General features: G+C 31.0%; 1 protein-coding gene across 1 annotated transcript; it reads left to right on the forward strand.

Annotated features, from left to right (window-relative positions):
* Window positions 1-44,218: 44,218 nt before the first annotated feature.
* On the forward strand, window positions 44,219-120,048 carry LOC148313546 (uncharacterized). Its single transcript, XM_088261994.1, has 5 exons — window positions 44,219-44,742; window positions 61,207-61,320; window positions 74,912-75,857; window positions 75,950-76,131; window positions 119,831-120,048. Exons 1-5 carry the CDS (start codon window positions 44,577-44,579, stop codon window positions 120,046-120,048), a joined length of 1,626 nt encoding a protein of 541 aa, XP_088118120.1. The 5' UTR covers window positions 44,219-44,576.
* The last annotated feature ends 12,054 nt before the right edge of the window (window positions 120,049-132,102 follow it).

Genomic DNA, 132,102 nt, shown 5'->3' on the forward strand with positions numbered 1-132,102 from the left:
TTGGGAAGGCCATAGACAAGACATCGGGCGGGAGAGACGCGGGGCTAGAAGTTGAGAGACACCTGCGCCCACTAAAAGCAATGCTGAATCAGAACCTCGGCTGGCATATGAGCCCGCGCAAATTGGATTACTCCGACTAATGGGCCACTGCTTCACTCCGTGAAATACGGAACGGAGTCGTAAAAGGATAATGTCTCGTAAAGTCAAATGGAGCAATCAGGATAGCGCCATTTGTTGTTTATCAACTTTATGGCGAAAGTGAGAATTGATAGCAGCTAGCTTTAGCATCTACCTACATAAGATAAGGTATCTTTTCGTCAGAAAAACAAAGGTCGTGTACTTAAGCCTAAGGATTTAAGGGCACTTAGCTAAAACGTTCACGAAAAAATGCTTAAATTTTGTAGAAATTGTAAAACGTTACATGAAATCGTATTTAGTTTAAAATAATATTTTTTATTTTCACCTTATCATTTTCAAACCTTTTGCATTGGATTTTATTCCTAGAGAGGATGTAATCAAGATGTGAAATGTAAATTTACAGAGACGAACAATTTTCTGTATTCAGGGATGCAATCAAGAAGTCTGGGCATTAAATAAAACTACCCACTAACTCTTTTAATTCCCAGACACTCATATCATTATCCTTTATTTTTCAATATCCTTAATATTCAGTTATATTTTTCAAAAACTGCAGACTTTTTACTTCAAACGAATAAAATAACTTCTTAATTTTCTTCTTTATCTTATTCTCATTGCGTTTCATTGGGCGTCGACGACTTCTCTGATTTCAAATCTTCCATTGACGTCTGTCCTCAAGAATGCATATTTTTACATTTTTTCGGACATTGTCGTCCCATAGCTTTCTTAAGAAAATTGTTTACTCTACTTAAAAAATAAGACCCTTCTTATAAAGTAAAAATTGAATATATATCTTGAGTCTATGAATTTTTATTCACCTTAGCTGTTGATCGTTTCGTCTTAATAGGATTTTTTTGAAACAGTGAATGTTTACTTTGTATATTAAAAGCATTGTTAACTTTATAATATGGTAATATAACACTCTCTTTAAAGTGGTATTACACAATGCTAACGATGAATGATAAGGATAGTGAATGTATAATTCACTAATAGTCTCACCTCCGTTATTTTCTTGTTGATATTCCTTTTATACGAGTATATTATGTTATGTACACTGAGTTTAATATTTAACTGGACTAAGCATAATAATAACAAATAAATAATAGTTAAACGTATTTCATTCCCCTCCCATATAATGAACAATCCCAAAATAACGATAACATTTTACCAATCAAACGTGGTTAAAATTAAAGCGTAAATTTATCTGGGCATAAATCAATTGAATAAGGTTTATACAGCACATGTACGAGTATTACCAATCCTGGATGATATGCTAATATCAATATTCTGCTTCACATTTGCACAAAGCAATTTCGAAGTCAGATATGTTTCCGAAATTACACAACAGGGAAATTTGAATACCTGTCAATGTTCCGCAGTCGTAGAGAAAACTCTCCCATATAGAGAATGCTATACAAACCTTTCTGTAGGTACTGTATAACTGTGCTTGCCATATAATACCTGCTGTCGGTTTTATCCATTAGCCTTTTCATTCAATGCCAGTCTTTTATCGTCTACAAGGGGAAAATGCTTCATATCTAAAATACAATTTTCTGCTTTTTGAGATAACTACCTCGAAAAGTATAAACGTAATTTTTTTAATATATTTATATTGTGACAAAATTTTTGTGTTTATTCTCTTCGTCAAAATGTCGCAGAAAATTATAAAGAAATTTTCAAAAGCGCATAAATTCATGGAGTGGGCTCTTATTAAAATCTACCCATAATTAATATGCAGCAAAATTTTGCTATTGATAAAAAAAATACACGTGAACTTTCGCATTGGAACTTAAAAAAAAAACATATTTACACTTTCAAATATTTTAAGATAAAGTTATCTGAGGGTACGAATTTCATTAATTTTTTCGAGTTTTCTTTTACGAATACGAATATATACCTACGAATATATTCGAGTACATTCTTTTCATCAAATATATATTTATTTATCAATTCCTTTAACTAGGAAAATATGAATATGTCATTAGTTGAAAACTGCACTCGAATTCGTAGTTATATGCAAAATTCAAGAGCATATAAATTTTACATTCTTGTTTTTTCTTATATTTCCTCATCCCCTTACATTTGACTGTTTATGTTCAAAAAGTAAAAAAATTGAAAATCATTCGCCAGATTAAATTTACATATTTTCCAAACGGGCATTTCATTTTTCGCCATTCCAACCTCGCGATCCCCCTTTCTGGTGATACCTTAATACATCCACTACCCATCAGCCATATTCCCCGAAGAACGGAAAACAATCTTCTCGGTCTTGTTACACCGGAGCGGGAATATAAACCAGGAGGATATGTAGATGTGGGGGGTGGGTCGGCGCTACGCATGCTCTACAAAAAGGGATTGAAGTAATCACATTTTGGTTGGTTGATTTCCAGAACGCTCTTCGGATGGTGTGGGCGGAGAGGGCTCTCGATACCTCGGAGGCACGAGACACTACAATACTGTCCTACCCTCCAATACCGTCTTTGGAGATTCGGTCAGGGAACGAATATACCAAGAACACACTTTAAAGACCTATCTACTAAAGTGACGCCGTTTCATGCTTTATTACATTATCTCGTGGGCATACTGCGAAAAATGACTAAGTAAATCGTGTAATTTTGACATTAATATTTAAATTGTGTGAAAACTCAGTGAGATCACAATTATAATATTGATATCGAATTCTAGTCTTTTTTATATGATTTCACATCATAGGTTTACTAATAAAAACAAAAGCAATATTATTTCTCACTTTTATTTTGCATTTTTGAATATTCACTTCGGATCTATCGTTTCATTACTAGTTACTGTACGTGTTTATAAACATACACTCGGTGGTTAATGATAAATTTAAGGACTAAAAATAACTATAATTTCATATTTTTCAGTTAATGAAATAAATTTGTATTATTTTTATACAATCATTTACGAATGTTTAAATTTTGTGACTTCTTAAGAATTATTTACGGTTTTCCCTGGATTTTTTCCGGTTGAAAGAACAGCCTTAAATGATCGTTTCAACCCTTTCTCTGACTCTTCGTCTTTCCGGATCTCGGGTCGTTATAATATTTGTTGATTGTTTGACTTTGTTTAAAGTAGTGCGAATCTATCGCTTGCCATACTTTTAGAACAAATCATAAGTACTTAGAAGTAAATAATTATTAAATACCTATACTTTTGTCTAACAAGTCCTAAAATTCATAGAGACGGTCTTAGCGAACTTTCCGAATTAAGAAAAACTTGGTTGAAAGACAATGTTTAATGAAATATTTGGTATATTTGGTCTATCGTACTTTATAAGAGTATTATCAGTATAACTTAAGTAGTATTCATAAGTGGATTTCTTCACATATGACTTCATAGGGTATTGTGGTATCAGGGCGACATAGGGAGCGCCAGTTACCAGAGGGCGGGGTCGCGGGGTGAGAATAATGCATTCAAATGTGAGCAATCCAAACTGAAATAACCGATTCCGGGCTCATCCCGGGGGGGCCATAGCGGTCCGGTTTATTTTTTCATACACACCCCGCCGCTAAGTGAACTGGGTCCGGATAGCAGAATCGCAGCCCAGCCTTTGAATTGCAAATTGTTCCGCAGAATGGAGAAGGCTCGTAAAAACTGGAGGGAATCCCAAAGCAAATGAAACTCTTGGCTTCATGTCATTGTATCAATGTTGAATTATTATTGTATTCAGCAGACTGTATAATCTTTTCATGAACCGGTAAAGTGATTCCTGAATTTATTTTTCCTACTCCATTCTTTGTTTCTTCTACATAATGTACAATAGAAGTCTTTGAAGATTACAATTAATAAAAAGAAATATTCTCAATCGTATAGTCGTATAGTGCTATATGAATTTATACATTTATACTTCCTAACCATAAAATCAATACGAAAACAAATCACAAAAAAAATTAGAAGTCATATCATGATGGTGAGAAAATCAAACCATAAACCGTATTGAATATTAATTTTTGATTAAATATTACTTAGTAGAAAAATAAGAAAATTAAAAAAACACTTGTATAAGATCACTTTTTGAGTCTATTCATGCGAACACGACTAGTTTCGAGAACCATAGATTTTCATATCAACGAGTGAAAATACAAAAAAGTGAGTTAAGTTTTAAATTTAAATACGAGTGTTAATTGTTTATAAATAAATACGCTTTGGAGATTTGTATATATCGCTTTAGTAGAAATGAACTTTTATTGTTTTATCTATTTTTATATAAACAATATATTTACACCAAGAACACAATGTTGTTTTTCCTTCTTTAAAGTGTGATTCTTTTATTATAAAAAAAGGAACAAAATCTTAAACAAAGTTGATTTAATAAACTGATTAGACGAAAAGAGATGAAGAATTATGACACTTCCCTTTTCCGAAGCTTAATACTTACGTAAGTTAGGTGGAAAAAAAACTTTCAGGAAAATACTTCCATATTCCCTTTTCTGGTCACAAATTACAAGTCAACACAGCTGCACGTTGCTTTTATGTGAATCTAGAACCAGTCGTCCATCTTCAGAAGGAAAATGCTTGAAACTTGCCATGTGTGAAGTGAATTAATTTGCCGAGCTAAAGACAGTGACCAGAGGACTATTTTCATCCCCAATCCACCCCATTTTATATGCACGGTGCCCCAAAACTCTATATACAATGCTACTGATACATTACCGACGATTTTTACCTTTTTTAACAATAGGTTTATGAAGTAGTAAAAAATCCTATTGGAACATTTTATATATATATATATATATATATATATATATATATATATATATATATATATATATATATATATATATATATATATATATATATATATATATATATATATATATATATATATATATATATACACACATTGCTAACTAGTTATAATACATTAATTCTAATTCACTTTTCACTCTGCTTACTGCTTTTAATAGTAACTTTTTTTAAATGATATCAATTTGGCTAATAACTCCTATTTCTCCACCACTCGGTGTTCTATACGATATACATGTACGACCCTCCCTCTGCACTTCAAGGCTCCGTACTCCACACCTACCCCCTTAGATAAACACTACTGGCTGACCATCCAACCGTATCACAAATTAAATACTTAGCACGAACGATTGCAGGTTTCAAATAAATTAAACTCATCTGTGAATAAGAATAAAATCTAATACTTGGAGCTTATGCGATAGTAATTTTTAATTATAAATCTTACCCTTTTAAGTCAATAATTCATCATTAATTCATAATTCACAATGAGAAATTAAATAAAGGTGTGATAAATTCTATCTTACGTAATACATTTTAATATTTATATATCCTCATTAAAAATAGACCAACAGAATGAAGTTAAATTACCTAATCTTTAATGGTTTATAAAACTAATACGATCAGCTTATGAGGTTAACAGTGCACTTTAGTTACCTTTTTTTATGTAATCCCATTAGAAATCAAACATTACTATAAGAATTTAAATAAAAAAAAACAGCTTTTGAGTTTCTTAATGTAAACACGACTAGTTGCGAGAACTACAGGCGTTCTCATCAACAGAAGAAAAAACTCAAAAACTCTCTTTAATAGTTGTTTTAGATTAAAATTTCAATCATTATGTTGTTCCACAAATTTAATACCAAATCAATCAAGAAATTTCAGGGTAAAGTTTCCGTTTTTAAAATCGAATCTGTACTACTAGATTCTTTTTGAAACCCTTAGGATTAGTTTTTATATCACACAACATTAAACCACACTAAATTTAGCATAAGTAGGTATATATCAGGATTTTTGTACTAAATCAATAAGACCTAGTGTTTATGAAATCAAACAATTGTATTTATATACATATTTAGTATGGAATAAATCATCTTTATTTTTACATGTAATAAAACTGAATTAGTTCCTCTGCACTCTGAAAAGTCAGGTTGGAACGACGTATAATATTATGCTTATAGGTACTTCACTCCACAGTGGGCAGAAAGGATGGAAGGCCATCCCTTTTGAAGGAATAAAAGTGGATGCGCTAAACCAACCTTAAAACAAGACACCAAATGGGATGACCGCTCTCACATTAACACGGGGTGGTTCATAATACCATATACAAAATAATCCAAATAGAGACTTACATGAAAATTACCATATGACTTTTTGTCTTAAAAGAGTGAGTTTTTTTGTTTGTTTTACTTTGGTAATAATTTATTTATCTTTTTGGGTATCGAGAGTAGCGATTTAAATTGCATGATTTCTATGGAAATTGTAGTGTAAATAAAAAAAGTATGGTTTATTGTTACTCTCTCCTACTTGTAAATATATATATATATATATATATATATATATATATATATATATATATATATATATATATATATATATATATATATATATATATATATATATATATATATATATATTTATATATATATATATATATATATATATATATATATATATATATATATATATATATATATATATATATATATATAAATATATATATATATATATATATATATATATATATATATATATATATATATATATATATATATATATATATATATAAATATATATATATATATATATATATATATATATATATATATATATATATATATATATATATATATATATATATATATATATATATATAAATTCAAATATATAAAAGTTACTGTTATGTCAAACTACCCTTCCATCCTGCCAGAAACAGTATTTATCTCGTGTCCAATTTTCTTTATGGTTTTAATTAAACGCTTTCCACTCAACCGTCGTGAGATGCCTTTATACACCACACAGCCTGGCACACAGCACACACAGCAGGAGGAGTGCCACTACAGAGGCCTGACTTGTAGCTTTTTCATTTGCTTTGTCCACTCCAAGGATTTTCATTAGCCAAGACACATTACAATGATTTTTTGCTACATTAAGTACGATTTAATTTTGCTGAATAAAGTAATAAATAGTTAAATAAGATTCGTAAACGTTTTATTAATATACGTATTTAATCAAATCAAACTCAATAAATTAATCTGATTTCGGATTTATTATCTAAGCTAAAAAAAACTTTAAAAAATGTAAATAGCTTAGCATATAATAAACTATGAACTGTCGACCAGTAGTATATACTTTCATAGTATTACAAAACTTATTTTTATCTAAACAATACACAAATATCTCAGTAACAGATGCTTGATTTATAAATCCAAAGCAATATTACGACCTTTAAATAATGAATAATGAATCATGAATTGATAATATAAGTATGTTTTTGCATATTAAAAAGTCACTATATGGATGTCTAGGTATTTATAGTTCTTACGACCTGGCATTACGTAAAATACGATGCGATTGTAATAGTATAGTAGGTACATTTGAAACTTTTGATTTTTTTGGTATATATGTACATAGTTCAATAACGGATAGAATAGTTAACCCTACGCAGCGTATAACGTGATCACTTTAGTCAGCCAATACTAGATAATAATCTCTGTAAATACTCAGACTCCTATATTCCCTTAGTACAAAAAGATGCATCGTGTCTATTGGAACATCTAATAAATCTTGATATATAACCCTCAGGAGTTCCATCCAGCGATTGAATACACTCGTATAAAAAATATAATATTCGGAACTAAAACATAAGGCTTTCCCTCCGCCTTTTTATGTAAAGCATTTAGCTACAGTGCTGGCGGTTTCTACACACTGAGATTTATTTTACACACTGAGATTTAATTTCAAAATTGTATCACGAGTAATAATTCTAATTGTAAACTAGTGTACTTGGTACTTACTAAATTACAGTATCCCTTTATAAGCTGCAGATACGAAAAGACAAGCATTTTGATACCATGTTCACTTATCAAATTATAAGAAGTCTGTTACATGTCAAGAAGCGTTGTCAGATAATTAATATTTTTTCGCACTGCGAGTATCTCGAGTAGAGCAATAGTTTCAGAAAAATACACTTCTTCCAACTGCTAATTTCGGGGAAAGATTAATTCACATAATAAAATAGAACAAAAGCCAACGAATTTTTCTATTATGTTTCTGTATTACATATTTCTACAAAAATATAAGTAATTGGAATATATAAAGATTGAAGATATGTTAAAAAACATTTATCGTGAAAATGTTTCATTTGAATCCAAACGTTAATGACGTTTTTATACACATTCGTTACTAGGTGTTATAAAATAGAATTTTCATATGATTGCCCTCACAAATTGATTGACGTTCGTACTATGACGATGAATACAATTTATTTTTATAAACGATGTTAAAGACATATTATGCAATGTGACTGTGTTAATGTGTATTTATTTAGACTTAGTTACAGCTTTCCAATAAACTATTTTAGTACAAATTAAGCACTAACATTATTAGTTTCTTAAATGACATAGTACATATTTGTATTTTTAAGCTTATTTATGATGATGGTGCTTTTGTGAAACATTTTGTAATATTTATGGACTGTTTTTGACATAGGTAGACTAATTAAATAAATAACAATAAATGAAAGGATTTTAAATTGAAATGGTATATTTTTACACAATTAAATTGATACACTCGTATGTATACCTGAATCTAAATGGAATACATATTTGTATTTTTTTCACTCCGTTGTTAAAACGAACCTAGCACAACCTATCGATTTCGTATTATAAATTTTCAGAAAAAATCCCTTCGAATGTAAAAACCATTCGAAAATAAGTCTCAACATCTTTGACAGAATCATTTCCGATTGGAAAATATTAAAAGAAAAAAAATCAAATATTCATATGCCGACACCCTTTCCCGATTAATCTCCGGTTAAGTAAAATAATCTACTGGAACTTTCAACTTTAACTTTGGATCGACCGTTAAAGTGTCCTTGAATTGCTCTAAAGTGTAGCCTTTTTTCAGATCATACGTATATTTGTTTTGAATAGGTTTACTGAAATAAGACGCCAAAATAAATTTAGGTAGGAAAAACTCGATGCATTGCTCCAAATAGAATTCATTTATTTTACATTTTCTATTTCAAATTATAAAAGACTAAACGCTAATAAATTGTAAAATACACCTTGTAATAAAATACTATTTTAGTAAGCATATTTCAACTTAATCAGCTTGTTGATGTGGTAGATTGTATTGCCAGATAATGAATAGAGCTTAATGCTAGACAGATGGGCATCCAGAATCCTGCGGTGGTGAACATGGGACATGAGACAAATAGACCGGCCCCAGAAAAGATGAGCCGATGTCACTGTCCCCGTCGCGGATTATAAAAGTAAGTAGATTGAAAAATACCAAATAAGAGAAGTCTGGAAAAAATTGAAGAGGCCTACACCTAGCAGTTGAGAGACCTCTGACAAAGAAGAAGAAGATACTTTAACTTATTGCTGTCTATACTAAACTGAACCTGTAACCGCGAGGGTTTTCGCCAAGAATTTTCACTCATGAATTGCAAAAAATTATAGTAACTTTAAACACAAAGAGTTAATCCACTCACGAGTAGGTAAAAGCTATGAAACTTATAAAGTATAACCGTGAGTAGGGTCATTATAAACGATGTTGCATAAGCCGTAACTAGATTTTATAGTCATTTGGACGTTGACCGAAGATTTTGGTATAAAAAGGCTAAAACTTCTTTATAGAAGCGTAGGGCCATGACAAGCTGTGTTCCATAAGCCGTAGCTAGATTTCACTAGTCACTTGGACGTAAGGTGATTCAAAACATTCCGAACCTGTATCGGACCATTTTAAGTTCGATTGTTAGTTCCTTTCGAGTGGGATTAGCACTGTACACACATAACTCCTTCGGCAGGAAATAATCGTTCAGTGCAAATGAATCGTATAATGTCGGTGGGGCTCGCACCCTCTCGCCTGGGGGCTGTCACCCCGCGCCCGCCCCACCGGCCCCCGGAGCCCCTCCTCACGCTATGCCCGGGGGGATTGTAACTCTTTTTATGTTCAAATTGGGGGCAGAGGGTTGCTAACCTTTGCCGTATCATTATTTATACAATTCAGTTAGTTCCCGACATTGAAGAACCGCTACTTACTTTTTGTCACTGCCCTGACGGTTCGCCTTTATTACGGCCTTCGATAAATTTGTTTTGACAGTTTAATATTTGCCTCTCGGTGTAAACAGCGGTGCGACATAAGGACTATCAAATGGCTCGAATTCAATACGTACTGCTTCTACATTCAATATTTATACGTAATGCATTTTATGCGTAATATCTATATTTAGGGGTGTATGTAAATACTAAGCATCCCACTGTTATGAAGTATTTTAAAGGGTTTGTGATATTGAAAATACTCGATTTAAATCTTAAATATTCAATTGCATGTCATCGTCTTTAAAACAATACAGTTGAAAATATTAATATGAAAGTAGGTTTCTAACGTAGAATCATCTCTGACGAGTGTTTAATTAAAAAAATCGTTAAACTAACTTAAAACAATAATTGTTTCATTTTATTATTGTTTGCAATGAAGAAAAACACCGTCGTCGACTATTTTGAAACATTTCAAATGGAAAAGATGATTCTTTACTTAAAGCCATTTTTTCACAAAATAAACTATTAAGTATTTGTTTATGATTTCATTGATTTACGGCAGGATAAGAAAAAAAATACACCTTTGTAAAAATACTACATATGCGAATATTCTTGGATTACAAAATCTCGTGCTTGCTTATAAAACTAAAACCTTTATGAAACAGCTTTAAAATTCCTTTATTAACTAAAGTGAAAAAATATACGAAGAAATCGGTAGATTTGGAAGAGGTATCCGATGACATTTATTTTTCAGTGATTTGTTCGTAATATTTCATCGAAGGCATATTAAGGCTGTGAAACATGGCTCGCCACAAGGGCCCAGAACTACCGCTTTGATAGTAGGTGTCTGCGACAAATTTTATACGTGTTATACGTGTTAACGTATAAAATTTGTCGCAGACACAGATGTTTGACCTTATGAGGAACGCAACTACTCACGGTACCAGCTGTCGTCATAAAAAATCAGTTAGATGCCCTCCGCATGCCTCCTATTATATATTTTAACAAGTTTGCCTTTTTTGGACGACTTTCTCTGGACGTCCACTGTTGACCATTTGTGGACGGTTCTCGTCACCCGGACTTGATTTAGGGGACTCGAAGGAGCTAGCAAGCGATAGAAGACCCTCTGTCATGCTGGGTTTTTTTTTTTTTACTTTTTACTTATTTTTTTTAGTTGGTTTTACTTAATCCATATCCGCACATAAGTAGCGGATATGGATTAAGTAAATAAGTATTTTTTTCATATTATTTTTTGACATCTCATCAAAGATGAGAAGTATATGAAAGTCTGGGTATTTACTGGGCAGACTTTTCTTACACGGACATATTTTTCTTCATCTTTGATGAGATGTCAAAAAATATTATACGAAAAATAACTCCTATAATTGGAGATAATCCAGATTTGTGAAGTATTTTTTTGTATTTAAAAAAATCAAACAGTAAAATAGCATTCCGCCAAGCATTTTTGTTTATTAATTCAATGTTCTCATCTTCCCTTAGAGCCGCTACTGCTTTATAGAATGAAAGGGCCGGGAAACATGGAATTTTCGTTTTAATTTAATAGATTATCATTATGAAGTGCGCTCAATGTTTACCTAATGACTGTCACGTAGCGACTTAACATTCACGTCATTTTATAAATAGGTAATTTTATTAGAACTCAGTTCGCTGGCGGCTCGTGCGCCGTCCTCCCCTTTGTTTGCTTATTTTTAATGTTTTTTTACCGAAACAATGGGAAAGCAAACAAAGTCTGAATTTCCAGTAAACTGCACGGCTCACTACTATTTACTCACTATACGGTATTTCACGTCCACACACTCTACAAATATTACGGTATCTACAAAATCGTGAATATTTGCAATAGATACAATGTAGTCATGTATTATTTTAAAAATAAATATTTGCATAAAATTGAAGTTCGAATAGTATGAGTTTTTTTTTTTATTTTATTAATCTTACACTGAAAAAATTACATAGATTTATTTTATCAAGATTCCTATTTCATCTATAGCTCAACACAATAAAAGTTTATTGAGATGTGAATATGAAAGTCTAGGTATTATATTTCCAGGCCATATGACCTGACATTAGCTGACTTTAGTGATCACTTTTATCTACTGCAATATTATTTTTTGTACCCAAGATTCACAACTACATTTCTATAATCTCATTGTTATTTGTGACATTTTCACTTCAAATTATTAAAATTTGTATGTTAAGAACATACATTTATGTTTGCATCTTGCTGAAATTTATACCATAGCATATCTTCATTTCTTAATTCAGTATTGCATTTTAATTATTACTGTCAAGTAGGAAGTGAAAATAATTTCGAATCGCGTTACCGTTCAGCTAAAATACATGGTACCATGTACTTTGGCTGATTCAGGTGGCAGATGTCTAGCTACGAAACACCTTGAAATTGATTGGAATTTGAAGAGTAAGAAAATTGTTCTTGATAGCATTTGACAAGGATCCTGTAGCTATGGTGATCGCTAACGTCCAGGGGACCTGATAGAAGATGAACATGAATTCTATGGTAAAGAGATTTTTTTCGAAAGTCATGAAATGTTAGGAAAATTATGATTTTACACTTCAAAAAAGTGATCAACTTCATGCATTTTCCACATTACTCCAAACTTAATTACCCATTATCTGTAAAAAAAATATAAAAATGTGTAGAATGAAGAAATAATTAAATAAAATACTTTTTTTGCATATTTTATATATATTTTTATATATATATATATATATATATATATATATATATATATATATATATATATATATATATATATATATATATATATACAATTGAAGTTTATTTATATATTATTATATATAAAACAAACTTCAATTGAACACCGACAAGTTCGACCAGATAAAAAAAATTAGCTCCGTCACTTCTTCCTTGCTCTCTCGCAAAGTAGATATTTTTGAGATACGTCTCTATGTATAAGGCGTGCCGACATACACTTCATTAATGACTTACCTTTTTATTCCATTTTCAAACAGCCACGCTTTTCATTTTTGTGTTCAATTGTTTCAATTAGTTCCACTTATTGTATCAATACAGAGTTTATTGTCATGCGTTTGTAAAGAAAATGTAAAACATGTTAAAATAATTATTAACCTTATTTATTTATGACTAAAATTTAAAATAAATGATAATGCGTAAACCCCTTAATAGTATTTTATTCTTTGATGTAACGAAGTGCTTTTGTATCCATTGACAAAACAGTATTTTTTACGTTTTGTGAGGAGCTAAATAAATTAAACAAAAAATTCATTTACCACTTTTTGAGTGTGTCCAAATACTTGTTCCCGTAAATGCTCAGACCTCCACATTCTTCATCATCTTTGTTGAGATGTATTTTTTTTATTGTTTGCACTTATAATTTGACCTATTTTTGGTGTAATATTGTCAAGATCATATGTATCTTTGTCTTAAATTTTATTGAAATAAATTAAATTCAAAAGGTTTATTTTTTATGTACAGCCTTTGTCATGCATTGGGGTGGTCATATCTGTTCATTATAAACAGCCGACACATTGCACTTTCATGTCAAAGCTTTATTTACACAATGGGTCATGTTATGGGGTTTATTAGGTTATTTATAATGACGGAGGGTCAGTCAAGGATCTTTTAAATCAAGGCAAACAATTACATTTTTTTAGTACTTCAGAAATATATATATACATATATATATATATATATATATATATATATATATATATATATATATATATATATATATATATATATATATATATATATATATATATATATATATATATATATATATATATATATATATATATATATATATATATATATATATATATATATATATATATATATATATATATATATATATATATATATATATAAAACATATGCAAACAATAGTTTTTAAAGATTTTTCTTAAGAGAAAAATTAAATCCTGTTCCACAAAATTAATGAAACATATTTTTGGTCGTATCAATTAATGTCTTATAAAAACTTAACACGTGTAATTTCTATCTGTTATTTATTACGTTAACCAGTATAACTAATTCTTTATTCTTAAGTTATAAGAAGTAGCATAATGATTTTAAACATTTACCAATTAAAAATCACAGGTTAGTGCTTCAAATATTGATTTGATTGCATTACAAATATTACTTTTAAATAGAAAACATTATTTTATTTTGTAAGACGAGAGTCGACTATCAATATTGTTTTCCCCTTTGGAATTATTTATATAAAAAAAATATTGATACCTCAACATAGTTTTATATCTTTGGATTTTTATGGAGATGTATTTGGTATAATATTGAAAACGATATTTTCAGTTGCTATTATATTTGTGAAATAATTCGAAAGATCTCACAAAATTAAAGTTAGTAAGTTTCTGCTAACTTACTTAATTTTAACAATAGATGTCGCCAATGAATTTTTTTCCGAAAATATAAATCATTTGAAATTATCTATTTAGAGCAGCCATACTCAACCTGCGGCCCGTGGGCCGCATGCGGCCCGCCAAACTTTTTTGTGCGGCCCCCAACACATTTATTATCAGGAACATGATTTACAAAATCTGGCATTCTATAAATATAGAATCGTATATCTTGAGATTTATTTCGACTTTGACGTGCAGACATGGAAACCCGAAGAGGATGGTCGTTGTCGTGTCAACATCAGATCTGGTATAAGAGTGTTGCTACTGCACACGCTAGATTTATTTCCAAAAAACAAACATTAGACAGACACATATGCGCTCTATTATTATTCTGATTTGGTCATATTTTTATAAATCTCAAATGGTTTTCCAAAAAAACGGGGGTGGTGGGTTTCATGATATTTTTTGTCATACCAGTATAGTGTTGCGGCCCGCGTAGCTTTACAAATATATGTATGCGGACCGAAGAAAAAAAGGTTGAGTATCATTGATTTAGAGTAATGTAATCATGGTTAGAATAGTGAATATTAAACCTCGTTTAAATTTATCTCAGTAACTAGCCAATGACAGGTCGCACATGCCTTGACTTCCATTTTTCCATATGATTAAAAAAAATCCCCATTTATGTTGAGATGTAAAAAAAATCTTTAATTGTTTACATCAATTATATCACAAGTATATATTATTTACACGATTACAACATTTTTCAAACCATAAAATTTTGGATAAAAGAATAGAAGTTCGTCATTGATTTTTAATCTGTAAAATCGTTATGGTAATATGCAGTAACGTATGCAAATTGCAAGTAATGACAGTATAATCGGCATGCAAGGGTAGTCAATTCTAATCCTGGTTGCATGCATCAGGATTACGCGACCGCCGTCATTTCTATTAGTGTGTGTGCATTATTTGTAGCTTCATACTTACAAGTATACGTACGTTGGCGTCCGTATTCAACTGTTTAAACCTTGTAAGTGTGAAACAATGACGATGCAAAATAAGAAATGAAACAATTTAATACAAACAAATAGTTGACGATATATTAATAATAATTTCTTTATTATACTATTTTATAGTAAAATGGTCTGCTCATTTGCCTACCGTGCTGAAGGTCTGGGGTTCGATCCCCAGGGGGTTCAAAATAAATTTAGTGATTATTAACTATAATATTTATTAAATATAACACTGGACCAAGTAAGTAAAAGCCAAATCTTGCGCTTCAGATTATCAGATTTAAGAGCGCAATAAACTTGAATGAAAACAAGTTAAATAAGTGAAAAGTGAATGTGACCAAAGTGAAAGACATTTCTGATACATAGAAAAGGAAATGGAGGAATGTTTCAAGGGAAATAAAAATTGTAACGTAAAGTGTTGGCTAGAATACTACTTACTGTCCAAATTGATGGAGTACATATCACTCACTCCTTTCAAGAACGTCATAAATCAAAAATCGTCAATTTTCAGTTGTGCATGTTTTCGGAATGCCACTACAGGACAGAAAGTGTTGTTTGTGCATTTTGAAGATAAGGTGTTGTTTAATATCAATATTTTTTAATATGAGCGCAATATAAAACAAATAAAATAAGTGAAAAATGAAAGTGACCAAAGTGAAAGACATTTCTGATATATAGAAAAGGAAATGGAGGAATGTTTCTAGGGAAATAAAAATTGTAACGTAAAGTATTGGCTAGAATACTACTTACCGTCCAAATCGATGGAGTACCTACATATCACTCACTACTTTCAAGAACGTCAAAAATCAAAAATGGTAAATTTTCAGTTGTGCATGTTTTCGGAATGCCACTACAGGACAGAAAGTGTTGTTTGTGCATTTTGAAGATAAGGTGTTGTTTAATTATTTTTTTAAATATATCAATATTTTTCAAATAGAGAAAAAACCTTCAGATTTTATCTAAAAAGATCTGTTGCACAGTAAAAAGTTCAATAAGTGGCTTGATATTTATTTTTAATACATTTTATTATATTTTCAGACTTTAAAAACGATCTCCTGAAGAATCAAGTTTTTTGATATATGACGTTATTGAAAGGAGTGAGCGATATGGAAGTACTATTCCATAAACCACGAGAAATATTCGTTAATTTTATACATTTCAAAATTAAACTATGACTATTGAGTACATTTGTATTTTATGTAGTTAAGAATATGTTTAGGGCTATAGTAACGTTATGTTTGTGTGTGTGTAATGTGTGAGTGTGAATGTGTGTGTGTGTGTGTGTATTCGCTTGAATTACCGCTGGAATTAAAACGAAATGTAATTATTGTGAAAGCTCTCCCTGATCATGTGATCATGCGAGCATAGATTCCAAATCAGATTGCTTGGCCTGCCTGGAGGGAATCGAGAGTTCAGGGCTCGTTAGCTGTGGATAGTAATACTAATGGTGTTAGCTTCAGGTGTATACGGTGAAGAGATACGGACTCTCCGGAGACCTTTGAATTAACACGCATTTCCCTAATGAATGTTGACACTTCGATTTTCACGATATGTTCGAAATAAAATAGGTATTAGTCAATTGCTATTACGGAAGTAGCAAAAGCTCGGAAAAGTAAAAATATTTTTATTCAATTAGTAATGGAATCTAAAAGTATATTAATTTTAAACAGGTTATCTAAATGTTTGTACTTATAATTAATTAATGTTGCATAAAACCATATATATTTCTTGAATGTTTTTCGCAGATACTTTGTGGCACATTTTATAAACTTTATAAAATAAAATGATAAAATAGTATTTAGTACATAAACCCTGATGTTGACAAGGTTCTTGTGGAAACCGGTTGGATAAAGTGTACCAATAAAAAGTGGTTAAAACAAAGTTGTTTTATTTTATAAAGTTTATATTTATATAATTTTCTTGTCTTGCATATAGATTTTTGCAAAGCTTTTCGTCTAGTTCCGATTTTACTAAAAAAATACCGCCATTTAAAAATGCCTATTTCAATATTGAAAGCTTTTAAATTCAAGTCATTTAAACTACATATCTACCATATACGCGACAAGAAGTGCTCCACAAAAATACAAGTTACGTTTTTTTTTTTGTTTTATTTGCCTATATCTTATCTTCTTCTTCTCCCTACCATATTCCGCATCCACATGGCATTACATCATACCGACGAAATGTTAACTTGATTGTTGATTACACGTTGACTAAACGAAGCTCTAAACAGGCTACAAGACCTTTACCACGAAGAAGAGAATAAAAAGATGATTATGAATGCATGGTGATCAGTCCTAGGGTTCAGGCACCAATCTAGAGTAATAATTTACCATGAGAATAAAATAAAATTGCTCATATTTATTTCATATAGCTCATAAGAACATAATTGCATAAAAAATTATTGATAGTCGTACACACTTCAAAAATTGTGCTTACCTATGTAATTGGAATTCAAATAAAACGTTGACGATTACTCTGCTTTTAATGCAATATACACTATTATCAGCCCTGCGCTTCAAATAATTAAATATTATGGTCACTGTTTATATGTAGCCATATGTCACATTTGTTTGCTTTTTAACATTCAACAACATTTAATCATAACGTTGTCTGCTAAAGTACAATAAAGGATATGTAATCGCGGATCGCGTGCTTGAAATTATGCAGGAAAAATCATCGAGATTTGTTATCTTAATAAAACAAAAGTGTACAGCGTTAGTTTAAGTTGGGGTCGGAGTGGTTAGGGGAGAGAAGGTGGCCTTTGGCCTCTCATTTTATTAATTAGTACAGAATTGGAATTCAAGTAACATGATGAGTTTGATGATTGCGATGAATTTACCATATCAAAACTTAATACAGTAGACTAGTACAAATTAGTCAAAGTGTGTAATGTGCGAGTATAAATCCTTGAGTGCTCTTGCTATTGCTACTTTTTTTCTTTTTCGTATAAAGCAATTGTTTTTATAAAGTATGTAGATCTATATGCCTTCAAATAGTGGCGTGAACAGAGAATTAATTAGGGTAGGTAGTCAGTAGAGGTAGGTAGTAAGGTAAGCTAGGCACTACTTAGTAAGGTAGGGTAGGTACCCACTGGTTGTGTTTTTATTTGTCACGTGGGTAAGTTAGAATGGGCACTGATTTTCTGCCTATATGAAATGCACACCATTGCCTTCAAATATATTCCAATTACATCAGACCTGGAGTACAATAATGAAATAACTGCAATATTACCCTGCTTGCAAATAATTACCGATCAAGTTAACACGTCGTTAATTGATGCAGTGTCCTATACACTATTTGGGTACGAATAGGGGTTAAAGAAAAATAAACTTAGATATATGGTATGATGGAAGTCAAGACCAAAACAATAATGAAAAGGGAACGGTACAAAGTATCAAATAATGATACGTACATATTATACTCGTACGAGTACTGCTGGAAAAATCAAAGAACACTACTCTAGGGCCTCGTATAATACGGTTATATGGATCCACAAAAACCCGTGTTATACAAGGTTTGATGTTCATACAAAACTAGGGTTTGCTTTCCAAGTAAAAATCTTAGGTAGTTTATATAATTATGTATTTTTTTAAAATAACAAATTAATTTATTTTTTCTGAAACCGTGTTGTAAAAAGCGTGTACAATACATGTACAATACGTGTTATATAAAACAGTGTTATACGAGGCCCACGTGTAAAAGTAAAAAAACATTTTCTTTGCCTTTTATTTATCAGACACTGGATTATTCACCTTGCGAATGATAACATAGATACACAAATTCTTAAGAAAGAAAAAAATGATATTTACTTTACCTCAAGCTGAGACATCTACAATACACGTTTAGAAGAAAAAACTCTTGATTCTTTGGTCTAGATTATATGAGAATTAAAAAAAAATGGCAAAGAAAATGTTTTTTTACTTTTACACTTGGGCCTCGAATAACACTGTTTTATATGAGAATTCGTTTCATATTATTTTTTGACATCTCATCAAAGATGAAGAAGAATATGGAAGTCTGGGAAATTTACGGGTCTGACGACCGTCATCGGCTGGTTTAAGTGATCACTTTACACACGTGTAACATTCACCAATTCTACCCATTATTGACAACCACACTACTCAAATTCTCGGAAGTTCTTTATACATGAACCAATTTAGAAACCTTGTTCTTGAATCACTAGAACTTCACTAGAGACATCTATTGGTGAGATGTAAAGAAGCTTTTTACTAAGCAGAAACTCTTATATTAGTATGTGAGGTCCGAATCCTGGATTATAATCACACACATGAGAAACGCCAGAAAATACCATTTTCATTTTTATTATTTAAGCTTATAATTTGACCAGATAATTTATTTACAACATTTTGAGTGTGTCCAAATACTTGTTCACAAAATCTGGATTATCTCCAATTACAGGAGTTATTTTCATATTATTATTTTTTTTTCTCTAGTATTTGGACACACTCAAAATGTTGTAGAATTCGTTTCATTATTTCAACTCTGTTATAAAGTACGAATCTCTTTTTACATACAATACATTAAAATAATTCTCTACAATTTTACATTTTTAAAAATAATATTCGTCTGTCATTCTAGTGAATGGCGGAGAATTTTTTTGTTCGGGTTGTACTGCGCAAATTTATCTTTAATGACAATTAAGTTTTGTCGGTTTCACGATTTCGAAATAGCATTTCCGCGGAAAACATAACGATTAGTCGGGATCGGTAGAGATTAATAGCTCCCGTCTCCCGGATATACCAATTATTCTGGTCAACAGAATTGAAACTAATGGAGGCACTCAATGGTAACCAGTAAAGCGGTATACTTTGTATATATTACTCTGTCTATAGAATAATATCTACATGTGCAAAGTTGGCCGGGGTCCGTAAATCAACCAACAATGGAACATTCGTATTCGCATAAGACGGAAAAGAAAAGTCACATTAGGTGTGCCAATATCGCCCACTCCTTTCAAGAACGTCATAAATCAAAAAACTTGATTTTTCAGGAGAACGTTTTTAAAGTTAAAAATATAATAAAATGTATTTTAAAAAAATACGTTTTTTAAGTTTTTAATATGCAACAGATCTTTTTAGGTAAAACCTGAAGGTTCATTCTGCATTCGAAAAATATTAAGTATATTTAAAAAAATAATTAAACAGTACCTTTTATTCAAAATGCAAAAACAACACTTTCTGCCCTGTAGCGGGTAAATATTAAGTTAAAAATATGCCGCTTTTGCTGGGATATAGTAAGTACATTTTCTGGGCATTCCTAAAAATTGACGATTTTTTATTTATGACGTTCTTGAAAGGAGTGAGCGATATGGCATCTGTAATAATGGATTCTGAGATCAGGCGTGAAGTGTCAAATTTTGATAATCACACTGGCCAACAATGATTTAGTAACTGAAATTTTGATGACTGATTTGGACTAAGTAAATCGTTCTTATTAAGTTCATATGGTGATAAGCTTGTATCACGTCAAGTTTTGATGTTACACTCATATTATTGTTTTGTATGGACCCCACACGTTGAAACCGTAATAGTGGTATCTAGACATGTTTTAGTCTAAGATCTAAGGTATTCTAAAAAAAATGATAATTGTGGAGTAACTGTGGAAGTATTAACTTATTAATATTGAATACGATTATATGTTTGTACATAAATAATAAGATAAACTTTAGTCAATATCAGAATTTAGAATATCCGTAACTAAAAAATCTGACGTGCTACCTCTGAGAAAAGATCTTAAAACATCCAACACGGTAGCTAAACGAGCTAACCACTACACTAAGAAGGAGGACAAAACATTTTATTTACTTAATTTTAATGAAGAAGAATAAGAGTTCCTTTGTAAATTTCTTAATTTCTCATGTAATTTTAAATGTTATGGTTATTTCGCATCAATATTGCCGAGAATCAAGTAGGTACATGAATACATAAAAGTAAAACAATTATATCGCCCTGTTTTCTAGAAAAATAATTCTTTTTTATTAAAACTAAGAGTGTGATAAATTGTATCTTCGTGTCCAATGAGGTATGTCAAGTAATGGGGATTTAATAATATTCAATTAAAATATTTGCTTTAAAAATAAAAGTGTCAGAAGTAATGCGTACACGTTTGGATATTCTCAAAAGTAGGTTAATGTATTTACGCACTAACCAAAGTAGGTACTAAAAGTTAATTCCTTAATCTACTTAATTAATATTGCAGACTAAACTAAACAATCGTTTCAAAAAAGCAATATCTTCAATTAATAACGGTGGTCGTTAATTTCGATTTCGCCTTGATACAAATAAATGATTAATAAATTAGAGTAAAAATCCTTGACGTTTCCACCGAAACAGAGCTGGTGGGAGGCCCTAATAGGCAGAAGTGATTCCGTTGAATCATTCCCCTGATTAATTAATTTGCTTATTACTGACTTAATTGCAGGGCTCGAGACCGCAGAGTCCACTTCTTTATTCCGACTACAGACTGAAACTTTGGGAAGGCATTCTCAAACCATGAAAACAAACAAAAATGGCTACTGAAATTCTAATGATTCTAGCGCCATGTTTCGAATTTGAACAATATATATAGAAGTTCCATGAATTTGAGTAGTGTGGTTATTAATCATGGGTAAAATTAGTGAATGTCGTGAGTAAAGTTATCACTTAAATTAGCCTATGAAGGTCGTAAGCTCCGTAAATGACCTGACTTCCTTATTCTTATTCATCAATGTTGAGATGTCAAGAAATAAAAGAAAAAAATGCACCAAAATAAAGTATTTATAATTTTTTTCTAACATACATCCCAACACAGATCAGGAAGAAACGGTGTAACATTCACAATTTTACCTATGATTGACAACCACACTTCTCAAATTTTGTAGGCACATATATGATCAATCTCATGCTCAGTATTTAATCTCACAACTGCCATCTATGATTGGATTTAGAAAGCTTTTAATGTAAAATGAGTCCTTAATGGAGAAATACAGATTTGTGAGCAAGATGGACACACTCAAAATGTTATTAGTAATAAGTTTTTAACAGGATTCATTTTTTATAATATGTTATTTTGATGGCTTGGGCTACTTTTATTTATCTTAAGCTCGTCAATCATTCGATTGAAACTGGTTGATAAGAAGATTATTATTATTATTAAATCCCTTACCGCAACCCAATGGTGCATAGGGCACTGCTTCATATAAACGCCGTGTTATCTCGATCGATTACACATGAAGGAAAGGTGATCAGCCCTTCACTTCAGGTACCAGTTCAGTGTAATATTGAATAAATATTAGAGTGAAAAAATCACTTATATTTATTAAACCCTCCTGGGAATCGAACCCGGGACCTCTAGAACGGTAGCCGAGCATGCTGACCATTACACTACAGAGGCGGAGATAAAAAATAAAAAAAACTCATAATTTAAAATGGCTACATTTGATGACTCTCAAACTGTAAAACTGATAATTTTACATACACAAATTTCAATAACAACATAATAATACAACATAATAATCCAATACAATCATATCCATAATTAAATGTAAAAGGCAAAATGTTCTTTTAGTTTTTTGAGTTTTTTTTTACATTGAAACATATATGTACATTATAACACCATTAATGTTATTTTATTATATTTTATCATGGACGTAGCAGATAATACGACTAGCGCAGCAAGTGGCCTGAGCCGCAATGCATGACATTTGTGAGGATGCGGGTATTGGAAAAGCTCGGCGCGAGAACCAAATTAAACAGAATTTAGATAAAAATCTCTCCCTCGTAAAACGAGAATAAAAAACAACACATCACGTAAAGCACGATACAACAATAATATGAGTCAGCAATTAAGAATGGTGAAAAGGACGAAGGGATGTATGTATTATGTACATAAAATATGTGAGTTTTTAGTACAAAAAGCATTAGGTACGATTTTTAAATTTAGTTTTGCAACGAAATAAAAACATGTCAGACAAATTAATTGGGATTTGGAAAGTCGATGTTATATTGGAGATGTTATATTACCAAATGTCATTTGATGTTAAAAAAATATATTAACAGTTTATTTTTAAATTAAGCTAGTTTTCTTTATTCATTGAAAGTAAGTCAACATGTAGAATTGCAGTCATAATATAGTTCCATATTCTTCTTTATCTATGTTGAGATATCAATGAAGATATGTTCATTTAATTATTCTGTCAATTACAAAAAAACTTGGGGAACATGATTGAATAGAAATATTAATTAAGTGAAGTGAGATGTAAAGTGACAATGGAATCGAATTCGTGAAAAGGGAATAGGTACTAATTTGCACATAATGTTCCGTAAACAGTGAAGTAAGCCTGTACAATTTTATTCGGATGAACACTTTTTACACCTTACCTATTAATCTGATAGGGGTGGCACATGAACAGTTTTCAGAAATTATTTTTTTAATCAATATCCACGCTACTCGCGAACAATTACAATATATTATATGCGCAATTAATAAAACCAAACAGAAAGGTATTTTGGTTCTTTTAAAGTAAATTTTGTATTATTTCCTATTTAAAAATATTAAAAATAATGTGATTTGAAGGCTAAAATAACTTGAAATAAGATGTATTTAATTTAAAGTTTTAATTACGTTAAATTTTTAGGAATATGAGTAAATTGTTAACTTAAAACATTTTGATTGTGTCCAAATACTTGTTCACAAATCTGGATTATCTCCAACTATAGGAGTTATTTTTCATACTATTTTTTGAATTGGTGAATGTTATACGTGTGTAAAGTGATCACTTAAACCGGCCTTTGACGGTCGTCAGCTCCATAAATGCCCAGAATTCCTTATTCTTCTTCATCTTTGATGAGATGTCAAAAAAAATATTGTTGACTTATTTTACGTAAGTATGTCGTTTTAAAAAAAAGCTTCGTATTTTTTTGAGAAAATTATTCATTTAATTCTTGTTTAATTTCTCTCCTTTTCTACATTTTAACAATCTGGATACACAGAATTTTCGCTTTGAATGAAATAAATGTTTTGTTTAACAAATATCTTCTTCCTTCCTATAGATCCGAGGATCTATCTGTTCAGTTATTCGTCTCTTGTGATCTGGACTATCAGCTGTCATGCAATCGCTTTTGAGGTCTTCCAGGTGGTCTTCTTAAGTCTGAGTTATCTTGAAGAGCAATTCGGGCCACTCTATTTTTTGACATGAGCAATTCAGAATTGTCTCCGCTGGCGCTGTATTCTTCATCTGACTATATCTTCCGTGTTCTACACATTTTTCGATTTTCCGTATAAAAAATATAATTTGAATTAATGTCATGCATACATATTACGTGTTGCGATTCGTGTTTTTATTTTTATTTATATGAAAGCTATATATGAATATCTGTTATATTAACAAAATAATCGGTAAACTTTTGATAAATGAGTACAAGAAAAAAATATGTGTAAGGATTGTATCTAGGAACCAATAGTCTTCTCCCATGATGTCACGGTAATGACTCAACCGAAGAAGCAGTATTTTGGCTATTTTATTGCATAATTAATATTAACACATTGTTTGAGGGAAACGTTTAAATGCGTCTTTTACATACTGTTGGTAGAGAGCGAGAGACGCTTATATGCGTTATATTTGCATACTTTTTGTAGGTAGAGCGCGAGAGACGCAAAAAATATTGTACAGAGTGGAATTGGGTTTTTGGTTACTTGTGATTAGTATATGAACCTAATAAGTGTACAAATAACGGTCGGAGTCGATGAAAAAACAACCTTACAACAATGTTTATAATGCTAGTAAAATACATAATTTGTACAAACCGTGTATAAGTTACACGTGTAGAGAACGGTGAATCTGAGTCATGGTAATTTTTTTGAAAGCACAAAAGTGGATAAAACATTTTAAGGTAAAAATAATTTTGATAACCCTGAGCGACCCCGAATTCTCGTGCCCCCAGGGGTGCTAGGCGCTCTACCCTCCCCTCGAGCCGCCACCCTACGTCGTATACAGCCTAAACACTGTGGCAATTGATAACTGAAACAAAAAGGGGTGACATAACGACCCTTTTGAAAGGCGGATATTGTGAATTTGTTTTAGAACCACGGAACAAATACCTCTGGATGGTGGCTTAGCGGAATACGATGATGGTGACATTACACTTTTAGGAGGGGTGTTTTATTCCTTCTTTTATTATCCTCCATACGAAAACATTAGATTAAAGAGGTTCAATTGAAAAACTTGTCGATATATGAATTTGCATATATTGAAAAAGATAATGACGAGATTGGTTGTATTAATATGTTATCATTGTTTCAAACAGTACACAATGCTATACATATGAACTTTTTTAAATAATATATTATTTCTGTTTTCTTCAAAGTTATATAAAATAGTAAATTTCTTAAGTATGAGTAAGTTTAGATTAGAAATTAAGAGGAAATATTATTTCATTACTGTGGATAAAAGTTAACAAAAAAGTACTGAAGAGAAGTTGCAACTATGATTTATTTTCTTTTCGGCCATATTAATGATTCCTTTAAAGAAAATCATCCTTATATCCAATATATGAGTGCGTGTATTAATCATAACTTATTCTCGTTTTGCTGTAGGTACCATTTTTTTAATTATATTTTTTTTAATTGTACACACACACACATATAATGTTTCTTAGAGTTTTTATTTTATTCATTTGAAAAAAAATTGTTAAAGAAGCGGTTAGATTCGAAACCGGTAGAAATTATAATTATATTATGATAAAATATTTATAGAGATTTTAAAACAAAGTTACATTTTATTTTTTAAAAAAAAATTAAGAATCAATTTAACTTGTGTTTATATTGTTTAACGTAGTAAAAACATAGTGCAGTTCATGCTATATTAATTCTTATTCAAATGATAGTAATTTAATATCAGATGCGTGGAGGATGGGAGTATGGGAGTATGGGAGCACCATGGTCGTGTAACACGTGCATAAATCTAGCACGTGGGAACATAATAAACCAATCCCACCATAACAATGGCAGTAATGAACCTGTCTCGGTAGTGTAGTGGTGAGGGGTAGGAGGTGTTATTGTCAAACTTTTCAAATTCTGTGGGAGAACAACAAGTGTTCTCTGCAGACTGCAGAGGGGAACAAAGTTTAAACAATTTTCTCCTTTATTTCGGTTTAATGACAGTAACTTTCTCTCATTTTCTCGTATTATTACATCTCTTTCAAGGGTTTACGTAAAAGTAATATGGTCATAATATGCATTTAAAACAAATTTGAATTTTTCCTGTGAGTATTGTATTTTTAAACTTTCTTTGTTTAAAATTTAAAAAATATGTGTGACATTTATTTTGAACACAAATCACAGGGAAAAATAAACCAAAATTTTTATACGTAAAGAAAAATTCATTTACACTAACTTACATTATGTAGTGTCTGTCAGAGCAAAATTACTAACAAATGAGTTTCACAAAATAAAATTAAAATAATAAAATAAAAGTTGTATTTTTATCACAAAGTATTTTTTTCAAATATGTATCTGTTACTTTTCTACATCTTTATTAGACTAATAAGGGTTTTTACTTGATAACGAGAAAAAAATTAAGGTGCAAAATAAATATTGTGTGTATATTATGTATTTTGCATTTTATTCATTTAGATACTCGATCGTAGTTACAATGAAGGTACAATTAAATTCCGTGATATATCTATAAATAATAGTAAAATAATGGTTTAAAAAAATATTTTACCAAGCTATCTTTTTGTAAATAATCGTGATAATTTATTAACAGTTTTAAAGCACAACATTCCATAAAAATATTGTAGATACTATGTATATCATACAACATTACAACATTTAAAAATATAGCTTTGCTAAATGTTTCACATGTATGTTGCATCTGAAGACGTTTAATACGCTCACAAATAATGCCATCTTAGTTAGATGAAGGGGGAGAAGAAGTAATAGGGTGAAGTTTTCAAATAAAGTTATGTAAACTGGGTAGAAGAACATCAAAGTGACACAAATTGCGCCATTTTGTGTGAAAAAGTAGATATGTATGTGTAATTGTATATTCTCGTAGAGAAGCAATTCGCAAGTATTTTTATTGCAGTGTCTAGAAAGTAAAAAATGGATATTGCAATATTATATTACATTTTTGGTTTATTTATGAGGGTACCGTAAAGTGGGTATACATTGCACCAAAATACTGCATTTTTTCAAAAAATTGTCTATTCAGATCAGGTTTTTTACTTTTTCTGAGGTTTCAACTATTGCAATGTAATAACACAAATACCTGTAACATGTCTGATACATTTTTAAATTTTTATCTATTTTGCCTGTATTTTTTTTTATATTTATATTTTGGTGCAAAGTATCCCGGGGTAAAGTACAACTTTGCACCATGATATTTTCTCTACACTTTTCGTACTAGAATCCAAATTGATGCAAAGTAAAGGCTATCCTACAAGTTTCGTTGCACTTTATGAAGGGTTTTGGCTCACAGTTCGCTAAATGCAGATTATAATATTGTATAATTATGGAAAAATAAGACACTTGATAGAAATTTAAAAAAAAAATATATTGAAAAATCCAACAAAAATGATCTTTTTTCCAATACTGAAGGTTCAAAATTATATAAAATAAAAGGTGGATATTAAAACATATCGTACTACATAGGTAATAGGAATTAAAATTAAATTAGGTCTAAATATGGTCAAGTTCCGGGACGGTAAAGAAACCTCTTTTGGATTGCATTTTCGGTTCTTTTATGGAACCCACTACATCCTTCCAAGAATATTGAAGAAAGTCATCCTTCATCAGCCACTTCCACGATTTGAGACTCTCCTGCATAGATTTAACAGCTCTGTCTTTCTTTATTTCCAAAATCTGTCCCGGAAATTTTTCTCCTTCATAATGAAATACAACATATTCTCCCACCTTCTTTTTTACTGGTCCTAATGAAACGGAAGAACAAATACGATAACTGGTTTCAGTCATCGTTTTTGTTCTTCTCCCTCTTCCTCAAAGCTTCCGTGTGAACTGTTATCAGTTAATGCTAAATATGCTGGAAGTTTCGATGCGGAAAATGGGATCATTGATGTAGTTGGTTCAGGTAGCATTTGTGTCTCGTCAACATTCATTTCGACATTTGGATCGTGAGCAATGCTCTTACCTGGTTCTATCGGTATCGTTTTCCTGCGTTTTAAGACTGAATTCTTTAGGTTGAATCTGTTTTCTTCCAAAAACTGTTGAAAACTCTGGCGCACGTCATCGTCGTACGCTTTTAATGGCAACCGATTAAGCAACTGACTAGTTTTAGCAACAGTCAAGGTTTTATGTCTTTGCAAAAATGATCTTATCCATTCAGAGCCTGGTACGTTGTTCTTTAATATTTGTATTCTTCTGCCAAATCTATCCAAATAGGCTATAAGAATGTAGCGGATGTTAAAAACACTCACTGGGAAACCGTACTCACTCATGTCTACTATGCAGTTTACGAAGGATTGCTCTTCGCCCTTGTCACATATCGGAGGTCCTTTGAGCTTATAGTTAATCGTCCTTCTGGGGATTTTAAAATTTCTTCAGCCTTTCTTTGACTGATTGTACCATTTCGAATGGCCTCCAAACACTGCTCCACTCTCTTCGGTGTAAAATCGCAGTATCGTCTGGCATAAGGCCGCTGTTTGTGTGTTCTTGAGATTTTTGAAAAAAATATACCATCAGGAATTAAGTAAGTACACAAAACCTATAGATATTTAGCAAAAATGTCAAGTTGTATTAGTCGTTTTAAGACTTTTCATCAAATTAATTAACTATGGCCTTTTGTGGATACTTTGCACCTGGTGCAATGTTACCCCAAATGTGGTCAATACAAGTCAGTTCTTAAAAAAATATTATTTTTACATAAACTTGACAACGTAACTAAAAAATACAGCATTTGAGAAAAGCAGGGCTTACCTACCTACGATTTAGAGACCACTCACTTATTGTAACTTGTTTCAGTATACTGATTACACTGGATTTTTTCGGACACAATTTTCAGACAGAAAACTTTCTTTACATTCGGACAGGAAAAACGCATTGAAGCAATAGCGACCGACTGTTACTTCTATAAACCAAAAAGTAGATTGAAGTGCCATCTATCAGAAACAAAAGAAAGTAGAATGAAAAATGACATGTATCAGAGATGACCAGCTCCACAATATCTTTACAGAAGGTGGTGCAAAGTATCACCCATGGTGCAAAGTATACCCACTTTACGGTATTTATTATTTTACGCTTATTGCATTTTAGATGCCTGAGTTCGACAAGAACACAAACATAAAATCTATAATAATTCACAATGTTATTAAAAATATATAATATTTTATTATATTCATTTAAGGTATCAATATTATGTATTGCAAGAATGATGTAGCGAAGTTTAGTACAACGAATTCCTCTGTGTAATACTTTTTTTAAAAACTCTTTAAGTAGCTAAGATATTCAATGAAAAATATACCACTTCTTAACGAATAGAGTAAGTTAACATACCTCGATGTAACGAAAATAAGTAAGCTTAGGTGTAAGTAAATGTTTTCTTTGCATATATAATTTGAATATGTAACTAATATATATATATATATATATATATATATATATATATATATATATATATATATATATATATATATATATATATATATATATATATATATATATATATATATATATATATATATATATATATTAATGTCACTACAGATTAATGTCATGGCTGGTTTTAGTGATCACTTTATACACGCTTAGCATTCACCATTTCTACCCATGATTGGCAACACACAACTCAAGTTTCGGAAGATATATTTATGTTTTAATTGTGAACATATCATGGTTAAAATGAATAATATTTTTTATTATTTTATTTATATATTCATTTCAAAGATACATACATTTTTTACTCTTTGCATTACGGCTCTTTAGGCATAGCCTGTGTTGAGCCGAAATACTTACATGTCAATACAATTATTTATTTATTATTATTTGTTTTTTTTTTTTATTATTAGATTATATACATTACATACAATAGATACCATAACAATTTACAGTATAAAGGTTTTACAATAAAATAATTACACCTAGACTTTAATTTATCCACTTTCTACCTTGTCCCTTCCAACGATTAGTAACCATTGACGTTTTTTTTTTTAATTTAATCGTACACAGTAATAATATGTTAAATAAATCTGCATACATGCTAATAGTATAAACACATTTTTATTGCGGTGTGTTGCTTTATTATTTTCACACCACACATATTTATCGTTTTAACGAGGTTGGATTCGTTATATAGATGTCAACAAAAAAGAAAGTGAACTTTGAATGTAACGATTTTTTAGCCATCCAAACCTCAATATAACAAATCTCTGTAAACCTTTTTTAAAAAACCCTTTGAGATTCGTTGTATCAAAGTTCCACTGTATTTAAAATCTACATGTAAGTGGTAGTGCACACCTATGTATGTGTAATGTGTACACAATATGGAATCAGCCTCGAATGTCCCGTATTCTTATCTAGGATGTGATTTACGACTTCCCAATAAACTGAAATATGTTTTACAGCTTTGCGAAGGAGTTGCTACGTATTATAAAACAACATTAGATAAGTTCACTCAAATCTAATATCTATACGAACAGTGAAATATATAGTAAGTTAAGCACGTAACGTACTTACAAATATAGGTTATATTGCGTACATAAAAATATTTAAAATGGGTTTTTTGATAATTTATGTTTCTTATTTTTAAGTGATTTCCTATTTAATAAAAAATGAATATGTAAATTTATTGTATAATTTTTACTGTCGATTTTAGGACACCTACACACACAAATGTTCGCCTCTATAGTACAGTGGCTAGCCCGTTAGACTCTGGGGGTTCCGGGTTCGATATCAGGAGAGTGAAGGTGAATATAGTCATTTTTCCCTATCATATTTATTTTATTAACAATTTTTTTTCATAAATATCCTGCTGGTACCCGAAGCGCAGGTTTGATTACATTTCCTTCTTGTATTTAACGATGATGATAACACTTGCCTCTATATTATTGCATTGTCTTATGCATTGTTCTATGCACCATTGGGTGCAAATAAAGATTAGAAGAAGAAAAAGAAGAAAAAAAGACATAAATATAAAATAATTTTTCAATGTCACAATATTTTTACATGGAAAACAAAAGCTTTCTTTCTAACGATATTTTATTTATCATTATTTGGTAGTAAAAGGATTAATTTGTTCGATCACCATGTACGAGTAAAGTAAACCCCCCTTTAACGTTGAGATAGGTACCTACCGCGTTATAGAAGGAACATTATAGGAGGTTAACGTTTTAAATTGTATTTTTACATTGTAACAAACAGAAATACCTGAAAAGAGTCATTATTAAATTAAAATACAATTTAAAAAACATTACCCCTATGACGTTCCCTCCGATAAAGTAGAGCGTTATAGGAAGGTTTACTGTTTATAGAAATTAGTTGCCAGCTCAATTTATTTAAATGACCAGTTATATAAAAAAACTGAGTACTCAAAAACTGTCAAACCTTGTTAACTGTAAATCTACTAATATTCTTTTCAATTTTAATTTTATCGTGTAACATTAATTTCAGTTACGTAAATCTGTAGAGTGAAGAATACATGACGCAAGCTATTTGATGGCCCTCTTCGATTTTGGAATTAATTTTTATCGGGGTTATAAAAAAAAAACTATAGCAAATAACGTTTTATGGCCTCCAGGTATTAGGGCCAGTCGACAGCGCAGATATTTGTATACATAAACCTCTACAGAATATTATTACATCACAAGTCAAGTAAGATTGGGATAATCCCTCTCCGAATTCTGATAACCTGGTACGTGATAACGAAATCCATTTGAAAACATTTATATTTCAAATGGAATCACACGTTTAAAATCACATATCTGATGGAAGAAAAACAAACCGATTCTACCTATGTACATACATATTTTAAACCAGGTTTAAAAAACAAAACGTCTTTCATTTCGATTAGTATGAAGGGCATTGTAAAAACCGCGTGTGAAGAAAGCGTATAGCAAATATCCCTTGTATTTTTGCAACCGTTCTACTATGCGCCTTACTTTAAATATGACACGTGTGAAGATGACGATGTTGTCGCGCCACGTATATGCATTAAGCTGAATTTAATATTGTGCAGGATAACATTCGTCAATTGAAATGCGAATTGTCATATTGTTTTATGTTTATTCCATATATTTGAAACCGGTACCTACTCATCAGGAATTATTTTGTTTCAGAAATTTGACCGTTTCTGGCGATAACGTCCTTGCGTTGAACACGTAGGGTAAAGAAATGAAATTCTCTTAGGGTGGAGACTGGAACCGGGGTAAATTACCCCAAATGGGGTAAAAATTATTTTTTGGGGTAGCAAGGAAAATTTTCTAGTTTGCTATTTCATAAACGTGTTAGTATTTTTAAAAATTAAAAAAAAAAACAGTTGTGTGTGTTGTGTGCGTGCTGTGTTTTATATTAAAAAGTCCCAATTTTGAAGTAAGTGTACCCCTCAAACATGAAGCAACATCATTTCTCCAAAAACTTAAAAGGAAACCTGAAAACCTACATTTTTGTTTGATCCAATTTGAGAAATTTATTTCGTTTGCCTATTACATACCCACTATTTTCATTGTATTTTTTTACCATCCGTGTAAATTAATTCAATTAAAAATGTTTTTTTAAAATCAACATAGATTATCTTCTTTTCAAAATAGGGGGAGGGGGTTATATCGACTGACGCAAAAATATTTTGGGGTAACGGTTAAAAAAGTTTCTCGACCGCTGATTTAAACAAAGACCAGTTTTATTTATGCACATGTAATATTTATAAACCCGTTGATTTATTGAAATAAATAAATAATGTTTATTACCCAATATAATAAAATAAATAATTGGCGTTCGTAACTGGTGGACGACTGCTACTCTATCGATAGCGGCTCAATCAAGAGGTGGGACTCTGCGCTTATCGATGGTTCTATAGCCGGGCGGGGGCGGCGGAGGGACGAAGGGGGTCAGGGGGGCGGGTCGACAAAGCTCACCGCCATTGATATGATACTGCGATCAATCATTGAGATTGGCTAGTGATTGACGTCACCTGGTCCCTTACTGTGCCGACACATAATCCAGCAGGATTCCGTATTGAAATTGAAATGTGGCAAACATTTTTTTATTGAGATGATAATATTAAAATTCTCATTTTAATTTATATTTTAAAAGTAGAGATGTGGACGTCCTCACCAAAATGTAACATTTTAATTATAAACGATTTCAAGATCAGGAATTCTAGCTTGTAAAATTGGTTAGGTTTTGGTGCGATTTGATTTCATATTGGTTTAACATAGGATTGGCACAACATTAATTAAGATTTCGATAGAATACAGTAAACAGAATAGATTTGCATTTAAAGATTTTTTGTGCAAAATTAAAGTGTAACTTTTTGGTGAGGACCTCCACATATAAAAGTAAACGAAATGGAGTTATGGCGTTAACAGTGTACCTATTATAGACAATTCGCCTCTTCCACGTTCATGCATCTTCTCACACATACCCGCCGATTATTTCGACTTGACCTGACCTGTCAAGTATTTGACATACCTGATCGTTCCAAGTTTCTCGGTCTTCCTCTGCTCCTTTTTTCATCTACATTCGCCTTATATTTTTTTTACCGTTCTTTCCTCACTCATCGTTCCACATGTCCACGCCATTTCAACACACATTTCTTACAACATTTTGGTGAGTCGAAATACTTATTCACAAATCTGGATTATCCCAATTATAGTAGTTATTTTTCATCTTATTTTTTGACATCTCAACATAGATGAAGAAAAATATGGAAGTCTTTCTTAAGTGTGTGTGTGGAGTACCAATAGTCATGTGTGTGAAGTACCAATTTCGACTGTCGAGGAAATTGTTATTTCGAGGTGGTAATAACGAAATGAGAATAATGAAATCTATGAGAATGATGAAGAGGAACGGTGCAAAGTAGCCTTACTTGAATCTGACAACATTGAGAACTCTCATACGTTATTTGTTCTTCATATTTAGATGAAATACCTTGGACCCACATTATTTGAAGGCACTCTATAAGCTTCGAGCAATTTTTACCTGTGTGAACTATCAAAAGCCTTTTCATCTTATACATACTTGGTGTACATATAATAATCAATGCTTATTTGTTTGTTTGTTCATATTTTATGCGGTGCCATCCGATTGCGATAAAACTTGTTCGACTTATTGCTTGCATTTGCGCCAAGGCTATAGACATAGAATACAGGAGGTGACGTATGTGTACCATGGACAATCGGCAAAAGACAAACAGCAAACGTACCACGGCAGTTTATCATATCTATGTACATTATTATCATCGATGCCGATCAATGTGAGTGAAATTAAATCGAAATTATTCACGGCTCGTGTTTTTACTTTTTCCGAAGGTAAAAAATACGAGCCAGCAAACAAACATTGATTTTAATATACCACAAAAGATTAAACTGGACTGGTGTCCAATCGCTTCAGGCACCAGCCTGAAGCGAGTGACTGATCACTCGTATTGTCATTACATGACTGCAAATTAATATACTTGAAAGCTGCTGTCACTTTCAAGTATTTTCAATATTTTTTATTGCATTTTTGTTTAATAGATTTTCAATATATTCATTGCATTTGTATTTTCTTTCTTTACTTTTAAACCAGACAGCTGCCGCAACGAGAGGCCGGGTACAGCAAGTAATTTATAAAACAAATCGCCGAAGAACTGTTATTTTCCAGGATCTTTTGTAGAATGTGGTGGAAAATATAATATTGACTAATTTGGTCCACAGTAAATCCCCGCCTGATTTTCTCGGGAAACTTCGGTAAAATAATACCATAATATAGAAGGTTTAGAATTCGTTTCATAAAAGCTTTGTATTAAAATATATGAATATCGCTCAAATAATATATTTATTGACTAAATTATCGCATTTTATAATGATTCTCAGTTTAAGAAATTGGTTTTTCAAAGCTCTCGTGCAAACCCGTTCGGTTTAGTATAAAACGGTCGGATTCTACTCGTCAAGATAAAATGCCTTTAATCTACAAGATAAGTTCTCGATTATAATAAGAATTTATTCGTTTTTACGAAAATACGATTGCTTTGTTTTTGTTATTATTTTTAGATTCAACGGAATATGCATTTCATTATTTGATAACAATTCATAGTATTAAATTACGTTATAACACTTGGATTTAAGTTTTTCTGATATAATGCGTTTCTAGAATATGTTCAAGGCACTTTAAAAACATCTAATCTTATTTTAAATTTCGTAATAATAATAAAAAATAAATAAATGATAATTAACAAAAATCATTTTCATATGGTGCAATATTAAAAACATATTTATGTCAAATAACTAAATGCTATGTTATTGAATATTGTATCCGATGTGCATACAAAATGATACGAAATAATGCATTTCAGGCAATATATTTTGGTCAAGCTTCATTCGAAAAAATATAAAATATTTATTTATTTATTTTAAACTTCATGTACAGAAAATAAAAAGTACATTGGCGGGCTTATTGCTAAGAAGCAATATCTTCCAACCGACCAAAGACGGACTAGTGATATTGATCAAAACGTTTGATACCATATATAGCCGTTTGCAATCAGTGGGCAGATAGTACTTGAACAATTAAAAAAAACATAAATTACAAATTGACATTTAAAAAGAAATATAAATTAACAAAATTGATACAGTCTAACATTCACACAGTCGTATAATTTTATAATTTAAAATAATAATATACCACTCAAGTAACAATGAAATTCGAAGGGTTTTTAGAGAAAATTTCGTCTTTATGCATAATTTCAAACGTAGTCAAATAGGCTGAGAAGACGCGTACCGTTTACAATTTAATTTAATAATTCAGATAAAACATGTTTCTTAAATGTGCATTCTACATAACATTTTGCATAAGTAATGAAAATGTTAACTGCATGATACTTACAACGTTTGCTTTCAGTTTATTTGAAGTCACGACGAATGAAGGATTTAATTGAGTATTCGTGGTATAAAATATAGTTGGTCATAAACGATTCTACCTATTTTTGCACAGCAAAATATTAGTTAAGATATGGCCGACCTGTAAAAAAGGAATTAAACCGTATTATTCGATATGACAAAGTAATTAAAGGTGTTTTCTATCATGGTCACATATGCTTGATGGTCTGTTGCATGACCTTAAACAGCAAATATTATCCAAACCAACTGTTTGACTAACAAAATCAACGTAAAAATACTCCTTTATATATATACCGCACCGATATTTTTTGTCTGCCTGTTTCAAGATGTATCCGTCTCTACGTCAGGTCAATCCCTACAACAACGAAAAAAGCCGGTCACGATTGAAAAAAAGTGGTAAGCTAAATAGTTGTTGTTTTATTATATAATATATCCGGTTTTGGCCAATTTCCGAGTGGTAAAATAATATATTTATCTTCATACGAATACAGATTAGTTATCTGCAAAGAGTGCATAGTATAACTATGATTTATACGAAACGAATATGTGCTTGCGCGTTTTTTTAAATATAATATTCGCATGATTGTATTTTACCTCATATATTGAAATAAAGACCTTTATCACGTGTGTGATTTACTAGTCATATATTATTTTTATTTGGCCGTTTCATATTACTTTCACCAACATATATAGGGGCCAATAAAGAGCATTGTTGCTAACATTTTATGAAAACAATAAATCAAAGAAATATCGTAAATATATCACCATATAATCAGAATAGCAACCATTCGTGTATATTACCTGCGCTAAATGTGGTTGTTTTATTAAGAGAGATAATACTATTTACCTTGATACAAGGAAGGATAAATCATTGGAATAAATGCATTGTTGGCGTTTTTGATCGTAGGCGCTACCTCTTCAAAATTCATATCGCTCGCTGCTTTCAAAAACGTCATATATCAAAAAACTTGTTTTTTCAGTAGATCGTGTTTATAGCTTAAAAATATAATGAAATGTATTAAAAATAAATATCAAGCCACTTATTTACCTTTTCACTGTGCAACAGATCTTTTTAGGTAAAACTTGAATGTTTTTTCTCCATTTGAAAAATATTTAGCACATTTAAAAAAAAAAATCTTTTCTTCAAAATGCAAAAACAACACTTTCAGCCCTGTAGCAGGTAAATATTAAGTTTAAAATATGCCGCTTTTGCTGGGATATAGTACATTTTCTGGGCATTCCGAAAACATGCACAACTGAAAATGACGATTTTTGAAATATGACGTTGTTGAAAGGAGTGAGCTATATATAAGCATTCGGCGCTTAATATTTTTATGTTCTAACCTCTCTGCTTACCGCTTATAAAATGTAACCTATCATTTAAATTTGTGAAATTTTTACTAACATTGTTAAAAAAAAATCTTGATTAATTATTATTTATCAGGCACTGGATTATTTACCTTACGTTATATAAATAAATATTATATGGTGGATGTCTTAACTTGAGACGATGCATTTTATACCGATGTTCTATTAGCAAAACTGTAAACTCAAAATAATCCTGATTGAGGGCACCACCGTCAGCCCAAATTCTAAATCTATCGAAATAACAACTACCATACGAAAGTAATCCGATAACAGTGCATGTATACATACTTTAAAAAATTAATGCAATATGGATGTTCAATTGTTCAAGTGATATTATTTCAAGTGATAAATTTGTGACATATCGCTCACTCCTTCAAGAACGTCATAAATCAAAAATCGTAAATTTTCAGTTGTACATGTTTTCGGAATGCCCAGAAAATTTACTATATCCCAGCAAAAGCGGCATATTTTTAACTTAATATTTACCCGATACAGGGCAGAAATGTTGTTTTATCCATTTTGAAGAAAAGGTATTGTCTAATATTTTTTTTTGTGTTGTTGTGCATTTTGAAGAAAAGATATTGTTTTATTATTTTTTTAAATAAACTAAATATTTTTCAAATAGAGAAAAAACATTCAGGTTTTACCTAAAAAGATCTGTTGCACAGTAAAACTTCAATAAGTGGCTTGATATTTATTTTTAATACGTTGAATTATATTTTTAAACATTTTAAACGTTCTTCTGAAAAACCAAGTTTTTTGATTTATGACGTTCTTGAAAGGAGTGCGCGATATGTAAACCAAAAGCATGTATGATGTATGATATGCGTTCGAATGATGAAATAAAGAAACAGTGCAAGGCTAATCTAACCATTATCCAAGACAGAGTGGTTTGGCGTTCTATTTTCTCTGCTTACCCCTGCATAGAAATGGCGTCATGGTTGGTAAGCTGTAAATAAACAAATAAATTATCTTTTAATATCGATTAATTTATCCAGGTACTTAATAATAAGGAAGATTATAATTTTGTTATATTATTTTATTTATTTCTCTCACTTTGCACTCACTTCGTGGTAAGAGATGAATAAATTTTAAATGAAAATACTTGTTTTTTACCATTTGAGTATTATATTTATTTTCACTTATGTACATCATAAACAAACACTGACTATTATATTCAAACCCGTATATGGAAGCATCTGTAGCTCCTGAAACTAAAAATAAATCGCTAACTATCGTAAAAAATATGTATAATACTCAAGTGGTATAAAACATGTGTTTTCATTTACAATTTATTTTTGTTATATTATATGGTAATCAAATATAAGTGATTTTTTCACTGTGATATTTATTCAATATTACCATGGACTGGTACCTGAAGCGGAGGGCTGATCACCTTTCCTTCATGTGTAAACGATCAAGATAATACTGCGTGTATATGAAGCAGTGCCCTATGCACCATTGGGGTGCGGATAAGGGTTTTTTTTATTATTATTATAATCAAAACAGGCTTTTTATTTTCATGATAACAATATTGTAAAACTCTGTTTGCTAATTACATTTTTAAAAATAATGATTGCTTTAATTATAAAGCACGCATCTGTCCGCGCTCACAAAGGGCATACGGAAGGGATGATTTTTTATTCGTTTCCCGGGATTATTTCATAAAAACCTTTTGTATGTTAATCATTGTGAGGGCTGAGAGGGAAATCGCTTCAGTGAATGGGATTTTTCCAGGTGGATTAAGGTTGGATTACGGATGAAAAATGGAAAACGCCATGATATTATGATGCCGAAACATTGGCGGCACTTATTCTTCAGTAAAAATATCAGTTTTAATTTTCTAAATAACCTTTGATGTAAACATAATATATTAGCTACCACCCTCCCCTAAAATTCATGCCAGAGAATACGCAGAAAAATATTGGAAAAATAATTATGCTACATATTTTACCCCCGTCTAAGTTTATATGATAAGCTACCCAATAGATTTCCAAGATTTATTATTTTATTTGTTCGGGAATTGTACAGCTTTACATATAAAAAAATTATATAATAAACAATAGTTGCATTAACAATAATAAACATTACATTACATTAACAAAAATAGTTACGTTAAGAAAAAGCCAATTAAACAATTCCACATTTATGTTATAAAACTATTAAAAAAACATTCAGAGATTAAAGAAAGGGTATGGTATAAAATACAAGATTTAGCAGGAAGGAAAAGGAGAAGGAGAAGGAAGATAACTATTTAACTAGCTCACTAACCATCACGCCGCTAGGGGTAGGCAGAGAGAATAGTACGCCACACCATTCTGTCATTGTAAACTTTCTTCGCCTCTTTCACATTCATGCATACCCGCCTATTATTTCAGCTCCAAAGCTGACAGCTTTCAAGTATTTGATATACCTGATCAAGCCAGTTTTTTCTCTTGGATTTATTAGACTATTATGGATTATTATAATAGTCTATTAAATACGTGTGAAAAATTATCCACGAACTGTTGAAAATGAATATTTGTATTATTTGCAGATAGGTACTTTTGATCCTATTCACACTCAGATGGTGTATATGACAACACATCGGATCTACGTGATGTTAACATGATCAATAATTAGAAGAGATGATCAGTCCTGCCCTCTGGATTTAAGGGAGTAAAATATACTCGATCGGTTTCAGATGGCGTTAAGTGAGCAGTTCAGGATGAAGGATATTATGCAAAAATAGATAGATGGCATTGATGTTAGTTTTTGCCTGTGAAATTCAACATCTTTATTCACACCAATAGACACATGACGTTTTTTCGTATAAAGCGAGGCATATCTATTAGATTATGCTTTAACGCATTAGGCATAAGTACGCGGTAGGCGCGAATAGCGCATTACGCATCTACCGCGTACATTTCGTAAACTTCATCCATGATAAGATTCATCAGTATATCTAGAACATATACACATCGTGATTTCAGCATGACTACCAAATACAGTTTTATATTGACTGTGATCAGATGTAGTTATTATACATAGTTCGTTTTCTTAAGACGGCGCCCGTGTGAGTGTGGTTATATTATGACTGACCTCTTAATTGTCATGCTCTATATCCCGCTATAGAACGACGCAGGAACAGCACATAGTTTTCATTCTATCTTTAAATGAGATGATTATTGAGCATGTAACCCCTATGATATTGAAATTTGTATCACTCGCACATATATAATCTTCATAGTAATTTAAAAATGCCCATAACAAGGCGAAACAATTGTCAAAAAAACATTATGTATTTTTAATATATACAATTTTGGAAACTCTAACAATCTGTATTTGATTTTAATATTTAATATATAAATTTTATACATATATGTACTTATATAAGTTTATTGGACATTGACTGGGAAGACAGAGGTAAAATTTAATTACAGACAGATAACTAGCTTTCATAAAACGAGATGAATACAATTTGTAATAAAAAATACCACTATGCTAGGATCCTAGGAATATCAATGAAAATACTGACATATTGATTTTCACATACATATTCTGTGAATTGTACGCCTCTGTTGCAATATTCGCTACGGAAGAGTCTAGGGTGGATACACAACTGTCGTAAGTAGGTGCTCTCATACTTCGGATTTGCAAGCTTGTGTTATAGGGATTATTATAATTTGTTTTGAAAAGAGTCTCATTTTGATATTATATTTTCTAAAATTAACATAGAACTCAGGGTAATCTTTGACGATAATTAAATACATTCATGGAACAATACGATAAAAACGTTACAATTAGTTTATTTTATAAAAAAATTATAAATTTATTTGTTTATATACCGAGACTTCTGGCAGAAAATACTATTCAATTAAACATATTTTCTTCAATTGATTGATAATTAATATAATAATACAGTGCACAAACAGAACCTACAAAGATATATATATATATATATATATATATATATATATATATATATATATATATATATATATATATATATATATATATATATATATATATATATATATATATATACATATATATATATATATATATATATATATATATATATATATATATATATATATATATATATATATATATATATATATATATATATATATATATATATATATATATATATATATATATATATATATATATATATATATATATATATATATATATATATATATATACATATATATACATATATCATAAATAGTGATGAAAAATTAAGAACAAAAAACTTATAAAATCAAAAACGTTATACATTTGAAAAACTGAAAAATAAAATATTATTACTTACATTTGAGTATATGGTAAACTGAGGATATTAATATCATTATACAATAATTTCATCCTTAAAAAAAAAGCTTATTTAAACTGACTTTCGATTTGAAGTAATTGTGTGCTGAATTTGAAGTGTTAATATTTAAAAAAATATATTCAGAGAAATATCTCTAACTAGAAGCAGAAAATTGGTTAAACAACAAAAAGCTAATATATAAAGCACACTTTTTGTTGTAAAAAAGTCTCCATGCTTTTTACTGAGTATACGATAGTTTATAAGTAGGCAACTAAATTAATAAATTACAAACATCCAAAATCCCATTTTACACTAGTGCTACTAATTCTGTAAAAAAGTATCACTTTGAGGTTCGTCTTCAGCTGGTAATATAACTTTGAGTGGAGACCAATATATGCCACTGAAATCATCCCCTAATTTTTATTTATTTATTCATGATTTTCTTACACCCCGGTTTACTTAATTTAATTGTAGTAGGTATGAAAATTTGTTATTTTACACTTGAAAATATATATAATATTACTCTGAACTAGCCCCCGGAGCGCGGGAGTAATCACTATGCATTAATGTAAGTAACGTTCAAAATAACACTACGTCAATATAATGGAGTGCCCTATGCACCATTGGGTGCGGATAAGGGTTATAAAAAGGATGGTAATTAGTAAATTTATTTCTGTAATTTTTTTGTAACATTGTATATTATTACATTACAAATATGGTAAAAATTTACACCTTTAAATAACTGAAAGAATTAAAACCAAAAAATTGTTTATCAGAACTGCATCGGAAAACTCATCTGAACTTGACGTGGAGAGACAGAGACAGCAATCTTTTCTTTTCTCTCTCCGCCCTACAAGTGGCTTTTGTTCGAAAGGATTATGGGTTAGAGAGAGATAATGCTGTACGAGCGAAAGAGATAGTACAACGAGGGGTGGAGCCCGCTGTGGGTTTTCTCATAATCTGACATATTTGAAAATGATAATAGATTTGATGGCAACATTATTGAAATTATAATTGAAATTAATAACGTCAAGTTGAAATTGAAATCAAAACCTTTTTTAAATTCTGGAAATTGGTCACATTTTAGGAAAACTTTTTGTTTAACAATGTCAACATATATAAAAACCACTAAATCCATTTTTCAAATGTCTAAATAATTAGAAGAGTAAAAATAAATCTTTTTTAAATTTCGGTTAGGATTTATGTATGTCTTACATTACATATACGAGTACATACATACTTATTTGCAAATCAAATGTATAAATAAATATTAATCCCATGATTCCTGTAAAAAAAGGTTTTCTTTAAAAATAAAAATAAAATGAATAGAAAGTAGGTACATATGTTGATATATCACGTAAACAAGTACATAAGTGCTTTGCCAATAAAAAATAATAAGTGCATAAAAAATAACTGGAATAATGTATAATGCAGTTACAAAATTAATAATTTATTTTAAAGAATAAATTTTTAATGTTTGTTATCATGTGGAATAAAAAGTAGATTTAAGCACTTATATTAATGAACTGTTAATAATTCAGTGAAAACGTAAAAATATTTCAAATTAAAACTTTAATATTTGAAAATAGTCAATGTGACGATGATAATGTGGTTGAATTCATAGAATTATGAGTTACAAACAGGAAAATTTCACGTACGAAAAAAATGCATGCGGAGTGCATTGTCATTTTTATCGTTCAAAAGTGGCATATCAAGACATTACAACCACTGGCGCGACTTGCAAGGGGCGTGGTCAAGCCTTAGCTCCTCCCAATCAGAATATCTTATCAAGGAAACGCTCGCTTCGGCGACACCTAGGGGCTAAATCTCTACCGAAGCTCCATACAAAATGATCCTTAGCGACATGGAGGGGTCCGCCAGAGAGGACCTATTCGATAGAGCGCTATCAGAATAACGCCACTTGCCCGCGTGCTTCCACCCAGTACTAAAGTCCTACTAGAACAGGACAACACACGCGCCGCGATCTCAAAAAACGTATTATTATTTCGAATTCGGAATAGAATCTTATTTGAATCGTCCGGCTTGTCAAGCGGCGATTGGTTACATTTTTTGAAAAAGTCAGTGTTATGGCGGCAAAATTTAAAAAATGCTTCTCATCTGACAGCTGATTCAAGATGGAAGGATCATGATACAACAGTTGTGACTGTCAACCAAAACAAACATTTTTCAAAACCTTTTAAACAATATTAGTGAAACTTTCCAAGTGTCAACGGATAATTTTGTGATTTTTTCGACATGTTTGCGTGACATTAGTGACATTTTTGTGCCTGCTAAGATGAGTATGGAAGTGAGCTCCATGCCGCCCATGCCTCTGGACTTCTCCCTCGGGATGAAGGGCGGCAGAGAGCCCCCGCGGGCGCCCCCGGCCCTGCTCGCCAGAGGAGGCTCTCCGCGGCCCCCGGGCTCCAGCGCCTTCAGGGTTGTCACACCCAAAGGAAACGGTATGTGACCAGTAAATACCTACATCACTAAATATCTATCATATCTCACAATTTCCCTTTATCTAGGTATCTACGTATAATTTTCCATACTCATTAAAATATTCCTAAAAATATTTTTTTATTTGGGTATGTATTTTATAAATAGGTATCTTATTAGTACATACATACATTAACTTTGTTTTTTTTTTAATCATTTTGATACATTCTTGTAACTGTTAATCACAAGTGCTAGAATTATTTGACTAGTCAATTTTACCGAAAAAAAAATTAACCAATAGGTAGGTAGGTGGATTATTTATTTACAATTACACCTTCTTGTATATTAACTTATCTATTGCCAGTAAAATACCAAACCAGAAAGTAAAAATAATTCCAAAACAATATTATAAATTTTCCCTCGCCGACGGCTGTAAATTTTCTTCTTAAACTTTTCATTTGTATATGCTAAAATGTTATTCTTTATTTAAGCACTAAAATTTATCTGCATACTTTTTATCGTTTGATTTTACGCACTGAAATTATCCTTCTAACAATTATTGAGAAATACTATTGAATGTTAGGTATATCAAAAAGTATCTGCTTATAATTATTTCCATTGTATTCATGAAGTAAATTATTTATTTATTAAGTTATTATGTACCAATCTTCTATATACTCAGTTAGGTACCTACTTCTTATTCTACATTTTTTCCTACTTTCCCACAAACAAACTTTTACATATAAGCTTAGCTGCTTTTTTTCAATATTCAGAATCACTACATACTCGTATGTACCTTCCTACTAATTTATTTGTAAACTTTTTTTTTTAAATTTTAAAATATATAAATATTACTTTACAAATACATCAATATTAATGATATATTAACAAAATGGTTAAATCAATAAAATTTCTTTCAATTGTAAAATTCTATGTTTATTCTAAACCAATGTTTAAACCTTTTTTTTCATTGAGTAGGTGGGTATTGGTTATATATTTAGGGGTAGGTTACAGGAAGCTTTGAGCGCCTTGTAAAAAATAAGTACCGAGCCTCTTGCAAATTATCGACAAATTAAATTTTTTTAATTTTAATGCATGTATCGTTGAATATTTAAAAAAATCCTGATCTAAGGTTCTCGTTGAATACTTAATTTCATACAACAAAATTTCTTACTTTACTTTTACGTCATACATTTTATGTTTCTATTATAACATAAGTAATATTTTAACATGACTTTATGATGAAAATTTACCTGCCATAATATAAATATTTTCATAACCGTTAAGTGTCATTTTTTTAATATTTAAATATAAAGTTATTATCGTATTTTTAATACCATGCCTAGTTAACGAAAAATATACCACCCTCAAGGTGTATATTTCCACAATAAAAATATAAGAACAATAAGTCATTACAGTAGTGAAGAAATAACAATTTATAATGATATGGAATATAATTTGAGATTTTTATTATTTATTGAAATTGGAGTTCTGATTCCCATCCCATTTGTATTCCGTGAAATCCTTTTTCCAAAACCATTCTAGCTCTCTAGTTAATACAGCATCCATCGCCCTATAGACCATCATTGTGAGTATAGAGGTTATCAAAAGTTCTGATTTTTCCGCTGTTTTACGCCTCCGTAGTGTAATGGTTAGCATCTTGAGCTCCTTGCTGGAGGTCCCGGGTACGATTCCCAGGGGGGGGGTGAAATTAATTATTTGTGATTTTACACTTTAATATTTATTAAATATTACCCTGAACTGGTCCCTGAAGCGCAAGAGTGATCATCTTGCCTTCTTGTAAGTAACAACCAAGATAAGACTGCGTCAATACGATCCAGTGCCCGATGCACCATTAAGTGCGGATAAGGGTTAAAAGAAGATTTTTACATTGTATTTATAATACGTTTTATTCCCATACATTATCTAAATATAAAACCATCCAAATACTTCTAACGAAGATAACTAATTTAATTAACTTGAACAAATAATATTAAATAATCCCTCCTTCATATCAACTAAGCGCTAAAAATCCACACATGTGCATATAAAAGATAAATCCTGCACCTAACTGCCCGAGCTTTTCAATTCATATGTGTGCAAAAACACATTGTATAAATACGTACCTATACATATGCATGTCTCAAAAAATGTACATCATTGATATTTTCTTACCATACATTATCTAATTTCATCGTTTGAATGAAGAGTATTTTCTATCAATTAAAATAAAATTTGAACAAAAAAGTATGTTTTAAATATATATTAATATTACAAAGTAAAAATGATCAACCATTCTAAAAACATGAAGGGAAGGTAGGTAATGGCTCCTGTAATTCAAATTCTTGGATAAGAGGGTGGGATATATTTGATTGGATACTGATAATGTTAAAAGAAGGATTTTATGTTAAAGTATATTTAATATACTGCTATATCTCTCACTCCTTTCAACAACTTCATATATCAAAAATGGTCAATTTTCAGATGTGTGTGTTTTCGGAATGCCCAGAAAATATACTGTATCCCAGCAAAAGCGGCATATTTTTAACTTAATATTTACCCGCTACAGGGCAGAAGAGTTGTTTTTGCATTTTGAAGAAAATGTATTGTTTGATTATGTTTTAAATAAATTAAATATTTTTCAAATGGAGAAAAAACATTCAGGTTATACCTAAAAAGATCTGTTGCACAGTGAAAAGTTCAATAAGTGGCTTGATATTTATTTTTCATCCATTTTATTATATTTTTAAACTTTAAAAACGATCTCCTGAAATATCAAGTTTTTTGATATATCACGTTGTTGAAAGGAGTGAGCGATATTATAAAGGCAATTGTGGAATAGAAGGCACATTGCATATCAAAGAAAGATCTTGGTTACTCTTAATATCGAAAAACCGAGAAGAAAAATATGAATGTCATGTTCTGATATAAATTATATAATAAATTCCTTAAAAAACTTATATGAGAAAATAATCTAAAATTAACTAAAAGAACAACAAAATACGAGGCTCACGATACATCAATAATCAATGTTTAAAATGATATAATGTACACCCAGATGTGAATCGTCATACGTACTCATAATTGCAAGACTTTACAAAGATCATGAAAAATAAGAATTAAAAAAATATTACAAGAGTAACTGAGTCTCATGTAAATCAAACTTGGCATGTGAGATGTTATTCTCAATAAAGCTAAAATCTTTAACAGAATCTGTTCTTTTTACACCATTGTCTACAGTGTATGAGTGGAACATGTGCGCTGGATGAAAAAAAAGTATTTTTTTGCCAAAACAGGAAGCTATTATTTCATCATACCACATGTTTATATGACACTTGATTAAAGTACCACATAAAGTAAGCGCGAAATATTCGCAACACATGTTTAATACATTATTTCATTGATTCTTTTTTCATTCATGTGTAACGGTCCTGAATCGCAAAACCTTTTTTTATGGGTTTGTTATGCACAGAAATAAAACACCAAGTGTCCGCAGATTTTTAGTACAAACAAAAAATAAATGGTGATTTTTGAACAGCTTAACGCTAAGCGAATCGTGAAAAATAAAATTTACAAAACACGTATCAACTTTTTTTTCTTCAAATATACTGTGTATTTAAGGGTTTTACTTACTATAGGAGAATTTTCCAGTAAATATTCGTTTAAAACTATAATCGCTTTATACATAAGTATAACTAAATTATATACAATATTCTTAACAAAATTCAAAACTCCATTTTAAAGTTTATTATTAGATTTTAAAGCATTTTTTTACAATCTAATTATATTCATAATATTTAAGGATGAGAAAAACTAATTTTTCGGCTTTGATAGATCGATCTAACGTTGCTTTTAACACTCTCATGTATTTTTTTATATAAATAAAGCTGATAGTTTAAATAATATTATTTTTTATATTTAAATATTTTATCAATTGCTTTTTAATAGACAGATAACTAAATACACCAAATATCTCAGAAATCCAAAAGGTCTTTAAAATAGATGAGTAAATTGAAAAAGGCATTTTATATTTTTTAAATAATTAAGATTTTCATCACCCTTGGTTCCCACAGTACGTTAGTTAGTTGGGGATGTACCATTTATGGGGTTGATCAGGGTCGTACTAGCCCCTGGTGAGCATGTTGAGCCACCTCGTCCCAAGAGACCACCACACCAGCTAGTGTACTAATGAACTGATTTGCCATAGAAACTCTTTCCATTTTGCTTGTCAAGTGATAAGTTAGTAGGTTGGTATAAATAGTTCATTTTAATAGCAACTTGAATTTTTTCATGAAAAAATAAAATTACAAAAACAATAGTATTTTTTTAACATTTGTGTAAATTATTCGTGATTTTCTTATGAAAACGGCGCTATGTTAATCGGTTATTACTATTCAAAAATAAAACACTTATACTGTTTAAGACTTCATTTAAAAATGATCTTCTTGGTGTGTTTTATTTTTAAATAAATATAACAATAATTAAAAGTAAATCAATAAATATTAAAATTATTTTTATTCAATCATAAATTTGGTGTTCAGTGATTTTCTTGTATGATTTATTAAATAATTAAAAGAATCAAATTCTAGAGAAGTATTTCGAATAAAATTTTATAAAATAAAATAATAATAGTTTTTTACACTCAAATTTTATTTCAACAGTGACCGGGTTTCGTCAATCTGATGATGTCGGCCACGACAATACCCGGTCACTCATTAATCAAAATATATATGTTAAAAACTATATAGTTGTTATTTGACAATATTTTATTCCACCAAGAAATGGCAGTACAAACTTAAATCTAAAAACCTTTAAAGTATATGTAGCCAAAAGCTGGATTTCAGAATCATTAAATAAATAACTTCAAGTGCGTCTTTAAGAAGTCTTTTTTAATTTATTTTGTTAAATGTGTTGAATCCTGCGTTAGTGCCGGAAAGGATAAAACAGAGGGAATGCTGAAAGAATCGGGGATTTTCTTGGATCGATTGAATCGCGTACGATCGGTCTCACGGTTAGTTAAACCGCAGTTATTTTTCCAACAGAGAGTGAACCTTACTACTTTAGATTAGTGTATTGCCTTCAGTCCGCAATCAAGTAGATTGTTCTCATTCTCTACCTACAATCTTTAAAGATTTCTCTACTTTTGGTTAAAGGAATCTAACTTAGAGGGTGAAAAGGCTAGCCTTGTTGCGATAATAATGTTGTTTTAGTTTATCCTTAGCAAAAAAGAGACGTTGATTTTTTTTATATAAGTCAGGGTAGTAATTTGAACATTATTTTAAACTTCTTCAATTATTTTTTGTAATGTTTTTAATATCAAAACAAGGTGAACTTAAAGTCTCGTTAAAATTTTACTAACCCGAGTACGCGTTACTGTAATTTCAGTCTTGTGAAATGGGAAAGAATGAAAATATATTTCGAATACGTTTAATTTTACAATGCTTGTAGGTATACAATATTATAGCAGCTATCAAAAAGCACGCTCTCTACCATGAGCAATATTAAGTATTTGGTGTGATGCTGTTACAATTGCGGTCTAAAACCTGTGTTTTTTTAAGTATGTTCTCCCCGTCACAGGTAAAAAAGATACGAGTGTATTGAAACAAAATGCAGTGTCAAAAATTCAAAGCAATGGGTTACTTTAGGAGATTTAAGATTTTGAACAAACAGCCATTTACATGTTTGTTTATAATGATTTTATACAAGCTATTAGGTATATAGATTTTTATAAAGATACAAAAAATGTTGTATGTATATAATTTCACTGTCACATTTAAATTTAACCATTTAATAAGCAAAAAGGATATGAATACTAGTTTCTGTATTGTTGGTAAATAAAGATTATCAATATTCAAAATTAAGTCTCCATTCATTCCTGAGTAATGGAATTAAGTTAATTATAATTAAGGTATGAAAAATTGAAAAATTAAGAACTGAAAAGTTTCAAAGGAATCAAGTGTGCAGAATTGAAATCGGCTAATTTGATATAAAAAGTAAATTTTGGTTGTATGTTTTAAATTTTATAGTCAAATGTAAATGTAACCTTTCAATAAGCCAAAAAAATTAAAACCATACTATCGAATTTCCGTATTATTGGTAAACTAAGATAATAAACTTTAAAAAGCAAGTCTACATTAATTCCCGAACAATGGAATTAAGTTGGAATTGAAAATTGAAAAATTAAGAACGGCAAAAAGTTTCAAAGGAATTAAGCGTGCAGAATTAACATCGCCTAATTTGAGATAAAAAGTAGATTTAAGACCAGTTATGTAAATCTGGGTGTAAAGTCCGGGGGTCGGAAGTTCAGGGGATGATGATTATGGTTGCGCTGGGAGGCGCACGGTGCGGATTAGGTGCCACGCGACCCGCAGACGCACAAGGCGTGACCTGACTGAGGTTCCTCAGAACTTTTGATCTTTTTACAAGGGGTTGGTCAATAAAAAACAGATTCTAATTTTGGTCTCGCAAGTTCAGTTCGCGACTTGATTTTAAAACTGAGAATTTATACTTCATGGCGTATAAATACAAGGGATACATTTTGGGAGCTACCTATTGACTTGAAAGAGAGGATCATCAAGTAATTGCAAATTTACAGATAGATCACCAAACTCTTCACCTCAAAGTACATATATAGCGTTTTTATTATGTTGATTTTACTTGGTAAATACCACTATTTCATAAAATCATTTTGATGCATTTCGCATCATTTTAAAACAACTTATATAGTATATGGTGTTAGAAAATTATGCGGAAAACATCAAAATGCTTGTCACAATCTACTATAAGAAAAAATGGGATTTACCAAGCAAAAGTAAAATTTAAAATGTAAAAATTTTAGCACAAAGTGACTGCCGAATCAATTAATGAAATTACATACATCGCACCTTAAAACAACCATCAAAAGGATTCTTAAGTTAGCAAATATTTAACGAAAGTGGTGCCATGCACTATATTTTCTTCATTAATTCTGATTTTAATAAATGTACTGAAAAAATCATCCTTTTTTAATGTTAGAGTCACAAAATTTCGACTCAAAACACCTAAAATAACCTCATCGCTACCAGGAGATCAGTATGTAAAGGAGGAAACAAATCGTGGTGATCTGCTTTTCTTCCCAATCGTATTGCTAAGAGCTTTCATGAAGGCTTCATAATGTGAGGTGTCTCCCAGTACCTACAAAAGATCTCAAACCTTCCAACCTTCAATAGGTCCGTGTTGTTGAATTAAATCATTGTATTATTGAATAACTTCTTCGTCTTAATTTGGCAAATTATCGTTGATCAACTTGAGTAATCGGATTAAGCAAACTCGTAAACCAATGGATGGATCGTTGTGGGCTTAATTAAAATTTATCTATTTTATTAATCGTTCTCAAAAAGCTTGTCGGCACATTGCTAATATAATATGTACGATGTACAATGTACACTCTGTGTCATAAATTATTCTTTCTAGTGTCGAAAAGGAATGTAAGACGGGATTCGTCTTAATCATGTTGATTAAAAAAATACTTGAACTATCTTTAACGAATAATAAATGTTGCGTATCTTACAAGAACTCGTACGATATAAAATATTAATTAATTAAAGATAAACATACATAACTCACTAACATAAATAAGTTTAACTACTCAATGGTTATTGAACTTCATCAATTTGGAAAGTAAAAAAGATATTATTGAAAAAAAAATTTAATACACAATTTTCTGTTGTCACTTCGTCAAATTAATTTTGATATTTGTATTAAAAATAGAGAACACGTTTTGTTTCATGTTTGATTTTTTTAAATAAAAAAATCCCTAATTTATTTGTTTTAAACAAAATTTAAACGCAAGAGCAAAAAGTTAATTTATTTTACTGTAATTAACTCAATTAAGTTCAATCCTTGTAATATGGTAATTTTTCGTATATTGTACATTTATTTTTGACGTATGAAAAAAGTATCAAAATTGTCCTTTAATTTATCATAAATTAGATTTAAATATTAGTTCCTAACTAGCGATACATATATGTATGTAACACATATAAATACATATTTACCAATTTTAAAGGTGAATAACAGTTTTCTTTGCAATAAAAATATCCCATTTTATGTGTTATCTTTTCGTCTCACGACCACAATAATATTCTATCGCTTGTCATCCTTCAGTATCGCGCGAGACTAAAATCTTTTCTACAAAATATAGTTACAGCTTGACATCAAATCCCGTATCGAATAAGTGCTGCATTAAAAATGTACGGGCCAATAACTGAGTTTAATACACGGAAGGGATTTTCCCGTTCCTTTCCATCAGCAAGAGAGAGACGGAGTACACTTTACCACCGAAATAAAGAAATAAATAAGGTTGTCTTTGTCTCGGATTGTGTGTAATAAGAGATAATACCGATAAAGGCGATCGCTACTTTTGTAAATGATATTACCGACATTTATTGACTAAATTCGTAAGCGCTTTTCGAGGGTTGTCTGAGGGGTGGATTTATTTGCTAGAATATTATTTTATCATTAAATAATTAATTATTACGAACGAGGTAGTCTATATTAGAATAAGAATATATATGAAGTTTATTTTTGTATTCCCAGTTAAGTCTGGATATTAGAGTCAACGTGGTTTTCCTGAAAACATATACGTGCGTTCATGTTTAAGAACATGGAATAATTAAAATTATTTTTTTGGATATATAATTCGATATTGATGTGTCTCACAGAAATGAAGTGATTTATGATCAGGAAAAAAGATATCTTTAATATACTTATCTTAAAATCAATCTCCCGGGGAAAAATCCGGTATTAGTGGAGTTACTCTTTTTTTTAATATTGTTTATTTTTCGTGTCTATAATTTGTGTTCAGATAATTTTCATATAATATATAGATACTTTTTTTTAAATCTCCTAATAAAACTGTTTGATAAAAAGGTTGGTATTTTCCAGTGACATTCAATAGTGGAAAAGATTTTAAAACACTTAAAAATTTCGTCTTCTTCCTCGAAATCGTAATAATATTTTTTTATCAACGTTCTATGATACACGATGGTAGGATTTTTGTCATCAAAACATGGAAATAAATATTTGGTGATTGGAAAAGGGTGTACTTTAAAATCAATATCGAAAGTTTCTTTTTTATGCATTAATTATCATGTGTAAATATCGACTCAATAAAAATATTATGTAATTTACAAAAAATACTGATATTTGTTACGTGTGTGTTTTTTATGATTTCTGATATAGTCTTGGTTACACATTTAATTATCATAATTGTTTTATGAATCATTTACTGCTGTAGAAAAATAGTAGTAATATTTAAATTTATTTAATTTCCTGAACCACTAAAACACGAATGAACATCTGCGAAATGAAACTGAAAGCACATTTATTAGTGAATATGGTATGAAAGTAAATAAACATTTAAAACATAAGAAATAAAGTGAATCATATTGTTCCAAAACTGAATCGACTAAATAATACGTTTTGTCCATGCATCCAAAGCTTGCCACTGTACTGGCTGAGACTGAAATGTCATTGATTCAATTCCGCCCTCCCGGTTGGAACGTGTGATTCCTTCCCGCCCTCGACCCCCGCCCTGTCGGAGGATCTCAGGTGGATAAACTAATAACGAGAAACGGTGGCTGATAGAAGATAATATAAAGTGGAGAGTGGAAGAAGCATGGGGTGGAAGTTGAAGTAGTAGAAGTCGGGTGAGCTTTGCTGAATGCGCTAGAAATAATATTAACAGAAGTTGATTTGATTCTCGAGAGGAACGCTGTCAATATTGTGGAGATTTCAAACGAATTTTTCTTCGCTTTGTCTCGCCTTGCGTCTGTCTAGTTTACTGAAGTTTATCGACTTCTTTTAATTTAGGTGTTGTATTAAAAAAATTACCATCAAATAAATATAGCATGTTTTTAATCAATAAAATTAATCGTCTATTTTTAAAACCTGTTACATACTTTAAAGTGTGTATTTTAGAATTATGATGGTGTGACTAAAATATTAGCCATTTAATCGTTATTAATGGTTAATTTCGACATTGTCTGCGATTTCTTTCTTACATTGTCTGCAGTTTATTTTTTCCTGAAAGATGACCCGGTGGTTTATTCAAATATAAACAAAACGTGATAACTATGTGATTAATAAAATATCTTCTTCCTGGCTCCATCCCAGCTCATCGTCACTTTCTATCATGTCACCTAAGCCATGCTTTCAAATCAAGTTATCTTTCTGTAGCTGATTACTAAAATAAATTGAATTACTAAAATAAAATTTGATGATGTTTTGAATAAAATATTTTAACTTACAATGAAAAAAAAATAACTAGCTCATATTTCATTTATTTAAAAATAAAAAAAATAAACACTTGTGTAATACCACTTTTTGAGTTTGATTAGTTTCGAATACAATCGTTGTTTTCTAAACTAGTCGTGTGTAATGAAATAAAACTCAATTAGTGGTATTAAACAAATGTTTTTTTTAATAATCAACATCCACGAAATTAATGCCGAATTAATAAATAATATATGCATTTTATTTGATGAAGTATAGCATAAGGAGAAAACAGCCGAGATTTCAAAATCACAATGTGATTTTCCATTCATGCCACGCTATAAATTTCTTAAATAATCAACATCCACTAAATTAATACCGAATTAATAAATGATATATGTATTTTATTTGATGAAGTATAGCATAAGTAGAAAACAGCCAAGATTTCTAAATCACAATGTGATTTTCCATTCATGTCACGCTATAAAATTAATCACGTTCATTTATTAAGTAGGTTATTTTATTGTTTTCGTTTAGTACTCGCTTCTGTGTCCGCGCTGAGACAAGACAATAGCAATCTGGAGCAATTAACACTTCTTAACCTGGGTCCAGCTCCAGCGCGACGGTCCCACGATCATCAACGGACACTCATTCATATAAATCGCCGTTTTGACAAGTGATTCGCGCATCGATACAGATGGCAAATTGATTGCTATTCAGGGTCGCGACCTCGCGCTGGAGAAACGATACTTTTGGAGCGTGATGGTCAGTTATGTGTACGTTATACTGCCACCTCCAATACACACTATGTTAACTATTTACTTTATAACTGATTGACTGCTTTATTAATGTGAGAGCGTGTTTGATTTTATGGATTCAGATTTTAATATGACGTCTTACATCAGAGGTTTATGAACGACGATATTCTTAGCGCCATACATTAATAAGTGGTACCTACGAAGCGTTACATAATTTTAAAATTGTTATCATTAATACAATGTTACTCAATCAGGTACCTACATAATACGAAAGAATTGAATTTGTAAGGACTTAATAAAGTCTTACTCCAGTATAATATCTATAATTAAATGAGTAATTTTAGCCTCGATCTTAGGTATTTTAGGTCTAAGACGATCCGATTTTAGTTTATTTTTTGGATCGACGAAAACTAGTAGACAAAAAACTAGTAGACAATTACGACAATAAGGTAGCACTGATGTTTTGTTTCATACTACGACCTCAGAAATGAAATTAAAAATCTAAGAAAAAAAATCATAATTACTTGAAATTTCTGTTCGATTCAGCATAGGGTGAGTTAAAAACGCAATCAATTTTGGACGATATTTTAATCTTTCTTATTAAACTTAATGTTTCTTTGGTGGCTCTCGGTTTTCTGATATATGAGTAACTGCTTTTGGAAGTAACTTTAGGCATATGCTGAATTATTGATTACGAATTTGGAATCGATTCAAAAGCAGTGTAGTAAATATTTTTCTACTTAAAAAGGAAGCTTTTTTTTGCTTTTTAAAATATACTAAGCCTTTATGTGTAACTTTTATTAAGCTGACGTTATATTTCTTAGGTTTATAATTAGTCTTAGTTTCGAAATACCGTACAGAGTTAATAGAATGTCATAATATAATTAAGGCGTTCTCATTAAAGCGGGTCTTGGATGCAATTGTCAAATTCGTGACCACGTGGGCGCGATCGGCAGATCAACAAAAGGATGATGTCACCAGTCCCTGATCATCAAACTTCTCCAGCACCAAACGATACCAATTGTTTTGTGCGGCGGACCACACGCGATGGACGGGGGCGGTCAGCGGACCATCGATTAACCAAATTAAGTCGGATTAAGGAGCGTATTCATAGACCAAAATTGACTCCCAGATCTCTCGGGAAATGACAGGTTCAAGACATAATGGTTGATGACTTCGGGAGTCTAGTGAAGCTCAGCAGTTATTGAGTGTCTCTGAATACGGTGCTTAGGATTGTACTTTCTTCAGTCTTATGCGGTCCTGGCAATGTAAGGATTTAACTTTCATTGAATGAAGTACCAATTTTCAATAGCACGGGCGACTGGTATACGTAGAACTCGAGGATGACCCAGGCGTGCACGAGGAATACATATTTTCCTCGCTTATACCTGCTTACTCACAGCTACGCCTTTGGATATTTTAACTCAAATAAAAACAGTTTTAAATAAAAGGAAGGTAAATAACAATATTTGTCTTTGAATCAAACAACTAATTTCAGATAAATGTTTACTTAAGCAATTTTAGTTACATTTTTACAACAATATTGCAAAATATATAAAATCCATTTCTACAATATAGGAAGTTTATTCTTGATGGGTAAAATAATTTTAAGAAACTGTTTTTTTCTGCCTACAACTATATAATTTAAAAAAAAAACAATTAAGTAGAATAAAACATAGCTCGGATCTTTAATATTGAATTAATTGAAACAATTTTTACACAGTCTTCTGATTTCTGAATGCATTTTTTAAAACATATTGCAGTTTAATGATAACATCATCCATACAAGAGACTAATAATTCATTCAGAAATCATAAAACTATACTAAATAGAAATATAGAATATGTACCTACTTATGAACCTCACTTAATCATATATATATTTTTAAATCTCTGTCATATTTTATTCAAATATCAACTAGTTACTCGTATGTTTAAAAAAATGAGAAAAACGTAGACATGTTATCATCAGTTTTCTTTTCCGTAAAAACAGAAAATTTCATTTTCGTTTGTAATTAATAACTCAAATTGATGACCGGACGTATCTATCGGCACTTAAGTAAATTGCTTATTCCCTTTCACCCAATCGTTTCAATTTACACCAATCAGTAGCAACAGGCCGACCTCTTGCTTCTCCGAGTTCATGAACACCCTCGCACAATTTGTGTTCAATAAATGAACACCGACAGACGCTGGTGACATTTAACCTTTAAGGGAAATAGGCATCAATAATTAAGTTATTTATCATCCCAATACACTGTGACTCAATATCAGTTACCAGTTACCAATTAGTATTCCAACATCTCGACGAGGAATGAAATAAAATAAAATAAAAATCTTATGTTTATCTCATGTTTATTTTTATGGTTTTATATTTTTATACGGGTTTATATGGTTCTGTAGTTAATTTCGCAGACGTTTAAAGCAGACACTAGATTCGATCCTAACTTGGCTTCAACTAGATTTCTTTTATCAAACACATAATTGAATACATAATTCTTATTGTATAGTTTTTAAACTTATTTTTACGTACAGATTTTTTATGATTTTGCAAATGCGTGTATTTTTAATATATTTGTGAAAAAAAATGTATTTTACAATGATCATCATTCTCATGATTACACCAAGGCGAATACAAAAAAAATAGTTTTACATTTACCTTTTACTATGTGAATACCCACTATATATGTAATGTGGTATTTGTCAAGTACAATACCACTTAATTCGCGAGATAACCATATAAGAGATAAATGTATAATGAATTGATTTTACCACAAAGCGACTGCCGAATCAATTAATGAAAAATGAGTTTTAAAAAATGGTAAAATACAAATACAAAACAAATCCTTTAGTTTTATTAAAATATATTTTTTTAGATTTTATTGGTTAAAAAATATAATAAAATATCGGGAAATTAATTTTGAAAAGCCGCAGAAAATAGATTCAACCAAAGGCCTTAATTTAAAGTTTATTACTGTACCTAGTCAGAGAGTAAGAAATAAAACAATTTTAAAAATCTAGGGTCATGGGGTCCCCTGGCGGCGACAAATAATAGCAATTTAGTACCTACCTAGCATTAATTGGGCGGCGCCTTGAGGGTTACGTCACTTCCTGTCCTCAGTCTACTCCCACATTGGTTCCAGTAGTTTAGGGTTAAAGAGGATCGCTTTGCAATTAAATGACTCACTGAATCTTAAATTAGATCAATAAATAATGTCATCCTTCAACAAGGATTAATTGAAATAACTCACTACTTGATTCAAAATAGAAGTTAAACGTAAATGCAATATTTAGAAAATAATAATTATTTTGTATTTGAAAAATCTCTATCTTCTTTCACTTATACTTACTTTTTCTCTCTATTTTATTCTTATTTTAGTCTCTTTAAAAAATTCGCGTTTTTTTTATAATTTTCCATTAATGGGTACAGAATATAAAATACTAGTAACTAAGCACCCTAAAGACGGACTATAAAACTCTCAATTTTACAAATAATGATGCTCAGTGAACGTATATATTTACTAATTAAATAATTTTGGACTTTTTACTGACAAGAAACATTGATAATATTTTTTTTATTATTGTTATTATTGACATAATAATAATAATAATAATCATAATTCACGTCTCTGTCACGAAATGTTGCATTATACTTTATGCGATAATTTGATATTTACTATTTATAATGCAAAGGTTTATAATGAAGGTATAGGCGATCGAATTAAAAACCAAAATTAAATAACGACGATTTTCAAAGAAGTCGTAACTTAATTCGATTTTAGGAGTAGATCATTTAAAGAAAATATGTGCACTCTAATCAATGCACAACTTTAATTGAAATTAACTGAAAAATTAACATCATTAGTCCCACTTGTAACATAAACACATTAAGGAAGAGAGCAAATTGAGCAGGTAAAAAGACATTCTTCAACGAAACTAATAAAACAACGATTAATATGAAATGTGGAGTATTGCTGATGAGCACACAGTATCTCAGAATACGATCCAGCAATAAGTTAAACTGATTTAAATTTTGCAATAAATCATCTTGCTGTTAATTTGAATACATACATATATAAATATTGTCTCATTTGGCATTTGGCGCACTGCCAAAATGGGTCCGTAACACATTTCTCTTATATCCCGATAGAAATTCATCGCATCCTCAATCTTCTCATAAATTCAATTGGATGCGCCGGCGCCACATCCTCTTACTATTAGCATACTAAGATACTAAGAGTATGTACGTACTTACTTACTATAATTTACTCATCTATTGAATCTTTCAGATGCGCCGTCTACGCATGTAATCAAAGGCAAAAGAAAAGAGCACAAAAATGCTACACATAATATATTTATATGTTTTTATATTTATACATATATTCGGTTTATGTACATATATTACCTGCCGATTATATGTACATATATTCGGCAGGCGCCGTGGCGTCGTTGGGTAGACGTTCGACTGCAAAACTAGAGTCACGAGTTCGATTCCCATCAATGGCAAAACAAATTCAAGAATGATTTATTTTCCATTCATCTGGGTGTTTGTGATGTCTTTTTCACTCTGAAGACTCTGAAAAGAGACTTTGGGGTTAATCCCTTAAAAATTAAAAGTATATATATAAGTACATATATATAATATATTGTCATTGTGAAAATGGTAGAAAAAAATGTTTATCTTTATGTTTAATTACCTTTTCATTTTTCTGTGAAGTTTTATAATTTTTTTAACTGCACAATATTCGTAATTCATGATACATAATTACAAATCACAAATGAACATAATATGCCATAGCTGAACTTTTTTCCATGCCGAGGGCACATTTTACATTATTTAAATATAAAAGAAAATTGATTTTGACATGCGATCAAAAAAGAAATGGCCAAATGATGCGGTCTATTATGTAAAATGGGAATCACGGAAACCCCTTTTATATTTAGTTAATATTTTCAATGAATTTATGGATAATCAAAGCAGGTTATACAACTTTAATAACACAATAATCAAAGTACTTTTGACCTAATGAGATCGCTCACTCCTTTCAACAACGTCATATATCAAAAATCGTCAACTTTATTTTGTGCATGTTTTCGGAATCTCCAGAAAATGTACCAGCAAAAGCAGCATATTTTTAACTTAATATTTACCCACTACAGGGTGTGTAGAAAGTGATGATTTTGCATTTTGAAGAAAAGGTATTGTTTGACTATTTTTTTTTAATATACTTACCAAACATTTTTTAAAAGAAGAACAAAACCATTCAGGTAAAAAGTGGCTTGATATTTATTTTGAATACATTTTTTTGTATTTTAAACTTTAAAAACGATCTCCTGAAAAATCTAGTTTTTTATGTATGACGTTGTTGAAAGGAGTGAGCGATATGTGTAAGGTTTTGTTTGATGTGTTTCTGTGATACAAAAATAGAAGCTTACAACTTTGAAATTCTAATCAAGACGTCCTGTTTTTTTTCAGGCAATAACAATGGAGGAACTCTTCAATTCGGGGGTTACTGTCGTGGATTATGGGGTAGTTCATTACCCCAAGGACCAAGGCCGCAGTTCCAGATTGAAAACAAACCTGATAGAGGTAGGAATATTTTATTTTCCAAATAATATAATATAAATAAGAATAAAATAACAGCTTAAAGTTTTTTTCACATAACCATAATTTGACCAGCAACCGGGTTTCGTCGCAACCGACATCATCAGACATCATCGACATCACCAGTCTAATGATGTCGATTACGACGAAACCCGGTTCCTGGTCAAATAAAAACAAAATAATGGCAAAATAAAGGAATGGGTAAATGATCAAGAGTTAATTTTATGAAAATTGTAAAATATTTATATGCTTAATTTTTTTCTCTTTTTTGTGTCTATATTAGGTTAAAATCGTTAAAAACAATAAAAAATGTGTTAAAAAAGAACTCCACTGACAAGACACACAAGGTGGCTTGGTAGGTCTCTACCTATCTATTAAAATTAAATAAATAAATAAATAAAATTCATTTGGAAAAAAAACTGCATACTTGTTATTTTATAATATAAAATGCAGTTCCACCAAGAAATGTCAGTACAAAACTTAAAGCTTACAATTATTTATTTATTTATTTGTTTGGGATTATTTATACGGCTTTTGCATATAAAAAAAACAGTTACATTGATAATAATAAAAGCCAATTGAAAAATTCCACATTTTCGTAACGATTACTTAGTTGTATATGAAAAGAGAAAAGAGAAGATAGGGTGTGCGTGATTAATTTATAAAACTGAATATTATATGATTCATTCGATAAAATTTTACGTAAATGTTATTTGAGAATGTAATGATCCTACTAAAGATATATGTTTGTGAAATTAGCTGGTATCAAATTATAACTAACATACTGAAACTGTAATTTTTCTATTAATCATCGAATTACGTATTACACATATTGTGTAGACATTTATTATTGACGTCATATGTCTGGATCAGTATTAGGCTATGGATGTCTAAAAATATAAAAAAGGTATGTTTGGAATACAATTATGATATTATTTATTATTAGTAGACAAAATTACGCGTAATTCATAATTTAATATTACTAATGATTGATTAGGTCATACAATTCGAAGTGATTGTCAAATAAACATAACAGATTAGCTGTCTATATATTGTACAAAGAGATCTAAAAATTGTATAATAATATATAGTAAGCTTTTTTTATTGATATCTCAAAGTAAAAGAAAAAGAATACGGTAGTTTGGGGGTAAACAGGACTTAATCATTTAAAAAATGTATACATATAATGATTCTTTCCCAATTAGTTTACATACTTAGGAGACGCCGAAGAACATAATTTAAAAAACAGTTTTTTTATTCACATAATTTTGAGTGTTCCCAAATTTTTATTTGCTAATTCCGAATATTGCTCCATTTTGGATATATTTATTTTAAGTTTTTTTAAAGAAAACGTGATATAAATAAATTTTAGGTGAAGAGAAAATTATGAAATATATATATATATATATATATATATATATATATATATATATATATATATATATATATATATATATATATATATATATATATATATATATATATATATATATATATATATATATATATATATATATATATATATATATATTAAATATAAGTTTTTGTTCGCCTCCGTAGTGTAATGGTCAGCACATCAGGCTACCGTTCTTGAGGTCCCGGGTTCGATTCCCAGGAGGGTCAATAAATATAATTGATTTTTTCACTGTAACATTTATTCAATATTACCCTGGACTGGTACCTGAAGCGGAGGGCTGATCACCTTTCCTTCATGTGTAAACGATATAATATAGGTATGTATGGATATACATAGGTAATAAATACGTAGGTACCTAAGCGCATGAAGGCTTATCGCGACCGTTTACTTCACCGTGTTTATGGTTTTGATTTCGTATCGCGGCAAATACCTTTGAAAATCATATCTAGTTTACACAATCGATGATTCTCAACGCGTAATTTGAAAATCGAACGAGGAATTAAGAAACTTCGATAAAGCGGATTAGCTTATCAAGTGAACAGTTCGACTTCGCGTTGTATGACAATTGAGCCAATTGACAACACAAGGTGTGTGGCTGGCTTAACACCAGTGGCAGGCGGTTCTTGAGGTAATATCCAATACGTTGAGTGCGACCAAAGTTTTCAACGAGTCAAAATGCTGTATTTTACCTTACAAAGGAGTTATTATCAACTTTATAAAATAAAATAACTTTTTTACAACATTTTGAGTGTGACCAAATACAAGTGGGTCCAGTTACAGTTATTTTTCGTATTTTGTCAAAAAAATAATATGTATAACGACTTTGTTTTTAACCACTTTTTTATTGGAACATTTTTTCTCCAGTCGGTTTCGATAAGAACCTTGTCATAATCGCGGTTTAACATGTACCAATGAACCAATAAAAAAAGTGGTTAAAAACAAAGTGGTGTTATTTTATGAAGTTTATAAAATGTGCCACAATGTATCTACCACATTCAAGAATGTGTTTATTATTATCAAGAATTTCAAATATGTACTTAAAAGTGGTCAGGGCAGAAGCTGGAATAATCGGCGTGTATGTATGAGGATTTCTATAAATGTGGAAGAGGCCAAGATTGTGCGCATAGACATATTGGTATGACGTTCTATTCTCTCTTCACATCAATATAAATAAATTAGTAAATAACACTCAAATACCCGAACAACTTCTTCATATCGAGTAGGTTGAGAAATCAATTGAATAAAAACATAAAATTACCTACTCGTATTGTAACTTATGACAAAAATTGCGTAAGGTAAAAGTAACTGACATTTTTAGATATTAAAAAAAAATTAAAACCACGAGCCTCCCGAGCACACTACTGCATGTAGGTTTTTATTATATGTATATATGATGAAACCAGATATAACTTCAAGCACACCTTCAAAGAAATATGCGCTTCCGTAGAAAGATATCACTATTGTGGATAACTCTCGGTATTTACATTCGGCAAGGCTCATTTTGCTGTGTCAAAAAACTTCACGTATATGACCTTGTTACTCATTGGCGGCTGTTTGTCTTACGGCACAGCCATATCTTTTGTGTACTACACTCAAACATTTAAGAGTGTTTTGATTAATTACGATATCAGCGGCGAAATGCAAAGAGTATCCATAAGCGTCCTCCTATCATTATATAAACCCTTATCTTATTAAAGATTTAATTTTTCTATATTTCTAAGCTTTTTCGCAGTATTCTAGCCACCCAAATTATATAATAAAAATAAATAAAATATTCTGGGAAAACGAATTATTTATTACGCCCATCCTTACATAAAAAGGCAAGGTGATCGGCACTGCTATCCAGATTCTGAAATCTTGGAGTCGAACAAATTAAATAGGATACATATAATACAGATGAAGGAACTCAGGTGAAAGACGTTACTGCTAAGTGAAAAAAATGTAGATAGAATAAGGAGAATTGCGCAATGGCTAAGACACACAATAAAAGCCTTCCTAAAAATAACTACATACATTTTAAACTTTATAAAATAACACAACTTTGTTTTGACAATTTTTATTTTATTATTAGTACACTTTAACCAAACAATTTTTAACAAAAAAGTGGTTAGAAAAAGTTGTTTAATTTTATAAAGTTTATAAAATGTGCCAAAGTATCTGCGAAAAACATTCAAGACATAAATTTTAGCGAATAGCGAAACCATAAGTTACACCGTAAGTAATATTTCAAATATAGTACAAGAGTTTTCTTCTTCTTCTTCTACGCCATCATCCCCATTGCTGGGTGTCTTGACCATCTTCTCTCCTTGTTCCTAAAACATTTATTTTTGTTTCTTGACATTTTGATTGACTGTCTGTCTCTCTTGGGAAGGATAGTGCAGTAGTTTCCCCTTGCTTAGACATAGATGTTGGTTGTCTTTGATGTTGCGTTTTTTGACACCGCTGCTGCCCAGTGTTCCGTACCCATAAGCTCTGGAATTTCAAGCTTGCTAATTATGTAGTATTTCATTATATTTAAAAAAAATGTGCCCTGTGCCCTGCCAGCCGATTATTGCACGATTCGTACGTCAAAACACAAAAATAATAATGAACTACGTGCACAAACTTATATTTGCAAATATACGTACTAAAAAATAATAATTGGAATAAGTTAAAGTATCGTAAGCACTAAGTCATTGACCCTTGTCATTGACACTCTAGCCAAAATCGTAAAACCCTAAATTTTGGAGGCGGACACTTTTGTTTATGTACTACTACTACTGACGCTTAGCACACCCAATGGTTTATAGGTGACTGTATCAAATTGATGTAATGTTGAAATTATCAACTTAAATAATCGAAAACCGCATTCGTTAGTAAATTTCTTTTTCATTATTTTTAATTCATTCGATTTACATTCCCAAGTCATCTAAACACACCTTTCTTATCACCATTCGAACGTCTATTATACATATTTTTTCTGGACATTAGTCTGAGAAAACACATTTCGACTGCATTCAGTCTACTGTTATCACCTATCATACATGTCGTAAAACTAACTGTTAAAAGTAAGAAGTGTCAAAGTACAAATGTATTATACGTAGGTGTGTAGGTATATGTATCTGGAATAGAATCTCCTGAGATTGAGGAATTAAAGGATGAGTGGACACCAGATTGCCACGTGGGAGGCGCTCGCGCTCCTCGTCGGTTCCAGCGCATTATGAGGATGTCCACCATTAGGTCATCTACCAGCACCACCTGATCATCTCCATAAATCTACGCTCATACGAGCAAGTGCAGACGGATGGCGACAAGCTCTTCCTTATACGAAATGTGGATTACTTTCTAGTACCTACGTGCATTCATTGAAGACTAGACCAGTTCATAATAGTTCATTCTTCATTTAAAGGATGGTTATTCATTTATAAATATTTAACGTAAGCAAGTAAATCTTATTTTGGGTAAATCATTTTTTTTGAGAATTTCCACATTTTTTGACATGTTTTTAGTTACTATTCTTTAAGAAAAATAACGTTTTTTGTGTAAAAAAAACTTATTCAATTTAACCGACACAAGTTTTACTTAATAACTTAACTTAATTGAATTCAAATAAAAAATTTAATTAATAAAGTTCAATTGGTATTTGGAGCTATTTACTGTGTCGCAATAAATGCAATGCATTTCCTGAATCTTCTTTTCTTTTTTAGATTGAATTAATGGTTTATTCTCAAAACAAAATATTTCTAAACTAAGATTTTTTTCAATTAAAGGTATACCTAAAGCTTTACTATTATGTGATTCATCCACAGGTGTGCATTTTTCTAACCAAAAATAGACTACATTTATATGTGTGAATTGAAATAAATTGTCTGTATGTTCCTGATCGGGTAGTTGTATGTATATTGTTGTTAGACACGAGAAGAATAGTATAATTTCATGATTTTTATATGCAAATATCATACAATTGTAAAATTGTTTAAAAATATGTAATAGATATTATCCATAAATTCTTTTATTAGTCAAACACGAGTAAATGATAGAGTACTCAAAACCCGAATTTTTCAATAATCTATTAAAACGCGTCTAATCTAATCCGCCATATTTGTTATTGATTGCAATAAATCAGAATTATCGTTATCTGCTGAAAAATGGTTTACGCCGTCCACATAAGTATTTTTATCGACGGAAAAATGTTGTAATCCCCATCTGGGTATTTGATTGTGTTGCACTCGTCAGACCATATCGACGCGAGTCTTAATAACAATTTGTGATTTTGTGATTGATTGGGTTTTCCACAGCGGCCTTAATCCAATCACAAACGATGCCGCTTTATTGCTACCCGATTAAATAGTTCTAAAAGAATTTAATTAAATACTCTTACAAGTTTAATGTATTAATTCGATTATGCAAGCATACCGATGAGTTGCGCTAAATGTACCCGAAAATAAAATGAATTGTTTTTGAAATACGCAATTTGCTCCAGATGTATCCTGTTGTTTGCAGTGATATTTCTCTCATTATCTTACCATAATTTCTGTAAAAACTGCGTTATAGGACAAATAAAACAGTAAAAAAAAAACAAATGTCGATCACAGATTATTTAAAATAAACAATAAACTTTGATATTTTTTGGTTCTGTTCAACTTTGAATTTTTTTTAAAAATAAATAGATTTATTTACATCTAAACGTTGTATTCCTCTTAAAATTTGAACCTACCAATGGTTATTCAATGTATAAATCAATACACAATATGGCTCCAGAGTATCTTAAGGAGCTGTGTATTCCAGATGAATTGGTTGATAGACGTCTCACGCTTCGATCGGCTACAACATCTGCAATGGGCAAAGTGATCTTACCAGCTCGCAACCAACGCACTAAATTTGGCGAGCGTGCCTTTGCTGTTGCAGGACCGAAGGCGTGGAATGCTCTTCCACCAATGGTTAGAAATAGTGAGAGTGAGATGATCTTTAGAAAAAGACTAAAAACACATTTGTTTGCTAAATCATTTCCACCATAATATTTTCCCCAATTCATTCACAGTGAAGCGCCCTTGAGGTATTTTTTTTACGAAAATGGCGCTATATAAGTTATCCAAATTTATTATTATTATTATTAAATACATATATTATTTTCGTTTATTCGAGTATATGAACAAAAAAAAAATTCTTGAATGTTTTTCGCAGACACACATTTTATAAACCTTATAAAATAAAACAACTTCCACGACACAACAAAAACTTCCACGCACTCCGTACACCATATGAAAATATGATTTAAAAAATGTAATTTAAAAAACGGGGAAAAATCACCTAAATTTTGCTTTTATTGAGCATTGCGCAGCGAATACGTCAACTAAAAAAAAACATGTTTTTATTAAATTATCAATTATAGTTTATATCGTTTTAAGATCATGTGCTTTGGAAATTGTGCATATGATTTTCTATCCTTCTTACTTGCTACCTTCTAAAGATAAGAGTCAGAAAAAATATAGGTTATAACAAAAGCCTTTCAAGAAGAAAGCAATAATGAAATTTGATTACAATGATGATAAAATTAATGTTTTGATTGTAGTTTGAATATCTATATGGCTCCATAAACCAGGCGATTTCAAATTTGATTGTTATTTTATGTGTTTACTCTTGTGAAATAATGAACAAGCATATTTTGTGAACACGTAACTTAAAATCTGTAAGTTATATAATATAAAAAGTTAATTATATTTCACATTACCATTAAAATTAATGAGTAGATCATACATTACATAATATAAATATATAAAACCCTTATCCGCACCCCGATGGTGCATAGGGCACTGCGTCATATAAACGCAGTGTTATCTTGATCGTTTACACATGAAGGAAAGGTGATCAGCCCTCCGCTTCAGGTACCAGTCCAGGGCAATATTGAATAAATATGACAGTGAAAAAATCACTTATATTTATTTTACCTCCCTTGGGAATCGAACCCGAAACCTCCAGAACGGTAGCCGAGCGTGCTGACCATTACACTACGGAGGCGGACAAGATCATACATTACAATAAACAAATATTAATATTAAATTAGTCTTCTTTTTCTTGTCATGTGGTGACTACTTATCACCCTTCAAGAGTATTGTAGTACCTAGTTGTACAGAAGAAGTCGACAATATTTTCCCTTCGTTGAGTACGTTCTCAAGGCAATGTTTAGTCTACTTCTTAATGCATTATAAATTGGTCACTGTTTAGCAAACAGAGAACCGCTGGTCGTGTTATCATTTATTCACTTTAATGGAACTATGATTGTACTGCAGCAAGGAAAAGCCGTATTTAATAAAAGCTGCTTAAAGATTTGTGTTTGATTCATTCTATTTATAACGACAAAGCTATCGTATTATCTAGGCTGCTCTCTGCGCCATTACGACACACAGAAAAATATATAAAACAAATTATCACAACGGATTGTAAGACTTGTAATAACAAATTGTAATGTGACATTACTTCAAAAAATTCGATAAACCTGGTCTATTGGAGGCAAACCAATTAAACATTTTTTGCGTATTGGTCGTAAGCAAGAAATATAATTGGATTGCCTAATGTTTTTTATTTTAAAAAATCCTGGGATTTTAGGCGTCCTTTACCGTTTTTTTTATGGAAAATATATCGTACTCGTATTTATTACCATAAATTACAAAAAATTAAAGCACTCATCAATAAAAGCAATGCCATGTTATTTGAACGGATATAAAACACACAAGAACACTGATTTTATCAATAACACCCCTTTCAATTTGTTAAATATGTTCTTTATATATATATATATATATATATATATATATATATATATATATATATATATATATATATATATATATATATATATATATATATATATATATATATATATATATATATATATATATATATATATATATATATATATATATATATATATATATATATATATATATATATATATATATATATATATATATATATATATATATATATATATATATATATATATATATATATATTTAAATGTTTGATTTTTTACACCTAAGATACCAAAATTGTAAAAACGGTTCAATAAGCGCGACTTCTGAACTTTTTATAGTTAGTAATTTTTATATTTTCACTTTTGTATGAAATTTTTGCAATTCAACTCGCGTGCGTGAGGGCAATCGTCAGTGAGCAGGAAAGCTTTGTGTGCATGTCAAAGTTTGTCCATTCCACGGGTATTTCCTTTCCGGGGGTAGGTTTGTAACATCCGCAAACCAAGGCGCACAAAACACACGACACAGAGCGGTGATACACGTTGTCCAAACAGAGATAAAAATGCATATTTCATTCGGTAAACTTACGGTGAACAGCACTGCACGGTTGGGCCTCCCACGTGAGTAAACAGTGCCACTACACGGGGACATAGACTAGCAGAAAGGCAATAAATGTGTACATTTCAATACGTAATATACTTGTACGATATGTAAAAAAATATTAATGTTATTTTTTGGCATCTCATCAAAGATGAAGAAGAATATGGAAGTCTGGGCATTTACGGGGCTGACGACAGTCATAGGCTGGTTTAAGTGATCACTTTACACACGTGTAACATTCACCAATTCTACACATTATTGACAACCACACTACTCAAATTCTTGGAAGTTCTATATATATGAACCAATTTAGAAACCTTGTTCTTGAATCACTAGAACTTCACTAGAGACATCTATTGGTGAGATGTAAAGAAGCTTTTTTATTAAGCAGAAACTCTTATATTAGCATGTGTGATCAATATATTTAGGCAATCTATTTTAATTAATTTTCCAAGTTCATATATGTTAATATATTCTTAATTTCCGACTTTCTCGTTTCTTCTTTCTTTTCGCAATTTAAATTACTTCAGAAAACATATTTACCTTTTCAAAATATTTAAAAGGCACTAATTGCATATTTCGTAGCTCCATAAATGTTTTTTAAATTTCATCCTAAAATATTTATCCTTTTTTTGCCAATTAACATTCATCTGCATTGGTTTTATGTAGCACAATTTATGGGTCAACTATAGTTTTTTGGATATAACTAAGTGCAATCCCAAAAATAGTTAATTAATCAAAATAAATATAAACAGAGAGAAAACAGAAAAACATATGTATTTTAAGACATATAAAATTTATTTTTATGATTATATGTAATTAAGATACTCGCATTATTTGTAATAGTTAAAACATGTTTTAAAATACTCAAAACATTTTAGAAAGTTACTTATTCATAAAATAAATAATCAATAATGAAAAAAAAATCACCACACGATACTATTAAATCAACAAACACTATAAAAATCAAAAATGCAAACGCCATTTGAGAAAAAAAAATAGTGGTAAAGGGTTAATGATATAAAGTGTATGTAAAGAGTCCCGTTGAAATCAACGTTTTATTAATTATAACACTGGCATATATGCTTGAATTGTCAGTCCCGGTAGCTTATGAAGTTTTTTTTATATAAGAAAAACACCATTTTCGCATAAATCGAACGAAGCGCAACTGCCGACACAATATTGCTCTATACTATTTAAAAGAACTTTCAACAAGTTCAAACGAAAAACTCATCTTAAACCATTCATTCCCCCACCCGCGGTGCAACTGAAAACGTCATCAGTTGTCACAGGGGATCGTGACAGGTAAGTTTTCGTGTTCATATTCCCTGACATTTTTCACAATTCCTTGCAGCATGATGCTGTCTGGATGCATTTCTAAGCATAGAATGTCATTTTTTACCCCTGAGAGCAATGCTACATTTTCTAGAAAATTTTTCGAAACTCTGAAGATCCCGTTTTATTTTAATTATTAAGTATATTTGGTGCCACGACGGGATACAAAATAATGAGAGCTTATTTTTAATGAATAATAATAATAACTACTAAAATTTGTATTTTAAGTGTAAAATTTATATCTATACACAAATTATTTAGAAACATGTTATAATTTTAATCATAAAAACCTCTAATTTGAATATTTTATATACTCTCATATTTCACAAATTTGATTAAAAATACAAATTTTATTGTTGTTGTTTCAGATTAAATAAACATCTTAATCATCTAGAAATCCTTAAACGTGTTGTAATACTTATTTCAAATATGCATTACTCAAGCATGTCAGCTATTTTTAAATATCAATTTTATGTCAGAATGTATTTAGAGATATTTAATTTAACTATACATAACTCTAAGTAAAATTTTGATGTCATACTAAAATATACAGGTAGTAACCAAAATAAGCTATACGACAAATATTACACGGTGTCCATATAAAAAAAATAAAACTAAAATATTATTAATGGTACATTCGATAAACAAAATAATGAATACGTTCCTTAATTATCATAAAGAGCTGTTTAAAAAAGTAGTAGTGCATTGTAAAAGGTGCTATCGCAACTAATATAACGGTATAGAAATAATTCTATAAAATGATTGATATTTTTTTCAAAAAGTTCATTGTCAACTGAACTCTTTTCATTGGAAACAGAAAAAGGAATATAAATTTGACTTTATTTTAAATGTTGTAAGTGTAGTTATAGGACCACATGAATTCAAATTTGATAGTTTGTTCAGTGGTTTTAATTATACATTTATTGTTTAATTATTTAAAATAAAACCTGTTTAAATTTTATTAGTAACACCCTGTATAATTCACAACACATAACAATAATTGATCAATCACTCGATATCTGATAGATAAGTTTATGTAAATACGTCGAGGAAATCGAGCCCCTTTGATGTAATGAAATAATTTATTATTTAACCTCTTTTTAAATACATGGCAAAGGAGTATCTGACAATCAATCATGGCGGAATGTGTCATGTGAGTAGACAAACATCACCAGCGGACCCTCGAGACTGGCTGGTAGAAGTTCCATAAACTATTCTGTAGGTAAACTTGGGTAGAACAAAGATTTTCCATAAAACACAATACGATTCGAGGACATTTTTCCTTTTACGAGTTGGCGTGTATTCCCTCGAGCTGGTGCCAGCTCCAAGTAAATATGAATAAACTTCCACTTGACCGTTCGTAGGCGCTGAATTTTTTAAAAGATCGTTAAATATTTATTTTCAAAAAATCTACCACACTTTTATATTTTAAAAAATATGAATACAGCTTGAATATATTACCTTATCATCAAACCATTTACTCAAAATATATTCGCTTAACATTTTTAGAAAATTTAGTAGTACAATAATACTAAAATTTTGTTTTATTTAAGGGGTAACTTGTGAAAGAACTCGTATATAATTGTATTTTTACTACAATATGCATATCAAACACAAACATTTTTATTTATTACTCTTTGTGTTCAGATAAATCTTAATTGATGAAATGAAAAGTTTAACTACGAGTGTCATACGTGATATTCCAGGTCCATATATACATACACATAAATGGTATACTATACATAATGTACCATATGATGCGTAATTTTTAATTAAAAAGGGGGATAAAGTTTTTGCAGTTCCAAAACTATTTTTCTAATAATTGTTTTCGTTTAAACCCATTGATGGCGAGTGGTGTAAAACAAAGCCTTTCATTTTAAGGATTTATTCATTAAAATGTAAATTGTGAATTAATCATTCTCAGCCGCGGACCGAGCGCTTTTAATTTGTTAAAAGCGCTCGGAAATAACAATCTGGATAAATGAACATTTTTCCGGCCCGACTATATTTGCTCTACCGTGCAAAAGCACTACGCAGTACATAACGCACAATTCACAATAATATTTACAAGTACACAATACTATGCATTGATGGTTGAGTGCAGTATCACACTTCTCTACCTGTTATTTCAAGGGAATCGAAATATTTTTTTAATCCTCGTGAATTAATCGAAAATAGATTGTTTGTTGTGTACCTACTAAATGTGTGAGAATTTTTACACCCATATTTTTTGATAGAGTTAATGAACTTTTAAATTTTTTAATCTTATATGGATTTTATAAATACATAATTGAAACGGTGACAACATTAATAAAAACAATAAAAAGAGTATAAAACTTCAATTATTTATACATGTACAAAACACGTGAAATGAATTTTTATTTATTTCCAAACAATAGATAGATTTTTTTCATAATGAATTACTTTTAATATTGAAAAATTAAGGCAATGCTCAAAGAAATAAATAAAATGCTCTTTTTTTCATTTACAAAAAGATATTATACAAATTTTATGGTGGGGTTTCCTGTAGGTACTTCACATTTTCTTAATGAAAGTAAAATGACATTTTAAAGAAAATTTATGTATTTTTATGTTTAAAAAAATATCAAACACGCAAAAACGCACACACACTATTTATAATGATAAAATGTTTTTAGCATAGATTTGGTGAATCATTTTATTTTATTTACGAAATCAAAACTTAAATTCATTGTTAATATTGAACCAAATATGTCAGATGAAGCTTCAATTTCAAATCTGCTGGACGACGAGTCTACCAATTCACAATAGAATAACATAATGTTACAATATTATTTGCTCTTTTCCCTGCGAGAGAATCAGTATTCACGGCTTGATATGAACACAAAAGGGTTCATAAAATTCGCTCTAGATAAACAAGTGCACAAAATCATAACCTAGAAAATTCGGCGCGCTTTTGTATGCATCCGAAGCGGATCGCGTTAGTTGCGCTTCACGCCGCTACGCGCTATTTTCAATACGACAATCATCTCACTTCTCCATTCATGATGCTGAATAATGCACTGCCTGGGCGTATTTATTATTATTATCATTACACTTGCCCCCATGGAGTCACCCCCTCTGGTGTAAAATCCGATAAATTCGGATCCATGTAAATCATAAGCGGGACTGGGTACAGGGGCGGCCACCCTCGTAACGTGTTAATTAAGGGGGTTTGCCCATCGCCGAGGGATGAAAGTCAATTTACACTTTACACAACATGATATAGCTCATTTCACATGCGGATCTGGCTCGCGGTGACGTGCGGAGGGTGCCGACAGGGCACGGAGCCTTCCTCCCAGCCAATGATCGCTTATTCCTGAAGGTACACACTGCGAGCCACAGGGATGCGACCGATATTTCAATCGACTAAACTGGTCCAAACTAGAAAAACATAACTTAGTTTTTAGATAATTGTATCTTTTTGCCTTATTTGCACATTGAATATAAATGTTTTGTTTTTTTGTTTTTGCAGAACAAATAAAATTTGGAATCAGTAGACTAATGGCGGAAAAGACAGACGATGAAGAAGAAGATGTGGCACCTCTTCACAACAACAACATATATCCCAAGGCCATGTATGCGGCAATGGAAAGAACTGGATCTATGTGCAGCCCCACTCGTTCCCGATCTCGATCTCATTCCCGATCCCGGTCCCGGTCCCGTTCTACTTCTCCCGAGCTGGAGGTGGACTCTCCTCCCCCGCCGCGGGTCCCCCCCACGCCCTCCCCCGCCCCGGACCTGGGCAGCAGTCCGCCCATGAAGCGCTCCGAGACCTTCTCCGTGAGCGCGCTGCTCCGGCCCGACCACCCCCGCCCGCAGCGCTCCCCTCCCACCGACGGACCTTCCTTCAGCGAATCAGTCACCGTAACCAGATCTCTATTCTACCCCAACATGCCGTTCGCCGGGTTTTTAAGAGATTCTAACCCTCAGAAAAGTAGTCAAGAATACTCCCCCGGCACAAGTCAGGGGTTCTTTCCGAGACACTTTGTTCCTCCGGGGTTTTTCCATCCCGGAATGTATCCCTCGAGTCCGATGATGACCGGAAAGGAAGGCGATGAAAGAGGGTTCTTCGCGAACCCGGCTACCTTGTACCTTAGTGCTGTCCAAGCGGCAGCGGCGGCGGCGCTACAAGTGGGAGGTGGTCAAAGTGGTGGTTCTCCCTACTGTCCTCTACCAGCGGAAGAACTATTCCGGTTAAGTCAGATCCACGCGCAGCATCAGCTGCTCTTGAGACCAGGAGCGCATTCCCACGGCCACCCTCTTTCGGATGTATTTTCTTGTGTTAAATGCGAGAAAATGTTCTCCACTCCACACGGGTTAGAAGTACACGCTCGTCGCTCCCATAATGGCAAGAGACCTTTTGCCTGCGAACTCTGTAACAAGACGTTTGGACATGAAATCAGTCTGAGTCAGCACAGGTAATAAATAACTTCATTCGTTTCGTAAATTTCTTAATCTAATTGTATTTTTTTTTATTAATATTGATACATGCCTTCGTTCCGTTCCCCAGGGCGGTGCACAGCGTAGAGAAGGTATTTGAATGCAAGCAGTGTGGAAAGACCTTCAAGAGATCTAGTACCCTGTCCACGCATCTACTCATCCACTCTGACACCAGACCTTACCCCTGCCAGTATTGTGGGAAACGGTTCCATCAAAAGTCAGATATGAAGAAACACACTTACATCCATACAGGTATGTTTGAAATAATCGATTCCTTCATTGCATTAACTTATGACAAAACTCCGCTTTTCTGTTATACGAATTCGAAATAAAAATAGGTATATGAGTATATTCTACAATGTTTATGATCACTGTAATATGTATCAGCATACCCTGAATTAACAAATTTGTACAGGTCCGTACTCTCACAGTGCTGAAAATTAATATTCACGGAAATTTGGTTGGGTGTTATAATTATTCTCTGGCCAGTCCGCGGTCAAATTGAGGTCTAGGCACCTAAACAGGTATCATGTTTGTGGAAAATAGCGCTTCCAGTTATAGTAATTGTTCATTTGTACCTTCGGAGAGCTGTTTTAATCCAGGTGTAGGTCCAACCGCGGTTAACTGGCACGTTTAGAGCTTTACCTTCCATCGGTCTACTTTTCCCTATTCATGAAAGCGGTCGCGGATTAAACTATTGTTTGCTACATCATCTCTGATCTTAAGACCCAGTATGGTTTGCTTTTGATACAAACAAAGGATTTAATAATCCGTTCTTACTCTCCCCTATGTTATGTCCAATTTTAAGTGTGGATTTCTTTCATAATGTATTACGCTTAAATCTATGTACAATTATAAAGTCTTTTACTAGGAATTCCCAAACAAAGAATTTATACGAGAAAGAAGTTGAATATTCCACCAAAATCATTACTGAGATAAACGTGAAAACTATGTATAGACCAGTTTATAACAACACATTGGTACTACTTTATGCTTGAATAGCAGGATCTCAAACTTAATGCTAGATCGAAAATATAGATTTTTAATTTTTACGTACATTTTTTGATGTAATCGTATAAAATTCATAATTTAGATTTTTTTAAAACGTATGTTTTAAAACCAAAGAATTTTATTAAATAAATAAAATATATTTAACTTTCTTTAAATATTTTAAAATTATTACCGTATTCAAAATAATATTCTATTGTCTATTTTTCTTCGAAAAAGAAGAAGAAAAATGTCTATTTTATTAATAAAATAAATGCCGTAAGTACATAAATTATTTTTCAATTATAAAGTAATCCTTTTACAAATGATACTCAGATCCCATATAACACGCACTCAGAAACCGCATGAGGGTTTCTACTAAACGTTCGTGAATATCCTCGCATAATCTCTTAACGTAATCTCCGTGTCATCCACGACGATGATCCCCTTAACCGTCTTGTGCCTGCACCACTATCCAATAGTGGTTGACTGGTTTCATCACGACGGTGATTACTAAACTCTTAATCCAGGGTAGAAAGGGATATATCGGGTCTATGTGACAGTACGAAAAATGAAGTGTTTCTCGTGCATGTTTTACTCGGGTTGTCGCTGCTTCGTTTATTTCACTGCTGGGGATCAGGTTAAGAGAGCCCGTCTTAAGAACAACTCCCCGAAAGCCGGTAATTAGTAAATAATTCATCTTGGGTTGAGGAGGGGAGTAGCAACCCTTCAAGACCTCCCCTTCCTGCCGCCTCCCCTCCCCGAGACCTATCAACCCGACGATTTGCTTCCCACACCATCACCCCTTCCCCGCGAGCTTTGTAATTAATAATGGTACGAAAATATATTTAGTAAGGGTCTGATACATAGAAAGTATATTACTTAACCTCTTTGGTTCATCGGGTAGTTACATTAAGTAAACTCAATGCAGATTTTCCTCAAAAAGCAAAATGAATTCCACGTATCCGTATAAAATCATCGCATTTTTTATAAATCTTCCAAATGATATACTCGTAGATGTAGATCTTTGACTAATTAAGGCATCATATATTGTTTAAAAAATCAAGAAATTAACATTATATTTGCAGTTCTTGTTGCGATCCATTGAAAGATATATAAACTTCATATAAAGTTCATATTCTTATATCTGCACCCAAATGACGCATGAGATACCGTATTGGGACGACTCGATGTTAACTCAATCATTATTTTATGAAAGCAAGGTGATAGTTCCTTGTACTCCAAGCACAAGGATCAGATTTTTTTAAATGAAGGCTTTTTATTTCGTTTATCACGTTTATTGTAATGATAACTTATGAAAATAAAATAATATATCCTTAATAAACAAATTATTACTCCCACCAGGACCTTTATAAAGCGTGTAGTTCCTTCTTGCAGCCGTCTGCGTCTGTTCAAATTAAAATGCGGGCAGGTTAGATGTAGTAAATAATTGAGCGCAGGGTTGAGCGAACATAAATACTTGCCGAATGGCATTTTAATCAGTGTCTTAACTTTTGGTTCGGTGATTAATGGCCCGATGGCGGGGGACGGTGGGGCTGGGGGTGGGGTAGGGTGCAGGGAGCGGTTGGATCCAACCAAGAGGAGGTATTTAGAGGACAAAGAGGGTCTCACCTGAAGTTGATAACAATTAGGGAGTCCTTCGTCATCGGTCTGGGTGGAATTTGAGTTTTTACTTCACCAATATCCGTGTATAATTGTGAAACTTTAGTTTTTGTCGTAGTTACACACGACCCTTATGGAATCAGTATTTATTTATAATTTACGGCTACATATTGTCATTAATTTTCCCTGCTTTTAAAGTTCAAGTTTTTATTAACATTGTTTAATGCTCTTTGGCTGTTAATTGGAATATTGTCACATTTGCACCTTTCCTTACCTTATATTTCAGGCTTTATATTACAGTTATGTATAATTTTATCATTTTTAGTAAGATTCGACTACTCTTTTTTTACTATAAATTAAGTGCGTCACAAAAATGTCATTGCTTTTCTAATAAATTCTTTTCACACCGATTACATTACCTGATCGTAATGTTTAAATATACGTATTATTAAATCTACATTATTATAAAGAAATCGGGTAAAAGCTCACTGAAATTCATTTTTAATGTTTATTCGTTAAAAAAATACACAATGACACTGTCTCAAAAATAAAAGTTTTTAAATTCATTTCCGTGAAATGAAGTAGCTTCACCCGTTGCGCACACAATTATTGGAATGGCGTTAATTCCCAACCACTCACATTTTTAATTACTTATTCTATAGGAAAAAATGGCCACTGATTATACTCGAAGTGAAAGCCACTGGGGAGACGGGGCTAATTTGATACCGTGTTTAATTTTTTTCCTCTCACGTCTGCTTCGTATCTCGGAGACAATTAGCGTCCGCCACGACTTACCCCGGCCTCCTCATAATAATGTATGTCTGTTTGCTCTTTCATTTTACTGATTTTTTTCGAACTTTTTTCAGTTTGTTTCCCTCGCCTGAAATTGTTTTTGTTTTACTTATTGCATTTTTTAATACTAACTGGTATCCATTAAAGATCACAAAAAAATATTAATATTTTATTTGCAGTATTTTATTGCTTTATAAAACGAATAGAAGCCATCCAAATACTTACTTATATGGCTTCTATTCGTTTTATAAAGCAATAAAATACTGCAAATAAAATATTAATATTTTTTTGTGATCTTTAATGGATACCAGTTAGTATTAAAAATACATTATATCTTTATTTTTTTCGGAGAATAAATATACTTCATTATAAACAATTATTACAGAATCTTTGTTTCAATAATAAAAATAGGCGTTATCTGTAATCATTTATGAAAAAAAAATTAACACAATTTTGATAATGGATGTACCAAATAATGACTGATGAAATTCTGATCCTATATTAAATCTTTCTTCTGAAATGTAATAAATCCAAAATGACGTTATTTTTTGTTGTTATTTAAAATTCTTTAGATATGATCAATAATTCTAGGTCTAAAAAAATAATAAACAGAAAAACACATGTATTGATCATTTTAATGAATCGAACTTCACGTAAAAATGCTTTCGAAGCTTATAATATTTAGAATAAAAATTGGAAATATACAAATCGATAATTCATTACTATTCCTTTTACGAGTAAGCCTATTTGGGAATGAAAGAATTCAAAACCTGCATATTTTTTACGTGCGGAACTTTGACCGAATATTAAATTTAAAATCGAAGATTTCTTCTGGGGGCAGCTTTGGTATTCAATAAAATGCTAATGCTCCATCTATTAATCATCGTTTTCCAATCTTGCCATCGCTTCATTTGCAAGGAATTCTCATAGCCACTCCACCCTTGGGCGAGGTGGGTTCGTGGGGTGGCTTCGGGGAGTGGGGACATTTTTATATCGGGTTAATTACTTTCAGAAGCACGTTTTTTACTAATGCCTCGCTCTTTGTGTATCCTTCGCGGAAGAACGCGGCGTACTTAACTCTTGATTTCAGTACGAAGGCGACTCACGGAATAGCACGTAGAAGCTACCCACTCTTTTTTAATCAAATCACAAGATTTCTTAGTGTCCCTCGCAGCTTGTTCTGCTAAGATTCTGCTCCGTTAATGCTTAAACGTCGTTAAAAAAGATTGCATCCGCACTTTTATTTTATCTTAATGTCTCAGTTTTTTTTAATCAAAGTAATAATTTCTTTCAATTGGTGAAAGGAATTTTTAATTTTATCTACATATTGGCCAACAAGGACGAGAAAGGAATACGAGTATAAAAACGTTTATTGATATTCGGTCTCGTATATCATGAATGAATAAAAAAATATAGACTATATCAACTCAGACAAATGTTTAAAAAGAATTACATACGTGAACCAATAAGAGCTTTAAATACCAATACGCATGTATATACACCCATGTAAACCTATACACCAACACCTACGAGTGGAGTGTATGTTAAATCTTTAAACTCCCGCGTTTTGTTTGAACATTGAAAAGCCCCCAATGATTAGCAGTAGTCAACCAAAAGCTAACAATACTCTCTTGTCTCTGCGCCCATTCTAACAATACAGGGATCAAAACAGCACCCAGGGACAGTGCAGAAAGGGAGACCTCAAATATACCGTCGAATCCTAGGCTGCGAGTGATTGTTCGATACGTTTCGGGGAAGTGGTAGTGTTTTAAGGGTGCCGTTAGGTTTTATTCACCTTTCCCTTAATAGGTCGCCGAGTGTCCTGCCGTTTGCGCCTCCTGTGTGCTTGTATAAAATATTAGCTTTTCCCAAGTGAGCAGCAGGGTAATTAAATTAACGCCCCCTACCCCCTTTATTTTTATTGTTCCGCCAAGGGTGCTCCGCGGGGGACAGCCAACCCTCGCTGTAATAATCATTCTCTGGTCTTCATATTTGATTTTTTGCTCTCATGCTATCGTATTTTACTTCAAATGATCTAATGGCTCAAATTCATTCTAAGCGATGCGATAATATCTTAAACACAATAATTACATAAAATTAAAAATACCAAGAATTATGAAATTAATAACACAATTTAATAAATATAATTTTAATAAAAGATACATATTCAATAACTATTTTGTGCACGTTATAGTGTAAACATAAAAAAAACTACATTAAATTTGTAAAGTATTCGCGGATTGAATATTTAATGAAGTCAAATTCATTTCTTTTATTCTTCAGTGTAATATTTTAAGTACAGGGTAATATTAAAGGTATAATCAATAAATCGTTAATTATGTAACAAGCCCAAAGTTGATGAATCAAGTTACAGCAAAATAAGGAGCTTAAAAGGCAAATTGTATTGTTACCTATGATCACGTCACATCAAAATCATGAATAATAATGACGGGTAAAAACATTTTTGGCATATTAAAACCATCGTTAACTTTGTATTATTGTAATATAACAAAACCACTTAAAAGCGGTATTACACAAAGTGAACAATGAATGCTACGGAGAGTATTAATTTTTTTTTATTTAAATAAAATAATTCAATCATATCCGCTCCCTAAGTGGAGCATATGGAGTCCATAAACATTCTCCAGCCTTTTTTGTCGACTGCCAGCTCCTTTGCATCCTCTTAGGTCAGAGCCCCTTCCCGAAGTTCTGACGAGAACTGCCGACAGTGACAATTGAATGTATTTCTTTTTTTTATATTTAGTAAACAAAAATCATTTATTTGGATTTTAAATTATCTCCTCGTAAGACAGAACGGCTATCGACCTATTATCTATTTTCGTTGCGAAAATGGTGCCCCCTTTACAGATGGCATGCCTAAAATCAAATAAAGATCTCAAGTGACGTCGTCATCAGGGGTGTAGTGGGAATGCCAACTGCGTAGTATGGGGCCCAGGCTCGTCCGTGCCCGAGCCCAGGCGCAGCGCTATGCAGTCTGTCGGGGGGCGCCAGTTGGAGGCAGTCGATAATCGAATTTCCCAGCGTATCGGATTACAGGCGGGCGGCCACTCCGTGCGCCACTCATCAAATTAAATTATTCAATTAAATTGATAAATCACGTGGACGAAAGTGCCATCTATCGCAAGTCCCATGCACGAAAGCAATCTGATTCCAATTTGGATTCCATCTTTCACCTGATCCATCCCTGAAAAATCGCTTTAAACTAAGTAAATATATATGTATATTTATATAATATATATATATATATATATATATATATATATATATATATATATATATATATATATATATATATATATATATATATATATATATATATATATATATATATATATGTATATATATATATGTATATATATATATATATATATATATATATATATATATGTATATATATATATATATATATATATATATATATATATATATATATATATAGATATATATATATATATATATATATATATATATATATATATATATATATATATATATATATATATATATATATATGTATATATATATATGTATATATATATATATATATATATATATATATATATATATATATATATATGTATATATATAAATATATATATATATATATATATATATATATATATATATATATTTATATATATATATATATATATATATATATATATATATATATATATATATATATATATATATATATATATATATATATATATATATATATATATATATATATATATATATAAATATACATATATGTATATCCTGGGCGATGGTCATTAAGTAAAAAGTGGTTACAACCTGGATTTGCGTACTATTTCCATATTTTAGGTTTTTATTGACATATCTTGAAGGATCTGCTTTTTTATGTAATATCACAACCAATGCGTATTTTTTAACATAAATTTATTTGACCAGTGACCAGGTTATTTTATTTCAAAACGCTCACTGTTCAATGAGCCTTAATTTATAAAGCTATTCAGTTGTTGTTTTATTATACTTCTGAGTGTCTCAAAAAAAAGTACTAGAAATAATTATTAGAATTTGAATATCCTTTTCTATTCCAGATAATTAAAAAAAAAATCCATAAAAATACAATTCAAACGTTTTTTTATTACAAAAAATGGCTTTATTTTCTTTATTATTTTAAGATTATTACATCATTCAAGTATACTTTTTTAGGGTTTGAGTACTCGCGATTATTTTTTCAGTGATTTTTTTTTCACTTTTGCCCGTTTACTTTATTAAAGTAAACGGGGAAAGTATTTTTTTCTCCATATTATCAATAAGGAGAAAAAAAAACGTACGGACCAATATTATTAACAGTAAATACGATTTAAAAAAAATCATCCCACACGTATCTATTTCAGTCAAACGTCAAAAACATAAAAAAAATGTACCCATCATTAATATTACCTACCGTTTAAAAAATCATAGTATTACGTATTGCACTCAAAGATCATTATACTCAATATTCATATGGTCCAATTTTCTTAAAAACTTTTTTTCATTGTAAAAACGTTGATTACTTATTTTAATATGCTCATATTAATATTCCATTACAAGCTCGCGCCCCCTTTACGCACGCCCGATGGTACACTGCCAAATATTTGATCACAATTGTATTTATTCACAATAGTTGATATTCCCGGTTCTGGGGACTGAGTTGCCACAACCCTTATTGAAAATAACCCATATTAAGTTCCATGGGGGAGCATGTTTGCAAACTTACACAATATTTTTTTTTCAAAATTTAATTCACTCCTACCTAATATAAATTCATTATTCAATAACCAGAACTTTGGAGTATTAAATAATAGATAAGTTTAGGAAATTATGCATGTTGGAATGTGAATTTTATTTTGTAGGGCAAATAATGAAATAATTTTCCAAAATAATATACCATAATCTTTATAATGTTTTTATACTTTTTAGTACTTAAGTAAAAAATCTCATTAATAAATTTCATGATAAATTACATTACTTCAGGTGTAAATTCATTGAATAATTATTGAACTCACCACATATGTATATTGACCCTATTCACACGAACTCTGAACATTATATAACCCAATTGTGTTATGAACATTATAAACATTATGTCCGCTTCCATAGTTTAGTAGTAAATGCGTTTGGCTACCGTGCAAGTCCCAGGCTCGATTCCTCGATGGGTGAAAATAAATAAAATTGATTTTAACTCTCATATTTATTGAAGTGGTATAAGGAGCGCAAAACTGCTCATCTTGCCTTCATACAATTAACAATTAAGCTGCGTCGTTACAATGCAGTGCCCTATGTACAATTGGGTGCGGATAAGGGTTGGAAGAAGAAGAAGATGCATTAATAGGAAATAAATCTGAAAATAAAATTTTGTTGCACTTAATTAGCATTAATAAATATCATCAAGTAATAAAGCATATTTTCATTTGATTTTTTTTATAGTAATCAAAGGAAAAAATACTATTTTTAGAAAACAAATTAGATCAAACGTAAATAACTATGCGCAGTTTAAGTATATATGTACCTGTTGAAAACACATATTCAAAATATCGCCTTATATTTACGTTTCAATATAACTATGTACATGTTTTTTTTTAATTCGTTTGTTATATTATTGAAAAATATTTTCCAATTTAACTTCTACTGTTCCATCATACTATCTGTGGAATCAATCTTGTGGATTGGTTTGGAGCAGTAAATGATACCTCCTTCACCATTCCGGTCTACTATGGGCCACTCTCTTCAGCTTCTCATACGTTGAACATCCCATATCCTCGTACAAGTCACAAAGATATTCGCGGCATACTTATAATAAATTTAATATTTTCCTATGCCGATCAATGTTCAAAGCACCATCAATTTTTTCCAAGTTATTTCGTATTTTTTAAAATTAGGATAAATCAAATTTTTCAATCTACAAAATGGCTCGTCCGCTTCTGTAATGTAATAAATCGTTTAATGAATATCTTGATTGTATTGGTTTCCCGATACTATTATAATTCATTTTAGTTTGTAATGAGTCGGCGTAGTTCGGCGCTCGGCGCCTACTAAAGCTCCCATTGTATGCGCGTGCGCGTGCACCAAAACAAAAAGCGTGATTTATATCCCGAGCGTAATGAAAATTCCAAAATGGAGATGTGGCGGTTATGGTATATTGCATTGTTCATTGGAGATTCAGTCCACTAATATGACATAAGCCGTGAAGTTACTGAACAACACCCTCTGCTAGTATTTAATAGGAATTTAAGAATGGCGGTAATTCATGTTTCTTAGCAAATAATAAAATAATTATAAACTCTCCATTTTTTTAAACCCTTATCCGCACCCGATGGTGCATAGGGCACTACACCATATAAACGCAGTGTTATCTTGATCCTTAATACTTGAAGGGAAGGTGATCAGCTTTCCGCGTCGGGTACCAGTCCAGGGTAATGTTGATAAAATATTAGAGTGAAAAAGTGTTTTTTTTTTCACTCTAATCTTTCAATACCTACCTACAACTCCGACACTGAATCAATTTTTAATTTAAAATCACGATTGAAGCACAGATGAAGGGAAATAGAAGCAGAGGAAGACCGAGGGAGCGTTATCAAGTATTTCAAATACTTGAAAATGGACAGGTTAACCGGCGGGTATAAGGAAGAAATGTTGAACATATGAATTTGGAAAACGCGGGGATTGTTTTGCAAAGACAGATTGGTGTGACGTTCTATTCTCTGTGCCTACCCCTGTGAGGAAGCTGCTTGATTGTTAGTTAGTTATTCTTCTTAGCCTTATCCGCACCCAATGGTGCATAGGGCACTATTGACGCAGTGTTATCTTGATCGTTAACAGATGAAGGCAAGGTAATCGCTCCTGCGCTTCAGGGACCAGTCCAGGGTAATATTAGTTTGTAAAATCACGCATATTCATTTTACTATTGTTATAGTTAGTTAGATAATTTTTAATTTATATGGACTTTCGCATTACCAGATAGATGCTATTATACTTTTTTTTGAACCAGTAACATTTTTTTATTGGGTATACGTATAATCTATCAAACAAACATATGCAATCTCAAACGTGGACTCTGAACCATATAACTTACTTATCTAAGCCATTGTGTACAATTTGCCATCAAAATATCGCCGTAAAATGTGTCTAAAGGTAATTCAGTACTGGAATTATCATCCTATTATCTACAAATATTTACAGATTTATTACTCTTTCTCAAAACACTAATTTTACCTAAATCCACAACTGCAGGTTTTTCCCATCATAAAAATATGTAAACGCGACGCCATAATACGTTATCGACGGAATTGTAAAAAGTACGCGATTCATACCCTGATTTCAGGTTTCTTTGCTTGTTTTATCATATCGTTGTCATACAGAAGAAAGTGACCAAGTGCATTTTTTACAAAAACGTGATCATTGGCTATTTGATATCTTACTAGCTTAATATTGCCTTGAAAAAAATTCCAAAGGAGTTTAAACTTGAAATTATAAAATATTGATTTGTTAAAAATGACTAAGTTTACTTTCTTGCCAAGCGAAAGTGACTTAAATGGCCCTCTTGAACATTTAACGTTTTGGTAGTTGGTCACTTTTTCCTGTACGACTACGATATGTATACGGGGACCTTTAGGCACTGTTATCTGAACGTTAATTTTATAATGTCATAAAAAAGAAACAATAGTTAATAAAGTAATAAAGAAACATCAAATCATAATAAACATTTACCTTAATTTTTTTTCATTTATAAATGTCTTATCTAACGATCATAGGGTATTGCAATGCATTGATGAGTTTCAGAACTAGTGACGTCATTTACTTAAGTTATATTTCAACTAACTAACTAGCTACTTAACTAACTAAATAACTTACTTAACTAACTAAATAACTAACGATCACGCTGCTTTTCTAAAGAGGTACGCAGAGAGATTAGAACGCCACTCCACTCTGTCTTTTCAAACTTTATTCGCCTTTTCCACATTCATGCATCTCCTACTACATACATACCCGCCGATTATTTCGACTCCTGACCTAACTACTTTCAAGTATTTGACATACCTGATCATACCAAATTTTTCTCGATCTTCCTCTGTTTTTTTATATCTAAATTCGCATCATAAATTTGTTTTGCCGTACATTCATCACTCATTGGTTTCACATGTCCAAACCATCTCAACACACCTTTCTTAATTTTATCGATAATGCTTATCTCAGCCTTGCATTCTTTCTTTATTTCATCATTCGAACATCTATCATACATCGCTTTGCCGCACATTCGAGATAAATTATACCAAAGTATAATTAGATTTTTTCGTTCTATTATTTATTTAATACTACCCTGGACTGGTACCTAGAGCGGAGGACTGATTATCTTTCCTTCATGTGTTAACAATCAAGATAACACTGCGTTTACATGATGCAGTGCCCTATGCACTATCGGGGGTGGATAAGGGTTTAAATAAAAATAAAAATATATGAATTAGAAAAAAAATATTTGTATTTTATCAGTGTATGTATTCGTAGATATATTTGCCTGAGTAGGTGCAGAATAAGAGTAAAATTAAGCATCTCCCAAAAGCGCAACAACATTACACCAGCCGCGCTGTGCACACAAATATTCCAACAAAGGCATCTAACAGGTTTTTCCCTCCCCTATATGAATAATTCCGGGTGGATATTAAAAAGTGGAAGAGATTAGCAACCCGATCCACCCAACGGTTAGACACTGTAACAGCCAGAATCCAATTTTCCTCGGGTGTAATTCTCTCCGCTACATGGGATGAGGATGGAGAAAAATAACAATCCGAAACGCTAAGTGCACCCAACATGTGCGCAATAATAATATGGCCCCGACTCACTTGAGCACATGTCAATGTGAGATTTCTAACGGCAATATTTACGTAACAGAAGACGTACTATCTGTTTAAACATATTTTTTTAAAAAACACGTTTTGTAAATTCAAGGTATATATTAAAATAACAACTATATTGTGAACATTATAGTAGTGTATCATACCAGTCTGATGTAGTCAGTTACTACGAAACCCAGTTGCTGGTCAAATAAAATTCATGTTAAATGTTCATGGAAAAAACTACAAAGTTGTTATTTTATTTTATAAAAAAACTGTATTGTTTTTTTCCTCATATTTTCCAGTATATGTGGAAAAAACTATGTAGTTGTTATTTTATTATATAAAATGCAATTCCACCAAAAAATGTCTGTACAAAAGAACAGAAGACGTACTATCTATTTTAACATATCTTTTAAAATTATATAATGTATTATATAATTATGCATGATAAAAAACGACTGTATTGTTTGTTCCACATATTTTCCAATACATATGTGGAAAAAACTATATGTAGTTATTATTTTATTACATAAAATGTAGTTCCACCAACAAATGTCAATACAAAAATTAAAGCGCATAAATTCAATTTCCAAACCCTCATCCCCACCTGATGGTGCATAGGGCACTGCATCATATAAACCCAGTGTTATCTTGATCGTTAACATATGAAGGAAAGGTGATCATCCCTCCGCTTCAGGTACCAGTCCAGGGTAATATTGAATAATTATTAGACAACAAAAAAACCTGCTTATTACTAAACGCGTAATGCTTCTAATATTAAATATATGGGATTTTGTTTTTGTTTAAAACTATAAATTTTCACAAAACAGAGGTGGGAATTCAGAATGTCATGTGTTATATCTTAAATGTGTTCAATAACCACTAATATGATACTTTTTCTAGACATTTAACATGATATTATTAAACGTTATTGTTTCGGATGGTTTATAACCTAAGTTAGGCAAATCACAACCCGCCGGATCTTAGCATTCCGGAGCCGTTTGGAAAGATTGGGTCAAGTTTCCGTAAAATCTCTCAGTCTTGTTCGGCACACACGGAATCCTCGAGCATATATCGCCGCGAGGGCGGAGGAAGGGCGGAGGAGGGTTCAATTCCAGTCTCGGCCACGTTCCATCCGAAACGGCTTTATTATGATTCACGCAGTACTCGCACTCCTAACGACCCGAGGGAATTTGTTTCACACTATTCAGAAAATCCCGAATGTCGGGACTAACCTTCGGTATAACTCACTTCCGCACGCCGATTCATTCTACAAAACATCACATAAATAGAAGAGAAAAAAATACAAAAAAACAGACGTAAAACAATTGCTCTTATTTTTATATGAATTAAAAACTAACCATTGCGAAAAGAGATCAATATTCATGGTAAAGGGTCCGCCAAATAACATTTTTTTTTTGAAAATGGGGCGCAAAACATCGAGTGTAGCTTCGGCTGTGTGGCACGTAGCGCCGTCCTGTTGAAACCAAATGTTGCCAATATCCTCCTCTTCAATTTTTGTGAACAAAAATCCGTTCAACATGGCCCGATAACGATCGCCATTGACTAACGGCCACTCCTTGCTCATTTTCAAAGAAAAATGGCCCAATTATGCCTCTGGACCAAAATCCGCACCAAACAGTGACTCGTTTTGGGTGTACCGGCTTTTCAATGTATGCGTGCGGGTTTTCTGTGCCCCAAATATGACAATTTTGCTTGTTTACATACCCGCCAAGATCAAAATGAGCTTCATCCGAAAAGATGATTTTTTTGGCAAAATCGGCATCTTCTGTAAGTCGAATGTCGCAATATTTCCCAGCGTTGTTCAAGCGTATACACAACCATATTCGCTCAGCGGAAGGATAAAACTAATTATCTGTCAAATCAAACATGAGCTAAATGTTACCATTCACGAAATAAGCACTAGTTAAAAAAAAAAACTTTAGATGGCGGACCCTATATAATACGCTGAAATATCGCACTGAACGGTTTCAGTAAAGTAAAAGTAAAACTAAAAGATTAATTTTAGAAAAAATTATTACTATTTTCAAAAACAAAACATTTTGTATAATATATCTTTATAACATTATACCTTTAAATATGCCTTTATACATTTAAAAAATAAATTAATATTACATTATCAATCTGTTATCGTCAAAATACTATATAACACAATATATTAAGGCCGAGATCTTGAACGTTGAAATTCATAACGCGGACGACCGCGCCTGATGTCTTAACACAATTATGTCGGTGACTCCTTGTCTTTCAATAGATCTTTTCTTTTCAAAGCCATAAATATATTTCGAGGAAAAACTTAATACGAAAACGGCGTTTCAAAAAAAAACAATACGTTAAATGTTACCTGGGTTTAAAATAAATTTGAGGAAAGTTGAGATTTTTTGAATACTGGGCCTTAGAAGGCAAAAATTTATATAAAATCATAAATAAATTCTTGCAACTTAATATGGACATATTGACGTGTAACAATTTAAAGTGAGTAATGTATTTATAGGGTAGGAAATCAAAACGATGTATACATCTTCGAAAATAATTTTACTTACTTTTATAGAGGCATTCTTTTAAGTTTTACCTCTGTAAAATATTGACCGTTTACTTATTTGACGCTTCGAAATAAAACACGAACTTCGTTTTCTTCGGAAGCCGAAAATCAAAAACCCCGTAAAAGTGCCTACAAAGGTGAATGAAAGATTTCTACGTCCATATTTCCAGCTCCCTTTCATCACTTTTGACAGACTTGTGTCAATTATTATAAAACGGCACGTCTTCACGTCACTAAACCTACAGTAGAAATATCATTCGGATTTATATCTGCGGCAAAGAGTTTCAACCCTTCTAATATTTCTTCAAAGGAATCTTTAGTAATCATGACCTGCTCAGTAATGAAATCTGTTGCTATTTACTTTCTTTATCAGTTTTTTTTTTAATTCTCGGATCTTGATTCTTGTTATTCAATGAGCTATATTTCTGTATCTTCGTAGATAATTCAAATGAAGATTAAAACTAATATATATCATACATACCTATTTCTTCCCTTAACATTGAATTTCTGACGTTGTGGATTGAGAACTGATTCCAATAAGCTCATGTCGTTAGAAATAAAATCCAAGTAATTTTATATTTGACAGGTGTTGTGGCGTAGTCGGGTAGACGCTCGACTGCGAAACTGACGTTGCGGGTTTGATTCACGCCAATGGCAAAATGAATTTAAGATATATTCATTTTCAATTGGTCTGGTTGTTTGAAATGTTTTTTTCACACACCTTCCCTTTCCTAACCATCCTACCTGCAGACAAGCTTTTAAAATAGAAGCTTTGCGGGTTATTCATTTAAAAAATAAAAATAAAAATCTATACTTGACAGTTAACGTAAATAATGCAATTATAATCTAACCCTGAACGTCATTGAAGCTTGCCAAACATGTAAGTGCACTACCGGAATAATTATTTACACCAAAATTATAAATAGTAATATACTTACCTAAGCCACGATAAACAGTTTCATAAATGAAGTGGAAATAATAATTAAAAGTGTAATTTTCTTCCTCTATGAGTATTTTTGGAGTAATTACATTCATCCATTTCGTACAACTTGCCAAACTGGAGTTTAAATTGGGGACAATCAAATGGAATTTATAATGTGTTTATTGTGTAATGAATTACTTCATTCATTAACAGTGAATTAATTAATAAGACTGGCCAAAGTTTGAGCCTCTTCCCTCTCCCTTCCTCCCCTCCTGTCATCAGTTAACTCCTCGCCCGTCAAATTACCGTAACTCCATTAATTATTATCATTATCCTCAGTACTTCTCCAACTCAATCTAGCAACATCTAGATATCAGGAATCTGGCTAGGGAATATGCTATTAATTACAACAAAAGTCGATAACTTATCTGCATATTTTGATACATGTATATAAACTTATATTTTTTTTAAATTAAAGAAATGCATATGTCGGGAAAAAACACACATTCAGAGTAAAAAATACTATAATACAAATACTATAATATAAAAGTTACTATAATACATCCAAAATAACATTTTTTATTATAACTTAATTAAAAAGTATAAATACTCAAAATATTAAAAGTCTGCGAATCTCTAAATATATAATTTTTGGCACTATGTCATATTTTATCAATTTTCTAGTAATAAGTAAGGCAGAAAATATTTTTTTTATACTGACTTAAATAAATATTATATTAAAACACACAATATCTGAAATATCAAAATTACTCCCAGATTTCAATATAAAATAAAATATTATTCATTTTCATCAGAATACAACAGTAATGTAAAAAATACAATTGTAACCTTCAATTTATTTTCACAAATTTTTTTTTTTTTTAATCATTTCATTAAGTTGAGTGTATTCAAATACTAGGGCTCTTATCAAACACTCATGTCACATGAAATATATACAAATTTCGAAACTTCAACCAACTAATGATAGGGCGTAAGCCTTAATTTTCATCACAATAACTTATTTATCTTTGTTTAGGATCAATCAATGATTTTTTAAATATCTAAACAACGTCTGTGAAGAAGCAACCGATACAACACACAACATATTCAGATGCAATAAAAATGACATATTTTACCAAGAACGACACTCCTTTGCATATTAAAAAAAACTCCGTAAATGCATGAAAAAACTTTAAAAATAAACACTTCAAAACCTAGGTTAGAAACCTAGTATTATATTTATATTTGAGTAATAATACCTTTTTGGAACAGTGCAATGAACGATAATATTGTTTCGGAATTATTTTAAAACGTGACTAATTAACCTTACATGAAATTTATATTAATTAGATGATATGTAATTGAGCTGAATTTATTTCAATTGTATTCAAAACATTAGATACCTTTCATTCAATATTTGCAATCGTTTATAATACATAACCAAATAACGAAATTCTTGTTTACTCGTATTAAAAAAAGTCTAAACGTGAAAATAAATAGCTAATATATTGTAAGAAATCATCGTGCGAATAACGTTATACTCACAAATTACAAATTGTCATACAAATTAAATTCCTCGCTTCATATCCGCGTCGAAAACAATTCGTAGAGTCATGCTACTGAATGCAATGGCCATTAGCTTGCTCTTATTGTCAAAATACCACAGTGGACCGCCATTCTGTCGTGTGAACGTTATACGAGAGGCACTAATAGGCGCTGGTCCAGAAAATAAAGGGGGTCCTTCAATCAAATTATTGCAAATAGTGCGTGTAAGATTTTCGTGAATTACGTTTAAGGTAAAATCGATAGTTAGATAATCGGTGCATTATCGTAACGAAAATTCTAGAAAATTTACACATATTAACAAGAGTTTATATGTGTAAATTTTCTAGAATTAGAATTTTCTAGAAAACATTATTTTTTGTAATAAAGTAAACATAGATACAAAATACATTATAAATATTTCTGTCCAAAAACTAGTGGAAATTTTCTTGATATTTGGATTTAAAAAAAAGGAAAATCGCGAAAAACTTAATTTCAAACAACAATAGTAGAAAAATAATATTTAATGAGAAATAACTCAAATAAGTTTCAATTACTACATGTTTTAAACACAATAAATATTTTACTCCAAAATATTTATTAAGTTATCAATTTTAGATTTTAAAATCTTATTTTTCAAATGTTTATATATTTTTACATGGTATATTTTTTATTAATAATAAATACAAGTATAACAACGATAAATTAAGTATTATTTAACACTTATTTTTTTGAATACATAATCAGTAACATTGTTTAATTAATTTTTTTCGAATCATATTGAGTGGTATACAACAAATCTCGTTGGCAGGACGTTAAATAGTAAATAAAAATAAAAATGAAATAAATATAATTAAATATTTAATATTAAATATTTTTAAATATAATTATTCGATAATTTAAATATTTAAAAAAAAGATCTTTACAAGATGGCGGGCAATAATTTTAATGAACCAAAACAAAAAAACTATTTTGTCGAATTGTAATTTAAAACTAAACATTTCAATAATTATTCTCAGATATTAAATTTTGTTACGTACCATTTACAATATTTAGTTCGCAAACAACAGCGGTAGCAGAATTGTGTCCACAATTTGACAATTCGCTGCAGAGCGTAATCCCGCAGTAAGTAGGCAGTAATGGCCCGCTGTGTTGTAACAGCCCCGAGCCCGCTGCCAGCCAAATGGCACCCCGTCTCCCCACAATCCACACAATTATGTAAATTGATATTAGTTTTTAAATATGATTCCGGGTGATTACTTGCTAGTGCCAGTTGGGGTGCAAGGGGGCGACCGGCCGCACGCGGGCTAAGTGCTACGCCTAGTTAGGTGACTGATTTATTTGGCAAGGAATATATTTTTTGCCTCTTGTCACTTGGTAGCTTAGCAAAATCAAGTGTCTTAGGTAGTTTCTTAATGCGATTTTTTTCTTGTCTAAAAAAATTGTGAAGTAATCATTTTGTTAATGTTAAACCCTGTTAATATCTTAGATTACCACCAATAATATGAATGTATATTTATTATTGGTGGTAAATTTATATTGGTAGTATATTTATTCTTGTAACCCTTATCCGCACCCAATGGTGCATAGGGTACTGCATTGTATTGATGCAGTGTTATCTTGAGGGCAAAGTTATCACTCCTGCCCTTCAAAGACCAATCTAGGGTGATATTAAATCAGTATTACAGTGTAAAATGTACCATAAAAGTATGTGGAGTGAAACAAAGTAAAAATAAAGGAATTATGATACATAGTTAAAGAGCCTAAATGTAGTGATCCTTGAATGGAAAAGATCGACCTCTCTTGGTCGTCTATTTAACAAGCCAATTAGTCTCCCCTCAGGCATTATTAAAGTAAAATTTAAACGGTAATATGCTATTTAAATAAAAATTCTGGTACAGAGAAGAATTTTTTTTAAAACAACGAAAAAATAGTTTGATAAGTTCTGTACAAATTAGTAAAACGTTCCATTGAGCAAAATATAATGTATGATGTTAAAAGGAAATGTTTCTAAAATGATGACATTCAAAATTAAAAATAATACAACACTTATTTGTGTCATCAATTAGTAATACATATATTTATTTGACAAACAAAAGAAATATAAACAGAAAAAAAAAATATCTTTTCTCAAGTAATTACAAAAATAGGATTCAGAGATATCAACTAATTGATATAACTCAATGAATTATCATTGAAGGACAATCAATCAACAATTTTCAAAACAGAATCCAAAATATTATGCTCGTATTTTTCAATAAAATGTAATTTATTCCGGGCACATTTTACGTGACAATGCCCGTTTATTTCAATGAGAATAGTGATTTTCTGTTCCAGCGATATATGGTAAGGAATGAGTGGAAAAGAGTTAAAGCTTTCAGAATTCCATCTTTACAAATCCCTCTCCTTCATATCATCTTTCGTCCACCTACTCGTCTCTCGTCTCTCGTCTCTCGGCACTCGGCACTCCAAATATTTCCCAATATCTCAGCACCGCTGGTGGTATGTGAATCAAAGGTACTCAAAATGGGAAGATTATACGAATCGAGCCTCGCATTACACTTAACAGTTCCTTCTAGCCATATTTGAAGATATTCATTCTAAGCCCTATTACAAAAGCATTTCGTACATTTTTATTGCATATTAATTTAAAGCAAAAATAAAACCATATTTATGGTTATTTTCAGATCACTCATCCAATATTTTATTTGAATTGTAATATTCGGACTCGTAATTTATTGGTTTAATTTAATTTGTGTCTTACTTTATTGTGCCTCATATGAATTACATGTGTATGTATATGTGTATCTTTAATTCAATTTTCCACACATAACATTTAACATCATTCAATTATAAGCCATAACTTTATTTGTGTACTAACAAATAAATGTGGTTGTTTTTATTCTTAACACGTTGTCGGCGGGACACGGCATTTGCCGTTTTTCGCGGACTGTCGGTCAACTGCGGGACACGGCAAATGCCGTTTTTGCCGACTGTCGGTTATCGGCGGGAAGCGGCAATATACGGATTTGTTATCAGCGTGAAATAAAACGCGTTGAAGGGTAATCTGCTACCTGGGTGCTAGGCGATAGTGTGTTGACGTTATTTGAGATGTCTTGTCCAGATAGGCTAGTGTGTCGCTTGTAAAGGCATCCCCAGAAATCTAGATTTTTTATGCGATCTCAATCTCAAGTTTAGTTTGAGCCATTTCACGTATTGGACTATTTTTCATACCGCTTGCACTGTTTTGTTTACTGTTTGGTATGTTATTATTTGATTATATTAGCATTGTATAGGGAATGATACCTCGGAAGGGAAGACTATTTTTTATAGTTTAGAATATTCTAGAATTGTGAAATACTGAATACTTAATTAAAAATTATGATTATAATTTTTTTTGATGATCAAATATCATATATGATTTCTTTGAAAATTTCAATCGAAAATATTATTTGGTTTAGAAATTGTGTCAATTTTAAGAAAGCGATATATTTTTGCGCTAATCGCGAAAAACACCCGCTACAGGCTAGAGTCTATTGTTCGAAGCGCCCGACTACAATGTGTTCAAATTATAACTACAGGTCAACAAAAATCGGGTGTAAACACAAACAAATGTACTTTTTTTCTAAACCCACCATCCCCCCGCAGCGGTTATAGAGTCCTGGGAAGCATTTTGTCAGCTGCGCATAAAGGAAAATTTTCAAAATATTCTTAAGGAATAAAAACTCTATGCAGATTAATGAAGACGAAGGAGGATGTATGGACAGAGGCCGACACTTTATCCCCTCCTTAGATCCTCCTTATGCCCATTTTTAAAAAATACAAAAATTCAATATTTACAAAACTAATATATAAAAGTAATGACTAAAGTAATACAAAACGTTGGCAAACTATATTTTTAAAAAATAAAAGAAATGTATATAAAACAATAAACAATATTATTACAAACATATGTGACTTATATTAATCAATGGTTTTAATAACACTTTAAGTGTGTCCAAATACCTATTGACAAATCTGGATTATCTCCAATTATAGGAGTTATTTAACATATTATTTTTTGACATCTCAATATAGATGAAGAAGAATATGGAAGTCTGGACATTTACCTAGCTTATGACCATAGGCTGGTTAACGTGATCACTTTACACACGTGCAACATGCACCAATTCTACAAATGACTGACAACCACACTACTCTCTGATAAAAATTCTTAGAAGTCCAATTTTGAAACATTGTACAGGAAGCACTAGAATTTTCACTAGTGACATCTATTGTGCTATTAAACCAGCCCATGACGGTGGTAAGCCCCGTAAATCCTCAGACTTTTATATTCTTTTTCATGTATATTGAGATGTCAAAAAATAATAGTTTTAATACTAACTTGACTTGAGAACCGGTGTGGGGGGTACTGTCTCGTAGGAGACACACGGAAGCCGTCTGGATGGGGTTGGAAAAGCAATAATCCCAGTGACGAGAGAAATTGTCTGCATTCCGAGGACATCTCCGGAGATCCCGCAATCCTACCACTGCCACTATTCCGGTCTAACTGGGGAACTGTATAAATTATACATATATTGTATTATACTCGTATCGTTAGGGGTAGTACACTAATAAAGAAATGCGTTCTGCAATTAAAATTCAAATTCAAAGCTAATAAAGAGTTTAAAAAACTCCTCCTTATCTCAATATTAACTATGTATTTTATATTATATAAAAGAGTCAATAACCATTCCGAACATAAAAATTAATTTAACTTCGTAAGCAGCATCTGACGTAGATAGAAAAAATCAATTATTGTCACGTGTACTTCTAATGAATTACAAGTATTCTTAAAAAAGTGGTGGCTTTTATTTTGTTCTTCAAAACTTTTTGTACAATACAATTTTTAATACTATTGGAAAAATAAATTCATTGCTTTCATTCTATATTTATTTATAAAAGAGTATGCAATAATTGTATCGAGGTGGTGTAGCTCTTATGGCAATTTAATGGCAATACTAAAATATATTTATAGGATTTTGCAATTGCGGTGTATTTACAATATTTCTTCAATTTTAATTTAGCACTAAAATTCACAATCTCATTATAAAGTATGTACTCGTTTTAATTAGTTACACTTTACTCGAGCTTTCTAATTCTAATGACAATTGACACAACGATAAATCAATTTGGTGTTGGCAGTGTGTGTGGTTCCGAATTGGTATTTAATTTATGTATTAATTTTAAATCAAACACAGATTTTTTGAGTCTACTAAGTTGTATTTTATTAACAAAAACACACCCTTTTGTATACATTGTACTCGTATATGTTTACACAATGTGTCATTTATATTGATTTTCATCAATTAAAATACATCACATTTTTTGGATTTTAAAAAGTGAATCTTAGACGTTTTGTAAATTTGCACGATTTATAGCTTTAAAATGTTTATGAACTCCTGGTGAATACTATTCACTGACCCCAAACTCCATCATGCCCCACTATACTCTGACTTGACGGACATTCAACCAACAATCTAGAACGACGACATTTCTGGATTCTCATCTAATACTATTATATGTCTACAAATACTTTTAACGTACTGTACTTATATAGTTAACTAAAGAACTTTTAAATATGGTATTGAGTACCTAGATTATTCTCAATTAAATGTTTTAGGTACCGTAAAGTGGGTATACTTTGCACCATGGGTGATACTTTGCACCACCTTCTGTAAAGAAATTGTAGAGCTGGTCATCTCTGATACATGTCATTTTTCATTCTACTTTCTATTGTTTCTGATAGATGGTACTTCAATCTACTTTTTAGTTTACAGAAGTAACAGTCGGTCGCTATTGCTTCAATGCGTTTTTCCTGTCCGAACGTAAAGATAGTTTTCTGTCTGAAAATTGTGTCCGAAAAAATCCAGTGGAATCAGTATACTGAAACTAGTTACAACAAGCGAGTGGTCTCTAAATCGTAGGTAGATAGGCCCTGCTTTTCTCAAATGCTGTATTTTTTAGTTACATTGTCAAGTTTTTGTAAAAATAATATTTTTTTAAGAACTGACTTGTATTGACCACATTTGGGGTAACATTGCACCAAGTGCAAAGTATCCACAAAAGGCCATAGTTAATTAATTTGATGAAAAGTCTTAAAACGGCTAATACCACTTGACATGTTTGCTAAATATCTATAGGTTTTGTGTACTTACTTAATTCCTGATGGTATATTTTTTTCAAAAATTTCAAGAACATACAAACAGCGGCCTTATGCCAGACGATACTGCGATTTTACACCGAAGAGAGTGGAGCAGTGTTTGGAGGCCATTCGAAATGGTGCAATTAGTCAAAGAAAGGCTGAAGAAAATCCCCAGAAGGACGATTAACTATAAGCTCAAAGGTCAGCACACAAAACCTGTGGGAAAACCTCCGATATGTGACAAGGGCGAAGAGCAATCCTTCGTAAACTGCATAGTAGACATGAGTGAGCACGGTTTCCCAGTGAGTGTTTTTAACATTCGCAACATTCTAATAGCCTATTTGGATAGATTTGGCAGAAGAGTACGAATATTAAAGAACAACGTACCAGGCTCTGAATGGATAAGATCATTTTTGCAAAGACATAAAACCTTGACTGTTGCTAAAACTAGTCAGTTGCTTAATCGGTTGCCATTAAAAGCGTATGACGATGACGTGCGCCAGAGTTTTCAACAGTTTTTGGAAGAAAACAGATTCAACCCAAAGAATTCAGTCTTAAAACGCAGGAAAACGATACCGATAGAACCAGGTAAGAGCATTGCTCACGATCCAAATGTCGAAATGAACGTTGACGAGACACAAATGCTACCTGAACCAACTACATCAATGATCCCACCTTCCGCATCGAAACTTCCAGCATATCTAGCATTAACTGATTATAGTTACCACGGAAGCTTTGAGGAAGAGGGAGAAGAACAAAAACGATGACTGAAATCAGTTATCGTATTTGTTCTTCCGTTTCATTAGGACCAGTAAAAAAGAAGGTGAAAAAAGGAAGAAGAAAAGAAGGAGAAAAATTTCCGGGACAGATTTTGGAAATAAAGAAAGACAGAGCTGTTAAATCCATGCAGGAGAGTCTCAAATCGTGGAAGTGGCCGATGAAGGATGACTTTCTTCAATATTCTTGAAAGCTGTAGCGGGTTCCATAAAAGAACCGAAAATGCAATCCAAAAGAGGTTTCTTTACCGTCCCGGAACTTGACCATATTTAGACCTAATTTAATTTTAATTCCTATTACCTATGTAGTACGATATGTTTTAATATCCACCTTTTATTTTATATAATTTTAAACCTTCAGTTTTGAAAAAAAAAACATTTTTGTTAGATTTTTCAATATTTAAAAAAAAAAAAATCTATCAAGTGTCTTATTTTTCCATAATTATACAATATTATAATCTGCATTTAGTGAACTGTGAGCCAAAACCCTTCATAAGGTGCAACAAAACTTGTAGGATAGCCTTTACTTTGCATCAATTTGGATTCTAGTACGAAAAGTGTAGAGAAAATATCATGGTGCAAAGTTGTACTTTACCCCGGGATACTTTGCACCAAAATATAAATACATAAAAAAAATATAGGCAAAATAGATAAAAATTTAAAAACATATCAGACATGTTACAGGTATATGTGTTATTACATTGCAATAGTTGAAACCTCAGAAAAAGTAAAAAACCTGATCTGAATAGACAATTTTTTGAAAAAATGCAATATTTTGGTGCAATGTATACCCACTTTACGGTACTTGAAAAAAACATTAACCCTTACACTTTTAATAGAATATACAAAAATGCTAATGTATAATATGTTAACTAGTATATACGGCGTCTAACAGACGTTGATTTTCAAATTTCCTAATTTGATTTATAAATATAAATAAACATATATAAATTGATACATTAAAACACACACATAAGATTAAAGGTTCACATATAATTTGCTATCACGTCTATAGCATCATTCATTGATTTATAAATTTACGTTGCATAACGTCACCACTTAAATTTATTACGAGTTTTCTTCACGTGAAAAAAATATAATTTTCAAAATTTTTAGAGAAGAGTAGTCTGGTAATAAAAGTACTATAGCGCGTGAAGGCAGTATCTAGTAATTTATAATTGAAGTTTACACAGCAGAAGAGACAAATTTAACGATGATTTCCTAATCATCTCGGGCGTGAATCAAGAAATGTAATCTCACAGACAAATTTGAAATCTTCCTACTGAAGTGTGCCTACACATCCCAAAGGAAAGCACAAATTCAATCCCGCAGTGTTGCCAGAGAAAATATTTAACCTTTATACGCAATCTAAATTTTGTCAAGCTCGAGTTTCCTGGCGAGACAAGAAAAGACATCATCTTGATTTTCCCTAGTGCAAACACACTCTCTGATAACAAAATGGCGGGAGCTGGTAAAATGGCTAACAAGTTCACTCGACTGAGAAACGAGATAAAATGATTTTGAGATAAGATTGCGGTATGTCTACTGTGTTTACAAAGCGAATTACGCAACTAATTTTACTCACCTACTTACCAACAAAAAAAGTAAGTAATATTTAATACTGACATGTGTAAATTATTTACTATGGTAAATGGAATTAATTTGCTGATTGGCAATCGTATCATCTTTTAACAAATGCTAGTATAGACTTTACAGCTACCCATTTTTAAAACGTAGAAAAATGGGCTTCTCTCTCTAAATTGAAAAGAATTACGTTTTTCCCCCTCATTTTTTTGTCCAACTCAAAACTAAAATTTATTTATAATTTTCCTGATAAAATTCAACGACTTTTAATTTTGTTATATGACATCAAAAACGTTTATTTCGGAATTGGAGAAAATCAAGTTTATATATACGTTTTAAAAAATAAAAAACAAACACAAAAATAATACAATGAAAAAAAATATATATCATTATCTAAGTTATGAATGAATTTTTAAATCAAACACAAATTTTTTGAGTCTACTAAGTTGTATTTTATTAAAAACACATTGAAAATAATATTGTGACAATTGTTTCGCCTAGTTATGGCATTTTAAAACTAATGAAGTAACGTTATAAATATAACGTTATAATTAAATAAATATAACTCAAGTGGTAAAAAAACAAGTGTTTTCCTCATAAAATTTCTCAACATTATTAGATTATAAATATTAGACCTTGTATTCATGAATAGTGCAGTTTTCAACATTTAATGGTCACACAGCCATGCTTTATTGAACGACACGTGAGGAAGTATCTCCACTTGATTTCCACCCGGTGACTGCAGTGGAGTGGGTGCAGGGGAGGGTGGCGGATAGGGGTGTGCGATAACAAGGGGGGTGGAGTACCGATAAGTGTTTTCACAAGAGGGATTGTGATTGTTTTGCACTTGCGCCGGCGGAGATGGTTCGCCACTTAGCTCTGTGTGTCATGTGTCTATATCTACCTGCTAACCCATCGTGAAAAAAACAGGTATTCGTATTATAAAAGAAATAGACGATGAAAATAAATTATATGTTACCGGACGCCAAATGTATTCATACATAATTGAATTATGTTATGTATTCTTTTTTATTTTTTTTATTTAGTTTTACTAAGTAAATACCACTTTTTCTTAAAATCTGTATTGATACGTGTTATTATGCATCATTTTCAAACACCGTATGACGCGAAATACATCGAAACACGTGTCACAATAGATTTACGAAATAGTGGTATTTATTAAGTAAAACTTATAAAAAATATAAAAAATGGAGAGATTTTAGCACAAAGTGACTGCCAAATCGATTAATGAAATTATTGTTTTTTCCTTACTTTTTTCGATTCTTATTTTGTCTTTTTATTTAAATAATCAGCGCCTTGTAAAAAAAACTGTTTTTTTTTAATGTAAGTTCTCATAAAAAATAAGTTTTTATAAAATTTGAGGAGTCACAGAAATTTATTTTTTATTCAAGATTTTTTTTAAAGTACCAAGACGACAACATCAAATGCTTTTATTTATATATTATATATTCATTTATTTAACTAGGTACCAACAAATAAAAACGAACTGATTTACCGAGATGACAGCGCCCTGAAAACGTGTGAAAACGTTAAAATTGTAACGCACATAAAAGAAAATAAATAAATGAATGAGTACATGGGTTATTTAAAAATATGTTGAAAGCACAGTAAGACGTTAATCTGTTATCGTTCTTTTATCATAAAATATCTCCAGTAATACAGCAATCCTCCGTGTGGTCCATTAAAATGATTTAAAAATCTCGTTGCATAAAATAATGCATTCGTGTAAAGAGGCTCGCGGTCGTATATTGGTGCAAGCCATAATGGAAATATAATATTCATTAGGCAGCACTCTGGGAAAGCAGTTGCGGGTTGCGGCTGTAGGGGCTGTAGGGGCTGTAGGGGCTGTAGGGGCTGTTTTAAAGAAATAAGTGAAAATATCCGTAGATTTGTTGCGGAGAGATATAACAAAATCCCCGGAGAGGGCGCTTTACGGCGCGCGGTTACCGCTCAGAAATCAAAAAATCTGCAATAACAATAATTTTTCGACTCGCCTTCGGCCCGGGTATAAAAAACTCCCGGGCGATAAATTTTAATAATTCAATATGAAAGCGGTAAAAGCGAAGGGAAACGGCGCCAGATATACACGGCGAGAGAGGATTTCTCGCAGAACCGGATTTATCGGGAAATGATCATATTTTATGAACGAATTTGATGTTTAGGTAATTTGACAAGGATTGAAGATCACCTTTTTAATGTTAAGAACTTTATTCAAACCATCTTTCTGTGAATTTTAAATCCTTTTTGAAAACTAATGTACCCAACGAAATTATAAGAGATCTTTTTTACTCTCTATTGTATCTAAAAAAGTAATTGTAAATAATACTTCTAAATCTTTGTATTCATATTACGTTTTTAAATATCTTATTTACTCTGTTTTTTAATCCTTGTTTATTTCCTTATTTGTATCCTCGCTCGTTACACCTAATATTACTTTCATAATTATTAGATATTTGGATTAACAGCAAACGTTAAATGTCTTAAATTGAAACATATTATTAGGTAAGGTAAGGTGTAAGTATAATAGGAGTATGTAGGAATATTAAACGGTTAATGTACCTTCATATTCGTATAATACTTACACTTTACCTTACCTAATAATATGTTTGAACTTAATACATTTAACGTTTGCTGTCAATTAAAATATCTAATAATTATGAGTCTTATAATTCATATTTCACATGGAATTATTTTCATAAGTGACCAGAATTAAAGAAAACCTCATTTTTAGGCATTCGAATACGGGAAAAAGTTTTTCATTTCAATACACAAATTTTTGATCAGATTTGACAACAATTTTTCAGTAGTTGAAAAAAAAAGTAATTTTACAAAAATAAACCATAAGCATTGCATAATGAATGAAATATACAGATTTAATTTATTTCATAAAAAATCAAACACTTATTAATATAAAATATAAATATATTTTGGGGATTTGGTGGTGTATATAACTAATAAGTATCATAGTTTAAAACTAAAGAAATTCACAATGTTTTTAAAATCCATCCATGTTTGTATTTAAACTTTAATATTAAAAAGTTTAAAATAAACATATTTTTCCATTGTTTGGAAAATTCAGCTCTGCAGAGCAATCTTGAAATTTTGAATATAATAAATCCTGGAGTATCGTGGAGTGAGAGGCGTGATAAGCTTCGTGATATTTATTGAGATCTTTTTGATTTCTCCTCCCATCCCCATTTCCACCCCCCCTACTCCCTCCCACTGCGATTGATCCTCAAAAGTTCTTTGGAGTTAATAAAACAACATTCGATAGCTTATTATTCTGATTCTTGGATTATTCTGAAGCAATAACATTATTTACATTTAAAACGAATGAAAGCTGTAATCTATTCGTTACCCGTATATCTACTTGTACATTAAATCACGAAAAATCCGAATATTTTTTTGATATTTTATGTACAATAAAGTTTTTGATTTTTGAGAAGAATAATATGTTTGATACATGAATATACTATGAAATATAATACGAGTTTGTACAATATTGCTACATATGTCAAAAGAATTTTAATATGTACAAATTGTTATAGAAAATCCATTACTTATAATAGATCCTGGATATAGATAGAAAATATTGTAATATCTAAACTCTTGATATTTGTTTCTCAATATTACAGACAGAAAGAGGTAAACGTTATACGTAAAACGGATATTTTTTTAAAAAGCCGCCTCAGAAAGCCACGTAGTTCTCACGATACTACGTAAACCAATAAAGTTTTACCAAAATTAATGTTGATATTTGTGAAATGAGCTCGTACATAAATATAAATGTTTATAAACCATAGCACGCTTTGCCTTCTTTGGGGATACTCATTTAATGTTTATTTTGTATTTTTAATATTTTTTCTTAATCTGATGCACGTCACTGGATTATGAGGACAGTGGTGGGCGGAGGAGGTGGCTCGTGGGGTGGTTTGAGGGAGGCGCAGCCGAGCGTTTATTCCTCTGATATAAAGCAGACCATCTTAAATGATACCCCCACAGGATTTTGTGGCAAACGAATTGGGCATTGCTTTGCTTTTATTTGATTGCGTTTTCGTTGAATATTCTGGATACGTTTGTAAAATAAATAAAGAAAATGGTTATTTGCATTCATCTGATAAAGAAGGCGTCAATACAATACGTCAAAATTATAAAGAGTTATTAAACTCGTATGTACTAGAAAAACGTAATTAAATCGGTTATCACAAATAGGCCATCATACAAACAATTTACCTTTAATATCGTATTTAGCAAATTAATTTCACCGATCAATTTGAAAAAAATAATATATTAAATCAAATACCGAGTTCTAAATCACTCAAATGTATTTTGTAACGGTAAAAAAATCCTTTCGATATTTATATCCGTACATTTTAGAACACGTTTGTATTTCACAAAAAATACTATTAAAGCAAATAAATAATTTTCGATAATTTATAAAGCACCATTTTTTCTTTAACATTGTCATTATTATTTTTAATATTTTTTAGCTTTACTAAAAAGTTCTTACATACCTAATGTATGATCTATCTTACAAGAAATAAAAGCTAGGAATTCGGTATTGCATTGTTTCAGATTTTTAATAACAGGGTATAAGGATAGGTAATATGTAAAATTTAATATTATATAATTAAATATCATTTAAATGAAATTGAACTAAACTTGATGGAAATATGATTATATAAATAAGTAGTATTGTATCAATAATATCCGCGAAATATAGATTAAAGTAGTGTTTTTTTCATGAAACGCGGTGGTACGTCGTTCTGTACCTTTTTTCATGGGTAGGTATATATATATATATATATATATATATATATATATATATATATATATATATATATATATATATATATATATATTTTTTTTTTTTTAATATATTTTCAATATCAATTAGACAAAACAATGCTTGCGCTTCGCACAATTTATTTAATTCATCAAAACGGTATAATATGGTATTTTAATGAATATTTAAATGATATTTGAACATATTTTTAAGTAAAAAACTTAAAAAAGCTCTAAATAAAAGTATAGTATCATGGAATAAGTACAACGAAGTAAAACTATGGTAGCTATAGGATAGTATTATTTAGAGACTGCCTTTACCTTGTATGTCCTATAAGCTGGATTTTCCTCTTATTAACAGGCGAACAGCTTTCTCCATTCCGGACCCAAATCCGCATCGCGCGGCAGATTGCTGCCGTTCTCAACATTTAATACGATTTACGGTTATTACCCACGGCGCGTAACCTTAGTAGGCATAACGTACCTACCTCAGGCTGTGTTCATACAGCACACCGTAGTAGTCAGTTCCTATCTACAGGATTACCTAGCAACTTAGTGACTACTTACACCGTCACCTCGGAAAGTAAGTGACCTTCGAGTACCTACTTTCCAACTGTGCAGCTTGAGAAATTATACATTATTTATAGGGTGACTTTTGTTGTTGGTTCATGTATTTGCAAGATGTGACCGTAATAATTTAATAATCAGTATTTACATAATACATTTGTATCTATGAATCAAATTTTTAAATAAGATTTACTTGTGTATTCCGAGATAATTTTTTTTACTATTCATTATTAAATAAACACAAAAAATGCTTTTGTCAAATTCAAGTGCTATATATGTTTTTTTATATTTCGAATAAAAGTAAAATGGATTCTTTTTGCTACATATAACATATGTTGTTTTTTATACGTATTTTTGCTTTATTTTAACAGTGAAATATATATATATAACTTTCATTTTATAACATTATTTGTTTGCTTTAGTCTCTTAAATCTTTTTTTATATGTACGAATAATGATAGAGATTTTTTAGAAGATATTATAATTCGTTGTAAATATTAAATTTAACAAACATTTTCCCCTATATATATATATATATTTGATTTATTTTATTTATAACTTGTGCTTAAAAATATTTTTATATATGTCAGAGGTTAAATTTCATTTGATCAAATAACTTCGGTAACTATGTATCACAATATTAATTTTTCAATTTGGTATGGCCGACATATTCTCACAAAAACTCATTGCCCAAACTGTTTACAGTACCTGCCTGATAAATATTTTTATCAACAGTTAATATAGCAGATTTTCCGACCTGATAGTACCTTTTTCTACCGGTAGGAGAAGAGAGCCACGCCTCCTTCAGCGGAGGTGGGGGACCTCCTTTGTGAAATCAAACTCAGTAATGGCGGTCGACCGCCTCGCTGGAATTTTCGCTGATTTTTATAACCATTTTTTTTTCATAGCCTGTCGAGCAGATTAAACCTGAGTTTATGAGCGATGAGATGCGCATGTGGATGAAAATACATATATATATATATATATATATATATATATATATATATATATATATATATATATATATATATATATATATATATATATATATATATATATATATATATATATATATATATATATATATATATATACATATATATATATATGGAAAACGGGAAAATTATTTAATGCCGTGTATAAGTTGATACCCTATTCGAATGTGATTTGATTAAATACATTCATACGTAAATGAAATTTTAGGAGGCTAAGAAAATACATGGAAATACAAGCACAATTCAAAATAGATAAATGCCACAAGATAGTGAAAACATCATCTCTTTCATGAACTTGCGTTGATTCATTATAGGTTGTCACGATCGCATTCGGTTGTCTAAAAATGGCTTGAAATAAATATATTTTTCAAGAAAAAATAAATAGTCAAGTTGGCTTTTAATTTTTTTAATGTGGTTTTTTGATTAATGTTTTTACTTTTTCAAATAATTTTTTTAATTTCAAACAAAAAACAACAAAATTAAGGGTCACTTTTTTATACATTTATTCTTTTCCTCATATTAACAACATTCGCTCTCAATATATTTGTTATTATTATTATTATTATTTTAAAGCTAATTCTGTAAATATAATGTGTCTTGATGCCTAAAAATTTACAAATCTTTATTTTAAGCGAGTGGAAGCCGTGTTCAAATAAGTTTTCAAAGTGAATATAGCATTTTTTGCGGGTAAAATCTCTTGTTCCTATACTTAACAGTTTTAAGGGTAGCGTTAAACGAACACCCCCAGTTCTAAACTTCGAGACTGAATACTAAATCCGCTTTATATATTCCGCAAAGTGGTTATCGTAAATTACACATAAATCGACGGAACTTTCGGGTTGAACTTTTGAAGTCGAGAGAGAGGGAGAGAGAGATAGAGCTTTCCTTTGAGGCACGGCTTTTTATTTTTAGCTCAATTAGAGAATTTCAATATTTTTTTCTTACAATATTGAGAAAAAAATCATGCAAGAATATATGCCCATAAACTGTCAAATTTTTTTTCTGATAGAAGCATATGTTCATTATTTGAAGAAAATTTATATTTCAACTAACTACAGAGCGTTATTCAACGATCATCTTTCATTTTTTGAACCCAAATATAGATCGAGTATCATCTACTCCATAGTGTAATGGTTAATTTGTTTGACTACCATATGCGTTGTTCCAGTTGAGATTCTAAATATGTAAAGTGTTTTTCACTCGAATATTTATCTAATATATTTTGCACTAAAGCTGAAGCTCTTGTCCAATTACATTATATTCATAATGCTCTGTGCATCTCTAAATGTAAATATAAATCCGAGAATTAAAAAAAAACAACTCATTTACAATATACTGATTTTGAATAGAATGAAATTGAAATGCTGCGAGATTGGTTTGGAGAGAGAACATTATAATTTTGAAATTTTATTTGTGTATTACTTTACATTTACATATTTTTAACTTCTTTATTAGGTACTATTCTTTAAAAAAATCACTTACTTTTTAAAATCTTGTGATAACCCAAAAAAAACTGCTTTAAATGCAGTTTATTGGTTGTTTTATTATAAATTTCATGCCTTTTTATAGTATGCACTATGCATAAAATAAATTAAAATAAAATGTATCTTGCATTTGCATAGACAGTAAAAACCAAAACATATAAACAAACCCGTACTTTTTATAATATGAATTTAATGTTCTCAAATTAAATAAAAAAGATCCATCAAATCATATCGATAATAAAAACCTAACCGAAAAAGCCACATACATACCTACTATTTGTAATATTTTTGAGTGCTCTAAAATTAAGAAACATTAATAAATTCAAAGAAAATTAAGAAGAATAAAAAAAACAGAGCTTAAAAACGTGTTAAATAATAAGGAAAATAAGTTTATTACAAAATTTAAAAAAATGCTTTATCTAAAAAGAATATCACAACAATGATCAAATGGTTCAAATATCCAATCTCTCTCGCCAATATCAATATTATCATTGACATCAAAGGTTATCTTTGAAAAACGGGGAACACTAGGTTGGGTTTTAAGACTACGTGGTGATTTCACGGAGCAGCTGCTTCCAGATTACACCCTCCGTGGTACGAGCGGCGCAGCCTCCACCCCCGACCCTCACCCGCCCCCCGGAACCCATGCTACGTACAACCACCCACCCCACTGTGCTAAAGGCTCCGCAACCTTTTACCGAAAGCCGAAGTAAAATCAAAATAACATATAACAAAATCTTTGTGATTTTATGGTAGGCCTTCCATTAATGTTTAAATACGCCGAATATTTCATTTTTGGGAAAAGGGTTCATGAATTGGTCTGGCAATATTTTATCATACAATATACGAGTATATGCAAAATACTGTTTTTTCTGTGAAAACAAGTCAATTTACTAATTTAATTTTGTACAGTAAAATAGAATTAAGTAAAAACAGTAAACGTGACAATTCGTGATAATGTAATGGGAAAAATCATTAAAACATTTTGAATCAATCTAATATCGCACCCTTTGTATCGAAGGATAAAAAAAGAATATTACCTACTTTGTAGATGTTGATTATTTTACTTACATTGATTATTTTTTTACTAATCACTTGTCAATGAAAATAACTATAGTTTTCGAAACTAGTCATGTGTGATGAAATAAAATGTAATAAGTGGTTTTAAACAAGTGTTAATTTTTTTAAATAAAGAAAATTCCTTTTATCGTTACATACAAAAAAACATCGTACAAAATCTTGAGCAACTCTTACGTATTTAATATTTTAAATCTTGTATAAATCGTACTTGATAAGGCTTATTACAAATTACATTGATTGAAACTTGTGAAATACATGTCATTTGATTTTTTAATTTTTTTTAAGTTGTCGACAACATTATCAAACTCGTCATACGAGAATAAATAGGGTTTTGAATTAAATTTATTATAAATGTCGATTTCACATATTTTTAAAGATAAACTGCCACAGTTTGTCAAACCTGCTCCCGAGTAATTTCTTCTCATTTCTCGTCTCCCCGCCCGACCGCTCCAGCGCCAACCCCTGCTGCTTGAACTATTCAAAGGAAGTTCACTAAAGGGATGCATTATTTCATTCCAGTGATGGGTTCTTCAACTGATTGGAACTCCTCCCGACATCCAAATTGTCGGCAATTTATCTTCATTTCGTATTTTTCACGGTTTCGATCTTAATTCTCGGGGAAAAAAGCTTCGGATAACTTTTAAATCTTTTGTAGGCGGATTTTAAATCTGCGAGGAAACCTTTAAAAGCTTTTTTTTATATTGGATAAAAATATTTTTTTATAAATACGTATACATCAGAATATGTGTCATTTGTGCTGGTTTTAATATTTTTGTCAAATTCCATGTAAATTCTTCTGCTACCATCCTATCGATGGTATTATATTTATAATAATATGTTTTTCTCATACACCAATAATTTTGATTTTCGTATCGGGGATTAGAAATAAATAAAAAATTATTACATTTTGATGAGGGTTTTTCGTTCGTTTTTAGATTCTTTGGATAAATATGTAGATATTCTAAATAAATGTTGTCCACGCGATTTTTTCTCGTTTACATGTAAGCTTAAACACTGATCTATAATTTTCTTCCTGGCCACATCTTAAATTATCGTCTTAGTAACGGTCAGATCTCCTCATCCCTCAGGTTCTTGATCCTTCCGTGATATACAATGTCACCTAGGCCATGCCTTCGAAACATGTTATCTTTCTGTAGCATCCATGAATTTTCCTCTAGATGTCTTTCGAGGAAGATCCTTGGCGATCGCCTGGTTTACAATACGATCTGTTTCTCTACGTCCTCAATACTGCCCATACTCTCTTAATTACTTTTCCTCTACCTTACAATTGATGTCAGTTACACACAAGCTTCCACGAATGTGTGAACTCTTTATTTTATCCCTAAGGGACACTCCAGCTGACCATCTAAGCATTCGCATTTCAGCAGTTTCTAGTAGAAATAACACTTATCGTTAAATTAAATCAATTCAACTCCGTGCCGTATGATTCATCGTTTGAACAATAAAAAAACTGTTTTTGGGATTGATAATATAAAAGTATTTTAAACCGTATTTTATACTTGGAGTTTGAAAGGATTCTTAACAAATCATAGTAATTATTTAAGCCACAAGTACGAATCACTGAAAATCTTACCGATGTGCTAAAAGCGGTCTGAAAATCCTTTGCTTTCCTTTCCCCTTTCCTCTCACCCCCACACCCCCACCCCACCTACGCCTACTGGGAGACGTGAAATCATCGAAGCGTTAACGTTTTTCCTTCCTCTCTTCCTACGCTCCTTCACCTCATCCCTTAAGCGATGATAGAACCTTTTGACCCTCGTTTCACTACATCCCAAAATAATGTACTGTCAGATAATATACACCTATTATTTGAATGTACATACATATGTATAATTATACATTTTAATATATAATAATTGAAAAAATGTTATTAAAAAATACAGCTTAAAATAACACAGCAGTTGATTTCAAAAGTAATTTTTAAACGCTTTTCAGTAAGGGTTTTTTCATTCTAAGTCCTTTATATTTTACAACAGTAGTTTATTTATATATATATATATATATATATATATATATATATATATATATATATATATATATATATATATATATATATATATATATATATATATCATATATATATATATATATATATATATATATATATATATATATATATATATATATATATATATATATATATATATATATATATATATATTAAAATAACACAGCAGTTGATTTCAAAAGTAATTTTTAAACGCTTTTCAGTAAGGGTTTTTTCATTCTAAGTCCTTTATATTTTACAACAGTAGTTTATTTTATATATATAAATATATATATAAATATATATATATATATATATATATATATATATATATATATATATATATATATATATATATATATATATATATATATATATATATATATATATATATATATATATATATATATATATATATATATATATATATATATATATATATATATATATATATATATATATATATATATATATATATATATATATATATATATATATATATTAGATTCAAGATTACATTACATTACATTACATTAGATTCAAGGTTCAAAAATAATTCGTTTTCACGTCTACAGCCTCTTTGACTGATAAATATATTAGCGTTGCAAAATGTCACCATATTGTGAGTTTTTTTTTATTCGAAACATTTTTTTTTTTTAATTTGTAGCGAAGAGAAATGTGGAATATTTTTTTTTTATTAAAATATAATATAAAATATATATCGAACAACATGTTTCTTCTCCTTTTACGTGTAACCAAAAGTTTTGCTCAAATCGAGTCTGTCATTTTAAACTTGTCTTCAACTATCAAAGGAATTTGTGATCAGTGTTCCCGCTTTATTGCAAGGAATTGAAAAGGCAATTGGTTTAACTTCGGCGAACAAACTTCCAGCAATCACTTGTGAAATAAAAAAAATACAGCTGAAAACTCACAGTTGCATGTAGTGAAAAGTTCTTCTAGATTACATATTTGAATTCTGTGTTACGTGAGATATTCGTGTTGATTCGGTGATGATGTTAAATATGGTACATATAAAAATAATAATATAAAATTCGTTTGTTCAAAATCTCAAATCTTTTAAAGTAATTCCGCAATTTCGACAAAACATTTCATTCGTATGCGCGCGTGTTATTTTTAAAGGTTAATAAAATGAATATATTATAATATGATTTTAAAAAATTGGATCCACACCTAATATTGTAAAGGGCACTTCTTCATATCGGCACTGTGTTAACTGTAAGAATGCGCTCAAGTTTCTTAAAAACCCGTTTTAGATAAAAAGCATCACAAATTTAGAATGTGTCATACCATTAATTATTAAGGATAATATGAGAATATATTTAAGTTAAAATTTATGGGATTCAGCCGGTTCGCTTCGGTTCGCTAGAACCGGTGCCTAAAATTTTTAGAGTTCGCCGAACCGGTCCTTAACCCTTTGTTGTCACACAATATTCCGATTGAGATCGTGTATCGGGGCACGCTCGGTTTACTTGATCCGCCACGTTGTAAAAATATTTGAACCTCACGATGAGAATAAAATATTGGAGAGATCTTTTATCTATTTATTTCTACCTAAAGAGCGAACCGGTTCTGGAAAAATTTTAATACAATCACTGAATTTAAAATATCAGAAAACTGAAAATGTTTTTATTTATTAAAAAGAGGTAGCTTAACTATTTTTAAATCTCATTGATTGATTCGGCAGTCATTTTATGGTAATATTTATCAATTTTGAATTGAAGTTTTACTCGGTAAATACCACTATTTCTTCAAATATATTATGACACGTGTTTTAATGTATATAATTTATTCGAAACATAATTACATCGAACGATAAAAGGTTTTTAGAAATAGTTGTATTTACCAAGTGAAACTTCATAAAAATCATTTAATCACTATCCGCATTATTTATACCGGTGAATTTATCTTTTGTTTCTATATCTTGCTATCCCGGTTCATCGTTTCCTTTCTCCCTTTACTACAGTAATGGCCGCCTGACGCTGGAGGCTACGCTTTGATTTCCGATTCAGAGGAAATATCTATCCATAACTAACCTTCCCTCCCCGATCTTGAAAAATCTTCTCCAAACTCTCATCTCAATGGGAAAGGAAAAAAGTTTCAACGCATAAAGGTTTTCTAGGATTAAAGTTTTGTTTAACATTCCTATGAGGTGCCACACGTCTTGTAGATTTTTCTAGTACATAAGACCAAGAGCATATTTAGGGACTTTAAATGAAGCACGATAAAAAACGTATACTGAAAACATTTTGAATCAGGGCCATCAAAATGTTAATTTACTATTTATGTAACCTATTATTACTATTTATTGTACATATGTCTGCCTCCGTAGTGTAATGAATAGCACGCTCAGCTACCGTACTAGAGGTCCTGGGTTTTATTTTTAGAGGATCAAATAAATACAAGTGATTCTTTCACGGTAATATTTATTCAATATTATCCTGGGTACATGAAGCGGAAGGCTGATTACCTTTCCTTCATGTGTTAACGATCAAGATAACACTGCGTTTATGTGATGCAGCGCTATATGCACCATCGGGTGCGGAAAAGGATTTGATGAAGAATGAAGAGAAGAATTTATGCAACTTTTTTTTTTAAGTTCGTTCTTGAAATATCAGTTATATTTTCATAAAATGTTTTTTAAACTAACCAAAGGTATACAATATCGCATATACATATACATTCCATAATCTACATACATATGTACATTGTAACATAACGTTTTTTTCACTATTTAAATATTTATACAAATAGTGATAATCATTGCATAAAATTACCTACCTACGTAAAAAATATTTCAGTTTCTTATTTAACTGAAAATCCTGAAATTGTTGTAAAAAGACCCTAATGATCTAGGACGAAGATTCCTCAGCTCACCCTCTGAACCACTTTACCCTGCGTACCCTCTCATTTACCTTTCTCGGGCGGGCGGGGGAGGCATGCAGGGGGGGATGGTTGCCATGGTGACCGGCACCCCGCGGGAGGGGCGGAGACCAAATCAGTGCACCAATGGCACGACAGAAATAAATTGCTCCCCCCACCCCCCTCCCCACCCCATTACTCCAAGTCCAGACAAAAGAGGTTAAGGAATGAATAATGAATACTATATACAAAATTTGTCTACACCATAACATACATAGCTCTAAAATAAATTGGCTTGTGAATTCTAAATGTACTACTACTACTACTACTACTACTACTACCATCACGCTATTTCTCCGCAGGGGTAGGCAGAGAGGAGTGTGGAACGCCACACTCTTCTGTCCTGACATACACTCCTCGCCTCCTTCACATCCATACATCTAGTCATACATGCCCTCCGATTACGCAGACTTTTGACAACGCCAGATTTTAGGTTCTGATTGATCTGATCGTGCCAAGTCTTTTTCGGTCGTCCTCGTTCTGTTTCCCCGCTTACATTCGCCACATATATTTTCTTAATCATTTTCTCGTTATCCATTCGCTCCACATGTCCATGTACATACATGTAAAGAACTCTTCCTAATCTTTTAAATTATTTCTCGTTCAGCCTTACATTCATTTCTTATATCTTCGTTTTTAATTCAATTTATGATGTCATACAATGATTTTCAACACATGTATTGTATATGTATTATAAATTGATCGGAATTCTTACAGTACATTTTTACTATTTACGATAGTCCTTACCTAAGGAGTCTACCTTCATAACCACAAACGTGTATGTGGTGCCATTTTTTAAGTAAATAACCTATAAGAAGCGTATTCAGAGTCGGCGTTTGCCTCTTTGGTATTAAAACTATTACTTAATTTTATGAGAAACGAAATAATCGAAACATACATTTATTTATAATAGAGGACGTTATCTAGAACTTATTCAAAATTTTCGTTTTTTTTCGATTTTCAGAATTCTCATAGATTAAGAGGATGTGAATTAGCACTGTTCTGTTTTCAGATGTTATTGAAATTCCCTTGGACCTAAAAAATACTAATAATAACGGGGTAAAAAGAGAATAATATGTGCTTTTTCCAAGCTTTTAGGACGCCTTTGGTGTCGAGCGAGTTAAGACGCCTTCAAATATTGCCTGACCTTGCTCCGTCCCAAAGGGACATAAATATTTGCAAACTGGGCATAAATATTTCTTTGGATAGTGTTTTTTTTTTAATTTACTGTAGTTGCAGTATAGATGAAGAAGAATATGGAAGTATTGTAAGTTCTATATATATATATAATCAAATTTCGAAACATTGTGCTTGAATCACTAGAACTTCACTAGAGACATCTATTGTGAGATGAAAGAAGCTTTTTATTAAGCAGAAACTCTTTCAATAATTGGATATAATTCAGATTTGTGAACAAGTATTTGAACACACTCAAAATTTTTAAACAATGACAATTTTTATGGCGCTTTTAAAAAAATACCACCTTGAGGTTGTTATTAATTTGATTAACTAATGAATTATATTAAATAATCACATTTTTCCTTTTTCATAATTCAACTAAATCAAAGAATATTAAATTTTAGTATGAGTATGTTTGCATTCAGTATTACGTATATCTGGGAGATTTTATCGTAAAAATAGAAAGGTTCGTATTATAGTAAAGATCTTTATATGTGCTGAAAGTGCTCGTATATATAGGAAGGTCATCACGTTTACTGGGGATGGTACGTTAGTAATATCAGGGCTATCATCCCCGAAGTACGTTTAGAGATTTTCAATTTGACAGAGATGGTCCAGATTGGAGGGCCGAGGTGAATATAGGACACACTTGGGACGCCCTACTGGAATATTGTTACGTCGGAAAATATTTTATAAAAATATTGAAAATTAGGATCATTCTTATTTTAGTATACATACAGGCTTAAGTATCGAGAAAAAAACAGATATTTATTGAACTTTTTACTGCTTTTTGTGAGAGGGAAAATCTTAAATTATTTATGTTATTCTCAATATTATTAATATTTATATTATTTGTTTTTTTTTTAAGTTTCAACAAATCGAAAATTAGTTGTAAAAATCAGAATTTTCTCTTTATTACTAAATTCCAATTAACAGGAATCTTTGTGTTTCCTGTTTATTGGTTGTGTGTTTTTGTATATGTTTTTTTATATTTGTGCACAAAAATATAATTGAGGTACAATATACTTATATTAATTTATATTGACTTCACACATTTAATAAATAAGCAAATATATAAATATAAAATGAAAAGTGGTAATGCCTGTATTTTTGTTTTGTTCTATTTAAAAAAGTCTTAGGTTTTTAAAAATAGAAATCCCTTTTATTCTTAGTAGGTAATTATTAAACAAGACTAAACAGAAATTATGTATATAAAAAAATATTTACAAAAAAACTACTATATGTTTACACATTATTGATTTTCCCATTGTTAATTTTGAATACGTGTATATATTATGCATTTTAAAACCATGCACGATAAAACGCAAGCAAAAAATTACTACAATATTTATGTCAAATTTCTCGAATTACGACAGTAAATATATATTTTTAGATTTCCACGCTGTATTCTTACTGCGGCGTTCAGTTTAATATCAGTGCTTGTTCGGTGCTAAGAAATGTCAAATCAGCCATAAATTTTATTTGTCCTTTGGGGATTATGGAATCGAGACCCGAATACTGAGGCTGCACCACTGGACTATACTGATTGGAGGAAGCAAGACAAGCGAACAAATGAAAAGAGAAAACGATATTATATACTCGCCAGAGTCAAGAACTTACTGTCATATAGAAAGGGATAAGTTTGTATAGATGAATCTGAGTTATAATGCGTTAGTAAAATAGATCGACTGAGATTAGGTACTGGTCTGTCTTTAGGTGTGTGCGACAGTTGCAATAGCTCAGGGCCTCGTGTTTTTAGGGTCTCTCTCATCGTTACATAGTTTCTATTCCTATAAAATATTCAAATGATATCAATTTGTTTAGTTTCTTGATTTCTTTTAATCATTTCCGTGCAATGTAAAATATTGTTCTTCTTCTCCGTCTTACTCCTCATTATTAAGGGTTGTGGCCCTAGTCGATAATATATACTTTTACCCTTAACCAAAATATATATTAAATTATTTCGAGAAATAACAATACTTTGTATTCTGATCCACTCACATTTTTATTTTACCAACTAGTTTCGGCAACAACCTGTTGCCCTCTTCAGGGTTACATTTATAACTAAATATATATATAAAAATAAACAGTGAACAAGTTGTTGGGTTTCAAAAGGGTAGGGGTGGGGGTAATGGTGTTTTAAGGAGGGGTGAGTGCAAGGAAGGGGATAACTCTGTTTAGGTTGGGTTTGATTTTATGGGAAAAATGTTAAAAATGGGACTTTGGCTAATGTTTATTTGGTTATTAATTATTTTTATATTTAATAACATATTTTATTTTATTAATAACATAGTTTATTTTTATATATATATTTAGTTATAAATGTAACCCTGAAGAGGGCAACAGGTTGTTGCCGAAACTAGTTGGTAAAATAAAAATGTGAGTGGATCAGAATACAAAGTATTTTTATTTCTCGAAATAATTTATCAAGATGATCCACAAAGTTAATGCTTTCAATATTCAAAACAAAATATATATTATTGTATCCAAACCTTAATTTTTATAAAAACTTTAATAAATAATGAAAATAAAGCAAAATAATTAATCGAGTAGGTACTGCGACAGAAAATAAAAAATTGTTTTTTTTAAAAATCATTACATTTTTTATAATTGACCTATTTAGTAAATATAATATTTTACGAGGTATAAGTGCATTGTAGGGGAAAATTGTTATGGTTATTCATTTGCAAATATCTTTTAGGCGGAGTGTATTCCAATATTGTCGTTACAGAGTTTTTTTTTTAATCTTCTTTATCGTTGTAAGGGATTTTCTTGTGATTTTTATAATCTTCAATATATTGTTGATCTTCAAACCATTTTTTGCGTAAATTATATACTTATCGTTCATTAATAAACAATTATATTTTGGATTTGTAATGTTTTTTGCTTTCTTAATTTATATAAAACATTTGTAAAATTACGTTTACAAATATTATGTAAAAGTCCCATTTGGGCATTTCATCATTGAAAAATCATCATCACAAATAAATCGAATTAATTATTGAAGGTTTTTTTAATGACGTTCTAATAACCTATTATTGTTCTCTTTTCCTCAGGTGAGAAGCCCCACAAGTGCCAGGTGTGCGGGAAGGCCTTCAGTCAGAGCTCCAATCTCATCACCCACTCCCGCAAGCACACGGGCTTCAAGCCGTTCGCCTGCGACCTGTGCGGGCGCGCCTTCCAGCGGAAGGTGGACCTCCGGCGCCACAAGGAGACGCAGCACACCGAGCTGCGGCCGCTGGGTGCTCTGCCCCCGCAAACCGCGCCCCTCTGACTTGGTCAAACTCCTTGTGCACAAGGTCACGGGCCTTGTGGGCAAGACATGCTGTGACTTGGACACGCTACTGGTGCACAAGGTCACGGGCTCTATGAACAAGACATGCTGTGACTTGGACACGCTACTTTTGCACAAGGTCACGGGCCTTATGGGCATGGCATGCTGTGACTTGGATACGCTACTTGTGCACAATGTCACGGGCCCTATGGACAAGACATGCTGTGACTTGGACACACTACTTGTGCACAAGGTCACGGGCCTTATGGGCATGACATGTTGTGACTTGGACACGGTACTTGTGGTTTAGACTTACTGTGACTCGGTCGCGCTGCATGTGGACGTGGTGATGTGACTTGATAGTTATAACCGTGACTCGGTCGCTCTCCATTCGTACATGTCATGTAACTTGTGATGAAGACTATGCTGATTTAATCGCACTGCTTGTAGGTATGATAGACTGGAACATGATGTTATATGTGAGTGTAATGCAATGTACAAAAAATCAATCACGAATCTTGTTGAAAGAGTTTATATCCACATAAACAAGTATGTTACAGTAACTTTGAAAACACTAATTGAATATTGCATATTTAGGGTGAAAAAAATGCAACTTCCGATTATAACATGATAATTAGTACATCTTACGTATGTCCCATCGAATATCATTGTTATATTCAATGTTGGACCTGCATGGGTATTTAGGCATTACTATACAAGGGAGGTTAGAATAAAACATTAGTTTATTTACTCAAATAAACTTATTTATTCCTGCCCTGAGTGTATGACGAGACTCCATAGAACTTTTAAGTTAAATCTAAGCCGAGCTTTGCCACGAATATAAAATGTTGTCCCACAACATGTTATCATGATGCGAACATTCCTGCATATTCGATAAAACATATTTTATGACTACACAAACGAATGACACTTAAGAATATATATCGTATTTATAAAAAATAATATTATAAAATTACATAATGTGTGTCGAATTTGATTAAACTGATTCAAATTCATGAAATTATGATAAATCATATGAACGTGGTTTACCAAAAAAAATCGACCAGAATTTTCCGAACAGAGTTTTTTAACAATACAAAATATGATCCTGAATTGTAAAAACAATCCTTTAAATGATACAGACTATATTTGATTTAATAAATGTGATTAAAATTTTAAATATTTAATAAACATTACATAACATTCTACTGAGAGTAACCTTGTCGATACTTGCATATTAAACGTGCGTTTCTTGAATAATACTAAAAGAATATTTTTCAAAACGTTTGACTCTTGATAATACGTATATTAAAAATTTTCTCCAAAATTGTAATACTTTATTGCTTTGCGAAAAAACCATCGAAGTGGAATATTTAGTAGTTAACAAAAAAGATCTCTCTCGTTTTTTCTCTGATCATTCCATAGCTTATTAAAATCGTGTGTAAATACAGATTACAAATAATATAAAAATTCCAATTTGTATGCATTCCTACTGGAAAAAACAAACAATAAAGATTATGTTAAGTAGGTTTAAATTTACTTTTGATATTTCTTGGTGAAATTGCATTTTTAAAGTATTAATTTAGCCTTACCATTCCTTTTTGTTGTAAGTGTTGTTTTATCAATTTTTTAAGCCGAAAAAAAACTTATCATCTACTTAACCAAAAATTAATACCAAAAACAGTTATATGTATATTATTGTGATTGAAAATTTGTTAAGTTTTATAAAATAAATATTTCTTTGTTACATATTGTTAAAAATATGTTACCTTTTTACTTCATAGAAGGTCAACAGTAAAATAATAATAAATCCCTTACCGCACCCCAATGGTGCATAGGGTACTGCTTCATATAAACGCAGTGTTATCTCGATCGATTACACATGAAGGAAAGGTGATCAGCCCTCCACTTCAGGTACCAGTCCAGTGTAATATTGAATAAATATTAGAGTGAAAAAATCACTTATATTTATTAAACCCCCCTGGGAATCGAACCCGGGACCTCCAGAACGGTAGCCGAGCATGCTGACCATTACACTACGGAGGCGGACAAAACAGTAAAAAATTCATGTAATTTCCCAAATTTTCAATACGTTAAGTCAATACCATCGTTTTTTTTCAAAGCATGTATCTTAAGTTTGTCACCATAAAATTTTTGGTGGGCGTTTTGTAAATATGTGTATTTTATGATTTTGTGAAATTATTTCTGTACCTTTACATAATACAATGCCAAAGATGTATACCTGATAAAATATTATTTAGTTACTTACAAATGTATAATTTATATTTTTTGATGTGTAAAATAATTGTTATCTTAAAAACTAGTCATTTAAATTAATATTTTATGTATATATAAGAACCTAATCAAATGATGTTATCAAACAGAGACGTTACTCTACATATCATTACAAATTCACGTGGGAATGGTTAACATTATACAAATGTATTAAATGATCACTTAAGCCAACCGATTAATGTCGTTAGTCCTCTGTATAAACAATCCATATTGCCTTTCCATTAATCACTTCCTTTGTATGGGACATCTTTAAAAATCACGACAAAAAATCATCTTTATAACAAATTCAAAAATAAACTTGAAGTTTTTTAACTGTACAATATTGGTGTATTTATTTTATCCGAGCTTATATAAATCCTTCTTTGTTAAAAAAAAGTCAAAATTAAGTATTTACAATTATTTTTTTTATTAATTTATTTTAAGTTCCTTTTGTAACTTTAAAATAGAATCATCCATCTTCGCTCATTGAGAATCGAAGTAATAATTCATGTGAACTATTGAATCAGTCTTACTTCTTTTCTCTAGTACATTTGAGAACATTTTTCTTAACAATTTATTCCAATACTTAAATTAAAACTTAAAATAAAAAGAAATACCATTTTTTTAATTACTTATGATTTTATCTATGAAATCGTTGATTTATTGTGTAGAAATGTAAATAAACCTGCAAATTTGTAAATATTGCAACGTAATTTTCTATTGATTGTCTCAATGTGCAATTTTGTCTTAGGAAATAATTATTCTAAAACTGTTGTAGCTATTTTTGTTGTGTACAATGTGAGAAAAATATTATTGTAAAACATAATAATATAATATTTAATTAATGAACGAAATTTATATATTTATTCCGACTGTACAACTTTTCTTATATTCATTGATTATGTTTTCTTTCAAATCTGACACAAATACTCAATAAAATATACCAATCTATCAAAATACATGTAGTTTTATTTTATTAAAATGAAACCATTATAAGTCGATCGCTCCCATATTTTCAAGAAGTCTACACAAGGCAAAATCAAATAATAAAATCAAGTTATATCATTTCAGAATGAATTTAAAAATATGTATAAACACAATATATAATATGTTGTGAAATTAATACATTCAATTATTTATTTTCATCTTGAAAGAGATTCCGAGTTCCATTCCAGATACATGACATTTTAAAAATAAAAACAAAAAATTGTAGTATGCTATTGGGTGTGTATTAGACAAGCACTCGAAACATTTACGACCAATAGAACGCTGTATCAAACGACAGCAGTAATTTACAAATCATTCATGAAAATTAAAATAACGTTGTCAGAATGAAAAGAAAAAAAGTTATTATTTCAGCTCCTGACTTGACCACATTACTTGAAATACTTGGACATGCCAAGATTTCCTTGGTATTCCTTTACTCCTGTTTTCAACTTCATGCACCTCATAAACTTATTTGACAGTTATTTTATTAAACTTTCGAATAAAATGTCTACTAATTAAATAAACAATATATCATACTTAAAAACTGACACGTTGCAAAAAGCAATATCCTGAGGCTTTTAAAATCTATCCCTTTAAAAGCATGATGTACATTTTCAACGATAATCAAAATAAATTAGTAAATTAATTAGATTAATTTGTCACCAGGTCGGATAGTCTTCCCTGCTATGTACATTCTGTAGAAAGCGGTATTCTGTACCTCGTCTACCAAACCGACTCCTCGTGTACGTGATGATATTAATTTCATTTTGAAATTACTCTCGAGTCGTGTGCTTGTTTCGAGCTAAGCTGGGGTCGGTAACAAATGGAGTCTCCGAGAAGAGTAAGGTACTCTTTCAATTCTAGTCTAATCTCACTTCTGCTCCCACTCCAACTTACTGATATAAGATTCCCATCTATTGGAAGCTGAAACTGCCATTCAAAATAAACCACTTCAAGAAAAAGGCATTTTGAGTTCAATTCTCTTAAACAAGAATCAGCCGTTTAAAAAATACCTTTCTTCGTCTTTCTGGCAAACGGTTTTAGTTACTTTCAGCATTATTTCAGGGTATTATACTGATCCTGGTTTATCTTAAGATCAAATAAATACCGATAATGTAAAAAGGTAGGTTTTTTTGTGTTTGAATGAATAGATTATTTAAAGTGTATATTGACGTTTTTACTACGTGTCGTTGTGCTGGCGCGAATATTTGTCCTGTGTGCTCTGAAGCTTTAGGTGTCACTTTCACTTTGCGAATTCTCCGAGCGGAACTAATGCTGTGAAATCTTCGCAGTATAACCCTTGAGGAGTTGTAGGGGAAGAGGGTGGCATAAATCCAAAGAGCACAGCCTTTGATTATACATATTGTGACATATAATATGCTTTCCCGGGATACAATATTGCAATAAATATACATTCTCGGAATGTGATTAATCCTGATATACGAATGTATGTATACCTTGCGAGAAATGTGAGAAGCAACACATTGATATCAATTTTATTTTCTCGAAGACTGTAGTTTAAAAAAATAGACATTCTCTGCCGAAAAATATCTAAATATATATTATTAAATAACAAATATGTAGTTTTTACACATAAATTTTATTTGAGTGTGTTGAGATGGTTTGGACATGTAGAACGAATGAGTGAGGAAAGAACGGTAAAACAACTTTATGAGGCGAATGTTAGTGGGAAAAGAAGCAGAGGAAGACCGAGAAAAACATGGCACGATCAGGTATGCCAAATACTTGAAAGTGGGCAGGTTAGGAGTCGTAACAATCGGCGGGTATGTATGAGCGAATATGTATGGGCGAATGCATGAACGTGGAAGAGGCGAAGAATGTTTGCAAGGACAGAGTTGTGTGGCTCTCTATTCTCTCTGCCTACCCCAGCGGGGAAGCGGCGTGATGGTTAGTTAGTTAGTTAGTTAAATTTTATTTGACCATGTGATCAAATAAAATTTATGTGGAAAAAACTATAGTTGTCATTTTATTATATAAAATGCAGTTCCACCAAGAAATGTCAGTACAATGTCTGTAGAACTTAAATCTAATCTGAATATATAATTATTTCACCATTCGACATTTAGGTTAGATTTGAGTTGTACTGACATTGTACGAGATATTTTCTGCCTGGCGACTTGGGAGGATCACAGAAAACAAGCAGAGAGTGTCACCCGAAACACCTAAGTGATGTGTTTGTCCGATATAAAAATATTAAAATTATTTTGACATCACTATTGAAAAAAATGGGGTGAGTTTTAAGGCATTGTTATTAATAAAGGTTAAACCCAAACTCATTAATTTCCTGTATTCAAATGAAGTCTTGATAGGAAATTTGGATATTCTCTAAAAATCAATATGGATACTTTCAATTCGGCAAAGTTTGATGGCGAAGCTCCGAGTCCCATTAGGATCACCTTAAGCCGGGCTGACACCGTCACCTGATCTCGGGACTCGGCAATCAAACCCAAAATATGAAGAAGGAAGTATTGTTATTAAGTTTCCTGTGACGGAAACAAGATTCATGATGCCAGTTACGGAGAGTGTACGGGGGCCGAGGGGGAATAGGAAACACGTCCCGAGGAGCGACTCTGGGGAGAACAAGTAGTCTAACCATTCTGAAATTATTATGAAAAGGGTTGTTTTTTATTCAATTTTTGCTTTAAAACCTCACATTACAGATGCCAGATACCTGATACAATACGAGGTTAGCGTTGTTTGACGTTTCTACAAAAAAAGAGTCGAGTAAATTTAGTACAGAATTGAGACTTGGAGACTATATGCAACTCATAAAATAAGGAAGAAAAAGTCCTTTATTTTAATCTAAAATTAAAGAATATCTTCAAATAACGATGTGAGCACTAAACCCTATTTCATTGATAACAAAAAATAATATATTTTAAATATTAACCACTAAAATAAAGCATTTCAATAATAAACAATAAAATATTTATTTATTATTGGAAGAAAAAGTTTATTTTTTAAATAACAATATTAATTATTAAGAAAAGGTAAAGGCAGTATTTTTTTTCAGCTGGAGTTTTTTTTATAAAAAGTGTTGATTTTTATTTTTTTCATGTTTCATTCAAATTTTATACACTTTTCAAGTAAAATATAAAATGTTAAGCATATTTAATTTACAATTACGTCTGCAATATTGTGTACTAGTTAATCGTCAAAAAAATAATTGAAAAATTAAAAAAATTGGAACGCATTTAGCGCGCGAGCGTGACTCGTTCAAAATTATGAAGCGGTTAAAAGCATTGTTAACTTTGTGGTGTAACACACTCTCCTTATCATTCATCGTTCACTTTGTGTAATACCACTTTAAAACGCTACTTCATGACTGCCGGTATCGGAGTAATCATTCTACCTTCAAGTCTTCATTTGACCTGATGTTGGAATGATTATTCTGAAACCGGCAGTCGTGAAGGATTGTTTTAAAGTGGTATTACACAAAGTGAACGATGAATGATAAGGAGAAAAATAATAGTTGGATCAAAAACCGCATTTTGATGTCCTATTTTTTTATTATTACAGAAATGGATGATCATAAATTTTTTAATATGGATAATATAACATGGATGATCATGATCTAAAGAATAAAACTTATGAAAATAAATTACCAAATTGAATTGGATAACTTGTTCCATTTGTGATTTAAAAATAATCAATGAGTTTATTTGAATGTTATCGAAACTCCTCCATTAAAAAAATGATCCTTTGGAACCAACAAGTATTTTAGTAACGGTTGGACTATAAAACAAATTTTATATTTTTGTGTTGGGTGAGAGATGGATGGAAATGGATATAATAATATGCAAATATTCTCGTCTGGTTATTTATTTATTTGTAAAATTTAACTTGATGTAAAAATATTTAAAAAAAATGAATTTTTTTCTAGTGATTACGTTTTCATCAAGTGTAGACGTAAAAGCAAAATATTGAAACAGATAAAATTCAAATACGTAGAATATTTTTAAATATCCTTGAGCCACTTTTTTAGGTATCTGTGTATATTATTTTAGTCTAAATAGATAAAAGTAATTTCTAATCCCTCAGTATTAGATTAAGGTTGTATATTTTCTTATAATATGTACGTACACGTTGTTTAACTAAAACAAATCTATGTAAATTAAAATATGAATGTTCGTTTGCTCAAAATCTTAAATCTCCTAAAGATGTCAACAGATTGCTTTGAAATTTGGACAAAACGTTTTCTTCGAATGCGCACATATTTTAATATAAATATTTATCTATGACAAATAAAACCGTTTCTCAGCGCCATCTGTTTAACATAACAGCAACATATGTTATTCTTAAAGCATTTTTGATGTTTTCGATTGTGTTGTTGTTTCATATATAAAAATATATTAAGTATATAAAAATACAAAAAAATATATTATAGTATTAAAAAATACTTTATTTTTTATTGCTTCAAATGTACTGTGAAATTAAACGTATTAAAAAAGTGTGTTTTCTATATACTTTCTATTACACTTAGCCACACTGAGCCACAGCAACGCATGATCGGGTACATCTAGTTAAAAATTAAATTAAAATGGCATTCGGTCAAATATCAAACAAAGCCTTAAGATTTTTGCAGAATAAAATAATCACGCGTTTGCACGGTTTAAACATTTATAATTTTATTTTTAAGTAAGTTTTTTTCTAGATATTATACATAGATTCTACTTATACCAAAGAGGGAATATACAGATCCATAGCTCAAAGCGGAACATACAAAGGTGTGACTACGTTCTGTAACTTGATAACACACGCCACAAGGTACATAACTATAGAATAATAACTTTAAAAAACTATTTTTTTTAGTGTTCAAGTATGTAGAATATCTGATTTATATTGCAAAAATAATAACATAAAACAGAAAACATACGATTTCCGTAATAAATAATTTGAATAATGTAAAAAAACATATAAAAGATTACTTCGATATGCGGAAGTATAAGTATAATATATGGGTATAAATGCTTTATAGAGAAAAAAATGTCTTGAAATTCTAATTTCATATGAACAATGCAGTTTATTGAAAAACTTTTATATTTATATTTATTTAATTACTTCGAAAGACATAGCTTATTATTTATAATTACTTCTACAATAATAATGATTTACAGATACATATATATCTATATATATATATATATATATATATATATATATATATATATATATATATATATATATATATATATATATATATATATATATATGTATATATATATATATATATATGTGTGTGTGTGTGTATATTTTACATAAATTGTATATATTTATTTAAAAGGAGAATTATAAAACATATTTGTTTATTTTTTTGTAGAGACCCACTAAGCCACCTTGTGTGTCTTGTTGGCGGAGTTCTTTTTACGTACGTTTTTATTATTTTTATCTATTTTAACCTTATATACACACACAAAACAAAGAAGAAAAAAAGAAATATATAAACTGTTTTGCGAATTTTCAAAGAATTAACTCTTGATCATTTACCCATTCCTTTATTTTGCCTTTGTTCCATATTTTATTTTGACCTCTAACAATAAAAATGTTCAAACAATGTTAAAATTAAAATAACAATAAGAAAAAGCAGCTCTTTTAAAATACAAAAAAAAACAATTAATATTTTTATCCTACAAGCCCATTAAATAAACATTAATCATACCGTTAACAATCTTTGTAGCAAAAAAAGACATGTGTAAAAATATTGATGATATTGAGTTCTCATGTTTTTAGATTAAAAATCAAAAAGTGTAACTTGTTTTTTTAGCAAAGTCATATATTCAATATTTATTTAAAACACACAGGTAGACGAAAATTAAAGCAACAGATATTATTAAAGTGCACATTTTTAATTTTCAAATAATTTTCTTTTTTTCCTGTTAATTCGTAAGTTTCTTTGATTTTCTTCGCATCGTCTGTAAAGGTGTCCTCGTTTATAAAACGTCAATCAATTAGAAAATTAGCCAATTAACTAATAACTTGATTTAAGTTTGACTTGCGAGTTGTGAGTTGCGAGGTGTGCAAACAAGAGCCACCTCCGGCTCCCAAAGCCAGGTATGTACATTGAGGTAATAGGAGCTATTAGCAAAGGGGATTTTTAGGGGAGTGCTAAATGTATTAAGATTTTTAAGATTCATTTGCCTAATAGCAAACCTTCACTTTATTACTCATATTTATAAGGGTATCCATCATTATCATAACAAGGGTGCTTTTTTGCATGACTCATAACCTTCTAAAAATACATATATTAATTGTATTTATTTTTATTTCACGTTTCTGCATATACTATCATAGTTTATGTTCAAGGACTTATCTGAGATTCGAATCACTCTAACATCCGAATAAAATGTGTTTACCATGATATGGAAAATATAAAATGACTTAAAAAGCGTATGTATCTAGTAGCTATTTAGATATCATACAAAAACAATTGAATTGCTTATAGGTACTAGTCGGGTAGCATTCCCCTGGATGGTGACGCAGTCTTTGAGTCAGATGTCTTGGGTTAACCTTCACATTACCACAAATAAATGAATGTTACACGTGTGTAAAGTGATCACTTAAACCAGCCTATGACGGTCGTCAGCCCCGTAAATGCCCAGACTTCCATATTTTTCTTCATCTTTGATGAGATGTCAAAAAATAATATTTAATACAAGTGGTTTAGATTTAACTGAAAATTGTATTGAATTAAAAATATTAAAAATAACAGCCCAAAACGGAACATTAGAACAAAAATATATATTTGACATTAAAAATATGCATGTGTACCTATATAAATATTCTTCTTCTAACTCTTATCACCACCAAATAGTGCAAATTGTACTGCATCGTATAGAAGCAGTGTTATTTTGATCGTTAAATATATTAAGGAAAGGTGATCAGTCCTGCGCTTTAGGTACCAGTCCAGTGAAAAATAACTAATATTTATTTCAACCCTCTTGGGGATTGAACCCTAGATCTCTATCGCGGTAGCTTAACATGTTACGTTATGAATACAGAATTTATATGTTTGTATTTACACACAAAGAGGAAGATTAGGTGTTATACGATATGTATTCAAAATAATCTTTAACTCCTCCATTTTCTGTAATTTAAAGAAAAACAAATAACAAATCACTTGCCCGAAAACTATTGTAGTTCTTTCAATAGGTTACCTGCCCATTACAAAATCGATTATTTTAGAAAAAGTGTTTGTACATAAATCTATTAGAAATACAGAAGTCTCCTTCGCTTTGTAGGATTCCCTCGAGATGTGTACTTATCGAGAGCAATTCCCTTTCCCCCTCCCTACAACAACCCCTCGCGAACCCCTCACTCCCCTGAGAACGGTCAAGCTCCTGCTGAAGGATGAATCGCCAGTGCAAGAGTCCGAACCGGTCAAGGGTTATCAGTTATCATTTTTAGAATCATCAAACGAACATTTACTCTCGTACCTACCTCTATTTTAAATATCGATATTACTATTAGTAATATTATTATTATAGGTATTCTTATAATCACATTTAGTGGCCTTTTCTTTGATGATTTTCAGGCTTAGATCTCGAGCTTGCCTCAAGCGTTCTAATCAGAATGCGTTTAGCCTAGCTAAGGACTGGTCGTGTGCTCACGCTCAGTTAAAAAAAATGTACATTGAATATTTTTTGTTTTTTTAATATATTTGGACAAAATATTTTTACATTTATTTTGTTTACTCCTTACCTTTCCATAACTCTTTTCTTTTCAAAACCATATAATTATTGCGAAGAAAAACTTGTCATGACAGATTTGATCTCTCATTGTAATTCTTGAAAATGTAAACATTAATTACCATCTATAAAGTACCTATGTACCTACTTCATACCAAATACCATGTTATTTTTAAACATTTTCATATTTTGTGTACATTTTTCTTACATTTATCGTAATTCAATTAAATATTAAAAACTCCTGCTTTATTTTATAAGATTTCAAATATTTTTCAAATAGTATTCAAAAGATTTTCGTTTTGAAAACAATTGCTCAATAAACCCTTATAAAACCACTTAGCCAAGAAAATGCACGAATTGTAATTTTTACTTGATTTCATAAAACATAACGTGCGTATGATTTGAATTTGTATTATGCAATTTTGTATTTATATGTACCTACATGTAACTAACATAGGTATACATTGTTTAACAAACGTTTACGTATGATCAGACGCTAGGAGCATTCAGGAATCATCGTCCCTGATACATCCAGTGCTGACCTATGGGTCCAATAGAAGAACCACCCGATAGTTTAACTGGAGAGAGATTGGGGAGGTATGGCGGAGGGTGGTATGGGAGGGGTGGGAGTAGAGGGCAACTAAACGCCTGTTATCACGCACTCTGGACAAAAGCTTTAATCCGGACATTGGTCTCGCACAGAATCGCACTGCAAATTTCACAAACATTTTTCAAAATTTTGTTTTTATCGTTTACGTAAATAAAATACCTACAGATTTTATTAAATACATATAGTACCGACTCTCAATATTGTGACAGTCGGTAAAGCAGATCGCGCAAATCTACCACCAGACGTCGCGCATGTGTCGCACTGAAAAAACATAAGACCTCAGATAGCAAAATATTGTGTTCGGTGAACTGTCATATTATATGTAATTTATTAAAGATTGTTTTAGAATAAACTTTTAATGTCGTTTCATTAATAACAAAGCAATACATTGTTTATTTTATTATTATACACCCACTAATTTACAAAGAAAAATATTACCACATTACAAAACTTTATGCAATAGTTTTGTAATGTGGT

The sequence above is a fragment of the Brachycentrus maculatus genome, unplaced genomic scaffold (assembly GCF_059751285.1).
Source record: "Brachycentrus maculatus isolate JH-2025_06_01 unplaced genomic scaffold, ASM5975128v1 h1tg000010l, whole genome shotgun sequence".
NCBI lineage: Eukaryota > Metazoa > Arthropoda > Insecta > Trichoptera > Brachycentridae > Brachycentrus > Brachycentrus maculatus.

Bases quoted from the DNA above. Each gene is read 5' to 3' on its own strand.
- LOC148313546 (XM_088261994.1), top strand. From the start codon at position 44,577: ATGAGTATGGAAGTGAGCTCCATGCCGCCCATGCCTCTGGACTTCTCC. The intron at 61,321-74,911 runs GTAGGAATATTT...TTGTTTTTGCAG, and splicing joins TGAAAACAAACCTGATAGAG to AACAAATAAAATTTGGAATC. The intron at 76,132-119,830 runs GTATGTTTGAAA...TCTTTTCCTCAG, and splicing joins ACACACTTACATCCATACAG to GTGAGAAGCCCCACAAGTGC.